General features: G+C 40.2%; 3 long non-coding RNA genes and 2 pseudogenes across 3 annotated transcripts; 1 reads left to right on the top strand and 4 right to left on the bottom strand.

Annotated features, from left to right (window-relative positions):
• Window positions 1-66,278: 66,278 nt before the first annotated feature.
• On the bottom strand, window positions 66,279-87,675 carry LOC134809411 (uncharacterized). Its single transcript, XR_010155018.1, has 3 exons — window positions 87,600-87,675; window positions 77,521-77,611; window positions 66,279-69,658 (listed from the first exon to the last, which is right to left on the bottom strand). It is a non-coding gene; the product is annotated as an uncharacterized LOC134809411 (long non-coding RNA).
• A 570-nt stretch (window positions 87,676-88,245) lies between these two features.
• On the top strand, window positions 88,246-91,581 carry LOC134809410 (uncharacterized). Its single transcript, XR_010155017.1, has 2 exons — window positions 88,246-89,226; window positions 90,826-91,581. It is a non-coding gene; the product is annotated as an uncharacterized LOC134809410 (long non-coding RNA).
• An 8,189-nt stretch (window positions 91,582-99,770) lies between these two features.
• LOC107972546 (C-terminal-binding protein 2-like) lies at window positions 99,771-101,214 on the bottom strand (annotated as a pseudogene).
• A 3,778-nt stretch (window positions 101,215-104,992) lies between these two features.
• LOC107971281 (keratin, type I cytoskeletal 18-like) lies at window positions 104,993-105,513 on the bottom strand (annotated as a pseudogene).
• A 24,413-nt stretch (window positions 105,514-129,926) lies between these two features.
• LOC134809389 (uncharacterized) lies at window positions 129,927-131,889 on the bottom strand. Its single transcript, XR_010154961.1, has 2 exons — window positions 131,468-131,889; window positions 129,927-130,937 (listed from the first exon to the last, which is right to left on the bottom strand). It is a non-coding gene; the product is annotated as an uncharacterized LOC134809389 (long non-coding RNA).
• Window positions 131,890-144,179: the final 12,290 nt, after the last annotated feature.

Raw genomic sequence — 144,179 nt, 5'->3', positions numbered from 1 at the left:
ACCTACTATTTACTGCCTACCTGGAGGCAAAAGCCTCATGTTTGTATTAGTTGTCCTTGTCCATATTACATTTTTTAGAGGGATTTCAAAAGGCTCAGATGGACATTGCACACAGGGAAGATTTGTGCCACAGCTGAGCAGACTCAAGACTAAGAAACCTCAATCTTTTTAAAGTAGGTTACATGCAAACCTGTCCAACCTTTGCCTCACAGAGAAAAATTGTCTTTATTATATTGATTGAGTAATTATCTGCCATTCACCTGAAGAGAAAAACTAGTACCCTTTTTCCAGGTTATTTGTGTACAAAAATCTTTCAAAAATAGCCTGGAACAGGACAGATATGTGATATAAGACACAACAAAACAACAAACTCTAAGAGAATCTTAGAGAACTACATCTCAGTAGCATGCATCTATTCCATTAAATGTTGCACTAAGCAATCCTGTGATAAAAAAAATCCATTGAAGACTTTTGACATGAAGACTAACTTTGGTTGTTTTTTGTTGTGGGATTGTTCAAGTGATTCTCCTGTGTCAGCCTCCAAAGTAGCTGGGAATACAGGCTCCCACGACCACACTCAGCTTATTTTTGTATTTTTAGTAGAGGTGGGGTTTTACCATGTTGACCAGGCTGGTCTCGAACTCCTGATCTCAGGTGGTCCACCTGCCTTAGCCTCACAAAGTGCTAGGAATGTAGGCATGAGCCACCATGCCCGGCCCCAGAAATGAAAGTTCTATGTGTGCAGCAATGTAATTCTGACTGATAAATGACAGGTGAGAGTCAGGGAAAATCTAACACAATTCAACATTTTTACACATTTAGACACATTGAAATTGGATAGCTTATTGGAAAAAGTTAAATGACTACCAATATATACAGCATATTTATTCTGAATGAATTGGTAATCTAGATTTGAGAGATAAAATAATTATTTTTACAAAACAGAAACAAAAACTGCATTTCCATATACCAACAATGAACAATTTGACAGTAAATTAAGAAAAAAAATTTTTGCAACAACATTAAAATAATATAATCCTTAGCAATAATTTTAACAAGGAGGTAAATATCTTGTACAATAAAAAATACAGGATTAGAATATTTATAAAAAAACTAAAAAGGACTTAAATAACTGGCAACAAATTCCATGTTCATGAATTGGAAGACTTAATGAAGTTAAGATGACAATACTACTACCAGAAGTAGTGTACAGATGTACTGTAGTCTCAATTTTTAATTTTTCCAACTTTTTTTCTGCAAAAACAAAATAGCTCATTTAAAACTTCATATGGAATTTGAAAATCCTCTTAATGTACAGAATAATCTTGAAAAGAAGAACAAAATTAGCTGGCTCACAATTTTAAATTTGAAAACATACAAAGCTACAATAATTATAACAGTTTGATAATGGCATAAGAACAATTGTAGAGATCAAATAAATAAAATAGATAATCCAACAAATCCTTGCATAAATTATTGATTGTCTTTTGACAAGGGTGCTTTAATCATTATGTAGAGAAAAGGACAATTTGTTCCACAAGAAATGATGGGAAAACAAGTCCACATTGAAACCAGTAAAGTTGAATCTTTATCACATTCCAAGTACAAAAATTAAATAAAAATAGATTAAAGATATAAAAATAAGTGTCAAACTTCAGTGGTTTCTAATGGTTGTTTTTATTTATGCGGGGTCAGTACTAACATGAACACCTTCATACACACAAACTAGAAAACTTTAAAGAAATAGATACATTCCTAGATATATACACTCTCCCAAGATTAAGCCAGGAAGACAATGATTTCCTGAATGGACCAATAAAAAGCTCTGATATTAAATAGGTAATAAGTAGCTTGCCAATCAAAAAAATAAAAGCCCTGGACTTTATGGATTTACAACCAAATTCTACCAATTGTACAAATAAGAGCTGGTACAATTCCTGCAGAAACTATCCCCCAAAATTGAGGAGGAGTGTATCCTCCCCAACTCATTCTATGAGGACAGCATGATCTTGACACCAAAACCTGGCAGAGACACAACAAAAACACAAAAAATTAGCCGGGATTGGTAGCAGACACTTGTAGTCCCAGCTACTTGGGAGGCTGAGGCAGGAGAATGGCGTGAACCCAGGAGGCGGAGCTTGCATTAAGCAGAGATTGCACCAGTGCACTCCAGCCTGGGCAACAGAGGGAGACTCCGTCAAAAAAAATAAAATAAATTAAAATAAAGAAAAGAAAACTTCAGGCCAATATTCTTGACAAACATCAATACAAAAGTTCTCAAAAAAATATTTGTAAACCAAATCCAGCTGCACATCAAACAGGTAATCCGTCATGATCAAGTAGGCTGCCCCCTTAGCATGCAAGTTTGGTTCAACATGTGAAAATCAATAAATGTAATACATCACATAAACAGAACCAAAAACAAAAAACAGACGATTATCTCAATAGATGCAGAAAATAGTAAAAGTCATCTATAACAAACCCACAGCCAACAATCTGTTGAGTCAGCAAAAGCTGGGAGCATTTTTTTGAAAACCAGTACAAGGCAAGAATGCCCTCTCTCACCATTTCTATTCAACATAGTATTGAAAGTCCTAACCAGAGCAATCAGACTAGAGATATAAATCCAAAGAACATCCAAATAGGAAGAGAGAAAGCCAAACAATTTCTGTTGGCAGATAACATAATTCTATATCTAGAAAACCCTGTAGTTTCAGCTACAAAGCTTCTTTAGTTAACAAACAACTTCAGCAAAGTTTCAAGATACTAAATCAATGTGCAAGGATCACTAACATTTCTCTACACCAATGATAGCCACACTGATAGCAAAGTCAGAAAGGCCATCCCATTCACAATTGCCACTAAAATAATAAAATATCTGGAAATGCAGCTCATCAGAGAGGTGAAAGAGCTCTACAATGAGAATTACAAAACACTGCTCAAAGAAATCAGAGAAGACACAAACAAATGGAAAACCATCCCATGCTCATGGATAGGAAGATCCAATATGAGTAAAATGGCTATATTTCACAAAGCAATTTACAGATTTAATGCCATTTCCATCAAACTGCCAATGAATTTTTTTACAGAGCTAGAAAAAAATATTTTAAAATTCCTATAGGCCGGGTGCAGTGGCTCACGCCTGTAATCCAGCACTCTGGGAGGCTGAGGGGTGCAGATCATGAGGTCAGGAGATCGAGACCATCCTGGCAAACATGATGAAACTCCTTCTCTACTAAAAATACAAAAAATAGCTGGGCGTAGTGGCAAGTGCTTGTAATCCCAGCTACTCGGGAGGCTGGGGCAGGAGAATCCATTGAACCAGGGAGTCAAAGGTTGCAGTGAGCTGAGATTGCACCACTGCACTCCAGCCTGATGACAGAGTGACATTCCCTCAAAAAAAAATTATATATATGAAACCAAAAAAGAGCACACATAGCCAAGGCAATCCTAAGCAAAAAAGAACAAAACTGCAGTCATCAGGTTGCCTGGCTTCAAACTACACTATGGGGCTATAGTAACAAAAACAGCATAATACTGATACAAAAACAGACACATAGAAAAATGGAGCAGAATAGAGAGCCCAGAAATAAAGCTGCATGTCTGTGCCCATGTGATAATTGACAAGGCTGACAAAAACAAGCAATGAGAAAAAGATTATTTATTCAATAAGTGGTGCTGGAATAATTGGCTAGCAATATGTGAAAGCTGGACCCCTTATTTACACCGTATACAAAAAAAAATAGACTCAAGATTGAATGAAGACTTAAATATAAGATCATTATGAATAAAAACCATGAAAGACAATCCAGGCAATACCTCCTAGACATAGGAATGGGCAAAGATTTCATGATAAAAACACCAAAAGCAATAGTAAGAAAAGCAAAAATTAACAAGTAGGATTTAATTAAACTAAAGAAATTTTGGATAGCAGAAAAGAAACTATTAACAGCATAAACAGAAAATCTAAGGAGTGGAAGAAAATATTTGTAAACTATCCATCCAACAAAGATCTAATATCTAGCATCTATAAGGAACTTAAATTTACATAAGACAAACAACCCCATTAAAAAGTGGGCAAAGACAAGAACAGACAATTTTCAAAAGAAGACATACATGTGGCCAACAAGTATATGAGATAAAGTGCAACATCAATGATCGTTAGAGAAATGAAAATTAAAACCACAATGAAATGCCATCTCACACTAATCAGAATGGCTATAGTCAAACAATACATGCTGGAGAGGTTGTAGAGAAAAGGGAACTTATGCACTATTGGTGGGAGTGTAAATTAGTTCAACCGCTGTGGAAAGCAGTTTGGCAATTCCTCAAAGAGCTAAAAGCAGAACTACCATCCAATAGTTCTGCTCACAATCCCATTACTGTGTATATTCCCAGAAAAATAGAAATTATTCTACCGTAAGACACATGCATGCAAATGTTCACTGCAGCCCTATTCACAACAGCAATGACATGGAATCAACATAAATACTATCAGTAACAGATTAGATAAACAAAATGTGCTATGTATGCATTATGGAATACTATGCACCCATAAAAAAGAATGAGATTATGTCTTTTATGGGAACATAGATGTAGCTGGAGACTATTGTCCTTAGCAAACTAACGCAGGAACAGAAAACCAAATACTGCATGTTCTCGCTTGTAAGTGGGAGCTAATTGATAAAAATGTATGAACACGAGGAGGAAAACAACAGACCCTGGGGGCTATTTGAAGAAAGAGGGTGGGAAGAGGGAAAGAAGCATAAAAGATAGCCATTGGGTACTGGGATTAATACCTGGGTGATGAAATCATCTATACAGCAAACTCCTGTGACATATGTTTACGTGTGTAACAAACATTCACATATATACCCAAACCTACTATAAAAGTTTTAAAAAGTAAAGCTTTAAAAACTCTTGGGAAAAAGCATAGGCAAAAATCTTATAACATTAAATTTCCTGATGGTTTCTTGTCTGTGACACCAAAAGCATATACCAGAAAATAAAAAACAGATAAATTGGACTTGATTTAAATGTGAAACTTTTCTGATTTTTTGATATGAAAAACACTCTGCTGTTTGTGTTTTCTGATACAAAAAAACCCCACCTCTACTAAAATTTGATACAAAAAGCATGAACAAGAGAGTGAAAAGACAACCAGCAAATGGGAGAAAAGATTTGCAAAGCATGTATCTGATTGAGTACATAAGGTAAAATATAGTAAGCAGGATATATAAAGAACTTCTAAAACTCAACAACAGAATGAAACAACAACAGCATTTATAAAAGAACAGAGGATTTGAATCTACATTGGGTCAATAAGTCTACAGAAAAATGCTCAGCACCACCAGTCATGAGGGACATGGATATCAAAACCACAACAAGATACCACTTTACATCTATTAGGGTGGCTATATAAAACCCAAAACAACAAAAAGAAAAAAGACCAACTATTGGCTAGAATGTGGGGGAACTGAAACCCTGGTGCATGGCTAGTGAGAATATAAAATGATTTATTCACTGTGACCAAAATTTGGCAGTTTATCAGAAATTTCTACATAGAATTGCCACATGTTTCAGCAACAGGTGGAACAGTTCCATATGTTCCAACTACAGTTGTATCCACAATAATTAAAAACAATGACATAAGCTGCAACCTCTGCCTCTGCAAATTAAGTGAACCTCGTGCCTTAGTCTCCCAAATAGCTGGGACTACAAGCATGCACCACCAGGCCCAGCTAATTTTTCAATTTTTAGTATAGATGTGGTTTTGCTATGTTTCCATGGCTGGTCTCGAACTCCTGAGCTTAAGTGATCTGCCTGCCTCAGCCTCCCAAAATTTTGGAATAACAGGTGTGAGCCACCATGTCTGGCCTCTGTTATTCAATCTAAGAACTGTATGCAGAGATGCGTTCAGGTTTTAAAATTTTATTCACTTATGCACTGATACTTTCACACCAAATTTTGTAGCAGCATCATTTACAGTAAAAAATGTAAAAACAAATCTAGATATCTTCTAAGAGACAAACAGACAAAGAAAATATGGTATATACACACAAAAGAATATTATTTAGCCTTAAAATGAATGCATTGCTGATGGGCCTGGTGGATTAGGCTTATAATCTCAGAACGTTGGGAGGTAAAGAGGAGAGGATCGTCTGAGCCTGGGAATTTGAGACTAGCCTGAGCAACATAGCAAAATTCCATCTCTACAAATAGTACAAAAATTTCCTGGGGTTGATGGTGTGTGTCTTTAGTCCCAGACACAAGAGAGGTCCATCTGAGTCAGAAGGATCGCTTGAGCCTAGGGAGGATGAGGCTGCAGTGAGTCATGATTGCATTGCTGTGCACTCCAGCCTGGGTGACAAAGAGAGACTCTATCTCAAAAAAAAAAAAAAATGCAATGATGATACATGCTACAACATGGATGAACCTTTAAGACATTATAGTATGTAAAATAATCCAGATACAAAAGGATAAATATTTAATGTCAAATTTTGTGTGTAGGGGAATGTCATGTGAGGCTGGCCCATTCTCAGCAGGAACAGATTGTTAGGAGGTTAGGTGGCTCATTATGTTTACACACCAGGTCATGGCTGACAAAGTAGGGAGGCAAGTGCTTCTGTGGTACTCATCTACCACAATTATTGTACTGAACCCTGGAGCTGTTGTCTAGTGCCTTCCAAGGCTGAAGGTCTCTGTAGACATAATTCTGTGCCTCATCTGGGGAGCAGAAAGTTGCTTGGAGTACAAGGAGTGGCAGTGATGGCCAGGAAAGCTCTGAGGCTTCCAAATCTGGCTGCCTGTTACTGTCTTTGCAGAACTCCACGCAGGAGATTGGTAAAAAGGTGTTAATGGGGTAATACTCTGTTTCCTCTGGTGAGGGGTAGAAGCTTGCTGATGCCAGCAAGGGCCAGCACTGAAATGAGGTGAGTGGAAGAACAAAGGTTCTCTAAAACATTCCAGAGATGGCTGAGAAAGGCCCCCTGTGCAGACACCGCCATGGCAACTCTAAAGGGCTATGTCCTATATATTAACATAAGCATATCTATGAATACACGCACAAACACAGCTATAGACGTAGATGTATATATTTATTCTATTGCTTCTATTTCTCTGAATAAGTGTAATACAACCTGTAACTAGTAAAAGACTGTGGAAGTTATCGAAAACATACTGAGAAGAGAAGTCCAGAACCAGATGGCTTCACTAATACATTGTTTTAAACGCTAAAAGTTGTAGCTCCAATTTTCTCACTCTAAAAATTGCAATTCAGTTACTGCAGTATACCAACTCAATAGAATGAGTTTTAGAAAACAAGATGATCATCTAAATTGATACAGGTAAAATTTGACATAATTCAAAACACTTATATGATAAGAGCACTTAATAAACTAGGTATAGACTAAAATTTCCTCAACATAATAAAAGTTACAAATAAAAAACTCAAAACTATCATTATATGCAATGGTGAAAGACTAAAAGCTTTCTCCCCAAGATCGAAAACAGACAAAGATAGTTGCGTTCATCACTTCTGATCAACATTGTAATAGAAATCAGGCCAGAATAATTGAGCAATACAAGAAAAGAAACACTCCAATTGGAAAAGAAATAAGCTTATTTCTCTATATAGATGTTATAATTTTACATATATAATTAAAATCATAAGTAATAATAATAAAACTGTTAACACTAATAATCAAATTTTACAAAGTTGTAGAATACAAGATCAATACATCCAAATAAATGGAATAGAATTAAGAATCAGGAAATAAATCCATACATGTAATTTTTTAACATGAGCTTGGCAAAGCCTCAGGAGCTGTTGGAAACAATTTAGTTCATGTATTTCAGCACAGTTTTTTGTTTTGTTTTGTTTTGTTTTTTTGAGACAGAGTTTTGCTCTTGTTGCACAGATTGGAGTGCAATGGCACGATCTCGGCTCACTGCAACCCCTGCCTGCTGGGTTCAACTCTTTCTCCTCCCTCAGCCTCCCGAGTAGCTGGGATTACAGGCATGCACCATCACGCCTGGCTAATTTTGTATTTTTAGTAGAGAGGGGCTTTCTCCATGTTGATCAGGCTGGTCTCGAACTCCCAACCTCAGGTGATCTGCCTGCCTCGGCCTCGCAAAGTGCTGGGATTATAGGCGTGAGCCACGCGCCCAGATATTTTAGCTCAATTTTAGAAGATCCTTCCTCATTGGGGAATAGTTAAAAGCTTTCCATTCATGGCCAGTGAGCTTATCACTAGAATATGTAGTTTTCAAATAAAGCTTCCATTTTAAGATATAATGAATTTAAAACAAAGTTTGAAATATATAAATAAACTTTTTTTACCATCTTAATGAAAAAACAGTGTTGTTTTATTTTGTTGAAATTTGAAATTAAATGATCATTTCAATTCTTTCAAAAGGCATTATAAATAAACAGGCTATTGAAAAAAAAAGTCTTAGATCATGTTCAAATTTTAATTTGGTCTTAAATAGGCTTACAAAATATGTCCTGGGTCCTGACATGTTTGCCTTTCTAGAAAGCCCATAAAGACAAAAATGAGCTGGAACATATTTATCTATCAGGAAAGTAACCTCAGCCAAGTTGCACCAAGACAAACAGCAATACTGACTACAGGTGTGCACCTTCCACAAGGTACAGGTTCAACTCTCAAGATTCCACACAATGGAGGTAAAATAATGTTACCCTTGGTGATGTTGATCAGCTCTTTCACCTGCAGGGTTACTGGAGCCAGCATTCTTATTTTTTTTTTTTTTCCACAAAGGTAATGTAGCTGTTCAGTTTGTCCTCAAACACATCCAGTTCATTCCTCACAGAAACAAATATAAAGACTTCCATGACAATGACCTGGGGACACAGAGTGAAGGTTTTACAGATACACCTGTGTCTACACAGATCTCTTTTTATTTCAGAGGCCAGTCTCTCTTAAGTCTCTGAAACTTCTCTGCTAATGACTCTTGGCACTGGCTATACAGAGACAAATGGCATATTAAATTCTGTAAAGGCAGGAGTCACTCACACTCTGTTCTTTACCCGACAGTGTACCATGCAGTCTCACAAGATCTTGTAGAACTATTCCAACGTGTTTGAAATCAGAATGAAAAGGTTCACTTTGAGTAAGGATTGACTTTGGGATAATTCCAATCCTAGCCCACCCCACTACCAAATTAAGAAAGATACAGCATTTTGTCCCATTTTATGGTGGCCACCCCTCTGTTCATCCTGTCACAATGCCATTGCTCAACATTTTCTCCTTTTATCCATCTCTGTCAACCAAATCTTACTTATCTCTGAGAGTGGATGTTACTTGCTATCATATTCAGGAAGTTCCCCAAGGTAGAATAATTAACTAAACTTCAGACCTTTTTCACATTATTTTTTTTCTTCTGACAGCAGGCACTTCATAGCATGTCTTTCCTTTATATATATATTATATATATATATATATATATATATATTTTATCATACTTTAAGTTCTAGGGTACATGTGCACAATGTGCAGGTTTGTTACATATGTATACATGTGCCATGTTGATGTGCTGCACCCATTAACTCATAATTTACATTAGGCATTTCTCCTAATTCTATCCCTCCTCCTCCCCCCACCCCACAACAGGCCCCAGAGTGTGATGTTCCCCTTCCTTTGTCCATGTGTTCTCATTGTTCAATTCCCACCTATGAGTGAGAACATGTGGTGTTTGGTTTTTTGTCCTTGAGATAGTTTGCTGGGAATGATGGTTTCCAGCTTCATCCATGTCCCTACAAAGGACATGAACTCATCATTTTTTATGGCTGCATAGTATTCCATGGTGTATACGTGCCACATTTTCTTAATCCAGTCTATCATTGTTGGACATTTGGGTTGGTTCCAAGTCTTTGCTATTGTGAATAGTGCCACAATAAACATATGTGTGCATGTGTGTTTATAGCAACACATAGCAGGTCTTTTCTTATTTTCTTAGATTGTGAGTTTCTTTCAGACTAGGACTCTGCTGAGTCAGCTCTCTGTCCTCCCTCTAGTCCTTATCACAGTGCTTGGCTATGATAGATGTTTAATAAATATTTGATAAACACAGTAAATCCATATGAGTGACACAATGTTACAGAAAACTCTGGTCGTTCAACAAATTCTATTCTCCCATTTATTAGGGACACAGCAGAATTACATTTCTTAGCCTCCTTTGCATTAGATGTGCAAATGTGACCAGTTATTGTTAATGGCTGTAGAGTGAGACGGATGTGAGTCACATTAAGATAAGTCCATCAAGTCTTCCCACATGCATTTCTTAAAGTACTTTAATTTCAGGGGACTGAACACAAACGGCAACCATGACTCATGGATGATGAAGACAAATAATGAAAGAACTTTGAGTTTCTGAATGACCACATGGAGAGGAGGTGCCTTTTCAATTTGGCCAACAGCACTGTTATGTGTGCTAAAAAGTGCTGTTAATCTAACGCAAATTAGGGATGTGGTGGTATTTGACACTTCAGCATAACCTAAAACATGCACCTAAAAACCTATTCACTGAATTAATTTAAAAGGCGTTCTTATAGTACACTTAAGATGACAAACATTAAGTTGGTCTTGCAATTTTTACCCTTCCATTTTGACCATACTACGTTATATTAGAGAACTTGGGCCACATAAATTATCAGTTTTTATTGCGTCTATTTGATTCGTCTCTCTTTTCTTCTTTATTAGTCTTGCTAGCGGTCTATCAATTTTGTTAATCTTTTCAAAAACCTGGATTCATTGATTTTTTGAAGGGTTTTTTGTGTCTCTATTTCCTTCAGTTCTGCTCTCATCTTAGTTATTTCTTGCCTTCTGCTAGCGTTTGAATGTGTTTGCTCTTGCTTCTCTTGTTCTTTTAATTGTGATGTGATGTTAGGGTGTCAATTTTCAATATTCCCTGCTTTCTCTTGTGGGCATTTAGTGCTATAAATTTCCCTCTACACACTGCTTTGAATGTGTCCCATAGATTCGTGTATGTTCTGTCTTTTTTCTTGTTGGTTTCACAGAACATCTTTATTTCTGCCTTCATTTCATTGTGTGCCCAGTAGTCATTCAGGAGCAGGATGTTCCGTTTCCATGTAGTTGAGCAGTTTTGAGTGAGTTTCTTAATCCTGAGTTCTAGTTTAATTGCACTGTGGTCTGAGAAACAGTTTGTTATAATTTCTGTTCTTTCACATTTGCTGAGGAGTGCTTTACTTCCAACTATGTGGTCAATTTTGGAATAAGCGCAGTGTGGTGCTGAGATGAATGTGTATTCTGTTGATTTGGGGTGGAGAGTTCTGTAGATGTCTATTAGGTCCACTTGGTGCAGAGCTGAGTTCAACTTCTGGATATCCTTGTTAACTTTCTGTCTCGTTGATCTGTCTAATGTTGACAATGGGGTGTTAAAATGTCCCATTATTATTGTGTGGGAGTCTAAGTCTTTTTGTAGGTCTGTAAGGACTTGCTTTATGAATCTGGGTGCTCCTGTATTGGGTGCATACATATTCAGGATAATTAGCTCTTCTTATTGCATTGATCCCTTTACCATTATGTAATGGCCTTCTTTGTCTCTTTTGATCTTTGTTGGTTTAAAGTCTCTTTTATCAGACACTAGGATTGCAACCCCTTCCTTTTTCTGTTTTCCATTTGCTTGGAAGATCTTCCTCCATCCCTTTATTTCGAATCTATGTGTGTCTCTGCACATGAGATGCTTTTCCTGAATACAGCACACTGATGGGTCTTGACTGTTTATCCAATTTGTCAGTCTGTGTCTTTTAATTGGAGCATTTAGCCCATTTACATTTAAGGTTAATATTGTTATGTGTGCATTTGATCCTGTCATTACAATGTTACCTGGTTATTTTTCTCACTAGTTGATGCAGTTTCTTCCTAGTCTTGATGGTCTTTACAATTTGGCATGTTTTTGCAGTGGCTGGTACTGGTTGTTCCTTTCCATGTTTAGTGCTTCCTTCAGGAGCTCTTTTAGGGCAGGCTTCATGGTGACAAAATCTCTCATCATTTGCTTGTCCGTAAAGTATTTTATTTCTACTTCACTTATGAAGCTTAGTTTGGCTGAATATGAAATTCTGGGTGGAAAATTCTTTTCTTTAAGAATGTTGAATATTGTCCCTCACTCTCTTCTGGCTTGTAGAGTTTCTGTCAAGAGATCAGCTGTTAGTCTGATGGGTTTCCCTTTGTCGGTAACCTGACTTTTCTCTCTGACTGCCCTTAACATTTTTTCCTTCATTTCAACTTTGGTGAATCTGACAATTATAGGTCTTGGAGTTGCTCTTCTCAAGGAGTGTCTTTGTGGTGTTCTCCGTATTTCCTGAATTTGAATGTTGCCCTGCCTTGCTAGATTGGGGAAGTTCTCCTGGCTATTATATAGCCTGCAGAGTGTTTTCCAACTTGGTTCCATTCTCCCCATCACTGTCAGCTACACCAATCAGATATAGATTTAGTCTTTTCACATAGTCCCATATTTCTTGGAGGCTTTGTTCATTTCTTTTCATTCTTTTTTTCTCTAAACTTCTCTTCTAACTTCATTTCATTCATTTGATCTTCCATCATTGATACCCTTTCTTCCAGTTGATCGAATTGGCTACTGAGGCTTGTGCAGTCATCATGTAGCTCTCGTGCCTTGGTTTTCAGCTCCATCAGGTCCTTTAAGAACTTCTCCACATTGGTTGTTCTAGTTAGCCATTCATGTACTTTTTTTTCAAGGTTTTTCCCTTCTTTTCCATGGGTTCGAACTTCCTCCTTTAGCTTGGAGTGATTTGATCGTCTGAAGCCTTCTTCTCTCAACTCGTCAAAGTCATTCTCTGTCCAGTTTTGTTCCATTGCTGGTGAGGAGCTGCAATTCTTTGGAGGAGGACAGATGCTCTGATTTTTAGAATTTTCAGTTTTTCTGCTCTGTGTTTTCCCCATTTTTGTGGTTTTCTCTACTTTTGTTCTTTGATGATGGTGATGTACAGACGGGGTTTTGTTGTGGATGTCCTTTCTCTTTGTTAGTTTTCCTTCTAACAGTCAGGACCCTCAGCTGCAGGTCTGTTGGATTTTGCTGGAGGTCCACTCCAGACGCTGTTTGCCTGGGTATCAGCAGTGGAGGCTGCAGAACAGTGGATATTGGTGAAAAGCAAATATTGCGGCCTGATTGTTCCTCTGGAAGTTTTGTCTCAGAGGAGTACCCGGCCGTGTGAGGTGTCAGTCTGCCCCTACTGGGGGGTGCCTCCCAGTTAGGCTACTCGTGGGTCAGGGACCCACTTGAGGAGGCAGTCTGTCCATTCTCAGATCTCCAGCTGCATGCTGGGATAACCATTACTCTCTTCAAAGCTGTCAGACAAGGCCATTTAGGTCTGCAGAGGATTCTGCTGCCTTTTGTTTGGCTATTCCCTGCCCCCAGAGGTGGAGTCTACAGAGGCAGGCAGGCCTCCTTGAGGTGCAGTTGGCTCCACCCAGTTAGAGCTTCCTGGCTGCTTTGTTTACCTACTCAAACTTCGGCAATGGTGGGCGCCCCTCCCCCAGCCTCGCTGCTGCCTTGTAGTTTGATCTCAGACTGCTGTGCTAGCTAAATCAGTGAGGGTCCATGGGCATAGGACCCTCCGAGCCATGTGCGGGATATAATCTCCTGGTGTGCCATTTGCTAAGACCTTTGGAAAAGTGCAGTGTTAGGGTGGGAGTGATCCAATTTTCCAGATGCCCTCTGTCACCCCTTTCTTTGACTAGGAAAGGGTATTCCCTGACCCCTTGCACTTCCTGGGTGAGGCAATGCCTCACCCTTCTTCAGCTTACACTGGGTGTGCTGCACCCTCTGTCCTGCACCCACTTTCTGACACTTCTCAGTGAGATGAGCCTGGTACCTTAGTTGGAAATGCAGAAATCACCTGTGTTCAGCATTGCTGATGCTGGGAGCTGTTGACTAAGGCTGTTCCTATGTGGCCATCATGGCTCTACCCCCTCTCTAATTAAATTTTAATGTGACTAGTCTGAAATTATTTTTTCTATATTCTTCAGGTTTTTCATAATTTTTCTCTAACTTTTAGGTTCTATGTTTATGCCCCTTATATTTTTAAGAAATATCTCTGAAGATTTTTGCCCATTTTAAAGTTAAACTACTTAATTAATTTTTTATTGAGTGTTTTGTTTCTTCTGTATTCTGCTTATCAATTTCTTGTCAGCTGTGTAGTTTGCACATATTTCCTCTCATTTTCTTTCTTTTTTTTGAGACAGTCTTGCTCTGTCACCCATGCTGGAGTGCAATGGCACGATCTCAGCTCACTGTAACCTCCACCTCCTGGGTTCAAGCGATTCTCTGGCCTCAGCTTCATGAGCAGTTGGGATTTCAGGAACCACGCCTGGCTGATTTTTGTATTTTTAGTACACACAGTGTTTCACCATGTCGGCCAGGCTGATCTAGAACTCCTGACCTCAGGTGATCCACCAGGCTCAGCCTGCCAAAATACTGAGATTATGGGTGTGAGCCATCGTGCCTGGTCAATAGAATATTATTTATACAATGGAATATTAGTCAGCTATAAAAATAAATACAGAACTGACATGTGCTATAACATGGATAAATAATGCAAACATGCTCAATGAGAAAAGCCAAAGAAAAAAGGTCACATATTATATTATTATATTTCTATAAAGTCACTAGACTAGAAAACTGGAAATAGAAGATGGGTGTCGTGGCTCATGCCTGTAATCACAGCACTTTGGGAGGATGTAGCAAGCAGATCACGAGGTCAGGAGATGCTGGCTAACATGGTGAAATCCCGTCTCTACTAAAAATACAAAAAAATTAGCTGGGCATGCTGATGGGCACCTGTAGTCCCAGCTACCCTGGAGACTGAGGCAGGAGAATGGCATGAACCTGAGAGGTGGAGCTTGCAGAGAGCCAAGATCATGCCTCTGCACTCCGGCATGGGTGACAGAGCAAAACTCCAAAAAAAAAAAAAAAAAAAAAAGAAAAGAAAAAGAAAGAAAGAAAGTGAGAAAGAGAGTACTAGAGCTAGAAAGTCAATTAGTGGTTACCAAGGAAATTCGGTGGATGAATGAGAAACTACTGCTTAATGGATATGGAGGGTTTTTTTGGTGAAATTGTGATAAAACTATTTTGGAATTTGATAGTGGTGACAGGTGTATAGCATTGTAAATAAACAGAAAAACACTGAATTTTACACTTTATATTAGTTAGTATATAGAACTCTATATTATGTAAATTTTAGCTGACTAAAACATTTTAACAAGTGAAGAAAAATAAACTGTACGCCTTGTGTTGTGGCTCAAACCTGTAATCTCAGTTTTTCAGAGGCTGATGCAGGCAGTTCATGAGGCCAAGAGATCGAGACCATCCTGGACAACATGGTGAAACCCCATCTCTACTAATAACACAAAAATTAGTCAGGCTTAGTGACACACCCTTATAGTCCCAGCTACTCGGGAGACTGAGGAAGGATAATCACTTAAATCCAGGAGGTGGAGGTTGCAGTGAGACAAGATTGTGCCACTCCACTCCAGTCTTGTGAAAGATTGAGAAGAGGGAGACTCTGATAGAAAGAAAGAAAGAAACAGAAAGAAAGAAGAAAAGAAGAAAAAAAGAAAAGAAAGGGAGGAAGGAAGGAGAAAGAAAGAAGAAAGAAAGAAAGAAAGAAAGAAAGAAAGAAAGAAAGAAAGAAAGAAAGAAAGAAAGAGAAAGAGAAAGAAAGAAGAGAAGGGAAGGGAAAGAAGAAGAAAGAAAGAGAAAGAAAGAAGAAAGGAAGAAAAAGAAAGGAAGGAAGGAAGGAAGGAAGGAGGGAAGGAAGGAAGGGAGGAAGAGAAAGAAAGAAAGAGAAAGAAAGACTATGAAACAAGAGGGCAAATAAGGGAGCCCTGGAAAATGATTCTGTTTCCACTTTCAAAAAAGAACCACCCCCCCCCCACCAAAAAAAAAAAAAAAAACAGATCTCCAAAGCTCTGACTGAGAAATTCTTCTCCTTGGATCCCAGAGCAGTGGTCTGAGGATCTGTCACATTCTACACCAGCCTGAGTGCTCAGTCCCGCAAACCCCTAGGCCACTTTCTGCTCTGAAAGACCTTCGGCAGATACAGAGCAATTTCCACAGGACTGAGAGTACAGTGGTAATTGATAGACAGCAAGGTCAACTCACTTCTTTAAGCCTTTGAATTTAGGGGTTACCCAGTTCAATTATGTCAGTTTTTACAGAAAAAAATTGAAGGTTTTCACTACTGTATTCCTCTCCATATTGGGTGTAGGGGGATTCCTTTCAATTTTAATTATGCAGATTAGTGAATGCAGAAAGTAAGTTTTTGTCCTTGGAAATCTTTCCTGGTTTTGACTGCAGCCAAGTCAGATCCATGGAAGCCTTGAGCCTCCCAAGCCATCAACCTATTGTTTTCACCTCCCCATGTTATGGGTCCTGGGCATGTTACCAGAAGAAGGGGTGCTTCTACCCCATGACAAAGCTGCCCCTATCATCTATCTTTCTTCTTCTCATCACTTCGTCAGCGTTAACTCCTCTTATGACCTTTAGCCTGAGAAATCTGTCTGTGTGTGCATGCATGTGTGTTTATGCACAAACCTGTGGAAATCTAATGGTACAGACATGAGTTTGCTTCATATGACGAGAAAATTGGCAAAAATCCCCAGGATCTCGGGGACTCATTCCCAGAGCAAACCCCATGAGAGGGTTGAGCCCTGGCATAGGAATTCAGAATGCTCTTTTATCCCTTGGACTCTGCCCACTTCATCATCTCTGGGCCAGTCTCTGCTTCTCTCCAGACCTCAGTTTTTCAGATATCCAGTGAGATGTGAGATTTCAAAGTGCTTTCGCCACAGCTCAGCATGCATATGGTCTAACCTCCCTACCAACTAGGATTGGTGTAGCAAGGCTGTGATCAGGATGTTCCCAGATCTTCCTCACTTGGGAAGAAATAGATGGGTTCTGCACTGGGCACATGGACCTTCTGTTCAAGAAGGGTCATGCACACTTGATCTTTCAAGGCCCACAGACGATGTGTGCAAGTGAGCCCCACCTCCATCCCCCAACAGCTTCCCATGGAGCATACCAATATGTCCCCTGTCCTCTGAGTCTGGAAAGTAGTGACATCTTCACTTAACACATGGATTGATGGATGCTTTGTATAATTAAATCTTCCCCACTACTGCCTCCACCACTACGCAGATAGAAAAATGTCTTAGGAAAGTGACATAACTTATCCAAAATTACACAGAGATTCCATGGCAAAGCTAGCACTTTAGTTAGCATTACATTTTCGTACATATAGAAGAAAACCCAGACAGGGTGTGGTAGCTCACGCCTGTAATCCCAACACATTGGGAGGTTGAGGCAGGTGGATCACCAGAGGTCTGGAATTTAAGACCAGCCTGACCAACATAGAGAAACCCCGTCTCTACTAAAAATACAAAATTATCCAGGTGTGGTGGTGCGTGCCTGTAATCCCTGCTTCTTGAGAGGCTGAGGCAGGAGAATCGCTTCAATCCAGGAGGCAGAGTTTGCAGTGAACCGAGATCGTGCCATTGCACTCCAGTGTGGCCAATAAGAGTGAAACTCCGTCTCAAAAAATGAAAAAAGAAAACCCAATATAATAGTGCAGAAAAGAGAGAGAATGCTTTCTTTCTCATAAATAAGGATCTTAGAGCTGGGAATTCTGACCCTGAACTGTGCACGAAGGGAGTCAAAAATAGTCTGTCATTTTGCTAAAATGTTTTTCTTTTTTGAACTTTTCTTTTAGGTTCAGGGGTACATGGGCAGGATGCGCAGGTTCGTTAAATATGTAAACATATGTCCTGAAGTTTGGTTGTGCAGATTGTTTTATCACCCAGGAATTAAGTCTACTATCCATTAGTTATTTTTTCTGATTCTCTCCCTCCTCCCACCCTTTACCTCCTGATAGGCCCCGGTGCATGTTGTTCCCCTCCATGTGTCTGTATGTTCTCATCATCTACCCTCCACTTATCAGTGAGAAAATGTGGTACGTGGTTTTCTGTTTCTGTGTTAGTTTTTTAAGGATAATGGACTCCAGCTCCATCCATGTCCCTACAAAGGACATAATCTTGTTCTTTTTTTATGGCTGCATAGTACTCCGTGTTGGATATGTACTACAATCTATTCATCCAGTCTATTATTGATGAACATGTAGGCTGATTTGATGTCTTTGTTATTTTGAATAGGGCTGTGATGAACTTGTGCATGCATGTGTCTTTATAATAGAGTGACTTATATTTCTTTGGGTATATACCCAGTAATGAGATTGCTAGGTCAAATGGTATTCTTTTCTTTAGGTCTTTGAGGAATCACCACACTGTCTTCCACAATGTTTGAACTCGACCAACAGAGTAAAAACGTTCCTTTTTCTCCACAACTTTGCCAGCATCTGTGATATTGTGACTTTTTAATAGTAACCATTTTAACTGGTATAAAATGATATCTCATTGTGGTTTGGATTTACATTTCTCTAATGGTCAGTGATGTTGAACTTTCATTTTGTACGCTTATTGGCTGTATGTATGTCTTCTTTCAAGACGTGTTTCTGCATATCCAGTGGCCAATTTTTAAAAAGGTTAGTTGTTTTTTTTCTTGTAAATTTATGTTTCTTGTAGATGCTAGCAATTAGATTATTGCCAGGTGCACAGTTTGCAAAAATTTTCTCCCATTCTGTACATTGTCTGTTTACTCTATTGATAGTTCCTTTTGCTGTGCGGAAGCTCTTTAGTTTAGTTAGATCCTATTTGTCAATGTTTTCTTTGTTTTAATTGCTTTTGGCGCCTTCATCATCAAATATTTGCCTACGCCTTTGTCCTGAATGGTATTGCCTAGGTTGTCTTCCAAAGTTTTTATAGTCTTGGGTTTTACATTTAAAATATCTTGAGTTTATTGTTGTATATGTTGTAAGGAATCTTTCTTTATTTTTTAAATTTAAATTAAGTTCTGAAGTACAAGTGCAGAACGTGTAAGTTTGTTACATAGGTATATTTGTGCCATGGTGGTTTGTTGCACCTATCAGCCCGCTATACAGGCTTCAAGTCCCACATGCATTAGCTAGTTATCCTAATGCTCTCCTTCCCTTCAGCTCCCATTCCCTGACTAGCCCCAGTGTGTGTTGTTTCCCTTCCAGTGTTCATGTGTTCTTATTGTTCATCTCCCACTTATGAGTGAGAATATGAGTTGGTTAGTTTTCTGTTCCTGTGTTAGTTTGCAGAGGATAATGGAGGAAGGGGTTCAGTTTCAATTTTCTGCACATGTCTAGGCAGCTATCCCAGCACCATTTATTGAGTACAGAGTCACTTTTTCATTGCTTGTTTTTGTCAGGTTTGTCGAAGTTCAGATAGTTGTAGGTGTGCAGTCTTATTTCTGGGTTCTCTATTCTGTTTCATTGGTCTATGTGTCTGTTCTTGTACCAGTACCATGCTGTTTTGGTTTCTGTTGTCCTGTAGCACAGTTTGAAGTTGGGTAGTGTGATGCCTCCAGCTTAGTCCTTTTTGCTTGGGGTTGTCTTGACTATTCAGGCCTTTATTGGTTCCATATAAATTTTAAAATAGCTTTTCTACTTTTGTGAAAAATGTCATTGGTAGTGTAATGGAAATAATATTAACTCTATAAATTTCTTTGGGGAGTGTGTCTACTTTAACAATATTAATTCTTTCTATCCATAAGCATGAAATGTTTTCCTATTTGTTTGTCATCTCTGATTTCTTTGAGAAGTGGTTTATAGTTCTCCTTGTACAGACCTTTAACTTCTCTTGTTAGATATATTCCTTGGTATTTTATTCTTTTTGTGGCAACTGTGAATGAGAGTTCATTCATGATATTGCTCTTGGCTTGAGTGTTGTTGGTATATAAGGATTTAGTGCTAGTGACTTTTGCCCATTTATTTTGTATCTTGAGACTTCGTTAAAGATGTTTATCAGCTTAAGAAGCTTCGGGGTTGAGACAATAGGGGTTTTCAAGATATAGGATCATGTCATCTGCCATCAGGTGTAGTTTAATTTCTTTTCTTTCAATTTGAGTGACTTTTTCTCTTACCTGATTGCTCTGGCCAGCACTTCCAATACTATCTGAAATAGGAGTCATGAGAGAGGGAATACCTGTCTTGTGCCCATTTTAAAAGGGAATGTTTTCAGCTTTTGCCCTTTCAGTATGATGTTGGCTGTGGGTTTGTCATATATGGTTCTTATTATTTTGAAGTATGTTTTTTTCAATACCTAGTTTATTGAGAGTTTTTACATGAATGGATGTTGAATTTTATGGATGGAAAGCTTTTTCTGCATCTATTCAGACAATCATGTGGCTTTTGTCTTTAGTTCTGTTTATGTGATAAATCACATATTCATTTGTGTATGTTGAATTAAAATTGCATCCCACGGATGAAGCCTACTTGATTGTGGTGGATAAGTTTTTGATGTGCTGCTGGATTTGGTTTGCCCCTATTTTGTTAAGAATATTTGCATCAATATTCATCAAGAATATTGGCATGAAGTTTTGTTTTCTTTTCTTTTTTTTATTTTATTATTATACTTTAAGTTTTAGGGTACATGTGCACAATGTGCAGGTTAGTTACATATGTATACATGTGACATGCTGGTGTGCTGCACCCAGTAACTCGTCATTTAGCATTAGGCATAGTCCCCAGAGTGTGATGTTCCCCTTCCTGTGTCCAAGCATTCTCATTGTTCAATTCTCACCTATGAGTGAGAATATGTGGTGTTTGGTTTTTTCTTCTTGCAATAGTTTACTGAGAATGATGATTTCCAATTTCATCCATGTCCCTACAAAGGACTTGAACTCATCATTTTTAATGGCTGCATAGTATTCCATGGTGTATATTTGCCACATTTTCTTAATCCAGTCTATCATTGTTGGACATTTGGGTTGGTTCCAAGTCTTTGCTATTGTAAATAGTGTTGCAATAAACATACATGTGCATGTGTCTCTATAGCAGCATGATTTATAGTCCTTTGGGTATATACCCAGTAATGGAATGGCTGGGTCAAATGGTATTTCTAGTTCTAGATCCCTGAGGAATCGCCACACTGACTTCCACAATGGTTGAACTAGTTTACAGTCCCACCAACAGTGTAAAAGTGTTCCTATTTCTCCACATCCCCTCCAGCACCTGTTGTTTCCTGACTTTTTAATGATTGCCATTCTAACTGGTGTGAGATGGTATCTCATTGTGGTTTTGATTTGCATTTCTCTCATGGCCAGTGATGGTGAACATTTTTTCATGTGTTTTTTGGCATAAATGTCTTCTTTTGAGAAGTGTCTGTTCATGTCCTTCACCCACTTTTTGATAGGATTGTTTGCTTTTGTCTTTTAAATTTGTTTGAAGTTTCGTTTTTTTTCTTGTGTGTCTGCCAGGTTTTGGTACCAGGATAATGTGGTCTCATAGAAAGAGTTGAAGGTCCTGTTTCAATATTTTGAAATAATTTTAGTGGGAATTGCACCAGTTCTTCTTCATAAACGTCATAACCTTCAGCTTTTAATCTTCATGTTTCTGGGCTTTTTGTGGTTGGTAGGCTATTTATTACTGCCTGAATTTCACAGCCTGTTGTTTGTCTTTTCAGGGATTCAATTTCTTCCTGGTTTATTCTTGAAGGTTGTATATGTCCAGAAATTTATCCATTTCTACTGGATTTTTTATCTTATAGGCATAGAGGTGTTTATGATATTTTCTGATGGTTATTTTTATTTCTGTGGAGTCAGTGGTAACCGTTATTATTTCTGATTGTGTTCATTTGAATTTTTGATTTTTTCTTCCTTATTAGTCTACTAGTGGTGTATTTATATTATTGGTTTTTTCAAAGAAAAAGAAACAGCTCCTGAATTTGTTGATCTGTTGAATGGTTTCTCTTGTCTCTATCTCCATTTGTTCAGGTCTGATTTTGGTTATTTCTTGTCTTCTGCTAGCTCTAGAACTTCTTTGCTCTTGTCTCTGTAGTTATTTTTGTTGTGATGTTAAGTTGTAACTTGAGACCTTTCTAGCTTTTTAATGTTGGCATTTAATGCCATAAATTTTCATCTTAATACTGCCTTAGCTGTGTCCCAGAGATTCTGGTATGTTTTGTCTTTGTTCTCATTGGTTTCAAAGAACTTCTTGATATCTGCCTTAATTTCATTATTTACCCCAAAGTTATTCAGGAGCAGGTGATTCAATTTCCATTTAATTTTATGGTTTTCAGTAAATTACTTCATCGTGAGTTTTAATTTGATTGTGCCACTGTTTATTATGATTTCTGAGCCACTGTTTATTACGCCACTGTTTATTATTATAATAATAATTATATTATTATTATAAACATTGTGCCACTGTTTATTATGATTTCTGAGCCACAATAAACATTGTGCCACTGTTTATTATGATTTCTGAGCCACTGTTTATTATGATTTCTGTTCTTTTGCATTTGCTGAAGAGTGTTTTACTTCCGGCTATGTGACCAATTTCAGAGAAAGTGCCATGTTGTGATGAGAAGAATGTATATTCTGCTGTTATCATGTGGAGAGTTCTGTAAATATACATCATATCCATTTGATCCAGAGTTAAGTTCAGATCCTGAATACCTTTGTTAATTTTCTGTCTCAATAATCTGTCTAATATTGTCAATGGGATGTTAAAGTTGGCCACTATTATTGTGTGGTGTTCTAAGTCTCTTTCAAGATATCTAGAAACTTGTTATATGAATCTGGGTACTCTTGTGTTGGGTGCATATATATTTAGAATAGTTAATTCTTCTTGAATTAAATCATTTGCCATTATGTAATGACCCTCTTTTTTTTTGTTTGTTTGTTTGTTTGTTTTAATCTGTGTTGGTTTAAAGTCTGTTTTGTTGGAAAGTAGGATTGCAACCCTTGCTTTTTTCAGTTTTTCATTTGCTTGGTGAAATTTCCTCCATCCCTTTATTTTTAGCCTATGTGTGTCCCTGCATGTGAGATGGGTGTCTTGAAGAGCATACCAATGGGTCTTGGTTTTTATCCAATTGCCACCCTGTGTGTTTCAATTGGGGCATTTAGCTCATTTACATTTAAGGTAAGTATTGTTATGTGTAGATTTTATCCTGTCATCTTGATGCTAGCTGATTATTTTTATTTTTCAGACTTGTTTATGTGGTTGATTTATAGTGTCAATGGTCTGTGTACTTGAGTGTGTTTTTCTGGTGACTGGTAATAATTTTCCCTTTCTAAATTAGTGCTTCCTTCAGGAGCTCTTGCAAAGCATGTCTGGTGTTCATGAATTAACTCGGCATTTGCTTGTGGGAAAGGGATATTATTTCTCCCTAGATTAAGCTTAGTTTGGCCAGATATAAAATTCTGGCTTAAAGTTTATTTTCTTTAAGAATGTTAAATATTGGCCCCCAGTCTCTTTTGGCTTGTAGGGTTTTCACTGAGAGTTCTGCTGTTAGTCTGATAAACAACTTTTTGTAGGTGACTTGGCTTTTCTCTGCAGCCGACCTTTTTTTTTCTTTTTTCTTTTTTTTTTTTCCATTTCAAGTTTGAGGAATCTCACGATTATATGTCTTGGTTATGATTTTTTCTTGGATTATCTTACTGAAGTTCTCTGCATTTTGTGAATTGTTGACCGGTATAGCAAGGTTGGGGAAGTTCTCATGGATGATATCCTGAAATATGTTTTCCTAATTCATTCCATTCTCCCCAGCTCTTTCAAGTACACCAATCAGTTATAGATTTGGTCTCTTTACATAATCCCATATTTCTCAGAGGTTTTGTTTATTCCTTTCATTCTTTTTTTCTATTCTTCTCAGCATGTCTTATTTCAGAAAGACAATCTTCAAGCTCTGAGTTTCTTTCCTCATTAATATTTGTGATTGCATTATGAAATTTTTGTATTGTGTTTTACAGCGCTATCAGGTTGGTTAGGCTCTTCTCTATCCTGGCTAATTTGTTTGTCAGCTCCTGCAATGTTATATTGTAATTTTTAGCTTTCTTGTATTCAGTTAGAGCATGCTCCTTTACATCAGTGAAGTTCATTTTTATCCACATTCTGGGGTCTACTTCTGTAATTTAAGTGATTTCAGTCTCAGCCTTATTCTGAACTCTTGCTGGAGAAGTAGTGTGGTCATTTGGGAGAGGGAGGGCACTCTGATTTTTGAGTTTTTAGTATTCTTGTGGTGATTCTCACCTTTGTGTACATATCTATCTTTAATCTTTGAGGTTGCTGGCCTTTGAATGAGGTTTTTGTTTGTTTCTCTTCCTTTTAACTGTTTGGTCATTTTGTGTGGGGCTGCTGTAGTTTGTTGGGCATCTGCTCCACTCTCTAGTCACCTCGGATTTTTCAGTATCTGGGGGTATCACCAGTGAAGGCTGTGAAACAAGAAAGATAGCAGCCCACTCCCTTCCCTGGGAGCTCCATCCCAGGGGAGGTGCAGACATGTTGCGGGCTCGAACACACCTGTAGGAGGTGACTGGAAACCCCAGTTGGTAGGTCTCACCTAGCCAGGAGGAACAGGACTGGGGACCCACTTAAAGAAGCCATCTAGCCCCACTTTCATAGATCAGCCATGCTGTGCTGGGTACCATTTCTGCCCCTCATCAGATTGGGCTCTCCAAAGCCTGGAGGCTGAAACAGCTAAGTTGCTGAAACAGCAAAGATGGTGGCCAACCCCTCTCTCTAGGAACTCTGTCCCAGGAAGTTTTGAAACCTCTGCCAGCCAGACAACATCAGTGGGAGTTGCTGGAGGTCCTGGTTGGGAATTTCCCCCCAGAGATGCAAGGCATATTAGGTCCCACTTAAAGAAGCAATCTGATCACATTATGGTAGATCCACTGTGCTATGCTGAGGTATTCCTTCTGCCCCAGGATGGTTTGGACTCTTCTAAGCCCACTGATTGTTATGGCTGTGTTGTCCAAACAGCAAATATGAAGACTCACTCCTCCCAATGTGAACTGCATCCAGGAATAAATCAAAACTCTGCCTGCCAGAGAATATGGAACGGGCTGTCTGGAGGATCTGGTAGGAGGCCCCGGTAGGAGGCCCCACTCTGAGATGAAAAAGGTATCTGGGTCCTACTTCAAGAAGTAGTCTGGCCAAACCTTGGTAGAGCCACTGTGCTGTGCTAAGGGATTTCTTCCATCCGCCATGATTTTTTTTTTTTTTTTTTTAACTCTCCTAAACCCCCAGGCTGGAATGGCTGAGTCATCCAAACAGCAAATATAGCAGCCAGCCCTTGCCTCCAGGAACTTTGTCCCATCCCAGGTAATTGCAATGTTGTTGCTGGGGGCTGGCTGGAATTCCTAGCCAGTGGGTCTTATCCTGCGAGGCGTCATGGAAGTGGGGCCCACTGATGCTGCTCAGGCCCATGGATTCAGCTTCTTTCTAGGGACATTTATGGAGATCCAACCTCCTACCTTGTCTGAGTTGCAGTCACCTTTGCCAGAGATCTCAGAGCCAAAGTATGTAAAGCTCCTGCGATTCTGTTTGTGTCTAAGCAGTTGTTCTGCCAGGAACATGCAGCTCTGTGTATCAGACCAAAGGCCCTGGTGGAACAAGTTTACGAGAAAATCTCCTGACCCAAGAGTTGCAAAGACTCATGGGAGAAGTGTGGTTTCTCAGGGTCACATATTTACTCACCACTTCCCTGGGTTGGGTAGGTTCCCTTGGGTCTGTGTTACTCCTGGGTACGCGGTTGCCATGCCCTTCTTTTTTGCATGGGTTGAGCTGTTTCGTTCATTAGTCCCAGTGCAAATATCTGGGTGTTTCAGCTGATGGTGCTGTATTTACTTTCCCCCTTTGTTTCTTTTCATGAAAGCCACACACCATAGCTACTTCTAGTCAGCACTCTTGGCACAATTTGCTACAATATTTCAGTAGATGGTTTTTATCCTGTAGGCTGTCTCATGGCCCCATATGGCTGGCTGTAGGAGCACAAGCCGGCACCAGCAACCATGTCCATTTCAAAGGCTAAGAAGTAGGAAAGATGCAAGGTCAAAGTGGCTTGCACAGCTGTGTCAGCTCCATCTGAGGAGTCTCCCTGAAGTCCCATCAATACTTACGGCTACAACCAATTGTCTTGAATAGGGGTCAGAAACTATAACCTTTGTGTTTCTAAGTTGTTGTTTGAATAAGACAAAATTTCTGATTTTGTGTTTTGTTTTGTTTTGTTTGAAAGAGTCACACTCTGTCACCCGGCTGGAGTGCAGTGGTGTGATTTTGGCTCACTGGAACCTCTGACTCCTGAGTTCAAGTGATTCTCCTGCCTCAGCCTTCCAAGTAGCTGGGATTACAGGTGTGCTTGCATCACTATGCCCAGCTAATTTTTGTATTTTTAGTAGAGACAGGGTTTTACCATGTTGTTCAGGATGGTCGCGATCTCTTGACCATGTGATCCACATGCCTTTGTCTCCCAAAGTGCTGGGATTACAGGCATGAGCCACCACACCCAGCCCTGCTTCTCTGTTTTTAAGAGTGAAAGCAAGATTAAAACTGTGCCAATGACCAGTGCTCCTTTTCTACACTAAATTCAAAGATAAACAGAAGATTGAGGTTTTCTCAGGTGAAGTGGGCACTCATTTTTCAAACAAAGCCTTTTTTGGCGATTATTTATTTTTGGATCAGGTGGGAAAAAATCTGGGTTCTTGTAAGCACTCCCTTTATGACCAAATGTTAATCAAGCTTAACTGAACCCTCTTTTTGACTAAGCCAACCTTGACTTCTTGCACTGCTCCTGGTTTGAGAGGCTGATTTTCATAAATCCTGCTAATACTGTTTAGTAAAAATCCACATATCTCTTACTTCTGCTAATATTGTGATTCCCCTTCTTTGATATTTAAGTCCTTAGCCAACTTGTAACCAGGTTTCTGCTATAAAAAATTCCTCTTCTTTTGGTATTTTATCAAATGTTTTTCAGTAATTTTTATCGACTGATTTATTCTGCTTATTGACTATAAATTCTTAGTTGTCTGTGTTCAGAGTTATGATCAATTTCTGAACTGAACCCTATTACAATGGCCATAAAATCTACTACAATAGTATTAATGTCTTTCTTCCCAATTTTTAAAAAACATCAGAAATTTTTATTTCACAGTTTCCCAACAGTATGTTTCAGTATAAAAACAGTTTTCAGTTTGCTCACAAAAATGATGTGATCCACTGTGTAGTTGTGTCTGCCTGATTCTTGTGTGTCCAAAAAAAGTATGCTTTTATTCAAATGGGGTGAGGGTGTCAGATTATAGAGCCAATGTTTTCCTAAAATGCTGAGTCATAATTGAAACCATACAAATCAGAAATATAGAATGCTTGGACTCTAACATTTTTAACCCTGAGAATATTTTGATGTCCATGATTTATATTACTGTGAAAATAATGCACAAGAAAGAAAACTGATAATGCTTAAAATTAAACATGGTACAATGTATCATTGACTAAAAACTGATATAAGAAAACATTATTCTAAAAAACATTTGGGTATCCACAACTTAACCCAGGAAAGTTGACTGTACAGAAATAATGGTCCCTACAGACAACTTGTAGAAGCAGAATCTGTAAATTATGATGTGAAAAATTCAGGTAATTTTCATTTAAATATGGTGATCCTGATAAAAATTCAATTGAATTAAAAATTAGAGCAGATTAACTTGAATTAGTTATGTTTTTATAAAATATAAATCATGAAGTTAAAATGTAATATTTAAGTTTGCTCTGGAAAACACATGCTCAAATGAATAAAATTTGTTTTTATTTGATTAGTTGATTGTTTGATTTTATCTTATTGGTTTATTAAACCCAAGGGGATATCACCACCGATCCCACAGAAATACAAACTACCATCAGAGCATACTATAAACACCTCTACGCAAATAAGCTAGAAAATCTAGAAGAAATGGATAAATTCCCCGACACATACACCCTCCGAATACTAAACCAGGAAGAAGTTGAATCTCTGAATAGACCAATGACAGGCTCTGAAATTGAGGCAATAATTAATAGCTTTCCAACCAGAAAAAGTCTAGGACCAGACGGATTCACAGCCAAAATCTACCAGAAGTACAAGGAGGAGCTGGTACTATTCTTTCTGAAAATATTCCAATCAATAGAAAAAGAGGGAATCCTCCCTAACTCATTTTATGAGGCCAGCATCATCCTGATACCAATGCCTGGCAGAGACACAACAAAAAAATAGAATTGTAAACCAATATCTCCAATGAAGATTGATGCAAAAATCTTCAATAAAATACTGGCAAACCAAATCCAGCAGCACATCAAAAAGCTTATTCAACACGATCAAGTGGGCTTCATCCCTGGGATGCAAGGCTGGTTCAACATACACAAATCAATAGACGTAACCCACCTTATAAACAGAACCAATGACAAAAAACCATGTGATTATCTCAATAGATGCAGAAAAGGCCCTTGACAACATTCAACAACGCTTCATGCGAAAAACTCTCAATAAATTAGGAATTGATGAGACTTATCTCAAAATAATAGGAGGCATCTCTGACAAACCCACAGCCAATATCATACTGAATGAGCAAAAGCTGGAAGCATTCCCTTTGAAAACAGGCACAAGACAGGGATGCCGTCTCTCACGACTCCTATTCAACATAGTTTTGGAAGTTCTGGCCAGGGCAATCAGGAAGGAGAAGGAAATAAATGGTATTCATTTAGGAAAAGAGGAAGTCAAATTGTCCCTGTTTGCAGATGACATGATTGTATATCTAGAAAACCCCATCATCTCAGCCCAAAATCTCCTAAAGCTGATAGGCAACTTCAGCAAAGTCTCAGGAGACAAAATCAATGTACAAAAATCACAAGCATTCTTATACACCAATAACAGACAAACAGAGAGCCAAATCATGAGTGAACTCCCATTCACAATTGCTTCAAAGAGAATAAAGTACCTAGGAATCCAACTTACAAGGGATGTGAAGGACCTCTTCAAGGAGAACTACAAAACACTGCTCAAGGAAATAAAAGAGGATACAAACAAATGGAAGAACATTCCATGCTCATAGGTAGGAAGAATCAATATCGCGAAAATGGCCATACTGCCCAAGGTAATTTATAGATTCAGTGCCATCCCCATCAAGCTACCAATGACTTTCTTCACAGAATTGGAAAAAAACTACTTTAAAGTTCATATGGAACCAAAAAAGAGCCCTCATCACCAAGTCAATCCTAAGCCAAAAGTACAAAGCTGGGGGCATCACGCTACCTGACATCAAACTATTCTACAAGGCTACAGTAACCAAAACAGCATGGTACTGGTACCAAAACAGAGATATAGACCAATGGAACAGAACAGAGCCCTCAGAAATAATGCCACATATCTATAACCATCTGATTTTTGACAAAGCTGACAAACACAAGAAATGGGGAAACAATTCCCTATTTAATAAATGGTGCTGGGAAAACTGGCTAGCCATATGTAGAAAGCTGAAACTGGATCCCTTCCTTACACCTTAAGCAAAAATAAATTCAGGATGGGTTCAAGACTTAAATGTTAGACCTAAAACCATAAAAACCTTAGAAGAAAACCTAGGCAATACCATTCAGGACATAGGCATGGGCAAGGACTTCATGTCTAAAACACCAAAAGCAATGGCAACAAAAGCCAAAATTGACAAATGGGATCTAATTAAGCTAAAGAGCACAGGAAAAGAAACTACCATCAGAGTGATCAGGCAACCTACAGAATGGGAGAAAATTTTTGCCATCTGCTCATCTGACGAAGGGCTAATATCCAGAATCTACAAAGAACTCAAACAAATTTACAAGAAAAAGCAAACAACCCCATCAAAAAGTGAGTGAAGGATATGAAGACAGTTCTCAAAAGAAGACATTTATGCAGCAAAAAGACACATGAAAAAATGCTCGTCATCACTGGCCATCAGAGAAATGCAAATCAAAACCACAATGAGATACCATCTCACACCAGTTAGAATGGTGATCATTAAAAAATCAGGAAACAACAGGCACTGGAGAGGATGTGGGGAAATAGGAACACTTTTACACAGTTGGTGGGACTATAAACTAGTTCAACCATTGTGGAAGTCAGTGTGGCGATTCCTCAGGGCTCTAGAACTAGATATACCATTTGACCCAGCAATCCCATTACTGGGTATACACCCTAGGGAGTATAAATCATGCTGCTATAAAGACACAAGCACACGTATGTTTATTGCGGCACTGTTCACAATAGCAAAGACTTGGAACCAACCCAAATGTCCAACAATGATAGACTGGATTAAGAAAATGTGGCACATATACGCCATGGAATACTATGCAGCCATAAAAATTGATGAGTTCATGTCCTTTATAGGGACATGGATGAAGCTGGAAACCATGATTCTCAGCAAACTATCACAAGCCCAAAAAACCAAACACTGCATGTTGTCACTCATCGGTGAGAATTGAACAATGAAAACACATGGACACAGGAAGGGGAACATCACACATGGGGGCCTGTTGTGGGGTGGGGTGAGGGGGGACAGACAGAATTTGGAGATATACCTAATGTTAAATGGCGAGTTACTGGGTGCAGCACACCAACATGGCACATGTATACATGTGTAACAAACCTGCACGTTGTGTGCATGTACCGTAAAAGTTAAAGTATAATAAAAAAAATAAAATAAAATAAAATTTAATTAGAAATGAAAAAAAGAAAATTCTACAACTGGAAACTAGATAAAAGATAGATTAGAAACAAAAATGGAAGTAAAGTGTGACTTTCTTCTCACTTTTTGATTATTATATAGGCATTTTTATTTCATTAAAATCTTATATTTCTGGGCCTAGTTAATGTTATGATATTTTATTTTTAAATAGTTTTATTTTATTTACTTTATTTAATTTGTAATTTTTGAAGGTACATAGTAGGTGTGTATACTTATGGGGTTCATGAGATGTTTTGATGCGGTCTTGCAATGCATAATAATCACATCATAGAGAATGGGATACCCACCCACTCAAGCATTTATTCTTTGGGTTAAAATCTGATTATTCTTTCTTAGCTAGTTTAAAATGTACAATTATATTATTATTGACCAGAGTCATCTCGTTGTGCTATCAAATAATAGGTCTTATTTATTCTATTTTTTTCTTGTAACCATTAACAGTCCCCACCTTTCCCCCAGCCTCCACTGTCTTTCTTAGCTTCTGAAAACCATCCTTCTGCTCTCTAGGTCCGTGAATTCAGTTGTTTTAATTCTTCCATCCCACGAATAAGTGAGAACACACAGTGTTTATCTTTCTGTGCCTGGTTTATTTCATTCAACATACCCTTTTCTTTTATCCACGTTTTTGTAAAAGACAAAATCTCATTTTTATGGCTGAATACTACTCCATCGTATATATGTACTACTTTTTTTTATACATTCATTCAGTTGTAGACAGTTTGCTTTTAAATCTTAGCTATTGTAAACAGTGCAGCAACAAGGTGATTTTCTTTCTGTTAAGTCAAGGCCCAGCACTGGGATCGTTGGGTTACATTGTAGCTGTGGTGGCTCAATTGTTAGTTTTTTGAGGAACCTTCACACTTTTTTATAGTGGTTATACTAATTTACATTCCCACCAAGAGTGCACTAAAATTTTCTCCACATCCTCATCAGCACTTGTTATTATCTGTCTTTTGGATATAAGACATTTTAACTGGGTTGAGATAATATCTTATTGTAGTTCTGATTTGCATTTCTCTGAGGTTTAATGATGTTTAGCAACGTTTATATGCCTGTTTGCCATTTGTATGTTTTCTTTATAGAAAAGCCTCCTCCTGGCTGGCTGTTTCATGCCTGTAATCTCAGCACTTTGGGATGCCGAGAAGGACGGATCACCTGAGGTCAGGAGTTTGCGATCAGCCTGGCCAACATGGCTAAACCCTATCTCCACTAAAAATACAAACATTTGTCAGGCCTGTGTTCTGCATGAGAGATGCATGAGGAAGAAGAAAAGGCACACACAATACTTTTAAGGGTAAACAGGATTTGTCCCAATTATATGGCAATATAGATATAATAAGTAAATGATATGATAAGCAAATTGATATGAGAAGGGGAGAAGGGAAAAGATACATAGCTATTGTATCTTTTATATTATATATTATATATAAAATTATATATGTATTTATTTACATAAATAATTATATACATAATTATATAATCATTTTTATTTATAGTTATATGTATAAATAAATATATATATATATATACACACACACACACAGCAGACTACAGAGTATGGATGAAGCATCACCAGACAGAGAAGCAACAGCCTGGGCTCCAGAGTCAGACACTACACTCATCAGATTATGGAGGATTCTTCAACAGACCGGGAAGCAACAGCCTGGGCTACAGAGTTGGCCCCTCATCCCTGCACAGGTGGGGAGAGGTCTCAGGAAGCTCTAGTGCCATCTGGGACCCTAGCTCTTTTTGTAATGAGTTTTTTGGCATAAGTTCGAGTAACGAGGACTCTTCACTACTGGGCTCAAAAACCACAAAAAATGTCAACTTGTTTTGGCGATTGTCTGTTGTTTTTCAATAACTGACATACAGGAACATATTAAAATAGAGATTTCTCTGAAACACTGCTGAATGAACGCCTGAAGAAGCTCACAGAACTTGTTCCAGGACTTGGTGACCATTGTTTGTGTCCATGTTCAATTGAGATAAAATTTAATATTTAACTTTTCTTCCAAATTTAGCCTCAATTTGACACTCAATTGTAGGAAAATGCCCTTACAGATACTTGGGGAAAGTATAGTTGATACAGATTACAGATTCAGGGTAAGCACAGGAGAATTAAAAGCACAGTTAATAAAAACCACACCCACCATGGCTGTGCAAGGAGAGTCATAGTGTGAGAATTGCCAGGAATATGCACACAACATTCAGTATGCAGTAAGGTACAGGGATGATTCTCCAAGGTAGACCATTCTTGGTGGCCTCTGGCAATTCCACGCATAGCCAACATTGACTGCAGTTGGCTTCTGTTGCAGTGGTGGCTACGCAGATGATGAATTTATTCTTGGCCTCAGACACAGAGACACATGTGCTGACCATTAGTAAACAGGTTATTCTCTGTAATAACCAAAACAGACAGGAACATAATATTGTTTTTCATCTTTAGGAAACTGTACTATGCCTTCAGTTTCTGCTCCCATAGCTACAAGTTCACCAGCCATAGGGGTAGGATGTGATGGACGGTGTACTCATATTTTGGCTCCCCGATTTAAGCTACCTGTACCAGTGCGTCTGAATCCCCCAGTTCTGTATGTAGCCTCTGTTAGGGCAGAGACTTCCTCAGGGGTTAATTGTTGACAAAGTACCACTAAAAATTGAGCAACACACATCTGCGGTTTTATAGCAAAAGAATCTTGAGTGATATTGTATAAAATGACCTTTAACTCTCCCCAGTAACCACTCTCAATTATACCACCATACATTATGCCTTTCATTGCAAGACTTGAATGTGTTTTAATCCGTTCATCCGCCTTCAAGTTTGCAACTATGGTGGAAATTTTGGCCTGTTGATCTCTCCACTGATTAAATAGCCTGTCAAGAAAGCAGAGACACATGAGCATCAACATGGAAAACAGTGATAATGATAGTGTGCGCCAGGATTCAGGTATCTTCCCAGTAGTGTTTTCCCTCTTTATTCTCAATTCACCATTTGTAAAGATAAAATAGAGAATGAAGGTGGTGTGGGTGAGATTGGACATCAAAAGACACAAAAGGAATGTGAGATGGTGAACTGAGAAAGGAGTAGAGAGAGAAATTAAAATAGACAAAAAGGGGAATCATCAAGGAGATGGAAGAGGCAGAATAGAGGAGGAGACTCATCAAACAGGAGCAGTTGGCACAACAGAGGGTGCATCGCATACTTGTACGATGCTTCTTTCATTGTCTAGTTACTTTTTCTTTTAAATCTGTGTCAGATTTAGTTAAGGTGTCAATGTTTTTAAAAATCTTTTTATATACTGAAAATATTCTTTGGTGTTTAGTAAATAACTTTCAGTATTTCAATTTGCCCTTGATAAGAGTATTGATTTTTAAATCAACAGACAACATTCAGTAAAACTAGTTAGTCTAATAGGCAACAACTTCTTCTCTTCCACATGTGATATGGGAAATTAATGCACTGTGAGACGAAATTCCTAAGTCTATGATGTCTTTAAGTTCCCTTTGCTCTTTTTTTTTAGCAGATATTGGAGACTGGGCTGGCTGGGCATGAAACTTTCTTCCACCAAGACCATCCGTTCATGATAACTACATTGTCCTGAGTTATTTTTATAGCTAATCCTCTTTCATGTTTCGAATTGTCAATTATTACATATTTTCAACTTTATAATTTTGGAATTTTGATGTGATTTCTCAAAAAAAAAGAAAGAAAGAAAAAGCTTGAGTTTAGTGTGATTAGAATAACAAAGAAGTCTCTCTGGGTCAAGAGTATAAAATATGGTCTGAGACCTTTAGCCGGTGCTGGTGACTCTCTACTGGCCTGTCCTTATCCTATCCCTCCCTTCCCAAACATACACTTACACAGTCACAAGGCAGCTGAGGAGAGGAGAGCACAGACTTTAAACTGTGTATATGTATATATTTTAAGATAGAATCTTGCTTTGTTGCCCAGGATGGAGGGTAGTGGCACTATCTCGGCTCACTGTAACCTCCATCTCTGAGTTCAAGCGATTCTCGTGCCTCAGCCTCCCAAGTAGCTGGGATTACAGTTGCCTACCACTATGCCCAGCAAATTTGTGTGTTTTTAGTAGAGTCAGGGTTTTGCCATGTTCCCCAGGCTGGTCTCAAACTCTTGGGCTCAAGCGAGCCACTGGCCTTGGCCTCCCAAAGTGCTCGGATTACAGGCATGAGCCACAATACCCGGCCTGTCTTTTTATGATTTCTTTGGCTGTAAAGAGTACCAGTGGCATCTGTATCTTTCTCAGTGGCTTAGGTTATCGTTTTTAGCAGAGGCTGTGGTAAAGTTTTGCTGGGTATAGGGGCACCAGAGGTTTAGTCATTGTATCCCAGTGGTGGCAGTGGTGAGCTTAGCATGCCTGCTTTGGGGCCTTAAGGCAGTCATGCTGGCAGCAGTGTTAGCATATCCAGGAAGACTAATTATTTGGCCTTCATGTGACTTTCTCAGGTGCCAGCAGTAAGCAAGGTGGGTGGGCAGCTTCTTGAGACCCTGGACAGTGGTTATGGCATGGATGATGGCAGTAGCAATGACAAGAAAAACCTTTGACTCCCAAGCATTCCATGCTGGTGTTGCTGTTGGCTGTGATGGGCTGGGAAGGCCAGTTTCTAGGAACACAGGTGGTGCATATGTGCGGGTATCAGCTGTGGTAGTAGCTCCAGGTTCAGTGAGTCCATCCTCAGGTCTCAAAGAAGAGTGCTCAGGTGCCAATCTCGTTAGACTTCACTGGACAAAAGTCCATATTTTAAGCACTATCTGGCTCCACACACTCATTGGCTGTTCTTATCATCACTCTGAGCCCATCAACCCCCAGCAGAAAAACATCAGGAAAGTTTTTAATATTTCTTCTTTGGGGCGCAGTATGCAAGGAAAGGAAGCGTATTAAGAGATGAAGTAAGTACTCTTATTAGAAAAAGGAACACTCTGGGGCCAGAAACGGACCAGTGCCCAAGGCATGCAGAAGGGAGGAAATAATCATTGTGTCATGGGATCGAACTGTGGAGAGGGACTAAAGTTCAAGATCATAAACCAGTCTTTATCTGCTCCTAATTTAATTTAATGCAATCCTCACTATTAGTCATCATTTGTTTTTAATGTATAAAGCCATGGGATCTGTTTATTTTATGTTTTGTGGTATAATTTGGAAATTAATCTACCAGCTCTTTTTTCTCAGCCCAGTTGGTGGCTTGTCAACTCCTGTGCACTAATTGCTTCTTGTTTTCTTACAGTCCAGCCCTATGTTCTCATGAGCTGTGACCCAGGGATATCCCGGCTCTGGTTTGCCTGCTGTGGAAAGAGTGCAGCTTTCTAAGCTGGTCACATATCTCTACATTAAATGTACATTGTCTTTTTAAAGCAATGTTCAGACATTTATATATTCCTTCTTGCTGAGGTTTAAGCACCACAAGCTGCAGTCATATAATGGAGCGATTCTCAACAACAGAGTGAGTCTGTGCCATAATTGGATTTATTATATGTTAGAAACAGCAGTTACAAACTAAATGTTTTACAAAGTGTTTTTATAATTTTTATTTCCTTAAATATTGCAATTCAGAAAATTTAGAGGTCCAACATTTATTTAAAATTTGGCTCTTGTAATTTGCATTGGAAAGCTTATATGAGTATCTACCTCTAAACCAATTAATTAAAAATGCTCTGGGGTTAACTGGGCACCAAAGTATAAAAAAATTTTTGTTAAGTGAAAAAGCCTAAGTAATGACGAATTAAGAAAATAAAAAGAAAATTATGCTTTCAACCCACTTTCCCCCAATTGCTCTATGCGCTATTTTTTCTATTGCCAAGTTATACAATTTTATTTTTGTCCTTGATAATTGTACTTTATTTTAATGTGAGTAGATTTTATTTTATTTTATTTTATTACTTTATTTTATTTTAATGTGACTAGATTTTGCCCCACTCCAGGCTGGAGTACAGTGGCATGATTATAGCTCACTGTAACTTCAAGTTCCTGAGCTCAAGTGATCCTCCTGCCTCAGCCTTCTAAGCAGTTCAGACCACAGTTACATGCCATAATGTCAAAATAATTTTTGAAACATTTTTAGTGACGGGGTCTTGCTTAGGCTTGTCTCAAACTTCTGGCCTTAATTGATCCTCTGGCCTCAGCATCCCAAGTAGATGAAATTTCAAGTGTGAGTCACTGAGCCCCGCTCTTTATTTTTATAAATATTTATCTCTTTCATTTTTTCTGAAGCATTTTCAACACCACCACCTGAACTTTCAGGCTTTCAATTCACAGTTGATTTTATCCATTTTGCTATTCATCTTATTTATTCTATTGCTTATATACTTTTGTAACATATTTAATATTTTGAGTTTTAAATTCTTGCTACTTATATGTATGTAAGTATTTTTAGTTGTCTCTTTTGCAAGGCTGCGATTCTCTCCAGAGAAGAGAATGGGCTCTATGCTTTCTTGAGAAAAGCATTTTTATAACATGGGACTAAAACAAACCCTGTGGAAAATAAACAAAATAAAAGACATGTTAATCATGATTTTTTATAAATTGCTATATAGGAGACACAAATTTAGCAAGAAGCTATATCATGTTCCATTCAGATGAGGTTAGGGAGGGACTTACAAAGTTTTACTGAAAGTTTGCACATGTGAAAGATTTTAGCACAGTCTATGATGGACAATGTTTGGTTGCCAGCTTAGACTGTATCTAGGCAATCATCAGCTTAATTCAGCACAGTTTTCTCTTCAGGAGGTTTGTGATCAGGCTCAGTATAAACAATTCAAGTCAAATGCCGTTGCCTTTTTAGGACATCTGTAATTTTCCCAGTTCAAACAGGTAAAATTCCACCTGGGTGTGTATGAGTATTAATTCAACTTCTCATGTCCTCCTAGTTTGTCTTTAGAGACCTCTCAAATAACTATCTCCATTTTGGATTTCTTTTAATCAGAAATAAAGAGTGCAAGGATTATCACTGGTGAGGAATATAGAAAAATAGTGCTCACCTGTGATTCATCGGACCCCAGCCAGAGAGAAAAGGCCAGGAAACGCCTCACAAAAAGGCTTGAGGACTTTCAGGTAATTTATTCTTCAGGAAGAATTGGTTCACAACTGTAATTCCAGCACTTTGGAAGGCCAAGACAGGCAGATTATTGGAGGTCAGGAGTTCAAGACCAGCCTAACCAACATAGTGAAACTAAAAATAAAAAAATTACTAAACATACTAAAAATGCAAAAATTAGCTGGGCATGAGGGTGGGTGCCTGTAATCTCAGCTACTCAGAAGCCCGAGGCAGGAGAATCTCTTGAACCCAGGAGCTGGAGATCGCAGTGAGCCAAGATTGTACCAATGCACTCCAGCCTAGGTGTCACAGCAAGACTCTGTCTCAAAAAAAAAAAAAAAAAAAAAAAAAAAAAAAAAAAAAAAAAAAAAAAAAAAAATTGGATAAAGAATTGCTCTAATGCTGAGAATTTTACCTCATAGATAGTGAAAATATTTACGGAATAAGGCCCAGGTGTAGCCATAAAGTGGCATTACAATTCTTTCATTCTAGATAAAAAACCAACTTAAAAAAACAATAGAAATTCTAAGGTAAGAGACAAAACTCTGGGAGGATTTACATCTAAGGTAGAGGCTCAAACACAGGACACCAGAAGAAGATTGAGAATGCAGCTTCCTTTCTGCCCTGCATCCATTGTCAATAGACTTTCCCTGGCCTTCTCCTTTTCACATTGGTCATTTTGATTATTTTATAATGTTTTTTTTCCTCATACACTTGATATAACTCCAGAGTTGGAAGAAAAAACGACAATGTCCTAATAGTTGCTTAAGGGAAACCTCAGCAAGTGAAGCAGAAGTTGATTTTTTTTTTTTGTAAAATCATAAAAAGTTACCCATCCTCCTGATCTCTGCAACTGCTTTTTAAAGAAATCTATATTTCCAAGACTGTAGCTATGCTTTGTGAAAATACCTTCAAATTATTAACTCTGGAAGTTCGAATGGTCTATCTTCACTCTTTCCTTGGGTTAATACTAAAATGAACATACGCTCTGAGAAAGATAGACTTGAGTGTCTTATCCAGCAGCCAGAAAGTATGGCTGCTTTTCTCTTCTTCCTCATACATTATGCTGCGGACTCTTTAGGATTTCATAATTCAAGGAGAAATGTTAGAGTCTGTATCTCATTTAAGCTTACACAAGTGAAATAAAAAGAACCACAACCACAACTCTGAGTTTGTAGTAGAATGAGATTTTAATATAATATTCAACTCTAGCATTTACTATTTACAAAAAATAAATATTTCCCCTCCTCTGTGGATAAACAAGTTCTGGGGAAGAGCTCTCAGGGAGATGGAGAAGAGCTGTCTCTTCTTCTTCTGATTTTCAGTGGTCCCAGTAAATGTCTCACAATATTCTTTACATTGAAGCTGCAGGAAATGAACCAAAACCCCAAGTGCCTTAGTTGGGCCCTGCTGCTGAGGAAGAGGCTGTGTTTGAGCTGATCTCAGTTGGCCCCGTCACCGACATAGGAATCTATACTGGGGCCCGGCTACTAGATGGAAGGGCTAAATTATGTTGGGACTTCCCTCAGAATTATGGCTCACCCTCCTCCCTCATCTGCATTCTGGGCTCCAGGCACTGTGTCTCTACACTCCGTTCATTGACAGTTCCCATGTATCCCTGATATGTGAGTCATCAGCATCGCTGCACTTCACAGAGGACAAAATCAAATCGAGAGGAGGAGAGGCAACCCTCAACACTTGCAGGACTGGTTAGTGGTGGAGCTGGGATCCCAGAGTCAGCTTTTAGGATCACTTCACTCACATTAAGCCCAAAGCTTCACTGAGCCTTATAAAATAAAGGGATACTGATTGTCCCACCTCAGAGCCCTTGGGTAAAACTAGATCAGGCTCAATGTGGAGGGCACTGAGCACAGCACAAGTTGCATGTGAGTGGGGACTGTCATTGTTTCCTGGGTCCCTTAGGTTTGGAGGTTTCCTGCCATGTAGTGACAGCTGGCTCAGGAGACATTAGGGGAGGGGCTTCCCCACTGTTTGTTGCAACAGCCACCTGGCTCAGCCAGGACTGTTCCAAAGTCATCCAGATAATTTCCCAGATGACCACTCAGTCAAGTGGTGTCCTACTACCCATGGGATAAAGCCTAAACTTTTTATCATAGAAGGAATAATTTCTAGTGTCTGACAGCACAGTAGGATAACTATAGTTAGCACTAATTTTTAACATATTTTAAATAGCTAGAAGAGATGGCTTTCAATTCTTCCAACACAAAGGAAATTTTTCAAAAACAAGGAAAATAATATCCATGTTTGAGGTGATGGATATTCTAATTACTCTGATTTGATCACTGTACATTACATGCATGTACCAAAATATCACTTAGGCACCACAAATATATACTATTATCATGTATCAACAAAGGGAAAAATGCTAAAAGTGGCTCCCAACTAAAAAAAAAAAAATGTCAGTTTCTAAATCACAGAAAAAGATCCTCACTTTAAATTATAACTTACGTGACAGAATGTAAAGGGTTGTATAGTCACTTTTACAGTCCCAGACTATCATGCATAGAACTGCCTGGCCCCGTGTGTATGTACACACATAGATACAGCCGTGCTTCTCTAGTGGGGTATTTTTTTTCTCCCTGAAACATTTGCCAATGTTTGGAAACCTGTCTGGCTGTCTGGTTATTTTAGTAAATTAAATGTGACTGTAATTTGGCCCAATTTAGTGACTGTAATTAGGCCCAATTGCTGCCTGCACATAGATGATCAGGGGCAAGTAGTCGAAGATACAGTTAAAGGCATGATGAAACTGGCACTTGTGCCTGTACAAGTGTGGCACCAATTTGACCCTGAGGTCATGTTTGAAAATGGTTCCCAGCACTAGAAAGATTTAAAACTCTTATAATGGAAATTATAGTAGTAATAGGAACCTGCTTACTGATCTCTTGCTTACTACCTGTACTCATTCAAGTGGTAAAAGGTTTCATCGCAACTCTCATTCACCAGAATGCTTCAGCAAAATTGTACTACATGAATCACTATCAATCTGTCATAGAGGAAGACATAGATAGTGAGGAAGAAGGTGAGAACTCCCACTAATAAAATGAGTGAGAGTCTCAAAGAGGGGAAATAAGGGAGGAGACCAACCCTCATATTGTCTTATGCCCAATTTCTGCCTTCAAAGAAAGAAGAAGTAAAAAACTAGAAGGCAGAAACGACATCCACAAGCAGACAGCCCAGCGCCACACCCTGGGCCTGGTAGTTAGAGCTCAACCCCTGACCTAATCGGTTATTTGCATAAAAAGTGCACTGTGAAGATCCCTGTCCTGTTCAGTTCCTTTCTAATTACCAGTGTATGCAGCCCCCAGTCACATAAACACTGCTTGCTCAATGGATCATTATCCTCTCATGTGGACCCCCTTAGAGTTGTGAGCCCTTAAAAGGGACAGGAATTGCTCACTTGGAGAGTTCAGCTCTTGGGAAAGAAGTCTTGCTGAAGGTCCCAGCTGAATAAACCCCTTTCTTCTTTAACTCAGTGTCCAAGGGGTTTTGTCTGAGGCTCTTTCTGCTACATTGGGAGAGGCCAATGCAGGGAGTGACATGGGGAGGCACAGATCCTTTAGTTCTGGCTGTGTGCTCTGAGGCGAATGTGGGGGAAATCAGACCTAGGGTGCTTCATATGGCTGATAGTACCAGATTTACAGCTGCAGCAGTCTGTGACAGGGGAAGGCATGTTCCTGGCTAAGCAGCATCTGAAACTACCATAATAGGACCAGGTCTGGCAGACCCAAGAGTGAAAGGGAACTACAACGGAGGAAATGGGAGGGAAAGCATCAAAAGTGACTCCTTTGAAAAGCATAATAAAGAATTTTAAAAAAAGATTTAGAGGTGATTATAGGATGAAACTGAATATTCAAAAGTTAAGGACATACTGTGAATTAGAATAGCCCTCTTTTAGTTTTGGACGGCTTGCCAAAGGCACTATAGAAAAATTGGCTGTGTGTTTTAAGGTGGTGACTAGGGTCAGAGAACAGCGAGGACATTCAGACCTAGTCTTTATATTGACTCGTGGCTAAATGAATGCAGCCCTTCCTAGGAGTTTACTGTAGAGTGCTCGCAGCTCACAGCAAGAGAAATCAGCTGCTCTGGCAGCTACAGAGTTGAAAGGAGACACAGAGGCTTGTAGCACATCCCAGCCAAAAGTGAAAGTAAAATCAGCTGCCCCAGCAGCTGAAGACAAATTAAAAAATCTCAGAAAAGGCAGAAAAACCGGTTTCTTAAGAACCACAGAAAAGAATACAGACCTCTCCTCCTTACATTCCAATCTACCCCCTTTACCAAGGTAACTGTCCCTAAGGAGTTAAGTTCCAATGGATACATGCTGCCAGTCTCACCCAAGAAGGTGAAATGAGAGCAAAAATCAGGCACGCCATCTCAGGTCTGGTTGTGCATAAGATATGCTCATGCCTCTTAAGAGGACAGGAGGACCCCCACTAGGACCCAGATGATGTAGTCCAGATTCAGCACCTACAAAGGTGCCGAGAAGCCCTTCTGCAAAAGCTAAAGTATGGTAAAAGAAAAATGCAATCAATATTTAAAAAAATCTCAGTGGTGCTTCAGGGTGCAGATAAAAGCACAGCAAGTTTTATGAAAGACTTTGTGAGACACTTTTATTGTACACTCCATTTAACCCTGAGGCTACTCAAAAATCAGTGAAGGGTGAAAACAGCATTTGTAAGGCAGACCCAAGGAGATATCAGGCATAAATTGCAGAAGTTAGAAGCTCCGTAGGCGTGAATGCTACTCAGCTTATTAAAGTGACAACAAAGGTGTACATTAACCGAGATCAGGAGGCAAAGGGAAAGGCTGATCACAGGCTTAAGAAAGGCTAATTTACTAGCAGCAGCCCTTACGGGAAGAGAAGCTGGCTTTACAAGGAGGCATGGACACGGGTGTGAACGTAGTCATGAAAAAGGCTAGTCTGGACAGGAGTTTGAAAGCCAGCTGAGGCTAGAGAGAGATTAATGTGCATGGTGCAAAAGGAAAGGACACTGGAAGGATAAATGTAAAAAAAAAATAAGGAAAATGATCAGGGCAATGGTAAAAAACAAACAAACAAACAAAAAACAAAACCAAAAAAAACCACACACACACACACACACACACACACACACGCCAAGGGCTACTACACCGAGAAGAAACCCAAGAACCACTGCACCTGCTGTAGAAGGCAGAATAAAAAGTGTCAGAAAAAGCTCAAATCTCCTCTAAAAGTGTCGAATATTTAACCTTTTATATAAGCCAAGAGGAAACATGGCTTAGTCCTGAACAAAAGCAGGCTGTGTGTGCACTTTCTACTCCAACCACCCGGTGTCAAGTAAGAGATTTCCTAAGAGCAGCAAGGTTCTGCCCTGTTTACATCCCAAATTTCTTGCTCATGGTTAAGCCATTATACCAAGCCACTAAGAGGAGGAAAAAAGGAGCCCTTCCTCTAGGAGGCCAAAGAGGGGAAGGATTTTAAAGAAATCAAAGAAGCCTTGACTCAGGCCCCAGCTTTAAGACTGCCAGATCTAACTAACCAACTTTTCTTCTTGTATGTCCACAAGTGAAAGGGAGGCCACAGGGGTTCTGACTCAAGCCATAGGGTCATGGCATCGCCTGGTGGCATACTTATCCAGGCAATTAGATTCTGTTGCACTTGGATGACCTCCTTGTTTTAAAGCACTAGCTGCCACTGCCCTACTGGTGCAGGAAGCTGGTAAACTAACTTTAGAGACTGTGAATACCCTAAACCCAGCTACCTTACTCCATCGAGTCAGTGCCAGGAGGCCCCTTTCATTGTTGTGTGGATGTGGTAGATAAAGTGTTCTCAAGCCAGAGAGATTTGACAGATCAGTCCCTCGGGGACCCGAACATTGAATATTCTACTGATGGACGCAGTTTCCTAATAAAAGGAGCCCGCCAAGCTGTATATGCAGTGGTGACTTTAGACTCAATAGTAGAGGTGCAGTCTTCATCTACAGAAACTTCTGATTAGAAAGCAGAATTAATAGCTCTGACAAGAGCTCTCTGGCTAGCAAAAGACCAAAAGACAAATATTTACACAGATTCCAAATATGCTTCTGCCACTTTGCATGTTCATAAGGTTATTTACAAAGAAAAAAAGAAGACTTTTAACTGCTGGAAACAAAGAAATAAAGTACAAGGAAGAAATTCTACAGTTCTTAAACGATGTATGGGCCCCAAAAGTGATGGTAGTGACGTCCTGCAAGAGGCAGCAAAAAGCAAGAACACTAAGGGCTAAAAATATAGGAAGGCAAAGAGCCAAAGCAGGCTGCAATGACAACTCCAGCCTTAGCTATGCCTCTCCTCCCGGAGATTCCCCTCCTGGAGATCCCAATCTACACTCCAAATAGAAGATCTTGGCTTCCCCAGGAAAATAAGAACTACATTGAAAGGGGATAGTACAAATTCTTCATTGGGAGGCTAGCCATACCTGAAATGGTGGCCCCCAGATTTGTAAAATAGTTCCACCACAGAACTCAGATTAAAAAAAAATAAAGACATTATTAAGGCATCATTTTTTTTCTGCCATGGCTCATTGCTATTACTCGAGCCATTTGTAAACTGTGTTTAACTTGCACTCAGAACAATCCATGACAAGGTCCTACTCGGTCCATGGGAGTTCAGGAAAAAGGAGCCATGCCCTGTGAAAAACTGCTTATGGACTTCACTGAATCACCCTGAGACGGGGGCTATCAGTACATGTTGGTGTTCATTTGCACCTTTTCAGGATAGCTCAAGGCCTTTCCCACCAGGACAGAGAGGGCACTAGAGGTGACCAAGACGTTAAGAGACATTGTTCCCAGATTTGGACTGCCTCTAACTCTAAGATCAGAGAATGGACCAACATTTGTGGCTAAAATAGTTCAGGACTTAACTCAACTATTAAAAATAAAGTGGAAATAACATACAGCCTACAGGTAGCAGATCTCAGGTAAAGTGGAGAGCATAAACTGGACACTCAAGCAGCTGTTGAAGAAACTTTGTCAAAAAACTCATCTGAAGTAATATCAGGTCTTGCCCATGGTCCTCTTCCGAGTCAGGTGCACCCCCACCAAAAAAAACTGAGTATTCGCCCTCTGAGATTTTGTTCAGCTGCCCACCTCCCATAAAAATCAGATTAAGGATAATCTCTGTAAACTGGGAAAACTAACTTTAAGAAGGCAAATGCAGGCTTTAAGTATGGCTATGCAAAAGATGCATGGTTAAGTATATAAAAAAATGCCTATAAGTCTAACAGACCCAGTACACCCTTTCAAACCTGGGGACTTTGTTTAGGTAAAAAAATGGAATTCAACCACTCTAGGACCCATATAGGATAGGCTGTGTATTGTAATCATGTCTACTCCCACTGCTGTTAAAGTTGCAGGTGTCACACCTTGGATTCACCATAGCTGGCTAAAACCAGTGGCAGTAGCGAGTCCTGATGACAACCTGTGGATTAGCCAACAAGACCCAGATTGCCCCACTTGAATAGCCCTATGGCAAGTCTCAACCACAGGTAAAAAGGATAACTGCCTTGCTCTGACCACACTGGAGGCTGGTCAGTCTACACATGGCTGAAGCTTGAGGATCCTTCAAACTCTGCTCTAGTCACATCCCGGAAGCTGACTAGTGTACACACAGCCAAAGCTAAGAGGACCATCTCTGGATAAGTAAATGTAAATACAATTTATAACCCTAGTTATAATTCTGTCACTAATGATTGTTCTGTTGTTACATTATTACTGCAAAAACTGCAAATGTCTATGCCCAGAGGAAGGTTTGTGTGCCCAAGTGTAGTGTAAGCATGTTTCTATTATATACAATAATGTTGTTACCATTTCTGCCTATACTAAAAGGGGATAAATCTCCTGAAGGATGTCCACACTGTGCACACACTACCTCCGTAAAAAATACCATAGTTAAAACTCTACTGTACCATACCTACTATGAATGTACAGAAACCAAGTTAGGAACATGCACATACAACCAGACCACCTATTCAGTCTGTGACTGAGGAAATAATCAGTTATGTATGTTATGACCTTGGGCTCTTAACCTATGAATTCTGGTTTGAGGTACATATTAAATTAGAGGGAGAAAAAGAAGAAAAGCTTATATCTCAAACCAAAGAAGCCCCTCCCTTCTAAAAAGGGCCTATTTCCTCTTTGATGACTGCCATGCCACATATGTTCATAATCCTAAAAACCAGATTGTAAGACAAGGACATGCGATCCTTTAAATTTTACTGTCTTAAAGCCAGAGCTACCTTTTTGGTCTACAGGACAGAGAGCACTATTATGAGCTGATAGGCAAGGAGCAGGTCTTGGAGTTCCACTACTAATTGTCAAAAATACTATAAGGACTCAAATGCATCCAACCCCTCAATACCAAGTCATTCTGTAAGCATTTTGATCAGCCAGTGCCCGAGCTTCCTCCATCAACCAAAAACTTATTTGCTCAACTAGCTGAAAACAGAGATGGCAGCTTAAAAATTTCTTCATGCTATGTATGTAGAGAAACTAATATGGAGAATGAGTGGCAATGGGAGGCAAAGGAATTAATGCCACAAGATAACTTCAGTTTACTTAACCCTGCCAGTGAACCAACAGCCTCAGCCAGTGTTTGATTGTTAAAAATCTCCATAATTGGAAAGTACCGTATCACCCAATGGGGAAAGGCTTTCACAGAGGCAGTAGGAAAAACAACCTGCCTAGGGCAACAGTATTATCATGAGACTAAAAACAAAACTCTATGGAGAAACACCCAGAATGACTCTTACTTACCAGGTCCAAACACTTTCTCTCAATTCTCTACTCTAAGCTGCACTTGGCATCAGCTAGAGGCTTCAAATGCTTGAAAGCCACCCTCTGGCCTATATTGGATATGTGGAGCATGGGCATATTGGCAACTGCCAGCAAAATGGGCAGGGGCATGTCTGTTAAAAGCAATCAAGCCATCCTTCTTTCTAATTCCTCTAAAGCAAGGGAAATTTTTAGAATATCCAGTTTATAATAAAAATAAAAGAAGAACTAGAAAAAGCATAATCACAAAAGTAACAAAAATTTCAAAAAAGATGTGGACACAGGAGACCAAAAAGATAATAAATGGCCTCCTGAAAGAATCATGACATACTATGGGCCAGCTACCTGGGTGCAAGACAGGTCATGAGGGTACTGCACCATAATCTATATCCTCAGCCGCATCATGAAGTTGCAGGCAGTCCTTGAAATCATAATCAATGAAACATCGGGGGCACTGGATTTATTGGCAATACAAGCAACACAAATAGGAAATGCTATGTATCAAAATAGGCTGGCTTTAAATTACCTCTTATCCCAGGAGGGGGAATATGTAGAAAATTTAATTTAACAAACTGTTGCCTAGAAATCAATAACAATAGCCAAGAAATCAATATTAATGGTCATAAAAATTACAGCTAGAATGCACAAGTTGGCCCAGGTTCCACTTCAGACTTGATCCAGGTAGTCCCCGGATTCCTTGTTTGGAGGATGGTTCTCAGCATTTGAAAAATTTTAAACCCTCATTAGTAGGTTCTTGCTTATTCTTTGCATCTGCCTCATCCTCCCTTGCCTTTTGTCTCTGTTTATTAGGAGCATTCAGTCAACTATGGAGGCAATAGTAGCCCAAAACACTACTGCACAGTTGATGCATTAACCAGACATCAGCCACTGCCAGAAGAAGAAAAAGCTCAGCTCCAAGAAGATGTGGCAAATAATGGTGCTTTCTATTAACACCTCTGTTATAAAAAGCACCAATGGGGAGAATGGAACAGGACTTATAAGAGAATAAAGAGTGTGTAAGCAGAAACTCACTTGTGTGTAAGAAAACCCAACTCCTGTTGAGAAAGAGTAACAGCTGGAGTTCTTTACAAACTAACTGTCTGTTTTTCTGTGGCTAGGGATCCTTATCTCTCTTCCCGTCCCAGGAATTGTGAAGACCCTGTTTCCCTAGCTGTGAAGCTGCAAGGTCACTAGACAGATAAATTCAAGTCACAAAACAGGTTTTTCCTTGAAAAGTAAGAAATAATGTAATGCATGTCTCAATTGAATAACTGTCTTTGTTTCTTGCTTCTGTAGTATGATTCTCCCTGCACAAATCTCCCCTCACCCATGAAATGCTTAAAAGATAGCTTAAGTCTTTGTTCAGGACTCATTCCTTTGGATGTTAATCCGACTGGACCAGTGCACCTAAATAATTAATAAATACCCTCCTGAACCCCATCGGCCTCTCTGATTTCTTAAAATTCCGCTATATACAGAATTCTCTACTATTGACCCCCACATTCTTTGCTTTCACACAGGAAGTCCACATATAAAATCATGTGTGAAACTATTCTATTTGAGGTGTATTTCTGTGCCCTAGGATACAGATAATCCCTTACCTTTTAAATTCTTGCTTTTTTGTGGCTCACAGTATAATGTTATCAAAAATTAGGCAAATATTCTGATACTTTCTTAATTTTACAAGGGGAGAATTGTCCTTAGATAATTACATTCTGGAAAGACCATAATGAGCAACTCTGGACCTGATTGATTGTCATTTTTGGGTCCACTGCAGGGCTGCATACTAAGGGACAGTGGCCATTCTGAGTTCACAGAAAAAACCTGACATGAGAGGGGACATTTTGCTAGACATGCCACCTGGTGCACAGAGCTGAAAAATGAGACCTGCTGGTGACTTGCTTATCAAGCTTAGGGTCTTGAGGGCTTTTGAAAATCAAGGCTTTAAAAGCTGGCCTCACACCCTGAGTTCAGAAAAAAACAGATTTTTTTGTTTTCTATAGACTTTTTGGTTGAAAATCTCTTTTCCATGGACTTTTAAACTAATTATTTACAACACAAGCCCCATGTCTAGTAATAAAGGTGTCAGCCATGTTCAAAATGTGTTTTTACTAATACTTTATTTTTAAGCAAATACTTTATTATTAACCAAAGATATATTTATTTATAGTCGCTTTGAGTCTCCAGGATAAATATTAGTCTTAAACTGTTATTTCTCATAAAATCTTGGTGGTTGCTAAGTTCTACTGTTTTGCAAGTAAAAAATCAAGAAACTGTTTAGTACAATATTAGAGAATACTTGTATTTACTTATATTTTATGGTACTATTTTTATTTTTCTCTTTATTTCTTAGATATAGGTACTCAAATTTCTACAAACTGACAACATAATATACTTACTTTAAAATATTACCAGAATAATTGAAGTTCATAATGAAAAATGAAAGAGAAAAATATGAGAATTGCTGAAGCCTTGTGATGGGTATGTATGATAAATGTTAGTTTATAATTCTCCCTATGTTTGCTAAGATTTTTTATTTTCATAATATCTTTTAAATATATAATTTAAGAAATTTATGGAAACTTTCACATACTGTATATTAGCCATGTTTTACAATAAAACAAGTCAAACATCTTCTCACATGTTTTATCAATAAATTTAGGAGTTCAACATTGAATTTGAGTGTTGAAATTGGTTAAAAATGAGGGACAAAAGAGCAGCTTTCTAATTGGCCATACACTAAAAGTACCAGCAACTGTGGACAGGGGTGCCACTAACACACTTTATTGAACATTTTTGCTCTGAGTCATTTTTGATAAGGGATATTTTAACCCTATGATGACATCATTACAAGTTTCTAATAATCAGTGACTCAGAGTGGTCTTCAATAATGTACTATTATTTAATTTACATTTCTGGTCTGGTAAATCTAACCAGGTAATTTATGTCTATTAATACATTTTACAAATGTAATTTTTTTCTTATAACTATTTGCCATGAACATTTTAATGTTATAACTATATCTTTGTCTTTTCCTCTTTATTTAACATGCATTGAGATGAACAATAAATGGGTTTGGTTTTACAGTCTGTGACTTAGTTCTCCAAAAGTCAACAGCTTCATTTGGAAACATTTTAGAGGGATATAATTTTATAACAAAACCATCACATGTTTTAAGTGTACAATTCCAGGTTTTTAAAGTATACTTACACACAACCATAACCACAATCTAATTTTGAAATAATCTTATCACCATGGAAAAAGAAATTAATCTCTTTTGTACTTACTGATTTCATTACCCTGGTCATAGGCAATCATTAGCCTTTTTATATATATAAGCCTTTGATTAGAAGTTATTTTAAGTGAAATCGTAAATTATCTGCCCTTTTGGGTTTGGTTTATTTTACTTACTTTAGTGATTTTAAGGTTTTTTCCTGACATAGCAGGTATTATTACTTCATTTTCTTTGTTTGTCAAATAGTATTTTATTGTATGGACACACCACACATTATTTTTTCTGTTATTATTTGATGAATATTTTGGTTTTATCCCCTTTGCGCTATTATAAATACTGCTGCTTTGATCATTGACATCTCATTCTTTGTATAGTCATAGGTTTTCATTTCTTTTGAGTACACAACAGAGAGTAAAATGTCTCAGTCATATGGTGATACTATTTATAACATTTTGAATAATTGCCAAATTGTTCTTTAAATCAGCTGTTTTTTACACTCCCACATACAATGTGTGAGGTTTTCATATTTTTGATATCTTTGGCAACCTTTTTTATTGCCTTTTACAGCTCTTCTAGTAAGTATCTCATTGAGCTTTTGATTTGCATTTCTCTAAACTAGTAATGTCATATATTTTAAATTTAATGACAAATTCTGCTTTTTATCTGTAGAAATTTTTAATTCAAATTATTTGCACATTTTTCCAGTAGTCAGTTGTCTATTTATTATTGATTTATAAGACTTTGTGGATTTGAGCAAGATGGCTGAATAGACAAACCAAGGGGGAACATCTGACACCAAGGGACCAGGATGACTGGCACACTCTTAACAGAGGGCAGGTACTGATAGTGGATGGAGGAAAGACACAACAGCTGAACTTAAGATTCGGAAGCTGGGAATCCTGTACAGGGCTAAATCACAGTGGAACTAATTTCTGGCCCCCTGTGACTCTGAGAAAAACAGGTGAGTTTAACTGGCAAGGAGCTACCTGCTTTCCTGACTGGCCTCTGGGAATCCCAGTGGCAGAGACCCTCTGACCACCATGGAAAATGAGTTGAAAGGAAGAGCTGCTTAGAGAAGGGATAGAGGCAGCACACCAGCCAGTGCACAGCCAAGAGGGTTTATTGTGGGAACATCTGTAGTGAAGTATGTCCAGGGATGCCCATACCCATAAACAACTTGCTCCCATAAGAGACGTTAGCCCTAGGGGAAATTTTGGACAAAAAGTCTGCAGGGTGGTGGCCCATCAGATGGGGATGTTTTGACCTGAGCATGCGTTCGTGTGCTGGCCTCTCCTGTGGCCCCAATTTGGCCATGCATGCTTGCAGTGCCGCCTTGAGTGCCCTGGGGTCCTGCATCATAGATCCTGAACTGGCAGATCATGTCTGACCAGTAGACAGCTCAAGTGGAGTGACCACATCCAGGCATCAGCCTGCCTGCTGCCTCTCCTCACTGCAGCTTCCCCCCAAGGCCCATTGCCACACCACGCATCATTATGCTGGTGTGTATGTGTGTGTGTGTGTGTGTGTGTGTGTGTGTGCATGCATGGAAGGATGTTGCTTTCCCTGCCCTGTCAGTGCACATGTGCATATGCATTCTGCCCTGGCACTGTTGTTGATAGGAGTGTACTCCAGGCCCCCACCCATTCTATACCACCATTGCATACAGAGTCTTGGGGGAAACAGAGCCCACTAGCCCCACCACACCAGCACCCTGCCCCTTTGCCAACACTGCCATTTGAGTACAACTAAGCACAAAAAACAGCATACTCTCCTCAGCCCTGAGCAGCCACCTTCACCTGCATTAATACACACAAAACCACTTGACTGAGCCAACCTTATAACACAATTAAACCCTTAGGGTCATCAAGCAGAATAAAAGGAAAAATCCAAAAGTTCACAACTTCAAAGATTAAAGAAATATCACCCCAGAAAGATAAGAAAGAATAACCACAAAAACTCTGACAACTCAAAAAGCCAGAGTTCCTCTTTTCCTCCAAATGGCCACACTACCTCTCCAGTAAGGTTATAAACCAGTCCAAGATGGCTAAAATTACAGAAATTGAATTCAGAATATGAATAGAAATAAAGATCATTATAATGCAGAACTACCTTGAAACTCAATTCAAAAACGTTAAGAGTCATAATAAAATGATACACGAGCTGACAGACAAAAGAGCCAGTATTAAGAGCATAACTAACCTGAGAGAGCTAAAAAATCACACTAAATTTTTTATAAGAAATTCACAACTGTTAATAGTAGAATAGACAAAGCTAAGAAAGAATCTGAGTTTGAAGACTGTTTATGTGAAGTAAGACATTCAGACAGAAATAAAAAAGAATAATAAAAACCCCTAAGCCTCTGAAAAATATACGATTATGTAAAGAGACCAAATGTATGACCCACTGATGTTCATGAAACAGGTGGGGAGAATGGAAGCCATTTGAAAAACATATTTCAGGATATCATTCGTAAGAATTTCCCCAACCTGGGGAATGCTGGCTAGAGAGGCCATCATTCAAATTTAGGAAATGCAGAGAATCTAGTAAGATACTTCACAATATAATAATCACCAAAACACATAGTTATCAGATTCTTCAGCACGAAATAAAAGAAAAAAAAATGTCAAAGGCAGCTAGAGAGGAAAGGGATGTCAACCACAAAGGAAAGATCATCAGTGTAAAAGTATGCCTCTTAGCAGAAATCCTACAAGCCAGAAGAGCCCAATACCAATATTTAACATCCTTGAAGAAAATAAATTCCAATCAAGAATCTCATATTTGGCCAAACTAAGCTTCATAAGTAAAGGGGAAATAAAGTTCTTTTTAAACAGGCAAATGCTGAGGAAATTCATTACAAGACATGCCTTACAAGAGCTCCTGAAAGAACGAAATATAGATGAAAAAAGCCATTATTACCCACTTAAAAAAAACACTGAGGTATACAGACCTGTGACACACAAACAAGTCTGCATAATAAGCAGCTACCATTATAATGGCAGCATCAAATGCACACATATCAATACTGACTATGAATGTAAATGGGCCGAATGTTCTAATTAAAAGGCATAGAGTGGGAAACTGGATAAAGAACAAAGAACCAATGACATGCTGTCATCAAGACTCATTTCACATGAAATCACTTTTATAGGCACAAAATGAAGGGATAAAAAATCTACCATGGAAATGCAAAACAGAAGAAAGAATGGGTTGCAACCCTAATTTTAGACAAAACAGACTTTAAAACAACAAAGATTTAAAAAGGCAAAAAAAGGCATTACAAAATGCTAAAGGGTTAAATTCAACAAGAATATATGTATTCTTATTTAAATACATACATTTTAAATATACACACACCCAACACAGGATCATCCAAATTCATAAAGCAAGTTCTTAGAGGTCTTCAAAAAGACTTAGATTCCTACACAATTATAGTGAGAGACTTCAACAACCCATTTACAATATTAGATTATTAAGGCAGAAAATTAACTAGATATTCAAGATCTGAATGCAGCACTGGATCAAATGGATGTAATAGACACCTTCAGAACTCTCCACCAAAAACAACAACATATACATTCTCCTTGCCACATGGCACATACTCTAAAATCAACCACATAATCAGACATAAAACAGTCCTCAGCAATTATAAAGGAAATCAAATTATGACAACCACTCTTCCAGACCAGAGTACAATAAAATTGGAGGTAAAAGGTGAGAAAACCAAGACTCAATACCATATGATTACATAAAAATTAAATAACTTGCTCCTGAACCACTTTTGTGTGAATAATGAAATTAAGCCATCAATCAAAAAGTTATTTGAAACTAATGAAAACAAAGACACAACCTACCAGAATCCCTGAGTCACAACTAAATCAATGTTGAGAAAAAAACTGACGGTGCTAAACACTCACCACAAAACGTAATAAAGATCTCAATTTAACCACTCAATATCACAACTAAAAGATCTAGAAAATGAAGAACTATCCAACTCCAAAGCTAGAAGAAGACAGAAATAACCAAAATCAGAGATAAACTGAGATTGGGACACACACACAAAAAAACTAAAAGATTAATGAATCCAGGAGTAGGTTTTGTTTTAAAAGTGGAGTACTAGCTAGACTAATATAGAGGAAAAGAGAGAAGATCCAAATAAAGACAATCAGAAACAACAAAGGGGATATTACCACTGGCTCCTCAGAAATGCAAATAAACATCAGAGAATATTATGAACACCTTTATGCAAAAAAACTAGAACACCTAGAACAAATAGATAAATTCCTGGACATGTACACCTTTCCAAGACTGAACCAGGAAGAAATTGAATCCTTGAACAGACCAATAACATGCTCCGAAATTTAATCAGTAGTAAATAGACTATCAACTTTAAAAAGCCCAGGAAAAGACAAATTCCCAGCCAAATTCTACTGGATATGCAAAGAAGAATTTGGTACCATTCCTAATGAAACTCCTAAAAATTTGAGGAGGAGCATCTTCCTTACTCATCCTATGAGGCCAGCACTCTTCTGATATCAAAACCTGGAAGAAAAGCAAAAGAATGAAAAATTTCATATCTTTGATGAATACTGATGCAAAATTTCTCCATAAAATACTGCCAAACCAAATCCAGCAGCACAGGAAAAAGCCTATCCACAACAATCAAGTAGGCTTTTTCCCTGGGATGCAAGTTTGGTTCAACATATGCAAATCAATAAATGTGATTCATAATACAAACAGAACTAAAGACAAAAACCTCATGATTATCATAATAGATGCAGAAAGAGCTTTTATTAAAATTCAAAACCCCTTTATGTTAAAACTCTCCATATACAAGGTATTCAGGAAACACGCTTTGAAATAATAAAAGCCATCTATGACAACCCCACAGCCAACATTTTACTGAATGGGTGAAAGTGGAAGCATTTTTCTTGGAAACTGGCACAGACAAAGATGCCCTCTCTTACCAGCCCTGTTCAACGTAGTATTGAAAGTCCCGGCCAGAGCAATCAGACAAGAGAAAAAAATAAAGGGCATTCAAATAAGAAGAGAGGAAGTCAAACCGCCCACTTGCAGATTGTATTAGTCAGTGTTCCGTGTTTATGGATTGGAAGAATCAATATTAAAATATCCATGCTACACAAAGCAAGCTACAGATTCAATGAAATTTCTGTAAAAATACCATTGACATTCCTCACACAAATAGATAGAACAGCTCTAAAAAATCTTAAATTTATATAAAATCACAAAAGACCTAGACTAGCCAAAGCTATCCTGAGCAAAAAGAATAAAACTGGAGGAATCCCATTACATAACATACATTATTACATTACATAAAATTATACTACCGATCTGTAGTAACCAAAACAGCATAGTACTGGCATAAAAACAGACACACAGAAAAATGGAGCAGAATAGAGAACCCAGAACCAAAACCGTCTATCTACAGTGAACTCATTTTTTACATAGATACCAAGAAAATACATTAAGAATAAAAAATCAGTCTCTTCAATAAACAGTGATGGTAAATCTGGATATCCATATGCAGAAAAATAAAACTAGACCTCTACCTTTTGCCACATGCAAAAATTAAATCAAAATGGATTAAATATTTAAATGGAAAACCGCAAACTATAAAACTTTTGAAAGAAAACATTGGGGAAACTCTAAAAAACCTTAGATTAAGAAAAGATTTCTTGAGTAACACCTCACAAGCACAGGTAACCAAAGCAAAATGGAAAATTTGTATCACACCAAATTATAAAATTTTGCACAGCACAGAAAAGAATCAACAAAGTGAAAAAAACAACCCACAGAATGAAAGAAAATATTTTCAAACTACCTATCTGAAAATGCATTTGTAACCAAAACATAGAAGGAGCTCAAATAACTCTATAGAAAATAAAATCTAATAGTCCTATTTTTAAAAATAGGCAAAATATGTAAGCAGACATTACTCTCATAAAGACATGCAAATGGCAAATAGGTATATGAAAAGATGATTAACATCATGAATCATCAGAGAAATGCAAATCAAAATTACAATGAGCTATTACCTCACCCCAGTTAAAGTGGGTTTTATCTAAAAGGCAATAACAAATGCTGACAAGCATGTGGAGAAAAGGGAACCCTCGTATGCTGTTGGTGGGAATGTAAGTTGGTGGAACCGCTATGGAAAGCAGCTTGAAGGTTCCTCAGAAAACTAAAAATAGAGCTTCTATACAATCCAGCAATTTCACTGTTAGGTATATACCCAAAAGAGAGAAAAATCTGTGTATCAAAGTGATAGCTGTACTCCTGTGTTTTTTGCAACATTATTCGCAATAGCCAAGATTTGGAAGTAACATAGGTGTTTATCGACAGAAGAATAAACAAAAAAGTGGTACATATACACAATGTGGTGCTATTCAGCCACAAAAATGAATGAGATTCTGTCATTTATAACAACGTGGGTTAAACTGAAGGTCATTATATTAAGTGAAATAAGCCAGGTATAGAAAGACAAACTTCGCACGTTCTCACTTATTTGTTAAAGTTAAAAATTAAAACAATAGAATTAATGGAGATAAAGAGTAGAATGATGGTCACCAGAGGCTGAGAGAAGTAGTAGAAGGTTGGGAGTGGGGAGGTGGGGAGGTGGGTATGGTTAATGGGTATAAAAATATAGTTAGAAAGAATGAATCAGTTCTAGCATTTGACAGCACAAGGTGACTCTAGTTAATAGTAATTTAAGTGTACATTTTAAAATAACAGAAATTGTATAATTTGGTTATTTGAAATCCAAAAGTAAATACCTCAGGTGACGAATACCCCATTAACTCTCATGTAATTATTACACATTGTATGCCTGTATCAAAATATTCTATATACTACATAAAGGTATACACCTACTATGCACCCAGAAAAACCAAAAATTAAAAAATTAGGATATACTTTAAGACAACAAATACTATTACTAGAGATGAAGATAAATTATAATTAGAAGGATAAATTAATGAGGAAAATAAATTAACATATATGAATGTAACAAAAGTTCACAGAAATACATGAAGCAAAACTGACAGAAATAAAGGCAGAAATGGTTGCAACAATAGTTGCAACAATAATAATTGCAAGCTTCACTTCCCCACTTACACTATTGGGTAGAAGAACTGGACATAAGAGAAACAAGGAAATAGAAGACATGAATAACATAAACCAAATAAAACTAGAGATATGTACAGAATTCTTCAGCCCAAATCAGAATATATGTTCTTCCCAAATGCCACAGAACATTCTCTAGAATGGAGAATATGCTGCATCATAAAACAAACATCAATAAAGTTGAAAGATTGAAATAATAAAATGAATATTTTCTAATCACAAAAGAGAAAATTAGAGACCAAAAAAGCAAGAAATCTGGGAAATGCAAACAAGTGTACATTAAATGACACACTCCTAAATAATTAATGAATAAAAAAATTTACAAATAGTGTCAGAAAATATTTTAAGATAAATAGAAATTTAGACAAAACATAACACAATTCATGAGACTTAGTGAAAGTTGAGCTCTGAGGGAAACAGCAGAATTACTTTATAAAAAACAAAGAAACCTTAAATTAATAGTTTAATGCTTATTGAAGCATTTAAATGAAAATGAACTACCTAGTTCACCTGGAGCAAATACTATCAGTGGGGTCAAAAGATAGTCATGCTGACAATCGTAGGAGGAAATACTTGGAAACAAGACACTGAGAATTAGCATTGTGATAGTACTCCTTGGAATCTAGAAAAAAAATGGGGATGCTATAGGCTAGACAGATGCTCAGGAAAAATGCTAAAACCCTAAGCTCCCACCTGTTTGTCTTTTAATCTCTGCATGAGCAGAAAGTATAGGCACAAGCAGAGTTAGGACTTTATGGCACACATACAGATTCTAGATGAAAGGATCAGAAGATTCATATTTTGAGAGGGCTACAATATCTGGAGTCTTGCTGTCCTATTAAAGTTTAGTGAAACTGTGTTGCAGATTCACATCGCTCACTTCTTCCAGCAATCCAGTAATCTAGTAAAGCTTGATTTTGCCATTTGAATCCTCTGATAAATGAAGTCAGCCTCTACCTTGAGGGACTTTTTGGGATGTTGGAGTTATGGCCACCATGACATGACTATTGGTTACAGTAATTTGTAAGTCAACAATGAGCTTGCTACAGAGCTGTGAAACTGAATTCTGACCCCTGTGGGAGGTCGTTAGCTTGATCTTTCTGTTTTGAGATGGGTCAATTTGAACTCTATGAAAGACGTCAGGAGGCCACTTGGTAAACAGAAATAACATATTCTAGAAGGAAATTAGACTAAAATAGAAACAACACTAATGTAAAAATTAAAATTCATATTTGGTAGAAATTTTATGCCACCTTCCACTATCTCAAGCAAACTTTCTGACTGTGGGACTCCCCAATTTACTGAATATTTTCTAAATGTCTGTTCCTGGTTCACTAATGGGCCACGGAAGATGACACCTCATGGTGTTCACTGGGGTGGTGTGGGTGTTTTGATCTCATTGTCAGCCAGTGAAGAACCTGAATCAGGGGTGATTACTTCACTCAATTGTCAGAACTGAGAGTTCTGGGTTATTGCCACATTCTACGTGTTTAGGCTTCCACATTGAAAATGATTAACTGTCTAATTAAGAACATCTTCTTTGGGGCTGCAAACTGAAATTTATCTTAGCTGCTGATCTAATTGTCAGACCATTAATTTAGAAGTTCACAATTAGCGTTATGTCTCCAAAGAGATGAACAACAATCAAGCCTAAATCAATGTCCACTGCAGAGCTCATCACTGCATGCCAGGTTGGTGGTTCTTGGTGAAAGATGATCTATGTGTCCCATGGTTGGGGAAGTCCCAGACCATTTCCAGCAGAATGACTGCCTTAGACTTTTGACCCGTTATCTGAAGTATTGGTCACTACTGTTGACACCTTTAGCATAAAGATCAGCTGACTCCAGCCACATTTTGTGTTACTTGAAGCTAATCCATGTCATCTTTTAGGTATTTAAGACCACTTAAATTATCTCTCTCTTTTTTTTTCTTTCATCACCAAATCTATTAAAATGAGCCAATAGTCTCATTTTAACTTATTTTTCTCATCTGTGTCCACCGCTGTTGGTTAGGTAATGTGTTGATTAAATGGTTTATTAGTCACCTTCTTTGGTCCCAGAAGAGATTATCTCCTGCTGACTGCGTCTACGATATAGATAACATTGTTATTGAGTAAAAGGAGCTCACTTCTTGAAGTGCTAGAAGCCAATACTATGACACCAGGTTTTTAAGAGAAAGCAATTTTATAATGAAACGTGACTCTCAAGCTCAAATCTGTCTCTCTGTGTTGGCTTTATGGTAATAATATTATTAAAAAGACTTATGGGGTGAATTCTGAGATTAGTCGGTGATTAGTGGAAGGAAAGGAACAGTGGAAAGTTCTCAGGCGAGGACTGATCTCTTGTTGCCTCCTCGTGGATCTCATGTGCAAACTGAAGGGGAGTTGTGATGAAACACGTAGTGAAAATTCAGACTGTGACCTCAGCAAGGTGATTCTGCTGAAACACCATTTGGCCATATTGATTCCACCAATTTAAGCCAGTTTGTTTATTTCATAAGTAGAGAGAGTTTCAGTGTTTTGGCAAGTTCAGTTTTTCTTTTTTTTCTTGTCTGTTATTCTGCAAGCTCAAGATTTTCTGTTAGATACTGGCTTTCTTTTAACTCTGCAGAAGAGTTGCAAAATGATTGGGGCTATAGGAATCTATTTTCCAAATTTGAGGTTCCACACTGACATTCCTGGGCAAGATGTGTTTTCTCCTAACTGCAACCTCCAGGCAGCCTGGTTTGTATGACATCTGATTAGCAGCGCAGTCAAAAAGGGGGTTATGGAACTCTAATTTAGTTCTGATTATGTTGTATATAAACATTCTTGTCTCCATTACAACTGACTCTACTACATAAAATGTCTACAACAAAATAGAAGGGGATCAGATAAAGGTACAATTATAATTATTGGAATGGATCACATTAATTCTGAGGATATAGAAGGGGAACAACAACCTGAAACCAGGGGAGTGAACGACTTAGACCTCAGGAGCTATGGGAAATGGATAGGCATGAATAACCTCTTTTCTTTCTGAATTACCCCTGGCACACTCCAGAAAAGAGTCTAGCAATAATTTTGGGATATGATGAGAGTAGGGTTAGTTAGACCAGATGGAAATGCAAAGACTAGGTTTATTTTTTCCATTCCGTCCCCCATATCACCCTTAAGAATCCTTTGGGCTGGGCATGCAGCTAACACCTCTAAGCCTAGCACTTTAGGTGACCAAGGCAGGTGGATAATGAGGTCAGGAAATCGAGACCATCTGGCCAACATGGTGGAACCCAGCCTGTACTAAAAAATACAAAAATTAGCCAGGCATGGTAGCACATGCCTGTAGTCCCAGCTATTTGGGAGGCTGAGGCAGGAGAATTGCTTCAACCTGAGAGGCAAGGTTGCTGTGAGCTGAGATCATGTCACTGCACTCCATCTTGGATGACAGAGGAAGACTCCATCTCAAAAAAAAAAAAAAAAAAAAAATCCTTTGGAATTATTCCATTTCTCTGCAATGTAGTAATGAAATTCTAGTGAGAAGCATGCGTTCTCAGTGCCCAGTTGTCTGAGGCCACAGTTGAGTTGCTTCAGGGAAAAAAAAAAAAAACACACACACACAAAAGCAAAAGCAAAAACAAAAACAACAAACCCTATTGCTTTTGATTTTTTCTAAAAAGATTAAATGCCCCATGGTTTAGATTAAGCTGGATCTACAAAAAATTGAATTCATCTTTTATTTTCTCTGTGAACAGAGGCTCCTCCTTCTGTTTTTCTACCATCTAGGGGTGAATCTATATTTGTCAATATTGACATAAATCGGAGACATAAATCATGTAAAAACCCTAAACAAGCCTTCAAGATAATCTGAGTCTTTCTCATTTCTCTTCTCAATTGTGTCATCAGAGAGAACTACCTGAGATGAAGTCTCTCAGGAATAGTTAGAACATTGCACTTCTAGAGAAGACGGTGAGACAGGGCAAGACTAACAGTGAGAATCAAAGCTTCTTCTCAATCTTTCAGTGTATCTGTTTCTGGTAGATGAATCCAGAAAAGATTCCAGAGCCAGGGAAGAGCTATTTGAGAGGGTAGAATCACTGTAGATCAGAGCACTAGGTCATATGTTTATTAGTCACCTTCTTTGGTCATATTCTCAGTGCTAAGCCTCTGATAGGGTTTCAGAGTAATGTATGCCTGTGAAAACCTCTAATTCCATTTGAAAGATGAAGCTCTGGCTCTAGGAGAAGTCTCCTATCTGATAGAACATCATGCTTCTGTGGGCATGAGATTCTGTGCCCTTCCTCAGCAGACACCACTGACTCAATAATTGTTTAAGAATCATGCATAAGGCCGGGCGCGGTGGCTCACGCCTGTAATCCCAGCACTTTGGGATGCCGAGGCGGGCGGATCACGAGGTCAGGAGATCGAGACCATCCTGGCTAGCACGGTGAAACCCCGTCTCTACTAAAAATACAAAAAATTAGCCGGGCGTGATGGCGGGCGCCTGTAGTCCCAGCTATTCGGGAGGCTGAGGCAGGAGAATGGCGTGAACCCGGGAGGCGGAGCTTGCAGTGAGCCGAGATCGCGCCACTGCACTCCAGCCTGGGCGACAGAGCGAGACTCCGTCTCAAAAAAAAAAAAAAAAAAAAAAAAAAAAAAGAATCATGCATAAATTGGCCTTCTTTATCATGAATGTCTTAAATAATAAAACAGAGAAAACCTATTTATCCATGTTCAAATTGAGTAAGAGTGTAAGAAACTTCACAGAAATTGTTATAGAAGGAAACTCTTGGGCTCTGTCCATCCCCAGAAATCTCAAAATTCTGGCAAAATCTATTATAATTAACCTTATCAGAGCTTGATTTTTTTTTTTTTTTGCTCTATATATTTACCTTTAATTGGACTTTAATTTTGTTATGTGTTTTAATTATTATTTTTTTTTTTTGATGGAGTCTTGCTTTGTCGCTCAGGCTGGAGTGCAGTGGTGTGATCTCAGCTCACTGCAACCTCCATCTCCTGGGTTCACACCTTTTTCCTGCCTCAGCTTCCCGAGTAGCTGGGACTACAGGCGCCTGCCACCACACCCAGCAAATTTTTTGTATTTTTAGTAGAGACTGGGTTTCACCGTATTAACCAGGATAGTCTTCATCTCCTGACCTTGTGATCCACCCGCCTTGACATCCCAAAGTGCTTGGATTACAGGCTTGAGCCATCATGCCTGGCCAAGATAAACCATTTTTTAACCTTTGTGATAGAAACATCAAATTCCCATACCCCAAGTATTAATAATACTGTCCACTGCAATTGTTATTGCTTAGTAAGTTTTTGCTATGGTCTGGATATTTGTGTTCCTCACTCTCCACATTCATATTTAAAAACTTAATCCACATGTGGATTCAGTGTGATACTATTAGTTATTGGAACTTTGAGAAAGTTATTAAGTCAGGAGGGCTGCATGCTAATGAAAAAATAATAGTGCCCATGTGAAAGAGGTTGAAAGGAATATTCATGCCCCTTCTGCTGTGTGAAGACATAGCTAGAAGGTACTACTTGTGATGAACAGAACTTCACAAGCAAGAGCCTCAGAAAGTTGTTATACAGCAGAACATCTTTCTCTCTTGAGAGATTCTGGCCAACAGTGCTGTATAGTGGACTGTTTTTAGAATGTGAGTGTTTGGTTACCAGAGTTCTTAGTACTGTTAGGGCCTTTCACCAAAGAAATGAGGTCACTTCTTGAAGGTATTATTCTTCTTTCAATAACACCTACCTTCCTTCGATAAGACCTACTCAAAGGCTTTTCTGCACTGATGACTGCTCACCAATCTCTCCCAAGTCATCTGATTACTTGTGCACAATTATGCAAATAAAGCACCTCCTGCACCAGTCCCTGAGGAAATGGAATGCGGCCAGAGCCACAGGCTTGAGGATACAAGCTGAGTTAAAGTCTTTATGTTTAATGTATTAATTCTGTGATCCCAAGTATGTCATTGTGCCTCTCAGGGGCTCCATAGTCTCACATCCTGCACAGTGGGGATTATGGTGGCATCCAGCTGCAAGGGATCTCATGAGATATGTATAAAATGATATGCATGACTCTTGGGGGTTGATATTAAACACAGCTACTGCATAAACTTAGAGAAAGAAACCACAAGGGATGGGACGTTGCGTGAATACCTCTCAAACACGCCTGGGTTTCATAACTTGAATCTTGAGAAAGTCATGTCTCCTCTTGAATTTATTTTTCAAACTCCACCATGAAAACATCGAAATTGAATACAATTTAGATGTTGTTATTCTTTGGCCAGAACAACAACAATAACAACAACACACATTGTAATACCTTCTCGTTATATTTAGAATCATGCCCATTTGTCTCACCTTAGCATACGTCGTGAACAGCCTTCATGACGGCTCATAACAATTTTTATTTCCAACTATACATACACATGTGTAAACAGTAAGTTGTTACTGACTCACCTCATGTCAGTAGAATACATTTGAAAATAGGGAATGTCACTTCCAATATTTAATTATGAAAAGACTGTCACTTGCCTCTTACTTTCTCTCTCTTGTGTTTTTGTTTCCTTCCTTTTTTCCTGTCTTTCTCTCTGTCTGTCGCATACTTTGCTCTGGAGAAGCGAGCTTCAATGTTTTGAGCTTTCATTTTTACAGGCTTGTGTGACAGAGAATGGAGAGAGTGCCCTGAGCAAAGACAGAAAGAAACTAAGACCTCAGTCAAAACAATAATGCCACAACTAACCAGATTGAGCTCAGAAGTGCATCCTTCCCAGTCCAGCTTTAGTTGACACACAGCTTCAGTCTCATGAGTGAGAGGTGACAGCATGCTGGCAGCCCTCACAGCCCTCGCTCACTCTTGGAGCCTCCTCGGCCTTGGCGCCCACTCTGGACGCGTTTGAGGAGCCCTTCAGCCCACCGCGGCACTGTGGGAGCCCCTTTCTCAGCAGGCCAAGGCCGGAGCCGGCTCCCTTAGCTTGCGGGGAGGTGTGGAGGGAGACGCGCGGGCGGGAACCGAGGCTGAGCGCGGTGCTTGCCAGCCAGCGCGAGTTCCAGGTGGGCGTGGCCTCGGCGGGCCCCGCACTTGGAGCGGCCAGCTCCAGGCAGTGAGGGGCTTAGCACCTGGCCCCGCCAGCCCCAGGCAGTGAGGGGCTTAGCACCTGGGCCAGCAGCTGCTGTGCTCGACTTCTCGCCAGGCCTTAGCTGCCTCCCCGCGGGGCAGGGCTCGGGACCTGCAGCCCGCCTTGCTTGAGCCTCCCCTCTGCCAAGGGCTCCTGTGCGGCCCAAGCTTCCCCGACGAGCTCCACCCCCCTGCTCCATGGCGCTCAGTCCCATCGACAACCCAAGGGTTGAGGAGAGCCGGCGCACAGCGTGCGACTGGCAGGCAGCTCCACCTGCGGCCCTGGTGCGGGATCCACTGGGTGAAGGCAGCTGCGCTCCTGAGTCTGGTGGGGACTTGGAGAACCTTTATGTCTAGCTAAGGGATTGTAAATACACCAATGGACACTTCGTATCCAGCTCAAGGTTTGCAAACACACCAGTCAGCACCCTGTGTCTAGCTCAGGGTTTGTAAATACACCAATGGACACTCTGTATCTAACTAATCTAGTGGGGACGTGGTGAACTTTTGTGTCTAGCTCAGGAATTGTAAATGCATCAATCAGCACCCTGTCAAAACGGACCAATCAGCTCTCTGTAAAACAGACCAATCGGCTCTCTGTAAAATGGACCAATCAGCAGGATGTGGGTGGGGTCAGATAAGAGAATAAAAGCAGGATACCCGAGCCAGCGGTGGCAACCGTCTTGGGTCCCCTTCCACACTGTGGAAGCTTTGTTCTTTTGCTCTTTGCAATAAATCCTGCTACTGCTCACTCTTTGTGTCCACACTGCTTTTATGAGCTGTATCACTCACCATGAAGGTCTGCAGCTTCACTTCTGAGCCAGCAAGACCACGAACCCACCAGAAGGAAGAAACTCCAAACACATACGGACATCAGAAGGAACAAACTCCAGGCACGACGCCTTTAAGAACTGTAACACTCACCGTGAGGGTCCGCGGCTTCATTCTTGAAGTCAGTGAGACCAAGAACCCACCAATTCCGGACACATGAGGACATTGTGGTAGACCCATTCAACTAAGCTGTGTCAGTATTTGTGGCCAACAGAAAATATGACATAATGCATATTTGGAATTTTAAGCCACTACACATTGAGCTAATGAGTAGAATTATTTTTTCTAATTTTATTGACAGATTGCTCCTAGTTAGTGTATAAAAGTGCAATTTAATACTGTGCATTTATCTTGTATCTTGTGACTTACTGAACTCATTTATTAGTTCCAGTTGATTTTTGTAAACTCTTTAAAAATCGTTGCATATAAGTTGATGCCATTTACAATAAAAGTTTATTTTATAAATTTAGAATTGTTTTATTTGTTTTTATTATATAATTTCTCTGCCTAACACCTTTAGTTCAATTTAGTAGAGTAGCAAAAGTAGCCATGCTTATCTGTTTCCCAGACTGTGAGGCAAAGCTCCTAGTCTTTCATCAGCAACTTTAATATTAGTGGGAAACTTTTATGAATCCTTTTTAGTAGTTCTAGTGAGTTTTTTCTTCCTAGCATGTTAAGGATTTTATAATGAATCAGTGTTATTTGTATCACAAGCTTTCCTGTTTTTATTAAAAGGATCATTTTATGTTCTTCAGTTTATCAATGTTGTGTATTAAATTTTTGGTTTTTAGATATTAAGCCATTTCATTTGTAAAAAGATTGTACTTGGCCACGGTGTATACTTACTTTTATGTGTTTCTGTATTTAATTTACTAGTACTTTTTTAGAATTATGTGTCTTTATTCATCAGCCGTATGTACCCATATTATTCCTAACACATGTTGGGTTTGTCTGTCTTTGGTATAGTAATATTGGCCTCATAAAGTAATTAAGGGTTGTTTATCTCCTATCTATGTATGGTGTGTATTTGTAAAGGATTGGTATTTTGTTAAATATTTTGTATAATTTAATAGTTAAAATATTTGACTCTGATTTTTCTTTGTGGTAAGATTTTTACAATAATTTAATCTTTTATTATAGGTCTTATATCTTCCACTTCTTGAGCTTCATTTGTTAAATTGGGCCTATCAAGTTATTTACTTCTAATTTGTAACAATCCATGTTTCCAGATCTAGGCAGCTGGCATGCCTGTTATGTGGGATAATGTAGATTTGTGAAAGTTTTATGTATTATGTGGGATAATGTAGCTTTGTTACAATCAATAAATAGCCACGTTTTTCCTCTGCTTAAGGATTGAGACTATAATTTTTATACTTCATACTTGCATGCATTGCCTGAGTCAAAAAAGCTATTACATCTAAAAGAAAACAGTGAAGCATATCATTTGACATGAAGTTTTATCAAAATGACACATTAGCCTACCCCCTTTTTCACAAATATTTAGAAAAGAATAAATTTAAATAAGATTACAAAATAATTTAGTAAATAAAGAATAGTATAACGAATAAAATTTTAATGAATCAGGGTTATTAGTACTTAGTAGCCCCTACAATGTTTTAGAAACTATTCACAGTCATTTACACACATATAATTAATAGCTGAGTCTAAAATATATAATACAGAAATTTGTTAATAATGACAAATTGAAATATTTACAATTATATTAAATGACATTAAGACCATCAGAAATCAAATGTTTAACATACAGTAACTAAATAAAGACAAGTAATGATAACTTTATTCAAAAGTTTGATTACTAGCAAGAGAGAAAAATTAATAAAATTTTTCAGCAGTGAACCAAAGATACACACTGTATGACAGAGGGCGAAAATAAATGGCAAGGGTTTAGGCCTAACGATATCATTCATTTTATGACAGCAGAAATTCAACAGGTCATATCTTTTAGGACACTAAAATGACAGTAGAAATTCTAAATTGTACTCAACAAGTAATATTTAGCCATGCACAAATTTTGTTTCTTTAAATTAATTTATAAAATAAATAGAAGATTCCACGAATTATTTTTGTGAGGTCAAGGACATACTAAAAGGAAGCACAGTGACTAGAGTCAAAAGACTTGAAATAAGATAAGTCATTCTATCAACTTAATGTTTTACAAAAACAGTAGTTCTTTTTGTATCTAGGTCAGTTCGGTTCACTGCAGTTAAGTATATATTTTCAAAAAGGCACATGAAACAAAATTTTAAGTATCAAAAGAACTACCCTTTACAAGTGACTATTACTACATATTTGAGAGAGATGTTTTGAATGAAGAAACGGAATATCTCATAAGATGTGGTTGTATGCTGCCCAATGCCTATGAAATACTCTACTCATGTGTGCACTGAATATTTGTGCTTTAAAAAGAAAAGGCTACATATTTTTTAAATATTTTAGTGTAGACAAGTAAAAGTTCTCAAGAAGTTACAAGAACCATGAAAATAATGAATACAGTTTAAAAATATATAAGCACTTGATGAAAGCTAAAGTAAATCAAGAGAATAAGCCAGAGAAGTAATCAAACTGAAAAAAAGTGGTCCCTTCAGATACTGATAGATTACAAGGATGTCAAGTCTGTGTGCTGTCCACCTTCCTCCAAGGGAAAATGGAATAAGCACAGAAATAACATGACTACAGACATCTCAAATGTGATATTTCCCAAATATTGGAACCAAGTTAAAAACAGAAGAACACAAGTAAATAAAAAGAAATTTCTGAAGAAAAACTAGGCCACCATTTTCCATATTAAAATAGCATATTTGAATCACAGCTCGGTAGAATGTAAAGAATAAAAAAATTAAGAAAATGTATAGGTGAAACACTAAACAGAGATAAAAAGATTAGTAAAGCTGAATAATGAATAGAATGAATATAACCAAATATAGTAAAGAGAGATGACATATTATAAGATATAGTTTTAACAAGATAAAAGCTGGGATGAGACGCTAAACATGTTAATTATTTCATTAGAACAAAAAGTATGAATGAGGCAGAGTAAATAAGCCCAGCCAGATCCAAGATTTGGGAAAAGAAAATCTTTCCCTCTATGGAAGCAGCCACAAGTATACATTGCAGAGGGCCCAGATCAGAGAGGAATGAGAAGTGGTTGCCATTCTTGCAATCAGTGTTATGTGTTTTCTTGCAGCTGAGGTTTATATAACTGTTCTAAGTCCAGTAAATTGTCTATAGTTGCACAGCTATTAAGAGGCTGAGACGGCAGTCAGGACCAACTCTGCTAAATGTTCATAAACTACTCTATCTCGTGGAACTTCTCTGGATCTTGGAGACTCTGGAGAGTGACACTTCTGCAAACAGAGGCATAATTTATTTGATATTTTTATCCATCTGTTATTATCCTTTACCATTAGGAACAATCTCCTCTGAAAAATGCTTCTGAACCACCTTAGAAGGTCTTTTAATAGTTTGGGAAAGTGGGGCAGGGCAAGGTGGCTCACGCCTGTAATCCCAGCACTTTGGGAGGCTGAGATGGGTGAATCATGAAGTCAGGAGATCAAGACCATCCTGGATAATACAGTGAAACCTCGTCTCTACTAAAAATACAAAACAGTAGTCGGGCGTGGTGGCAGGTGCCTGTAGTCCCAGCTACTTGGGAGCCTGAGGCAGGAGAATGGCATGAACATGGGAGGTGGAGCTTGCAGTGAGCCGAGATAGCACCACTGCACTCCAGCTGGGAGACAGAGCAAGACTCCATCTCAAAAAAAAAAAAAAAGTTTGGGAAAATGGCTGAGGGTTGAGGTTAGAAATCCAAGGTAAAACATTATGTTATTTATTTTACATCATAGAAGAAATCTGAAAACACATAGAATGCACTCCACTATTCATAATTTTTTTGAGTAATTTCAGGCTATGTTTTTGACATAGACTAAGTTAAATTACTGTGCCAGAGACAATTTCGTCTCTAAAAGAAAGTGACATAAAATAGATCTGCAAAGATACATTTTCTCCTGCTGCAATTTAACTAAACAGCTGAGTGCATCTTCAAGTTGTACTTTGAGTTCAGTAAGATAAATCTGTTTTTTAAGACTCCAAATCTAGCACTAACAATGGGTCAAATCCCTGCAACAGACATGAAAATCACAAAGAGCTAATGCGTTCCTCATCCTGAAATTCTCGCTGCCAGCACAGCAGTCTGAAGTTGACCTGGGTCAATTGAGCTCGGTTGCGGGGAGTGGAGTCCACCATTACTGAGGCTTTAGTAGACAGTTTTCCCCTGACAATGCCAAGGAGGCTGGGAGGTCTGGGTCAGGTGCAGCAAAGTGGCTGTGGCAGACTGCTTCTTTAGATTCCTCCTCACTGGGCAGGGCATATTTGAAGGAAAGGTAACAGCCCTAGTTAGAGGCTTACACAGAAAACCTCCATCTCCCTGGGACACAGCACATGGGGGAAGGGGCGGCTGTGGGTGCAGCTTCAGTGGATTTCATCATTCCTGCCTCCCAGCTCTGAAGAGAGCAGCTGATCTTGACTAGAGGGATTCTGCCAGCACAGTGCACCAGCTCTGCTAAGAGGCAGACTGTCTTCTCAAGTGGGTTCCCCATGACTCCTGACTGGGAGAAACCTCCTAACAGGGGTGGACAGACACCTCATACAAAAGTGCTCCAGCTGGCATTGGGCGGGTATCCTCTTGGGATGAAGTTTCCACAGGAAGGAGAAGGCAGCAAATCTTTGCTGTTCTGCAGCCTTTACTGGTGATACCCAGGTGAACAGGGTCTGGATTGGACCTCCAGCAAACTGCATTGGACCTGCAGAAGAACGTTGCTGTTAGAAGAAAAACTGACAAATAGAAAGCAACAACAGCAACATCAACAGGAAGGACCCACCGCCAAAAAAAACCCCATCCAAAGGTCATCAGCCCCAAAGTAGATAAATCCATGAAGATGAGGAAAAATCAGCACAAAAATGCTAAAATTTCCAGAAACCAGAATGCCTTTTCTCCTCCAAATGATCGCAACCCCTCTCCAGCAGTGGCACAAAACTGGATGGAGAATGAGATTGAAGAATTGACAGAAGTAGGCTTCAGAAGGTGGGTAATAATAAACTACTCTGAGCTAAAGAAGCATGTTCTAACCCAATGCAAAGAAGCTAAGTATCTTGATAAAAGGTTATAGGAACTGCTAATTAGAATAACCAGCTTAGAGATAAACATAAATGGCCTGATGGAGCTAAACAAAGGCTTTAAGATATATGGGACTATATGAAAAGACCAAACCCACGATTGGTTGGTATACCTCAAAGTGACGGGAAGAATGGATTCAAGCTAGAAAACAAACTTCTGGATATTATCCAAGAGAACTTCCTCAACCTAGCAAGACAAACCAACATTCAAATTCAGGAAATACAGAGAACATCACTAAGATACTCCTTGAGAAGAGCAACTCCAAGACACATAATCCCCAGACTCTCCAAGGTTGAAATGGAGGAAATAATGTTAAGGGCAGACAGAGAGAGAGGTCAGGTTACCTACAAATGGAGGCCCATGAGACTAACAGCAGATCTCTCTGCAGAAACCCTACAAGCCAGAAGAGAGTGGGGGCCAATATTCAACATTCTTAAATAAAAGAATTTTCAACTCAGAATTTCATGTCCAGCCAAACTAATCTTCAAAAGCAAAGGGGAAATAAAATCCTTCACAGACAAGCAAATGCTGAGGGATTATGTCACCACCAGGCATGCCTTACAGAAGCTCCTGAAGGAAGCACTAAATATGGAAAGGAAAATATGGTACACCACTGCAAAAATGCACCAAAATATAAAGACCAATCGATACTATGAAAAAACTGCATCAACGAATGTGCAAAATAACCAGCTAGCATCATGATAACAGGATCAAATTCACACATAACAGTATTAACCATAAATGTAAATGGGCTAAATGCCTCAATTAAGAGACACAGACTGGCAAACTGGTTAAACAGTCAAGACCCTTTGTTGTGCTGTATTCAGGAGTCACATCTCACATGCAAAGATACACATAGGCTCAAAATAAAGGGAAGCAGAAATGGCATATGAAAAGCAAAAAAAAAGCAAAAAAAAAAAAAAAAAAGCAAAAATACAAGACAAGGTTTCAATCCTAGTTTCTTATAAAACAGACTTTAAACCAAGATGAAAAAAGACAAAGAAGGGCACTGCATAAAGGTAAAGGGATCGATGCAACAAGAAGAGCTAACTATCCTAAATATATACCTACCCAACAGAGGAGCACTGAGATTCATAAAACAAGTTCTTAGAGACCTATAAAGAGACTTCGACTCCCACACAATAATACTGGGAAGTTTTAACACCCCACTCCCAATATTAGACAGATCAATGAGACAGAAAATTAACAAGGATATTCAGGATTTGAAATCAGCTCTGGACTAAGTGGACCTAATAGACAACTACAGAACTCTCCATGCCAGACAAACAGAATATACATTCTTCTCCAGGCCACATAGCACATATTCTAAAATTGACCACATAATTGGAAGCAAAACACTCCTCAACAAATGCAAAATGATGGAAATCATAACAAACTGTCTCTCAGACCACAGTGCAATCAAATCAGAACTCAGGATTAAGAAACTTACTCAAAACCGCATAAATACATGGAAATTGAACAACCTGCTCCTGAATGACTACTGAGTAAATAACAAAATTAAGGGAGAAATTAAGTTTTTTTTGAAACAAATGAGAACAAAGAGACAATGTACAAGAATCTCTGGGACACAGATAAAGCAGTTTTAAGGGGGGATATGCTGGCACTAAATGCCCACAACAGAAAGCTGGAATGATCTAAAATCGACACCCTAACATCACAATTAAAATAACTAGAGAATCAAGAGGAAACAAATTCAAAAACTAGCCGAAGAAAAGAAACGACTAAGATCGGAGCAGAACTGAAGGAGATAGAGACAAGAAAAACTGTTCAAAATCAATGATTCCACTAGCTGGTTTTTTGAAAAGATTAACAAAATACATGGACCACTAGCTAGACTAATAAAAAAGAAAAGAGAGAAGAATCAAATAGACACATTAAAAAATGATAAATGGGATATCACCACTGATTCCACAGAAATAAAAACTACCATGAGAGAATACTATAAACATCTCTACACAAATAAACTAGAAAATATCGAAGAAATGGATAAATTTCTGGACATGTACACTTTCCCAACACTAAACCAGGAAGAAGTTGAATCCCTGAATAGACCAATAACAAGTTCTGAAATTGAGGAAGTAATTAATAGCCTACCAATAAAAAAACACTGAGAACCAGATGGATTCACAGCCGAATTTTACCAGAAGTGTAAAGAGAAGCTGGTAACATTCCTTCTTAAACTATTCCAAACAATTGAAAAGGAGGGACTCCTCCTTAATTCATTTTATGAGGTCAGCATCATTCTGATACCAAAACCTGGCAAAGACACAACCGCAACAAAAATTTCAGGCCAATATCCCTGAAGAACATCGATGCAAAAATCCTCAATAAAATGCTGGCAAACCAAATCCAGCAGCACATCGAAAATGCTGTCCACCATGATCATGTCAGCTTCATCCCTGGGATTCAAGGCTGGTTCCACATATGCAAATCAATAAATGTAATCCATCACATAAACAGAACCAGTGACAGAAACCACAGGATTTTCTCAATAGATGCAGAAAAGGCCTTTGATAAAACTTAATATCCCTTCATGTTAAAACCTCTAAATAAACTATGTGTTGACGGAAAAAATCCCAAAATAATCAGAGCTGTTTATAACAAACCCCTAGCCAATATCATACTTAATAGGCAAGTGCCAGAAGAATTCCTTTTGAAAACCAGCACAAGACAAGGATGTCCTCTCTCAGCACTCCTATTCAAGATAGTACTGGAAGTTCTGGCCAGGGTAATCAGGCAAGAGAAAGAAATAAAGGGTATGCAAATAGGAAGAGAGGAAGTCGTACTGGTACCAAAACAGATATATAGACCGAAGGAACAGAACAGAGACCTTAGATTGCAGGGATATGGAGGAAGCTGGAAGCCATCATTCTCAGCAAAATAACAGGAACAGAAAACCAAACACCACATGTTCTCACTCATAAGTGAAAGTTGAACAATGAAAACACATGGACACACGGAGGGGAACATCACACATCGGGGCTTGTCAGGGGGCATAGTGAAGGAGAGCATTAGGACAAATACCTAATATATGTGGGGCTTAAAACCTAGCTGACAGTTTGATAGGCGCAGCAAGCCACCATGGCAAATGTAAACCTATGTAACAAACCTGCACATTCTGTGCATGTATCCCAGAACTTAAATTATAAATAAATAAATAAATCTCCAGCAAGGAAGGAAACCAGAGAACAGGTTAGAGTCCTGCTATTCACATCTGAGTACACAGACTCAGTCCCCAACTCTCTTATTTTTATTCTGCCAGCTATGACCTGAATATGAACATAACAGACACACAAGAGTTCCAACACCTGACAATCTGCTTCTGCCCAAGAAGAGTGCCCTCCCTTTTGTCCATACGGCAACTCATGGTACTGAGAAGTGGCATGGGGCTGCCCAGATGAGATGATGAGAGAGGCCTGCCCTGGATGGACCTGTCCTGGGCTGCTCTGTGTTATCTGTAGGTGCACCTGGCCAATGGCCAGGGGTATCAGGAATGAGGGCTGAGTTGATATCTGTGTTATCAGACAAGGTTTTTACATTGAGCCTTTGTAAGGCTAGAACTCAGAATTATCAGGGCACAATGAAAGGACATCTCACTCTCTTGAGCATCTCTCACCAACAGAGGTGAATACAGAGCTGTCTCAAGAATGTGGGTTCCTGGTTTCTTAACTGCTGTGGGGTTCTGTCACCAGGAAAGTGTGTCAAACTCTTCAAGGTTCCATCCACTGGGCCCCTTCTTTCTGTAAGACCTACCTAAAGGCCCTACTATGCTACTGATTGCTCAGTCTCCTCTTCCATGTGAACTCTTTATTTGTACACAGTTATGCAAACACAACTTCCCCTTAATTCCCTGGAAAGGCCTACATGCAGCCTGGGTTCCAGGATATGAGACAGCTGGAACGTAACCTTGTTTTTCTTATCATCTCTAGGACCTAATAAAAGTCACTGTGTATTTGAGGCTTCCCCAGCCTCCTAGCGTGCACAGTGGGGATAATGTTATCTACTTCCTAGGGAATGTATCAGAGGTATATAAGATAAAACATAAAAATCGTTGTGTGGTTTCACCTGTAAATAATGCACACACTTAGAGGTGGAAGCATTAGGAGAATAGGTGTGAGGTAGCATGGGCCACAACTCAAGTAGGCCTGGGGTCTAGCAGTGTAATCTTGGGAAAGTCACTTCCCCACTGGGCTTCAGTTTCATTCTGAAACTGAAGTATGAGGTTGAAATTAAATGTAGATATCATCCTCTGGCATTGATATTGTTTAGCTGTCTGCCCCCACACAAACCTTATTTTGTATTATAACCTCCAGGTGTTAAGGGAGAGAACTGAGGGGAGTTGATTGGATTATGGGGACGGGTTTTACTCATGCTGCTCTTGTGATAGTGAGTTCTCACGAGATCTGATGGTTTCATAAGTATCTGGTATATCCCCTGCTCTCACTCACTTCATCTGTTGGCCACCATAATTGGAAGTTTTCTGAGCCTCTCCCACCCAATCTTGAGGAACTGTGAGTCAATTATCCTCTTTTCTTTATAAATTACCCAGTCTCAGGTATTCCATCATTGCGGTATAAGAATGGACTAATACAAGCATTAAACTTTCTAGTGCCTTCTTATTATATATAGAATTATATCCATGTGCCTTATCTCACCTATGTCAGGGAAAGCCTTCACAAAGTCTCCCAGCACTAGGTGGTTAGTGACTCAGTTTGTAATTAAACAAAATGGCCTACTGCTTGATGTCAGTAGTATGGCACTTGGGTTTTGAGAAAAATGGCATCTTGTTGTAGGTTGGCCAACAGGAGATAGAAGTCCAGCTCAAATCGGTTTTCTTATATAGGCTTTAAGGTGTTGATTAAAAAAAGCTTAAGAAGTGGGCTCTGGATTAGGAGGGGATTGCTGGAAGAAAAGTAGTAATATGGAAAGTCATGAGACATGCACAGTCATCTCCTCTTGCTTCCTCACAGGTCACATGAATATTCAGGGAGAGTTAGTATGAAACATGCAGTGGAAATTTGGGCTCTAACATCAGCAAACTCATTCTCCATGGACTTCAGTTGACCATATTGGTTCCAACAAATTCCAGCCAACTTTTTAAAATCTTATAAGCAGAGGAAACTTAAGTGTTTCAACAAGCTGTTTCTTATCTTTCATTCTAAATATCCAATTTTTAAAGTCTTTTTTTTTTTTTTTTGATAGTTTGGAGGCACAAATTCAGCTTTTGTCGAATGGAATACACAATAGTGTATGACTTTTGTATTAGTTCAGGCTGCTATACCAAAGAACCATGAACTAGACAGCTTATAGACAACAGGATTTAATTTCTCACACTCCTAGAGGTTAGAAACTTGAGATCAGGGTATTAGCATGGTTGAGCTCTGGTGATGACTCTTCTGAATTTCAGACTGCACACATCAAGTTTTATTCTCATTTGGTAGGAGACAGACATCCCCCTGGGGTTTCTTGTATAAAGCCAATAATCTCAATCATCATGGCCTCAACCTCAGGAGTTAATTACAACCTATCTCCTTATAGCATTACACGGGGGGTTACAATTTTAATACAAATTATTGTAACTCTCAAGATTTTTTTTAAAGCTGTCATTATTCCTCCTACTGGGTTTTTCCTATTTGCTTCCTCAGTCTTTCCCTTTCTTTCTGTCTCTTTTTGTGTGAACCTGTTTGCCTAATTCTGTCTCTCAATTGTATTCCTCGAACAGAGGAAGCAAGCTCCAATGCTATGAGATGCTCTATGTACAGACGCACATAACAAAGAACGGAGAGAGTGCTCAGGCCAGTAGACAGAAGTAAGGTCATGCTCTCAGTCTACACTTAACCCTGCCAATTTTCACAAGCATGAGCTTAAAGTCTGATGCTTTCCTGGTCCACCTTCAGTTGAGATCACTTCCCCAATCTCATAAGGGACGTGAAGGCAGAGGCAGCTAACTAAACTGTGTCCAGATTCTGGTCCACACAAATTGTGAGATAGTATATACTATTGAAAGGTGCTAAGTTTTAGGGCCATGTTGTCAGAAGGAGCAGATATCTAGCCTCATCTCCCGAGCCCCAGGATTCTCCATGCCTCTGCTTATCTCTTCCTCAGGCTGTCTGTACCATATTGGTCCCTTTCTAATCTCTGCCAAACTCACACCTGTAAGACTCTTCACCAAGGGTGGCTTCTCGCTGACACATTCTTGTGCAGAGATGCCTCCCTGTTGTCATTCTCATCATGGATTAAAGATCACCTCAGTGAGGCCTTTGGGTACCCACATGCAATGACTTTGCAGCTCTTCTCAACATTCTACTTTATATGATAGTCCTTGCTCTTTTCTTTTATATATACTTGCTTTAGTGCTTTTGTCGAGCTGTCTTCGGACTGTTCTGTCCTCAGAGGGGCATGCAGCCATGATGTAATCATTTTCTGTGCTACATGTTGGGCCCACCAGGGTAGCTGGCAAAGGGTGAGTGCAAGGTAAAAGAGATTGGCTAAGTGGGCAATGTGGAAACTGTTGATAATAACATGAGGTGTGTGACTCTTACTTGCTCCAGCTGCTCCAGCAAATCTCAATAGGCACCAGAAACACAGCAGGCTGTAACCACCTCAAGGCCATCACTAACACTGCAGCCCCATGCAGGAACATTATGGAAAAAAATCAGGTACTATTTTTTTGCGTCCTCAAGACACTGACTCTTTAGAGTTCCAGGGGACAAAGGAGCAGGATCAGAAGGCTCCAAGTACAATGAGTGACCTTGGAATCCTCCATTGCCCTCTCTTTGCCTCCACCATTTGGGGTGTGCTATTTACTCATGAGGCACCCTCCCCTTATCCAGGGAAATTATTTAAAACGACTTTCAAATGAGGAGCTCAAAAACCCAACAGGAACTGGCATTTTCCCGTGACTTCAGAGTCAGGGTCCAGTGCTGTGGCACGTTTAGCTCTATCCCATCTTTATCTACCCAAATTCCCTCTGGAGTGGCCATGCCTCTGCCTGATTTGAAGGGCCTCAGGGAGTAGAAGCATTTTTGCAGAGTCTCAGAGCAAAGAGTCCTAGTTCACCAATGAAGAACCAAGGCTGGCAGACACTTATGAGTATGTGAAACAATCGAGGTTACCCACTTCGAGCACCCCTATTTATGAGGAAGAAAACAGTCTTTTCTGTAGCCATTGTCTACATTAGGCTGAGGTGGAGCATAGCTCGTTTTACTTCCAGCTCTCCACAGAGGTGGATGCAGAACCGCAGTCCTGTCCTCTTGAAACCGACCTGGAGAGGACCTCAGGTGAAGCACAACCCTGGAACTGCTCATTCTCTGTGCCCCTGGATATGTATCTAGGGAAGCGGATGCCCTTGCCTTATGGCACATCTGTCCACCCAGCTATTCATTTGTAATACATGGCCTTTAATACTTTGAAGTGAATTTATTTTCACCTAATTTGTTGAGAATTTTTATCATAAAGCGATGTTACCTTTTGGAAAAAAGTTTTCTTCATCTATTTAAATGTTATGCTTGATCCTGGGTCTGTCATTCTGATCAGAAGCTGACAGGTGCATCCATTCCTAGAGAAGAGCATGAGAACGTCAGATCTCACGTTCCGTGAACATGACCTGCTTATGATGTCCACTCTCAGTGTCTGACTCCCTGAAGTAAATTGTGGCCCACGAACTGTCATCTGCTGTCTTCACTGAATTATGCCAAATGTCTGAAAACTGCATTATATATACGTGATGAATAAATAAGCCCTAACTACAACCTCTTTAGCTATGTCTGAGTGTGCCTGGGGCACACTCAGAGAGATAACAGGATCTCTCTGTTTCAAGGACAAAGTTCAGCTAACAGGAAGCTCAAACGCCCTTTACAAATGTAAGAACATGTTTGTTTTCTATATAATTGTCCAATTATAGAGGGACATGAGTCATTGTGACATGAAAGACCTTCTGGGGTGAAAGAAGAGAAAAAAATAATAAATACGAACAATCAGAGCATGCCCCAGCAGCCTTTCCACAAAGCCAAGCATTAGGGATCCACTTTTCATGTTTTATGCCATTCATTTCTAACAAAAACCATATAAGGTTGTGGGGGAAAGTTAAATATTCAATTTGAATTCAATTGAACATGGACAAAAGCAATGGTCACTAAGTCCCAGAACAGGTTGCATGAGCCGCTTGAAGCATTCGTCCAGCACTGTTTTGGAGAAGTATCTGTTTCAATCTATTCCTATATGTTATTGAAAAACAACAGACAATTGCAAAAACAAGTTAACCTTTTCATGTTCCTTGAGCCCAGTTGTGAAGAGCCCTCGTGACTGGGCCTCATGCCAAACAACTCATTCCAAAAAGAGCTAGGGCCCTAGGCCACGCCGAAAGTTCATAAGACCTCTTCTTGTCTGTGCACGGACGGGTGACCTACTCTGGAGTCGAGGCTATTGCTTCCCCGTCTGGTAATGAATCCTCCGCAGTCTGGTAAATGTAAATATGTATATATGTTTCCCTTCTCCCCTTCCCATTGCAATTTGCTTATTATAGCTGCACTGCCATTTACATGAGATAAGGCTTGTTTACCCTTAAAGGTTTTTTTGTGTGTGTGTTTTCTTCTCCCCTTGCACGTCTCTCGTACAGAACAGAGGCTCATTTTACAATTCTCTATAGAGAATTGCAGCTGCAAATTGAGGCTGATAAGGATGCACTGGTATCCTAAGACACAGTTAGTAGCTGGCAGAGTCACCACTGTGCCTTGGAGAAGACATATGCTCAACTACTACACAGCTGGTCCAGAAACTATAGAGTGGTGGGGAAGTCCTGGTAAAAGTTGAGAAAAATGTTAAAGAAGAAGAGAGTTTGACCCTGGAAGGTGCTGTCAGGGACTTTGTCAGCTTCTCCGTTGTGCCTGGTTTGGCGCATTGGCATCATTCACACCTCTAGGTTCAGAATAGACTCATTTCCTCTTGGGGAGGGGACAAGACCTTTCATGGCAAGACCATGAAACACCAGAGGCCTGGAATGTGGAGCTCAGATCAGGAAATCCCCATCCTTCAGAGATTTGGGCATGTGGAGGACATGGGTGTTTATGGTGAAAAAGATTTTAGGCCTCTGATATCAAACTTAATGTGCAGGTAGAGAATAATTAAACCATGAATACATTCAAGGCCTTCACGATATCATATCAGCTGTAAGACAACAGCACCCACTTGTATTAATAATCTTTATGAAGAACATTATCCCAGAGAATTCTCAAAAAAACATTCTCAGTCTACAAATGAGAAAACAAGGCTCTGTGATATCAAATGGCTGCTCAGAAAAACACAGGTAAGAATGAGAATCTTCCACGGTGAGGGTTGCATGAAATTCCCTTTAAGCTACCTGAGGCTCTATGTCTGTCCCTGACATAGAGGAAAGGGCATGGGGAAGCCTCACTTTCTTTCTATTTTAGAGACAGGGCACAGGACAAGATACCCTAAGACAACCCTTTTGACTTAAAGCAACTTAACTGGGTCTTTTAAAACCTTAAAAGGAGTCTTGAGAAACAACTACAGCAACCCCACACCTGACAAAGGTGTCAGTGCTCGGGGACTCCAAGGTGAGAGAAACCCCTCAGAGGGCCAAGGAATTGAGCAGGTTAACTGAGGGAACAGAAAACCCAAATAGGTATAAATCAACTGAAAGGTAACTCAAATATATCAGTTGAAAAATTGAGATAGAAACATAATTTTGCCACATAGATAGCAGATTGACAAAAAAAATTAAAAGAATGTTAACATCCAAGGGGGTCTGGATACACAAAAGTAGATAAATTCAGAAACTACTATTTACAGTATACCTTTCACAACCCTTTTGGAACATATTCCGGCTTTACCTATTAAAACTTTACACTTTCCTACTCTTTCACTGAGTAATCATTTTCCTGGGAGACTATAATCTACAAGGGATTAGTAAATGTTGTGAGCTAGATTGCATTCCCTTCCTAAAAATTATATGTTCATGTCCTAACACCTAGTGCCTCAGAACGTGACTATATTTGAACATATAGCCTCTGCAAATGTAGTTAAGTGAATTAATTGGGGTGCATCCTAATTCCAGAGCCCTTATTAGAAGAGGCAGGAAGGACAGAAAAGCACAAGAGAAGATCTTGTGAACACAGAGATAGAAGATGATCATCTACAAGCCAAGGATGGAGACCTCAGAGAAACCACACAGCCAGTAGCTTGAGGTTGGATTTCTAACTTCCAGAATTGTGAGACATTCCATTTTTGTCGTTAAAGAACTTCAGCCTGTGGTACTGTATTATGGAAGTCATAGCAAACTGTTACAGCCTATTAGGACACAGATAAGATATTCCCTGTAGCGGCCAGGCATGGTGGCTTACACCTGTAATCCCAGCACTTTGGGAGGCCAAGGCGAGTGGATCATGAGGTCAGGAGATGGAGACCATTCTAGCTAACATGGTGAAACTCTGTCTCTACCAAAAAAAAAAAAAAAAAAAAAAAAAAAACACACACACACACACAGAAAAAAAATTATCTGGGCATGGTGACAGGCGCCTGTAGTCCCAGCTACTCAGGAGGCTGAAGCAGGAGAACGGTGTGAACCCAGGAGGCGGAGTGCAGTGAGCAGAGGCTGTGCCACTGCACTCCAACCTGGGCAACAGAGCAAGACTCCGTATCAAAAAAAAAAAAAAAAAAAAAAAGTATATTCCCTGTAACATGGCTAAAGTGGAAATAGAATTTACTATGTCAGGCTCAACCAGTATTAAAAGGCTAAATTACTTAGGGAAAGGCTCCACTTATGGAATCTTATGAAGACATACGAGGGCAAATCTCCTGTCCTGATGCGGCTATAGAGGTGGGCTCTGGGAGACACATGTATAGAGTCTCATAAGACCCTTTTGCATAACTCCCACTTTTTGGGTAAAACCTCTCTCTGGTAACAGTGTGAACTTCTAAGACTTAGAGAAGGTCTGGCAAGGCAATGAAGCTGCCTGCTACAGGAAGTATCTGGGGTGGGTAGATATAACAATAAAAATAATAGCAACATGCAAAGATACTCACAACCTAATGTAAAGTAAAAACAACACAGAAGTGTTTCTTTTGACATTCCTGCAAGTATATGACTGCTTACTGTGCACCTAAGTTGCCATTATGGACTAATGGAGGCCAGATTCCTCTGGGAAGGAACTGTGGGTCCTTAATGGAGAAAGCCCTAAACGGTTTCTGGGGAATCCTCACATTTGGGTCATGGTCCTGGGCTTCCCTGGTCTTTTCCATTTGGAGACCTCTCTGTGCCCACCTTGACTCCAGACTAGCACGGGCCATGGTTGTTGGCATGGTGCACCTGCCTTTTGTTCAATGAGATAGAGTAGTTGGACTCATCAAACAGCTCCTCAGGGATCTCCTGAATAGAGTTCTGCAAAGAGAGTGCCTGGAAGCCTGGCCAAGAGGCATCAATGGCATCCTGGCTTTCCCCGCAGAGGAAATTCCAGTTAGAAAGTCTACTCCCCGTATCAGGCACATAGGAGCATTTGCATAGACCTCCAGCCAGGGAGAAAACAAGATGACAGCTTGAAGCCTTAGAATAAACATCTGAACAGACAAAGGTGATCCCCAGCACTCACCTTCCCCTCCTGCCAGCTGTAACCTGTGGTGTAAATTTGACAGGATTTTAGCCTCCCAATATCTGGAAACCTGCTCCTGTCAAGAAAGGACCCATTATCTCTTTCTTTCCCACAAGACGTGGAGATGAGGAGGGGTGTGTGGCTACCGAGATGATATCAAAGGTGAGGCCTGGCCTGGATAGGCCTGCCATGGATGGCCTTGTGTTATCCATGGGTAACCCCTTCCAAATGGCCAGAAGAGCCAGTGGTGCAGAATGAGCACTGTCTCCATCATAAAAAAAAGTTTCTCAGTTCAAGCCTTCCTGAGATGAGAGCCTCAGAAATTCAAGACATAGTAGGAGAACATCTTGCTGTCTTCACACTCTCCTTAGTAAATACAAGGCTGTCTCTAGAATGAGGGCTCCAGGTTACCAGAGTTCTCAACTTCCTTTGAGTTTGTAACTAAGGAAGTGAGGTCACTTCGAGATTCCATCACCTGCGCTCCTGTGTGGGAAAGGCACGAGGGGAAAAGAAAAGGCACCCACAATAGTTTTAAGGATAAACAGCCTTTATCCCAAGTGTATGGCAATGCAGACACGATAAGCAAATAATATAATAAGCAAATTGCAATGGGAAAGAGAGAAAGAAAATATATATATGCATATTTATATGTATATTTTATATATATACACATATATATGCATCTATATATGTATATATACACATTTATATACATATATATATGTATATTTACACTCACCAGACTATGGAGGATTCATTACCAGATTGGGAAGCAAAAGCCTGGGCTCCAGAGTCGGCCACCTGTCCATGTACAGAAAAGGAGAGGTCTCATGAAACCTCGGCACAGTCTGGAACCCTAGCTCTTTTCGTAATGAGTTGTTTGGCATGAGGCGCAGTCACAGGTGCCCTTCACAACTGGGCTCAAGGAACACAAAAGATCGACTTGTTTTTGCAATTATCTGTTGTTTTTTCAATCACTAACGTATAGGAATGGATTGAAAGATTTCTCTGAAACAGCGCTGGATGAATACCTCAAGGGGCTCATACAACCTGTTCCAGGACTTGGTGACCATTGTTTGTGCCCATGTTCAATTGAGTTCATATTAAATATTTAACTTTTCCTCCACATTAGATTCCCAATTCTCAGAACCATGTCCACCACCACAGGGCCTGGCTGGGAATATTGTCACTCATAGAGTTTAGAAGATGCAATGCTGGTCAGTGGTGATGCTAGGGTGTTGGATGAGGACAGCTGGGACAGTCCCTCCAGGTTGAGGGAGGAGTTGGCCTCTCTTGCGGGGTCCTTGGCATGTCATTGCCCCTTTGGGCCTCTGTTTTCTTATGTGGAAAATGTAGGAATGATGAGCCTGTTGGGCAGGCCTCACAAGGCGATCATGGGGCTCAGGGAGAAAGAGAATCTGAGGGTGCTTGTGTCTGGCTCATCCTGAGAGGGATGATGGTGACAGCAATCATGACAGCCACATGAAACCGAGGTGTTAAGAGGCCTTGTGAGGTAGTTGGTTCCCACCACACTTTCCAGTTGAGGAAAGAGCTCAGGGAAACCCGACTGCATGCCCAAAATGACACATCCAGGGAGTGTTGGACCTGGGAGGGAGTCTAGAGTCAGAGCTCACTGGAGGTGGTCAGAGCACTAGACAAGCTGACTCAGGCCACTTATCCATGTCCAAGGTTAGTGTGGCTGAGGCACAACTGAAAGAAGCATATTTTCACTGACCTTGTCCCTCATCCTAGCAGATGGAGACCTATAAGTTGTCTACCCTGTAGCGGAGCCCCAGAGAGCCCAGATGAAGCTGTGATAGCAGAAGGTGAATGTACCTGTAGTGGGGAAGGGCTCCAGGGTTTCAGAGAACAGAGCTTATTTCTCCCAGCTGGAGACCTCCAAATCAAAAAAGCAGAGGGGCTTTCTACTCCAGCCCTTTTCTCCTGGGGCTGCAGTGCCTAAAACACCTTCATTAGACAGACCAGAGGAAGGCCGGGGAGAGCTGGGCTCCCTGTGGCTTTTAAAACAGGTGGAGCCAGGGACCACATGACCTTGTGGCTTATTAAAATCCCACCAAGGAGGTAATTATGGTGAGGTTAATGGCCATAGAGGACAGCTAATGGAAAGACATAGAGAATTGGGAAAAGAGAGCTGAGGGTTTTCAGCTACTCCAAGTGGGTAACCTAGGTAGAGGGCGCCAGGAGGCAGGGGTTTATAAGATTTCAGGGGATAGGACTTGGGTGGGCACCTGAGAGCAGGTGCTCCTCACCACTACCACTCTGATGGTGCAGGTGTCATGCCCTCTCTGGAGACATTCCTCACTGACCTGGTGATGCTGGACATTGCCATGAAGGAGTGTGTGGATGTGAGTGAGCCTGGAGCAGACGGGTCAGGGACCAGGATCCTGAGGTCTGGGAGAAGAGAGTCTTGAACTGAGTTCCTAGATCTCAGTCCTTGCCAAAATTTCTTGCAAGGGCCTCACAGCCCTCCCCACCCCGTAAACAGGGTATTTGACTCATGAGTGATGGAGGCTGCACAGCAGTCATCAGTCCCACTCCCTGAGTAGTGAAGCTGCAGAGCTGCAAGGCCTCTTTTGTGCACATTCTCTGACCCTGGTGGCTCTGGTGGTGGTGAAGCTTGGAAATCCCAGGAAATGGAGGCTACTCGTGGACCAGCGGACCTTTCTGATGGTCTTTGGCTTTCTGTCTTCCAGAGAAATATGATCAAAACCCAGAAAAACACAAAGGTGAGCAGTAGCTGAAGTCCTCACTTTGCGGGAGGGTGGAGGTGGAAATCAGAAATCACCCTGGGCAGGACATTCCCTGGTCCCGTCTTCCACATCTAAGATTTATTGAAAGGGAGTAATACACAGAGAAGGAGGAGACCTATCCTAATGCAGGGTGCAGTCAGGGGAGTGAAGTTGATGACAAGTTCCTAGAGGAAGGGCTGTTTACATTCAACTCTGAGAACAAGTTAGGGCTGCATGATATTGGAGGAGAGGTGACAGCCTCTTAAAAGAAACACCCCATAGACCAGCCCTGCTCCCTTCTTCTTTTATAAGGCCCCTACAGAGTCTCTCACCCAGGCCCTGTCAGCATCCTGTCTTTCCCTCTGTCTCCAGAAGATTAAAGTCCTCCAGGAGATGCAGCAGTTCCAGATAGCTGGAAACAATCATCATCTTCAGACTCAAGAGGAATTTCTGGCTTGGTTCCAAGCCTGGGGCAGCACAATCAGAATAAAAGGCAAAGACCTAGCAGATGAGCAGAGGGTAGGAGGGGAGCCTGTCTTGCCGCCAGCCTCACACAGCCTGTGGCCATGGTTCCCTGGCCGGCATCAGGCCCTGTTGCAGCTGGACTCCAGCTGCTGGGGAGGAACTGGGGGACCTGAGGTGTGGCTTCTGGAACCTCACAGCTGTCACTCTTCTCTGAAGTTGCTATCCATGAAGAACAGGCTGTGATAAAATCTCAGAGCCCTTAAGTGCCTGTTGTTGGAATTGCTTTCATGGTTCACTGAAGTTTGTACTAAGCATGGGCTCTGGAAGTCAGGCTGCTCGAATAGGGTCCCAGCCGCACCACTGACCAGCCCTGCGAGTGGGGCAGAAAGCTCACTGCTCTGGCACTTGAGGCATCACGTTGTAAATTTAATGCACCCAATCCCCTTTTCACTGTTACCTACCTTTCTCTATAATCACCATGACCTGATCTCTGCTAGCATTTTTCTTAAAATGGATAAACATATGTTATATAGTATACATTATTCTTCCTCATGATTTTTTTGCTATATTGTATGTTTCCACTCATAAGAGATATTTAGAGCAGTTAAGTTCATAGAAACACAAAGTAGAAGAGTAGTTCCCAGGGACTACACAAAGGGCAATGGGAAGGGAGTGCTGTTTACTGGGTACAGATCTTCAGTTTTAAAAGATTGAAAAAAAGTTCCTTATGAACGTGGACAATCGTTGCAAAACAATGTGAATGTATTTAATTTCTTTAAACTGCACACACACAAAACAATACTAAAATGGTTAATTTTATGTATTTTCATATTTTACTAAAATGTAAAAACTACTTTCTAAAATGAACAGACTATAGCTGCTTGCAAATGGTGGGTGAATATCACAAATGTAATGTTGCATAAAAGACAGTAGACATGCCAGCTTGGGCAACATGGTGAAACCCTGTCTCTACCAAAAACACAAAACAATTAGCCGGGCATGGTGGTGCAAGGCTGCAGTCCCAGTGACTCAAAAGGCTGAAGTGGAAGGATATCTTAAGCCTGGTAGGCAGAGGTTGCAGTCAGATCATGCCACTGCACACCAACCTGCAGAAAAGAAAGAAAGAAAAAAGAAGAGAGAAAGAAAGAAGGAAGGAAAAAGAAAGAAAGAAAGAAGAAAGAAAGAGAAAAAGAAAGAAAGAGAAAGAAAAGAGATAAAGAAAGACAGAAAGAAGAAAAGGAAAGAAAGAAGACAGAAAAGGAAAGAAAGAAAATAGATGTACAAGTATACATACTATATAATTTCATTTATATAAAATACTACAATCAAATAAAACTGAGGTTCTGACTTCCACTAACTGTGGAGTAGCTTGTTCAACTCTCACAAATAACGATGATGAAACTTGAATAAAATATATTATTTTAGAAAAACGCCTATGCATAATACATATATGACATATGTGTTTAACAACTGAATGAAGATTTCAGCTATGCCCACTGTAGCGGAGATAAGCATTGGTTTGACACTAGCCCAATGAACCCTGTTTATAAAACAAAAGTCTTCAAGGTAAAACAACAAAATCCAGAGTTTCTATCTATAATTGTCATTTATAGTTTCTAGTACACAATTTTAAAATTCATAAGACTTGTAAAGAAACGTGAAAATGTAATCCATACACAATATCCAAAGCAGGCAGTAGAAGCTATCCTAGGATGTTGCAATCAGCAGACAAGAATTTGAAGGCAGTTTTTATGAATATGTTCATGGGGAAAAAAGAAAATATTCTGTTCATAAACAGATGTGGAACTTCAGCAAAGAAATGAACTTATATATAACAAAAAATAGATAAGGAAATGAAAAAAAATTTTGAGTTTGTCCACAGATTTAAAACAGAAGACACAGCAATAGAAATTATCAGTCTGGGAAAAAAAAGTACAAAAAGTTTAAAGGAAATGAACAGAGTTCTCGAGACCTGTGGAATGATTGAGTCTAAGGAGAAGGGAGAGACAAAAAAAAAAAAAATTAAATAGGGAACAAAAGCAAATCAAAAACTAATAGCGGAATACTTCCAAAAACTATCCAAATACCTAAATATTTATATCCAAAAGGTCAATAAATACAAAACAAAATACAAATAAAACCACAGCAAGGCCATATCGTGGTTTATGAAACAGTCAAGGCAGGAATTTTGCTTGACTTGCTATGATTTCTAATTGCTACTATTTATGGATACTATGGAAATAAATAGTAAGTAGAATGGAAGATAGGTTATTCTCAGAGTTTTTTTTTCTTTTTTTGCAAAGATGACTGTTATTAAAGGTAGATGACTTTCCAGCATGTCGAAAGAGGCGTGGCAGGGGAGGGGCGAGGAGAAGGGTCGGGGCTGAGGGAGGGGCCCTGCAAAGGTCTGGGCGCGCCCAGCTCTCCGCGAGCAAGCGTTATGGCAATGCTGGGCAGGCTGTCGGAAGCTCCCGGGCTCTATCTTGTCAGAGAAAAATCAAACTTCAGGCACACAGTCGTGCAACTGGCACGTGGGGAGACTGTGTCACAATTACAAGTGAGACCACCTGCCCTGGCCATGCTGTCTCCTCGCACGCAGAAGTTTGGGAACAGATAGGCTCCCCACAGCAGGGAGCAATTGCACTGGAAACATGGAGGGGCGGAGGAGAAGATGAAATTTTCCCCGTAGTGTTGGAACTGTAGTCTCAGAGAAGATGAAACTTACCCCGTAGTGTTGGCACTGTAGTCTCAGATCCACTCCCAGCCTTTTTGTCGCGACAGTCGGACTATAATCCCAGCATGCGCTGGGCTTAGGGGCGGTGCCCAGCCCTGGAGGAAAGGTCAACAGGGTGGGTTCCCTGGCATGGCATCCTGGGAGTCATAGTCCTTAAACGGTTTCCAGCACGTCGATCGCAAGGCTACCGAACTACAATCCCGGGATGCACCGGGATTGGGGCGGTGTTTAACGCGCCGGGTGGGGGGGGTGGGGGGAAGGATAGAGAGGCGCGTCCCTGGCCAGGCATGCTGGGAGTTATGGTCTCTTAACGGTTTCCAGCGATTGGGCCCCGGCCTGCACACTACAATCCCAGCAGCCACCGGGCTTCGAGGCGGTGTGTAGCACTGGAGGGAAGGATAGGGAGGTGCGTCCTTAGCCAGGCGTGCTGGGAGTTATGGTCTCTTAACAGTTTACAGTCCGTTGGTCTCAGGCCTACCTGACTACAATCCCAGCATGCGTTGGGCTTGGGGGCGGTGCGCAGCCCTAGAGGAAGGATCGGGACGACAGGTACCTCGCAAGGCATCCTGGGAGTCATAGTACTTTAAGTATTTCCGGCCCATTGGTTGCGAGGCCAACGGACTACAATCCCAGCATGCGCTGGGTTTGGGGGTGGTGTGTAGTATGGCAGCGAAGGATAGGGAGGCGCGTCCCTAGCTAGGAGTGCTGGGAGTTATGGTGTCTTAACGGTTTGCAGCCCATTGGTCGCCGACCTGAGAACTACAATCCCAGCATGCGCTGTCTGTCCTCCCCCGTGGTGCGCAGCCCTGGAGGAAGGGACAGGGCGGTGTGGGCCTCCGCCTTTCCTAAGCGGTGCCACCCCCTCGCCAAGGGAGTCCGGAGAAGGACTTGAGGGGCAGGTCTGGCTGGGCGATGAGGACGGTGTGACGCTGCGAAGTGCACCTCCCTTGCTCAAATCGGAGGGGTCTGGTCCTCACTGAACAGCCCGCTGAACATCTCGGTGTCCTCTCACATACACACCCGCGGGGGGTTTCCAGAGCATCGCACCTCTTCCAGCCCAGGGAGCCGCCTGCTGTGCTAAACTCTATGGGAACTGAGACATCCATCTGCTGCGTGGCCCACCCGTGCGCAACTTCAGAGCTTTCAAGGGGTGATGCAGGCTGTGGCTCCTTCGCGAAAATGTCACCCTCTACAGCCCCTTTCCTGTGATATAGAAGTTGACGCGTGAGAGAGAGTATTTATTGGGTTACCCAGGATCTGCTAACAGCAGAGGAGAAAACCACAATTTCCAGGCATAATAATCTACCTAAAGATGATGGTTTAGATGTTTTACAGTTGAAATCACCAGCCTCACCTCAACTGAGTCCTGACTGACGAGTGTCTCAAAAACACAGTTGGTGACCTGATCCCTCAGGAACAGGTGGTGCTGCAGCTTTGAGGGGATGCCTTTCAAGGTGCAGAGCACTTGGGCAGCATTGGAAGTCGTTCATGTTTTACATCTCTGCTTTGGATGGAAAGTTGATCACCCACAGCCGTTGGGGATGTACCTTAATATGCTGGGGCTTATCCGTTAAATTTTTCTGTCTAGACAATGAAAACCCAGAAGTTCCACTTGCAGGTAACCTCTTCATAATTGACGTCCCTAAGTTCCTTATGTCCTCAGGATGGTTCCTTTTGTTCCCAGATGTTACCAACTTTCATGATGCATCTAATCTGTACAAACCTGTGTATTACCCTATGTGAAAAGATACTTTGTTCAAATTACATGTTCTTATAATTTTCACTTGTGATTAGTGAGTATGGGACACTATTTAAAAAACCTGAAAAACCTCATCATAGCAATTGAATCATGTTACTGTACTTTATGAGGAATTAACCGCTTTAGGATTAATTACACATGGGTTCATCAGCACATTTGTAAAGAAAGGAAGAAAAACTGTATGGCCTTTATGAAATTGGAAAAATAAAGAACTATATATAGGGAGACCACAGCACAATACTAGGGCCCTTCTCTTATTTAAAATAGACTCTATGGGGTCGAATGCCTGCATTCCTAACCTGTCCTGCAGTATTGTCATTCTACTCTTCACTGTGTATTTATGTGGGGGTTTCTGAATTCACTGGTCCACAGCGTGGGGATGTTGTAACATGAGCGTATCCGTCATCTGTCACCTTAATAATTAATGAAGAGAAGAGCCTTGAGATCTGTGTTCAGATGCACTGCTGCTGAGTATGTGCCTGCAAAGACACTGCCCACAGCGGTGGTCTCAGAAAGTTGAACCTGATGCCACCACAAGCTGCTGTTCACAGATCTCGGTCCTCCTTGTGATTTGAGTCTCCTGCTTAGATCTATGGTTGTGAACCTGCTATGCTCACCCCCTTTATGGTAGTATCTTTTGTGTTGCCTTTTCCATTCCATTTGTTTCCTGGGAACTCACTGTGTAGCTGCAATTCGGAGAATATGTCGGATTCCACCCCCCACTACCTAAGTCACTGTACACTGGTCACATTTGTGTCATGTTGTCAGACTCCACGCTCTTCCTCTCTAATGGAATTTGTTGAAGAAGTATAGTTACCTGTAGATCTCCTCAGTGTAATGTGGCTGGGATTCATTATGAAGCTGGGCATGTTGTCCTTGGCCTCGTTGACATTATTCAAAATACCTTTCCCATATTTTGAAGTTTGATACTACTTTGTTAATGTGAACACTTGCCATAGCAGGCTTTATTAAATATCTTTGTGAATTTAACTGTCAAAACAACTTATGAAGTAGGCACATGATCCCCATTTTACAGGTGAGGAAACTAATGTTCCAAGATTTTGTGTAATTTAATTAACTTTACACAACTTTCTGGTGCATTTTGAATCTTAAGTTGGATCTCTGCCTCCACAGTGTGTGGGCTTACCTCCTTTTCTATTTTGTGCCTCTCTGCTAGCATCTGCAAGGGTACATGTTTTATTTTTAGTACATCTTTTACTTGATGGTAGGAAACTTGACAAACAGGTCCTCAGTGGGAGAGAAAACTCACTGGAATTTGTCCTTCTCTCTGCTTCTTCTTACCCTGGCAGGTGTGAGAGTTATCAAGTGAGATGGAGCAGTGGTAGATCCTGAACAGTCCTCACCTGGAATATTGGTTATTATAAAAAAAATAGTCCTCTCACTTTTTACAAGTGTAATTTCTTTGCCTTAAAGTTTTGTCTGGGCTTTCTCTTACAGGTTCCTGTGAATGAAGTTGCAAATATTGATGAAGATAATACTACTGCCTTGCTGTCAAACACTAACAGTCGCCTTTTTTTGTATCTCCAATTATAAATGCAATACATACTGTAAAAAGAAAAGAACACATCATAAATATCTTTATAAAGCAAAAGTCTTGGCTGGTGGCCAGGAGCAGTGACTCATGCCTATAATCTCAGCACTTTGTGAGGCCGAGGTGGGTGGATCATGAGGTCAGGAATTTGAGACCAGCCTAGCTGACATGGTGGAACCCCGTCTCTACTAAAAAATACAAAAATTAGCTGGTCTCGGTGGCGGGTGCCTGTAATCCCAACTACCCACGAGGCTGAGGCAGGAGAATCACTTGAACCCAGGAGGCGAATGGTGCAGTGAGCCAGGATCATGCCACTGCACTCTAGCCTGGGCAACAGAGTAAGACTCCATCTCAAAAACAAAACAAAACAAAAAACTTGGTTGGCATAGTGGCTCAATCCCAGCACTTTGGGAGCCCAAGGCAGGTGAAATGTTTGAACCCAGAAGCTCAACTCTAGTGTGGGCGACATGGTAAAACCCTCTCTCTACAAAAATACAAAAAGTAACCAGTTGTGGTGATGTACACCTGTATTCCCAGCTACTAGGGAGGCTGAGGTGGGAGGATTGTTTGAGCCTGGGAGGCCAAGTTTGCAGTGAGCTGTAATCACACCACTGTGCTTCCATGTGGGCAACAAAGTGAGACCCTGACCCAAAAAATAAAAACATAATAAACTGAAAGTCCCCTTTATTCCCTTCTCTTCAAACTCATTTTTTTTTTAATTTGAAAAAACTGTTAAGAGGTTGTTTTTTATTCTTCTGACTAAGTTGTATAAATTTCTTTTTTTTTTTTTTTTTGAGACAGAGTCTCACTCTGTCACCCAGGCTGGAGTGGTGTGGCACGATCTCAGCTCACTGCAAGCTCTGCCTCCCGGTTTCATGTCATTCTCCTGCCTCAGCCTCCCGAGTAGCTGAGACTAGAGGTGCCCGCCACCACACCCGGCTTATTTTTTGTATTTTTAGTAGAGACAGGGTTCCACCGTGTTAGCCAGGATGGTCTTGGTCTCGATATCTGGCCCATTGATCTGCCCGCTTCGTCTTCCCAGAGTGCTGGGATTACAGGCATGAGCCACCACGCCTGGCCTGTTATATAAATTTCTAAGTGATACACATAAAGTTTATTTTAAAAATTACACTATATTTTTTAAAATTTACTCTTTCTCCAGGTGTATTCTATCTATCTATCTATCTATCTATCTATCTATCTATCTATCTATCTATGAAAAGGCCTTGTTCTGTCACCCAGACTGGAGTTCAGTAGCTCAATTATGGCTCACTGCAGACTCAAACTCTCAGGCTCAAATGATTTTCTAACTTCAGCTTCTGAAGTAGCTGGGAGTACAGGTGCATGCCACTACTCCTGGTTAATTTGTAGTTGTTTTTTTTGTTTGTTTTTTTTTTTTTTCTTTAAGCAGGGTCTCACTGTGTCACCTGGGCTGGAATGCAATGCACAATCACAGCTCACTCTAGCCTTGACCACTCAGGCTCAGGCAATTCTCCTGCCTCAGCCTCCTGAGCAGCTGGGACCACAAATGTGTATTAGCACACTTGGCTGTTTATTATTATTTGTAGAGACAGGGTCTCCCTATGCTGCCCAGGCATGTTGTGAACTCTTGTGCTTAAGCAGTCTGCTACCTCGGCCTCCCAAAGTGCTGGAATTACAGGTGTGAGCCACCACAACTTACCCAGCCTTTTTACTTTATGTAAGAATAGCATCAGTGTATTAAAAACATAATGGAAATTATTTATGGTGTCTTTTCAATTCTTATGCATTAAAGTTCTCTTATTAGAGCCTTTTATTAACGGTTATAGTGTATTTTCTGTAAAATTTTACTGTCATACACTACATGCCAATGATTCAAGATACCGGAACTTCATGAATGCACAGTCACAGTAGAATATTTTAGTTATCTAAGAAATATTTTTATAAATGATATATCAAGTTTATATGCAAGATAGCTGGGTCTAGTAGCAGGTGCTTGCAATCTCAGTGAAGGCTGAGGCAGGAGAATGGTTTGAACTCAGGAGGCGGAGGTTGAAATGAGCTGACATCTCGCCACTGCACTTCAGCCTGGGTGACAGAGCGAGACTCTGTCTCAAAAAAAGAAAAAAAACTGCCTGCAAGATTTTATGAGTAAGTATGTTTCTTACTTTTCTTTACAATTCCATATTACTGTCTCAATTATTTAGAATAGGTTCCAGGGAAGCAGTTGATTTCATTTTGCGTTTTACGTATGTATTATAATTTTGGATGCTATAATTTCCAACTCTGCCTGTACACTTCAAGTCAATGTGGATTTTTTTTTTAATAGTACAAACTGTTCATAGATTCACCTTCATAATGTTAAAAGCAGTGGCAGCTCCTGGTTTAAAAAGGGAACAGTGGAAGCAGCAGGCCATTTTATTTAAAATTGCGTTAGATTTTTCAGATGGATGATAGTTAAGATCATTAAATCCCATTACTGCTTCTAAGATTTCCACAAAATAACACATTAAATCCTCAGTCCTAGGCAATCACGACAGAGATTCAAAATTGCCTCTTAATGTCAAGGTAAACAGCGCAGTTTCTTCTCTTGCAATAAAGGTACATCATTTGATATACAAGGGAGCATCGCAGTCAGACACTTACAAGATCGTGCTGTAGAAATAACTTCCATGTTTTCATCCGCCATGGGTATCCTCACCTCTGTCTCCCATGCACTAACACTATCAGTTTCCTCATGTGTCCTTTCTACTTTCTTTGAAAGAGGATGCTGATTGCAGACAATACATGACAGAGGCATTTCAAATCAGAAAGGAGTTTCTTGAGATATACATGATTTTAGTTTTAAGTAGAATTTCCTGAAAGGTTTTAGTTACAATACCACGTTCAAGAGGATGGTGGTGAAACTCATAGTAAACATTTGGCAAAACATAGATTATGGGGTAGCCATCTCCTAGAAACACTTCATTGGGGTTTATATATGAAATGTGAAATATCGTAGGTTTAATCCTGGCACAGAACCAAAACTGAGTGCATTTCACTTGAACAGCTGACCAATCCCCAGCACAGGTCCATATCAAGAAACGGAGAAGAAATAATCCATTTAACCCCAGAAACGTTTTCATTTGCCCAAATTGAAAACCAAATTTCACTCAGGCAACTAATGTTGGGTTTAATTAAAATATAAATCGGTCATACGTTTTCAAAATTAAATTATATATGTGTGTGCTTGTCTCTATAAATATGTCCCTAACTTTGCTCATGGCTTATCTTCCATATTTTTCGGCTGATTTTCAGTGGTTGTTTTATCTTGTGTGGATGAATAGTCATTGAAATAGTCTTAATTTCACAAGGTGTTTAATTATAAATCTATACTTCCTTTGTGTGGAGAAAATCTTTTGTGAACAAAATTTAATTTTTGGAAAGCTTTATAAGTCCATATTTTTTCTTTTAAAAATCGTGATTGTGGTAAAAACACATAATGTAAAATTTACCATCTTAATTCTTTTTAAGTGTGTATTTCGTTAGTGTTAAGTACATTCACATAGTTATGCAAAAGATCTGTAGAATTTCTATGTCTTGCGAAACTAAAATTAAATTCCTTTTAAGACAACTGCCCATTTTACCATCTCTTCAGCCCTTAAGAAACACCATTCTAACTTTTTTTCCTATGAGTTTGTCTACTTAAGATACCTGATTATTAATGGAATCATAGACTGTCACTTTGTTCCTGGCTTATTTCAGTTAACATGATGTTCTCAATAATTATCATATAATGTGACTTTTTAAAGACTGAATAATATTCTACTTTATGTATGTGTCACTTGTTATTAATCTGTTCATTGGTCAAGGGACATCTGGGTTATTCTGCCTTTTGGCTTGTGTTAGTAATGCTGCAATAAATTTGGGTGTGCAAATATCTCTTCTGGATCATGTGTTGTATATTTTAAATACATAGCCAGAATGGGGTTTGCTGGATTGTATAATGATCTTATTTTAAATTTTTTGAAGAGCTTTCATACTATTTTAAAAATAGGTTTGAGGTGGTAGATTATTGTGACTCTGCTTTGCATTTTTCTAGAAGAGAGATGTCGAGTATCCTTTTAAATGCCTAGTCATTTCTATATCTTCTTTGGAGAAAGTCATTTCAAACATTTGCCATTCTAAATCAAGTTACTAACTTTTTTTGTTGTTGAGTTTTAGGAATTTATATATTTTGAAAATTAACACCTACCAAATATGTGATTAGAAAATATTTTTACTTTTTTTTTGTTACATGTATGTGTGTATGTATGTATGCACTTATATAACCCTATACAAGGCAGGGTTTTCCTATGTTTTCATGGCTAGTCTCAAACTTTGGCCTCAAGTGATTGTTCTACCTTGGCCTCCTAAAGTTCTAGAATTATAGGCATGAGCCACCATGCCTAGCTTTCACCCACTTATTAGGTGACATTTGTATGCCGCTAAATGTTTTATTTGATGTGTAGAATAGTTGAAGCTTAATGTAGTCCCTTTTTTTGTCGTTGTTCTTTTCCTTGTTGCATATGAATTTGATGTCAAACTTAAGGGAAGAGTTTTAAGACTTATGTCATAAACTTTTCCCCTATGTTTACTCCTAAGAATTTTATTAGTGTTTATGTTTAAGTATTGAATCCATTAAAAAAAAACTTTTCTTTTTTTATGTGATACAAAGGAAGCATCCAACTTTATTTTTTTCTCTGTAAATATTCAATTTGGAAAATTCTTTGTTAAAGAGATTCTTGTTTTTCTATTGTGTGATCATGGAAAGCTTATGGAAGAGTATTTTATCACATATGCAAGGGTTTATTTCTGGGATCTCTATTCTGTTTCATCATCTATGTATCTGTTTTTGTGGCAATACTATATTGTTTTTATTTTCGTAGCTTTGTATTATGATTTTAAATCAGAAAATTTAATAACTCTTTGTTCTTTTTAAAGGGTGTTTGGCTAGTCACATTTCCTAAGCAACCTTTATAATTATACACAAAAATTCTGCAAAAAAAATACCATTGGGATTTTGACAAAAATTACATTACATTTTTATATCATCATGAGTAGTACTGACAACAATTTTTTTTTTTTTTTTTTTTTTTTGGAGATGGTGTTTTAGTGAGTCACTCAGGCTGAAGGGCAGGGGTGTGAGATGCGCTCACTGCAGGCTCTGCTTCCCAGGTTCAAGCAATTCTCCAGTCTCAGCCACCAGAGTAGCTGGGATTACAGTCATGCACCATCACATCTCGCTAACTTTTGTATTTTTAGTAGAGATAGGGTTTTGCCATATTCACCAGGCTAGTCTCAAACTTCTGCTCTCAAGTGATCCACCCACTTTGGCCTCCCAAAGTCCTGAGATTACAGGCATGAGCCACGTGCCGGCCCTGACATCTGAACAATATTAAATCACCTGACACTTCAGCAAGACTATAGAAAGGTTTTGCTTAATTTCCTCTTATTTACGTATTTGCCACATTTTCTTGCTTTTGAATTCTAGTTTCATTTACTTTGTATGACTTCAGTTTTCTTAAATTTAATAAGACATGTATCCTAACAGAATGTACCCTGTGTGACTTAGAATATCGCAGATTTTGCTCCTTTCAATTGGAGAGTTCTGTAAATGCTGGTTGGGTCTATAGTGTTCAGGTTTGGCTTTCTTACTGATATTATATCTGACTATTCTAGTCGTTATTGAAAGTGTAGTCTTGAAGTCCACCATTGTTGTGTTGCTATGTATTTCTTGCTTGACTTCTGTCAATATTTCTTTTACATATTTGAAAGACAAGAATCAATTGAACCTGGGAGGAGGAGGTTGAACTGAGCCTATCGCGAGATCGTGCCACTGCCCTCCAGCCTGGGAGAAAGAAACTCTGTCTCTAAAAAAAAAAAAAAAAAAACAGAAAGATGTCAATGCTATTTATAGTAATATAAAAATTTAATGTAATTTTTGTCAAAATCTCATTGGTATATTTTTGCAGATTTTTCAAATTATATACATATATGATTTATAAATTATTGTTATAGATTCCTTGAAAGTTAATCCATCTCACCACTACATAATACCAATCTGTCTTGGCCGGGCGGGTGCAATGGCTCACGCCTGCAGTCCCAGCACTTTGGGAAGCCAAGGCGGGTGAATCATGAGGTCCAGAGATCGAGACCATCCTGGCCAACAAGGTGAAACCCCATCTCTACTAAGAAGTACAAAAATTAGCTGAGTGTGGTGGCGCATGCCTGTAGTCCCAGCTACTCAGGAAGCTGAGGCAGGAGAATCGATTGAACCGGGGAGGCGGAGGTTGCAGTGAGCCGAGATAGTGCCACTGCACTCATGCCTGGTGACAGAATGAGACTCTGTCTCCAAAAACAAAAACAAAAACATAACACCAATCTGTCTCTTGTTCACATTTTTGATTTAAAATATATTTTGTTTAATATAATTATGACCATGGCCCTCCAATTGTAGCTACTCATTGCATAAAGTACATTTTCTTTATACTGTTACTTTCAACTTATTTGAGTTCTTAGAGCTGAAGTGACTCTTGTAGAGAGCACATTGCTGGATCTTCTTTGTTCTTAATACATTAAATTATTTATTAACTTTCTTTAAGGTATTTAGCTTTTTATATTTGAAGTAATTACTGCAGTTAATGAAGTTACTTTATTATTTGTAATTGTCTTCTGTGTTTCTTGTAGATGTGTTATTTATCATTTTTTCTCTTACTTCTTTATTTTTGTTTGTTGATTTTGTAGCGACATGATTGAATTTCTTTCTCATTTGCCTTTGCGTACATTCTACAGGTTTTTTTGGTAATCATCTTGAGAAATAAAGACTTCATAAATCATCTTAAAGTTATGACAGTATATAACAACTATATTTCAACTGAATGCAAAGTTGTACCTCTTCACATCCCCACTGTTTTATTAATATCACATATTATCTTTTCTTATTCTCTATGAACACACATTTATGCAGATTTTTGCTGCATTTTTTAAAGTCCATGGCAATATTTTGAAAATTTTGTGCACCATCATTATGACAGTAGAGATTTCTTTACCTGTTTATATATTTACCTTTAATATAGCACTTTCTATTTTCATGTGCTTTTATGATGCTGTGCAGCATCATTTCATTTTTTGACGTGATAGAGTTTCTTTAACGTTTCCTTTAGGACTGTTCCAGTGGTTAGTAACAGACTCAACTTTTATTTATTTTGGAAAGGTTTAGTTTTTTTATTTCTGAAGTGATATTATTCCAGTTGAAGGTTTTTGTTTGGAAGTATTTCTTCTTGTTTAATTACCTTGTCATCTGGGGATTTCTCAGCTACTTTTTAAAAATAACCGCTTTATTACTTTTCTCCTGTATTGTTTTTGTAAGATAACAAAAAAATGTAAATATTTATATTTATAAATATAATAGTCCACTTGATGGTGTGCAGTACGTCCTATACTTTTTTCTCCATTCTGTTTAAAAAATTTGTTTTTATCGCTCAATATTTATAACTACAATGTCATTAATTGTGTAATTTTTTCTCCTTTATTAGTCTGCTTTTGTGAGTGTTGATTAAATTTTTAATATAGTTATTATGTTCTTCAGATTCACAATTGTTGTAGGTTTTTAAAAATCTTTTTATTGTTATCTCATTTTCTTTATGTATCACTTCTTCTAATATTCTTTTGTTATCTGTGTTCTGTTTTTGTTCATTAAACAGTTTTTTTCTAATTACATTTTATTGAAAACTGCACTGAATGCTAAATGTCCATCTTTACAATAAACAACTACAGTAATGGTAACTCGTACTACACTACAACAAAACGTACTTCTGATAGCCATTATTTTTCTGTTTGGGACAATTTAAAAAAATTTTCTTTTCTTACAAAAACGTAAATGTACCTAATCAAAGCATCAAAATAGGCCATCTTTTTAAACAAAAAGACAATGATTCACAAAAGACTATGAACAGAACATGTAACTAATTGAGGCAAATCTAATAGAATTTGTTAAAATCAGTCACATCCAATACATCTGAAGTGTTCTTGTATAAAACACAACGTGAAGAAAAGAAGACTTTATCAATGTCTTAAAAAGTGGGTTTGTTCATAGAGCATCTGACAAGTTACCATTAAAAGTGTTTCCTGTGACATAAGAAAATGCAATATTATTTTTCTTGAACCCTTTTAGTGCAAGGGTTCAAGAAACCTTGAACCCTTTCCACTCAATAAAATAGCAGAGGATCTGAAACTGAGAAAATATACTTCATTACAAACAGCTTGTGAAACTTAATACTTTTTTTTTTTTTTTTTTTTTTTTTTTTTTTTTTTTTTTTTGCATTATCGGAGGCTTTTACTGAACTTGCAACCGACTTGCCCGCTCAGTATGCAGTTCAGATATGAGAGATGCTTCTCTGTACAGGGGCCGGTACTGTCTTCAATCCTATGGGTGCGGATGACTAACACAGGCACATAGTTTACTCCACATTTTCTAGTAATGTGATCTTCCTATTAGCAAAAAGCGGTAAACAGTCCCTGTAGACTGAAGGGACTCAAGTCACAAGATGGGGATTTCCTCCTCATGGTTTTTATTTTGATGTTTGAAGTCTTGATGCAACATTCTGAGCAGGGTGTTCCGGACCTGCTGTGCCCAAGGGACTGATAAAGGAAAAAGTTCTATTTATTCTTTGTGATTTGACGCACAGATGAAAAACAACACACAATAACGGAAGTTGGTCGTTAATAAATCACACTCTAGTCTTTCAGAGCTTCCGTAAGCAGACGACATCTTCAGTTTTCTAGCTCTTGTAGTTTTAGCACTGCAATACCAATGAGCCTATGTCCAGAATCAGCTAAAAAGAGCGTCAGATTCTTTTTCTCTTAGTTTATCTATTTTTCACTGTCTCTTGTTCCCAAGTGTATCTGAATGATTACCTTCCGGCATTGTCTGTTATTTCTCCTTGGCGTACTCTCGATTGTCCCCGTGTTTGACGGCTGGTTGGGAGAGGGCGCTTGGGAAGGATGTGCCACTGTGGGGAGTTTGTGAGTCACCGGGATGCCTCCAGAGAAGATCCCTTCCATGGATGCGGGAAGTCCTCCTGGAGCCAACCCCACGATGCGTGGATGAATTGCTTGCTGGTCTATTTCCCACCAAAGCACAGATATGACAAAAAATTCCTTGTTCACACAGTTTCTTAAGCTTCCTGGGATGCGGCCTGTGATGGCTCCGCAGATCTCCGTGGCAGCTGTCTCCCTCATCTCCAGTGACACCTGCTGGCTGTAGCAGGCAGTGTGAGGAGTGCAGATGAGATTGGGGCCATCTTTCAACGGACCCTGAGCAAAGCTAAAGGGCTGCGACTCATTCACGTCGAGGATTGCCCCTCGTATCCTGCCCTCCTTGAGGGCCTGTGCTAAGGCTTTCTCGTCCACCAGGCCACTACGGGCTGCATTCACAAGGAATGCTCCCTGCCTCATCTGCTTTATGGTAAGTCATGGATAAGGTGGTGCTTAAGTTCGTGGAGACTGCAGTGCAAGGAGATGCAGTCGCCCTGCTACAGCAAATCCTGCAGGGTGTAGACCCTCTGCATGCCCAGGGACTGCTCGATCCCATCCTGCAAGTAGGGGTAATAAAATATGACGCTGAATCCAAAGGCTGTGGCTGGAACTGCGAAAGCCTGCTGCGTGCGACCCTAGCCGATGAGGCCCAGCGTCTTCCCACGAATGGGGGTCACTCCCGAGGCCACCTCGCAGATCTGCTCCGTTCTCTGAACCCGCTTGCCTTCCCACAGTGCCTGGTACAGCCATGTGTTCCTCCGGTACATGTTGAGGATGTGGCAGTTGGTGGAATTTGCTGTCTCTTCCACGGCTGCGGACGGGATGTTTCACACAACAATTCCAAGCTCGCTGGCAGCCTTGATGTCCACGTTGTCATAGCCACTGCCCACCCCCACGATCACTCTCAAGGCCTTGAAATTTGCCAGATCCTCCCTGGTGAGGTGATGGCGTGGTACATCATGGAGCCCACGGCTCCGTTTAGAACCTTCTCGTGGATCTCCTGCGTGGACTGCATCACAGAAGGCCACGGTGGCCAGGTCCTTCAGGATGGGCATGTACACAGTGCAGTCACGGCCGACCAGGAACGCGGCCAGTGAGCGGGGGCTCAGGGGGTCTTTCATGATCTGGCGGCGAATTCCTTCACAAATTCTGTCCAATCGCTGTCTCTTGACTTAGCGCTTATCCACAAGGGCCATTCTTTACGGAACTTTGCAACTCTCAGCTGAAAAGGCAAAGCAGTCCTCTAAGAACTTAGGGGAACTCGCAGGAGTCTGTATGCATGATGCCACTATGAACCCAATATAAATTTGTTCACAAACTCTATAGTTCACACGATGGGCTGTCCGTCTTTTTAAGGGAATATAGCTTCATTGGTTCAAAACCATTTAAGGTGATGAAACCCATTTGCTTGCAACTCAGCCACCATCGCGCAGTCAATCAAAAAATCTCACCACGACCCTAGGTCTGGAGCTCCTGGAGTCCGCGACCGCTGGGGGTGGAGGCGGCTTCGTCCTGGTGCAGCCAGGTGCCTGCTCCTGCTCTGAGACTTGGGCGTGGGTTGGGGGTCCACCCGGGTGTCCTGCATGGTGTCGAGTCTCCTCCCTTGCGGGGGCCCTGTGGACCGGAGGAGTGTCCATGTCATTAAGGAGCTTTGATAATTATTTTGATTTTTGAAATTATATAATGCGAATACAACAAAAACAACAAAGAATAAACCTACAAATTTTGACCTTTAAAAGTCAACAAAGATTTTTAAAGGTCAATATTTGTAGGTTTATTTTATTTCTTCATTTGGGACATGTTTTCGTCCTTTTCTGTAATCCTGCAATCTTTTGATGAGATTCAGAAATTTATAAAACAACTGTGTAATGTAGTATGTACAAACTTTCTTACTACAAGATAATACAACAATCAGCGAGGCTGTACATCCTGGTGCTTCATTAACAGGGTCCTCAATGTGTCTCCTGTGGGCTTGTGTGTGTATTTTTAAGGTAAAGATATTTTTTCCCATTGTTTTCCAGACACGGTAGTCCTTTGCTTCCGCAGTTGATTGCAGTGTTTGTTTCTCTGAGGCTGTGATAAGCATGGAACTTCTCTTCTCAGCAGTCATAAGTTGTCATTCTCATAACTCTGCCATTTCCTTTAGCATTCCCTGTTGGGGGAGACAGAATCTAGTCATGGGGGTAGCCCAAAAAGCCAAACCTTTGAATATATGTTCCACTGTTCTCATTCTATACTGAGGGAGATACTGAAAGTTGGATGTTTTCTCTTGAGCCCAATTGCTGTTCTGGGAAAGAAGAAGGGATGTGGTGAATATAAGCCAGACCTGGTTGCCTTGTACAGCAAGCTTTTCCAACCCGCCTTGTTTTGTTTTTGTTATGGCTCTGTTTTGTGTTAGGTTTTTAGCAGCCTGCAGCAATGGTTTTCAGGTTCTGTCTCTAGTGATAAGCAGCAAAGGGGGATGAGGAAAGGACCTTACTGGCTCAACCAGAAACAGAAGCTAAGAACTCATGGCTGTAGTCTCCCTTGGATGCCCCATTCTACAGTAAAGGAAATATCTTTGGAATGTAAAAAGAGAGAATAATAGGCATCACCCCAATAGGAAAGAATGAACAAATAACAAAGATGAGAGGTGCAAAGGCCAAGGAGAAAACCTTAAAAATGTGGTGTTGGAAGTTCTGCTTCAAAGAAATTGGTTCTGGAAAATTCTAGATTTACTTCTTTTGCCTCCACAGATGGGAATTTCCTACCCTTGCTTATTATGCTCTTCAGTCTTCTAAGGCTTCTCCTGTTCATCCTCTAGCATTCCAGGGCATTCACAGTGACAGCCAAAGTTCTCCTCTTCTTTCTGTTATTCCTGTGAAGGCCTTGTGGTCTGAGTACTTTTCCATTGTTTTTGGGATCTGAGGAAATCTGCACATTTTGTGAGACTTCCATGTTAAGCTGTTTTGTAAAAATCTGTGCCTCATGTCAGAAGTCTGTGAGAGTAAAAGTGCAGGCATTGGGGTTTGGTTCACATATTTCAGAAAGTCCAAGGACAAAGGTTTCTTCTTCATAATTTTCAGTCCTATGATTTCAAATGTGATCCTGCAAAAAAATTGGAAAAAAAATTATCAGAGCCCAAAGCACCTTAGCACATATGATAAAGTTGAATCTTCTATTTCACTTTATTCTTTTTTTCATCTCTGGTAATGTAGGTCAAAATGTTTTCTTTCCCTTAGTAGAAACTAACTTAGAAATGTGAACTCTCTATGCCAAACGTCTCACCTGTGGAATAGTTTATTGTATCTACTCACCTCAAAGAAATTTTAAAGAACTTGATGCCATAGAAAAACTTGGAAACTTGCGAGGAATAGAACAAATTCTTAATTGTCACATGATTTCTTAATGAGTTATTTTATTAATTAATCTTATATGAAGCTTAGTGGGACTGTGATCTGTACGTTTTCCCTGTCCTGTTTTTGTGTATGTCAAATTAGCCTGTAATTTTAGCTTCGGGGGTTTCAGAATAGCATACTTGAATTTATGTGTTATACAGAAAGTGAAGTAGATAGTATGCACATCACATTAAGAAAAGTTTTAGTTTGTGTCTAAGTTCACTGCATAGAAAAACTTATCATTAGTGTTTCCATTTACTTTCCTCAACATCTATCTGAATGATAGTATAATTTATTTCTAATTGCTTATTATATTGTAGTGTTCCACAGCATATTTTACAATATTCATGTTTTTCCCATATGTAAAAATGTAAGGCTTTTCTTTGCTTTTATAAAAATAAATTATTGGCCAGTGCTGTGTCTCATGCTTGTAATCCCAGCACTTTAAGAGGCCGAGATGGGTGGATCACAAGATCAGGAGTTCAACACCAGCCTGGCCAACATGGTGAAATCCCGTTTCTACTAAAACTACAAAAAATATAGCCGGCCAGGTGCGGTGGCTCAAGCCTGTAATCCCAGCACTTTGGGAGGCCGAGACAGGTGGATCACAAGGTCAGAAGATCAAGACCTTCCTGGCTAACATGATGAAACCCCATCTTTACTAAAAATACACAAAAACTTGCCAGGCGTGGTGGTGGGCACCTGTAGTCCCAGCTACTCAGGAGGCTGAGGCAGGAGAATGGCGTGAACCCAGGAGGCGGAGGTTGCAGTGAGCCGAGGTCTCGCCACTACACTCCAGCCTGGGTGACAGAGCGAGACTCCGTCTCAAAAAATTAAATAAATAAATAAATAAATAAATAAATAAATTATAGCCTTTGCATTTGTATAAAAAGAGGAGTAATAAATATATTAAGAATATAATAAAAAGTGTCTCTAATATCATTGAAATCTCTATTAAAATTTTCTTCTAAATGCTCTTTATGGGAGATTATAATGTATTTGTTGTGCAATTTTGTTACTCTAACCATATGCTAATAATTCAAAATCTGATCTTTCTGGGTGCCCAGTTATGGTTGAACATGCTAGTTACCTAGAAAGAGTCTTCTTCCGTTGTATGCTTTGTTTATTCAGTATTTCACAGGTTAATGTTTATTTAATTTTATTTTCTAATATTATATATTCTTGTATTTCCTTGTTAGGATAGGCTGCCTTACATCATTTGTGTTTTTAGATTCTGCCTATATATTATAATTTTGCACGACTATATTCAACTGTGTACAGTTTCAAAGAGTGTAGAAAATAAGTCAAATGTGAATCAACCATATGTCTATTGCCAACATAATTCTCTGTTCATTTGCCTGTATAAACTTTACTCATACTTTATTTATGACTTGTGTATTTGTTTTATTAGTTGGTGGTCAATTACTTTTTTAATCCTCTCTGGGTGCGTAGTTGTGGAAATTGTCTTAATTTCCACTTCTATGTATTAATGATTCTATATTACTTTTGTGTGAAGGAAACACTTCTGTGATTTGAAGGTAATTTTTTTTGACCTCTGAACTTTTTACTGGCCTCCTGCTCCCCAAAGGGACCTTGCTTCTGCTGGCTCAGCACCTCAAAACGTCGGTGTTACTGGTCTCAGACACCACTTTGCCGTCCATTATCCTGCAGGGGTGTTCTTTTGGATGTTTTTCAGGTATTTGTTGCTGTCCAGAGCATCGCCAAGATTGAAGTTCTCCCCGTCTTCTAGCAGGCGGCAGTAGGTGGCAATCTCAGCCTCCAGCTCGACCTTGATGTTCCACAGGTCCTCGTGCTCTTGGGCCTGGTGCCTCTCTTCCCGGGTTTGGGTCAGCTCTGACTCCAGGTGCAGCAGGATCCTGTTGAGCTCCTCCATCTGCATCTACCTCCCTCAGGCTGTTCTCCAAGGTGGCCTTCAGATATCTCATTGAGTCCAGGTCTATATCCAAGGACTGGACTGTACATCTCAGCTCCCTGAGCATCCTCTCGGCAGCTCCGATCTCAGTGGACAGCACGGTGAATACTGTGGTGCTCTCCTCAGTCTGCCGGCACCAGTACTTGTCCAGCTCCTCTCGGTTGTTCTCAGCCATCTCGTCATATTGGGCCTGGATGCCTGCCATGATCTTGCCAAGGTCCTGAGACTTGGGGACATCTACCTCCATGGTCAACCAAGAGCTGGAAATCAGGTATTATAAACCTTTAACTTCCTCCTCATGATTCTTCATGAGGAGCAGCTCTTCCTTGAGGGCCTCCATCTCTGTCTCCAGCAGAGGCTGAGTGATACTGGTGTTATCAGTAATGTCGCTCTCCACAAACTGGCATATGGCCAGCTCTGTCTCACACTTTAAAGTCATCAGCAGCAAAATGATCATTTTCAGTCTGCAGGATGATGCAGGCACTGTCTGCAGAATTGGCAAAGATTTTTTTATTAGTCTAGTTTTCTGTCTTTATGCCAGTAACAAACGATTTTGATTACTGTAGATTTCTAACATGTCTTGAAATCAGGAATTGTAATGCTTCCAACTTTTTTATGTGGTCCCCTGAAATTCCGTATACTTTGGGGAGTCACATTCTCTGTTTCTGTCAAAAATAATCTTAAGAATTTCATAGGGATTGTATTAAATCTGTAGCTCACCTTGGGTGTTATAGACACGTTCAAAATACTAAATTTTCTAACTCTTGAACAAAAACATGTTGAAGAGTAAATTGTTTAATTTTCATGTATTTGTGAATTTTATGAATTTTCTTCTGTTATTGATTTCTAGTTTTAATCCATTTTGGTCAGAAATTATAGTCTGTAACCTTCAGTTTTTATTATACTTTAAGTTCTAGGGTACATGTGCGGAACATACAGGTTTGTTACATAGGTATACATGTGCCATGTTGGTTTGCTGCACCCATCAACTCATCATTTACATTAAGTGTTTCTCCTAATGCTATCCCTTTCCTAGCCCCCCACCTCCAAACAGGCACTAGCATTTGATGTTCCCTGCCCTGTGTTCATGTGTTCTCATTGTTCAACTCCTACCTATGAGTGAAAACATACAGTGTTTGTTTTTCTGTCCTTGTGATAGTTTGCTGAGAAGGATGGTTTCCAGCTTCATCCATGTCCCTGCAAATGACATGAATTCATCCTTTTTTAAGGCTGCGTAGTATTCCATGGTGTATATGTGCCACAGTTTCTTAATCCAGTCTATCATTGATGTACATTTGGGTTGGTTCCAAGACTTTGCTCTTGTGAACAGTGCCACAATAAACATACGTGTGCAAGTGTCTTTATAGTAGCATGATTTATAAACCTTTGGATATATACCCAGTAATGGGATTGCTGGGTCAAATGGTATTTCTGGTTGTAGATACTTGAGGAATTGCCACACTGTCTTCCACAGTGGTTGAACTAATTTACACGCCCACCCACAGTGTAAAAGCATTTTATTTCTCCACATCCTCTCCAGCATCTGTTGTTTTCTGACATTTTAGTGATCCCCATTCTAACTGGTGTAAGATGGTATCTCATTGTGGTTTTCATTTGCATTTCTCTGATGACAGTGACGATGCACAATTTTTCATGTCTGTTGGTTACATAAATGTCTTCTTTTGAGAAGTGTCTGTTCATATTCTTTGCCCACCTTTTAATGGGATTGCTCATTTTTTCTTGTAAATTTGTTTAAGTTCTTTGTAAATTCTGGATGTGAGTCCTTTGTCAGATAGGTAGATTGCAAAAATTTTCTTCTATTCTGTAGGTTGCCTGTTCGCTCTGATGATAGTTTCGTTTGCTGTGTAGAAGCTTTTAAGTTTAATTAGATTTCATTTGTCTATTTTGGCTTTTGTTGCCATTGTTTTTGGTGTTTTAGTCATGAAGTCTTTGCCCATGCCTATGTCCTGAATGGTATTTCCTAGGTTTTCTTTTAGGTTTTTATGGTTTTAGGTCTTTATGGTTTTAGGTCTTACATTTAAGTCTTTAACCCTTCTTGAGTCAATTTTTGTATAGGGTGTAAGGAAGAAATCCAATTTCAGTTTTCTGCATATGGCTCGCCAATTTGTCCAGCAACATTTATTAAATAAGGAATGCTTCCCTCACTGCTCGTTTTTGTCACATTTGTCAAATATCCAAAGGTTGTAGATGTGTGGTGGTATTTCTGAGGCCTCTGTTTTTTTCCATTGGTCTATATATCTGTTTTGGTACCAGTACCATGCTGTTTTGATTACTGTAGACCTGTAGTATAGATTGAAGTCAGGTAGCATGATACCTCCAGATTTTCTCTTTTGGCTTAGGATTTTCTTGCCTATGCAGGCTGTCTTGTGGTTCCATATGAACTTCAAAGTAGTTTTTTCCAATTCTGTGAAGAAAGTCAGTGGTAGCTTGATGGGGATAGCATTGAATCTATAAGTTATCTTGGGCAGCATGGCCATTTTCATGACATTGATTCTTCCTTTCCAGGAGCATGGAATGTTCTTCCATTTGTTTGTGTCCACTTTTATTTCATCAAGCAGTGGTTTGTAGTTCTCCTTGAAGAGGTCCTTCACATCCCTTGTAAGTTGGATTCCTAGGTATTTTATTCTGTTTGTAGCAATTGTTGAGTGGGAGTTCATTCATGATTTGGCTCTCTGTTTGTCTGTTGTTGGTGTATAGAAATACTTGTGATTTTTGCACATTATTTTGTATCCTGAGACTTTGCTGAAGTTGCTTATCAGCTTAAGGAGATTTTGGGCTGAGACGATGGGGTTTTCTAAATATACAATCATGTCATCTGCAAACAGAGACAATTTGGCTTTCTCCTTTTTCTAATTGAATGTCCTTTATTTCTTTCTCTTTGCTGATGGCCCTGGCCAGAACTTCCAATACTATGTTGAGTGGGAGTGGAGAGAGAGGGCATCGTTTTCTTGTGCTGGTTTTCAAAGGGAATGCTTCCAGTTTTTGCCCATTCTGCATGACATTGGCTGTGGGTTTGTCATAAATAGCTCTTATTATTTTCAGATATGTTCCATCAACACCTAGTTTATTTAGAGTTTTTATCATGAAAGGCTGTTGAGTTTTGTTGAAGGCCTTTTCTGCATCTATTGAGATAGTCATGAGATTTTTGTCTTTGGTTCTGTTTATGTGATGAATTATGTTTATTGATTTGCATATGCTGAACCAGCCTTGCATCCCAGGGATGAAGCTGACTTGATTGTGGTGGACAAGCTTTTTGATGTGCTGCTGGATTTGGTTTGCCAGCATTTTATTGAGGATGTTCGCATCGATGTTCATCAGGGATATTGTTTTTTTGTTGTGCCTCTGCCAGGCTTTTGTATCAGGATGATGCTGGCCTCATAAAATGAGTTAGGGAAGATTCCCTCTTTTTCTATTGATTCAAATAGTTTCAGAAGGGATGGTACCAGCTCCTCTTTGCATCTCTGGTAGAAATCTGTTGGGAATTCGTCTGGTCCTGGACTTTTTTTAGTTGGTAAGCTATTAATTATTGCCTCAATTTCAGAACCTGCTATTGGTCTATTCATAGATTCAACTTCTTCCTTATTTAGTCTTGGGGTGGGGGTGTATGTTTCCAGGAATTTATCAATTTCTTCTAGGTTTTCCAGTTTATTTCCGTAGAGGTGTGTATACTATTCTCTGATGGTAGTTTGTATTTCTGCGGGTTTGGTGGTGATATCCCTTTGTCGTTTATTACTGCGTCTATTTGATTCTTCTCTCTTTTCTTCTTTATTAGTCTTACTAGCGGTCTGTCTATTTTGTTAATCTTTCAAAAAACCAGCTCCTGGGTTGATTGATTTTTTGAAGGGTTTTCTGTAACATGCAATTTTTTTTTAATTCTGTTAAAAATTTTTTTTGCCTAATATTTATTTTTAGGACAATGTTTTATGAGCTTTTGACAAGACTGTGAGTTTTGTTGTTGTGTAGAGGGGTCTCTATGCATCTGTTAAATCTAACTGCTTTATAGTATTTTCATGTCCTCTGTTTTCTTTTTAATATTCTATCTGGCTTTATTATTAATTACAGAACTGGTGTATTAAAATATTGTTCTCAGTATATTGCAGTTTTTTTGTTTATGTTCTGACAAAATGTTGTTGATTTATTTTAAAATCCTCATGTGAGGTGCATATATATGTGTGTGTGTATACATAATTAGATAAATACAATTATATAAATGTATATAATTGTCCTAGGTTTCCAGTGAATAAACTCTTTTATTAGTTTGTCCTTTGTTTTCTTTGACAGTTTTAACTTACAGTATATTTTATAAACTAAGACAGTCATTTAAAAAGTATTTTGCATAATGTAATTGTGACATTGTCTTCATTTGTTTACGATTTGCATAAAATTGTTTTGATGCATCTTGCCACTTTTAGTCTGTTTTTGTTACTATATAGTATGATGGCTCATATCTGTCATCCAAGCATTTTAGGGGATTGAGGTAGGAGGTTCACTTGAGGCCAGAAGTTTGAGACCAACCTGGGAAACACAGCAATGCCATGTCTCTAAAATAAATAAATCAATAAATAAATTGAGCACCCTGTAGACAAATGTAGTTAGATTTTATTTTATTTTTTATCTCTGTACTCAATTTATGACTTTTGGTTGAGAATTTTAGTTTGTGAGTAGCTACATAATTTCCTGCATTTGAAGGAATTACTTTTGACACTTTGTGGAGTAAAAGTTAAATATTAAATTTGAACTCAATTGAACATGGACTCAAACAATGTTCACCAAGTCCCAGAACAGGTTGTGTGAGCCCCTTGAAGGCTTCATCCGGCTCTGTTTCAGATAAATTTCTATTTCAATTTATTCCTATATGTTAGTTATTGAAAAACAATAGATAATCAAAAAAACAAGTTGACCTTTTTGTGTTCCTTGAGCCCAGTCGTGAAGGGCCCTCCTGACTGGACTTCATGCCAAATAACTCATTACAAAAAGAGCTAGGGTTCCAGACTGCGCCAAAGCTTCATGAGATCTCTCCTCGTCTGTGCACGGATGAGTGGCCAATCTGGAGCCCAGGCTGTTGCTTCACAGTCTGGTGGTGAATCCTCCATAGTTTGGTGAGTGTAAATATATATATTTTATATATATATATACACACACTATATATATATAATATATATACACTATATATAATATATATACACTATATATATTATATATACACTATATATATAATATATATACACTATAAATAATATATATACAGTATATATAATATATATACACTATAGCTATAATATATATACACTATAGCTATTATATATACACTATATAATATATATACACTATATATTATATATACACTATATATAATATATATACACTATATTTAAAATATATATACACTATATATAATGTATACATACACTATATATATATAATATATATACTTTCCCTTCTCCCCTTCCCATTGCAACTTGCTTATATATTTGCTTATTATATCTGCATTGCCTTTTAAGTGGGATAAAGTTTGTTTACCCTTAAAGCTATTGTGTGTGTGTGTTTTTTTTCTTCTCCCTTTGGGTGTTTCCCGCACAGTACATTTTTGGCGTCATGAACAGGATTCAAAAGCAAAAGCGTGCCATTTTTTTGGCAGCAGAAACCAGACAGGGAGCTCAGGAACTTCCCATGTATTCAGATGGAAACTCCTCCAGTTCTTCCCCTTGGCCTTTGACTGGTCCAAGGGAACTGGCCTTTGTGAAAATTGGGAATCTATATTAGTGCATTTTGAATCATTGGCTGTGCGTGAGGTGCTGCAGGGAATCCCAGTTGGTAATTGGAATGCTGAGGGAATTTCCCAGCATTGATGATGCTTGCTTACGGCTTATGAGTTAAAGTGTCAATATAGGGACTGGTTGCTACAAGAGAAATGTAAGCTGGAAAAGGAAAATTTTAATCTGACTTCCAGACTGGCCCTGGCCCCATGCCAGGCCTATGTCTTGACTGATCAGGCTCAAAGCTACCAGCCTATTGCAGAAAAAGCAGCTGTCCCAGTGGCCCGGTCAGGGTAAAACTGAAGAACTAGTCAGTTTTCAGGGCTTGGAGAGGGTAAAAACCCAAATCCTGTCTCAAGGATGGGAAGTTAACTCTAGTAAAATTCAATGGCCTGCACAAACTGTAAAGTTCTTGGCATCCTATGGAATGCAGGGAAACGGTCCATTTTACCAAAGGCTAAGGCTAAAATACTAGAATTTGCAGCCCTACCACTGAAAAGGAGGTCCAAAATTGTAGTGGCTTGCTTGGATTCTGGAGACATCATATTCCCCACTTGGGTAACATTTTACAACCTCTGCAGGCAGTCACTTGAAAACGCTATGAATTTCACTGGAGACAGAAAGACAGCCTGGCTTTTCAGTAAGCCAGACAAGCGGAGCAACTGGCCCTGGATCTATGGCCCTTATAGGATGGGTCAACAGAACTGCAAGTAACTGTCCTAGATCAACATGCTTATTGGAGCCTTAGGTAGAAACAAGATGGGAAGAAGATACCTTTGGGGTTTTAGACCCAGAAGCTGCCAGAGGCTGGCAAAGCTTATATTCTCTTTGAGAAGCTGTTGTTGGCCTGCTACTGGGCTTCACAGGAAGCAGAACACCTTTGTTTCAATCATGATGTTCTTATGAGGCCCCAAATTCCTATTATGACTTGGGTCAGGAGCTCCCTCAAAACTCACTGGATAGGGTACACTCAAGAAAGTAAATGGAAATGGTACATAAAAGACCAGGCTAAGCTGGAACCAAAACATGTATCATTTTTACATGAGGATGTGCAAAACTTGCCAGCTCAGCAAACAACTGAGCAAGTCCTGCAGATAGGGAAGGAAACCTTCCTTGCCCAATGGGGCAAATCCTTTAAAGTACTAAGCCCAGAGGATCAGAAACACGCTTGGTTACTGATGGTCCCACCAAATACATTGATGGTACTCGATGCTGGGAGGCTGTGGTTTATAATCCTGTTAAAAACATAAACATTTCTGATGAAGGGAGGGGTGTGAGCAGCCAGCTGGCTGAACTAGAAGCCATCCCCTGAGCTATTTAAGAGGAGGCCAGAGCGATTTGTTGCTTGTATACCGACTGTTAGTCAGCAGAAAATTGTCTTACTACCTAGTTGCCCAAATGACCATGAAATAAATGGTGAATTACAAATAAAGAAGTTTGGAGAAAACAATATTGGAAGATACCTGAATCCTGACGCACACTACCATTATTGCTGTTTTCCATATTGATGCTCATGCATCTCTGCTTTCTCTTGACAGACTAAACAGCAGGCAGATCGACAGGCGAAAATTTCCAGCATAAATGCAAACTTGAATGTGGGTGAATGTATTACAACACGTTCAAGCCTGGCAATGAGACACATTATAATGTATGGTGGTATAACTGATAATGATTACCGGGAAGAGTTATAGTTCACTTTACACAATACCACTCCACATTCTTTTGTTACAAGACCGCAGATGCAGGTTGCTCAATTGTCATTGGTACCTGGTACCTTGTTAACAATTAACCCCTGAGGAAATCTCTGCCTCAACAGAGGCTACGTACAGAACTGGGAAATTCAGATCCACTGGTATAGGTAGCTTAAATCCTGGAGCCAAAATATGGATACAGCCTCCATCAGAACCCGCCCCTAAGGCTGGTGACCTTGTAGCTATGGGAGCAGAAAATAAAGAGGTAGTACAATTTCCTAAAAATGAAAAACAATATCATGTTCCCCTTCATTTTTGTTGTTACAGAGAATAACCTGTCTGCTAGTATTCAGCACCTGGGTCATCTTGTCTGAGGCTGAGAATGAGTTCATCAACTGGGCAGCAACCACTGCAACAGAAGCCAACTGCAGTCAATGCTGGCTATGCATCAAATTGACAGAGGCCACAGGAAATGGACTACCTTGGAGAGTTGTCCTTGCCAATATTTCTGAATGGCTCTGTCACTACCAATGGGGCCAAAACAACAACACTTGCAATCCAACCTGGACTTCTTTGCTACTTTAATAACATCTTAATGCACTATAATTATAGTATAACCATTACTGTCCCCTGGGGGGCCCTCTGGGTATGCAGACACTATGGGTGGCTGTACCTGCCCCCATGTTGGATGGGGAGATTCACTTGGGGGTGCCATTAATTCCGTTCAGCATCTGGGATAATATTCCCCTCCCCAGTAATTTAGATGCTTACGAAGAGAGCTGGTTATGAACGTGCCAGACTCCCTGGTGGTGGAAACTTATCACAATATTCTCCCTTGCCCCTGGTACAATCCTGCTTCAGCAACAAATTAAAATATTAAGTCTACATGTAGAAAAAGCGCCTAAGATAGTAGCACTAGACTTCTGTTGTTATCAGAAGAATTTGCTCAGCTGTGTACTGTTGTGTTGCAAAATCGAATGGCATTAGGTATGCTTACAGCAGCCTAAGGAGGGCTTTGAACCTTGCTGCATACTGAATGTTGTGTGTATATCCCTGACAAGTCTCACAATATTACTCTCCTTGACCAAGACATGCAAGGACAAGTAAAACAGTGAGAATCTAACCGTCAGGACCCCATCATGGACTGGCTGTCAAACCGGCATTGGCGTTGGCCGTGGTGGGTGTGGTTTCTATTAATTGTGCTTTTAATTCTCCTCTGCTTTATCTGTAATCTATACCAGTTGTGCCTTCCCCGTATATCGGTAAAAATATTTTCCTGTGATTCAGTGTCAAATTGAGGCTGAATGAGGAGGAAAAGTTAAATATTAAATTTGAACTCAATGAACACGGACAGACACAATGGTCACTAAGTCCTGGAACAGGTTGTGTGAACCCCTAGTGGAATTCATCCAGCACTGTTACTGAGAAATAGTTATTGAGAAACAACAGACAATCGCAAAGACAAGTTGGCCTTTTCGTTTTCCTTGAGTCCAGTCACGAAGGGCCCTTGTGAGTGGGCCTCATGTCGAACAAATCGTTACAAAAAAAGCCAAGGTCCCAGACTGTGCTGAAGCTTAATGAGACCTCTTCTTGTCTGTGCAGGGGTGGGTGGCTGGCTCTGGAGCCCAGGCTGATGCTTTCCTATAGGCAAAGCCCAGGGAAGTGAGGAGAGTGACATCAAATAGTTGATGAGTCAAGAGATATGTCACAGACACTCCTGTATGCAGGGTCCAGACAGGAAACTTACATCGTTTTGGTGCTGAGCCCAGCAATATGTTACAATGTCTTCTGAGGGAAGAACCAAGGCAAAAAACTAATGTCACTTTGGTGTTAAGCCCAGTGATATGTCACAATTTCCACTGCAGGAAGAACCTAGGCAGGAGAGAATAGTTACATCAGCTAGATGGGGCCCCCATTGATATGTCACAATCCCCACTTGAGCAGGAATCAGTCAGCAGAAGAAAGTCACATCACCTGAGTGATGGGTGCAGAGATAAGTCACAGTGTCCCCTGTAGGCAGAGCCCAGGCAGGAGAGCTGCATAACCTGGGTGTTGGACCAGGCAATGTGGCTTATTTGGTAGGGCCCTGGCAGAAAAATTACAAAACATGGGTGCAGCACCAAGTATATGTTATAATGTCCCCTGCGAGCAGCACCAAGGCAGGAGAGGAGACTCGCATCACTTGGTTGCTAGGACAAGTAATCTGTTACAATCTTGTTAGTAGGCAGGGTGCACGCACTTTTTCTAGGTGGTGAATGCAGAGAGATGTCACAAGGTCCCCTGTGAACAGGGCTCAGGCAGTAGCCATCAATTCCCTAGGTATTATGCCCAGCAGTATGTCACAATATCTAAAATATGCAGCGCCCAGGCAAAAGAGGAGAGTCACATCATGTGGGTGCTTGTGTCCCATTGGTTTGTCACAATCTCTCTTTTTGACGGGACCCAGGCAGAAGAGGAGGGTCATAGGTGCTGGGTTCAATAATGTCACAATTTTATATATGGGCTGGGCTAGGCAGAAGAGTCAAGTCCCTCAGGAGCTGGGCCGAGATATATTTCACAGTTACACCTCCAGGAAAGTCCAGGGTTGAGACTGACAACCCTTCACATGTCCCATATCTAGGTGTGAGAGCAAACACATTCTGTATGTTGGGTCTAAATATACAAGTCACAGTCTCAATGGTGCGCTGGATCTGTGCATGGCAGCTTCAGTCTTTCCTAAGGACTGTGGCCCCTTAATGGAGTCACAGCCTCACGTGTTTACTGAATGTTAGTTTTAGAGTCGCTAACTCAAACCTGGATCGCATCCACTTATGAGAGTCAATTTTTCATCTTTCAACTGCCTCTCGGTGTGAGATTCGGAACCTCAACAGTGGGCTGTGTTCATGTGAAAAGATGACAGTTTTTACTCTCGGCTCAGAGTAGATATGAGTGTCACAATCTACCTTTGTTCTGGGCCCTGTCAGGACACTCTCTTCACCACATGAAGTCTTTATAGAGTCTGCATGAATATAACAATCCTCTCTGAAACCTTAAGCAGGCACGGACCCCTCCTTGTACCTTTAGCTTTAAGCCCTGGCATGACAGTCAACATCTTTCTAATTGGCAAGTTCCAAGTAAGAGTTCTTAACTGCCTATGAGCTGTGTTTAAAAATAAGTCACCATCCCACCTGTGGCTGGGTGTTCACATATGAAAGTCAGAATCCCCATTGTGGACTGTGTCTGCATGTGTAATTCAGGACCTCAAGAGTGGACTCTCTCCACGTGTGATAGAGACCATCCTGAATATTGGTGGGGTGTGCATCTGAGAAGCATAATCTCACCAGTGTGCTGAGCCCTGTGGTGACAATTTCTCTACCATAGTTTACACAATATGCATGACAGTGGTACTCCTCCATGTGACCTATCACTGGGTCTTGCACACAGGTGATGTGAGTCTCCTCTCCTGCCTTGGAATGCTCACAGGAGGCATTGGGACATACCACTTAACCCTATATTCAGGTTATGTGACTGTCTTTTCTGTGCTCTGTCCATGAGCTCTTGTGACATATTTCTGGGTCCAAAACACAGGTGACATAGCTCTCCTGTCTGAACTCTGCCTACAGAGGGCATGGTGGCATATCTCTGCACCAGTCACTAGATGATGTGACTCTATCTTCTGTCTAGTCTCTGCCTACAGGGTGAATTGTGACTTATCACCAGGCGCAGCATTTAGCTAATGTGACTCTTTGCTTTTTTTCAGGTTCTGCCCAAGGGGGAGATTGTGACATATCGATAGGTAAAACTCCAAAATGATTTTACTCTTTTATCTTGGCTCTGCCCTCAGAAGGCATTGGGATATATTGCTGAACAAGCACCAATGTAATGTGATTGTCCTACCTGAACCGTGCCCACAGAGAGCATAGTGACATATCTCTGAGCCCATGAACTATTTGATATGGCTCTATTCCCTTACCTGGGTTTTGCCCATAGAAAGATTGTGATGTATTTTTTGGTCCGGTGCTTAAATGATGTGATTCTCCTCTCCAGCCTGACACATGCCCACGGAAATAAGAGTGACATCTCTGGGCCTAGCCCACAGGTGATGTGACTCTTATCCCTTGTTTCTTGTTTCTTGTTTCTGCCCAGGGGAGTCATTGTGATGTATCTCTGAGACTATTATTAGAATGATGTGACTCTCCTGTTTTTACTGAGACCTGTCCACAGTGAGGACGATGACATATCACTTAGGCCAGCACATATGTGATGTGACTCTCTTCTCATGCATATGCCCTGCCTCCTGGGGTAATTGTGACATATAACTGGGCCCCTTCCCTAGGTTGTGCAACATATCCCTGTGATAATACTCTTTGTACCATTTAAGGGCTTTATATAATATAAGAGAGAGTGGTATTCCCCTCAGACCTTCATACAAAAGGAAAACTTAGGACCTACCTGTTTTCCAAAGCCTCACTATGAAAAACAATGTTTCTCTTAGTGGCAGGTTTGAGGTATGAGAGTCATTACACCTGTGAGCTGGCCAAGATATATTTTTCAATCTCTCCTCTGGGTAGGGAGGTAGCAGGAGAGTCACATCACCTGGATGCTTGGCCAGAGATTTGTCAATATCTTCCCTGATGGCAGGGACCATGTAGGAGAGTCACATACCTAAGGCTGGGCCAGGGATATGTAACAGTGTTTTCTGAGGTCAGAGGTTAGGAAGGGAGTCCCATCACTTGTGTGCTCACCAGGGATATGTTACAATCCCCTCCTGAAATCAGAGTATATGCAGCAGAGACAAATCACCTGAATATTGAGCTCAGTGATATGTCACTACACTCCCTGTGGGCAAGGCCATAGCAGGAGAGACACATCACGTGATTACCGATTACTGGGCCCAGTGATATGTCAGAATCTTTCCTGTGGGCAAGGTGCAGGCAGAAAGGAGAGTCACATCATCTGGCGTTGGAAGCAGAAATAGGCTACAAGGCTCACTGTGGACAGAGTTTGGGCAGGAGCCTCTAATCTCCTAGGTGTTAAGTTCAGTGATACGTTACAATGCTCCCTGTGGGCAGCATGAAGGCAAGAGAATAGAGCCACATCACCTACGTTCTAGGTCCAATGATATGTCCCAATTTTATTTGTGATCTGGGCTTAAACAGAAGAGTCTAATCACTCAGGTGCTGGACAAAAGTGTATATTTGTCACAATGCCACCTGGAGGAAGGTCCAGATATGGGATTAATCCTGCACATATTCTGGTTTTAGGCACGAGAGTGAACACCTTTTGTATGTTTGATCTAAGTACACAAGTCACTATCTCAATAGTGGACTAAACTTGTGTGTGGCAACCCTATTTTCTCTTGCAGACTTTGTCCCCTAATTGAAATCACAGCTTCCCAAGGTGTGCTGACTCATGATCTCAGAGTCATCAACACATCTGTGACTCTCACATATGAGAGTCAATTTTTCAACTTTTGAAACTGCCTTCGGGTGTGGGATTCAGAGCCTCAAAAGCGAACTATGATCATGTGAAAGAACGACAATTTTTAATGTTGGCTGGGTGTGCATCCCAATGTCATTATATTACTGTGTGCTGAGCCCTATTAGGACTATCTGTGTTGCACCTGAGGGCTTTATATGTTATGCATGACAGTCTCAATTCTTTCAGAGATTTTCATGCTGACATGGACCCATGATCATACCTATGGCCCTAAGCCAATATATGAGTCAACACCTTTACAATTGGCGGGGTCCAGATAAGACAATCATCAACTTTCTATGCGCTGGGTTTTTAACGAAGTTCCCATTCCAACTCTGGACAGATGATTACATATGAGAGTCACAGTTCCAACTATAAACTGATTCATGTGTGCAATTCAGGACCTCACCAGTGGGTTCTGTTTATATGTGAGGGTGAAAATCATAATGGTCAGGAGGGTGCAGGGTGTGCATACGAGAAACAAATTTCACCTGTGTGCTGGGCCCTGTGATAAGAATCTCTACCACCTGAGAGCTTTCTGTAATATGTGAGAGAGTGGATGATCCTAGCGTGGAGACCCATGTTTTTTTTTTCATTTCCCTAAGTGTAGCTAGGAGAAGCAGTATCTCTCCTATTGGCTAGTTTGACATATGAAAGTCATCATTGCACCTGTGTGTTGTGTTCCAAGATATATGTCATAATTACACCTGCGTATAGGAAGAGAGCAGGAGGGTAAAATCTGTTGGACGCTGGGCCAGTGATATGTCACTTCCCTGAGAGCAGAGACCAGGCAACAGTCACATTATCTGAATGCTCAGGCATCAGTATGTTGCAATCCACTTCTCAAATTAGGACCCAGGCAGCAGAGACACATCACCTGCATGCTGGATCTAGCAATATGTCACCATCCTCTCTGTGGTCAGGATGCAGGCAGAAGAGTCACATCTTCTTGGTGATGAATGCAGAAATATGTTACAAGTTTCACTGTGCATAAGATAGAGGAATAAACCTTTTATTCCCTAAGTTTTGGGCCCAGGGATATGTCACAATACCCAAAATATGCAAACCCAGGAAAAAGAGAACAATCACATCACCTTGGTGGTAGGGTCAGTGATATATCACAATCCCCTCTTTTGGAAGGGCCCAGATAAGAGTGGAGAGTCACATCGCCCAGGCAATGAATATAAAGGTATGTCATAATACCCCTGTTGGCAAGACTTATGCAGAAGAGTCACATCACCTATTTGTTCAACCCAGACATATGTTACCATATACCATGTATGCAGGGCCCGGGCAAGACAAAAGGATACATCACCTCAGTTTTGGCCCAGCAATATATCACAATACCCCCTAAGAGGAGGTAACAGACAGAAGAGTCACATCACCTAGGTCAGAGGAGCAGAGCTATATGGTAATGCCCTGTGTGTGTGGGCCCAAAAACAGAGGAGAGTTACATCACCTGAAGACTGTACCCAGCTATAAGTCACAATGATGCCTGTGGGCAGCGCCCAAGCATGAGAAGAGAGTACCATCATGTAGGTGCTGTGCCAGGCTGTATTTCAAAATCTCCATATTTCACAATATGGATAGGTTTCAGGGAGAAGAGGAGCATCACATTATCTAGTTGATGAGTCTAGAGATACGTCAAAATGACCCCTCTAGAGAGACCAGGATGCAGAATCATATGATCTGTGTGCTGGGTCTAGGAATAACCCACTCTCCCTTCTGTAAACATGGCCAAGGCAGAAGATGAGGGTCAAATCTGTTAGGTGATGGTGTGGAAAGATTTTACAAGGCTCCCTGTATGCAAGACCCACGCAGGAGATTCCCTTCCCTCAGTTGCTGAGAACAGGAATATATCACAATGTGGGGCTCAAGCAGAAAACAAAAGAAACATCACCTATTTTCTGGGCTCAGAATTATGTCACAATCTCTCCTATGGGCAAAGCCTTTGTTAAAAAAGAAGAGTCTTGTCAAATAGTTGATGGGCCCAGAGATATGTCCCAATGCCTTATGTCACAAATTGCTGTAGGCAGGGTTCAGGCAGGAGACTCACTTGGGTGTTGGCCCCAATAATGTGTCACAGTGTTTTCTGCTTGTAGGGCAAAGTCAACAGAGTAATGTCACCGAGAAGGTGGACCCACCAATGTATTACAATCTCTTTCCAAACAATTCCTAAAAAACAAAAGAAGAGTAACATGAGCTAGGTGCTGGGCAAAGTGATATGTCACAATACTTTCTTTAAGCAGGGACTAGGCAGGAGAAGAAAATCACACCACACGGGTGATGGGCACAAAGATATTTCACAACATCCTCTTGGGCAAAACTCAGGAAGGAGAGGTAGATCATCTAGCTTTTGGATGCAGCAATATGTCAAAATGGCCATTGTGGACAGGGCACTGGCAGAAGAGTCACATAACCTGGATGTGGGTCCCAGCAATACATCACAACGCACCTGTGAGTAGCACTAATGCAAGACAGAAAACATACATTACTTAGGTGTAAGGCCAAGTGATATGTCCCAATGTCCCCTGTGGGCAGCACCAAGGCAGGAGATAAGAGTCACATCACCTAAGTGCTGGCTTCAGTGATATATCAGAATCCCATCTGTGAGCTGGACACAGGAAACATCTAAAACACTCTGGAGCTGGGCAGAGATGTATGTCACAATCCCACCTGCAGAAAGCGACAGGGATGACATGAACAACTTCACACATGTCCAGATTCCAAGTATGAGAATTTGTATGTGGGGCCTAAGTACGCCAGTCCCAATCTTAACAGTGAACTGGATTCATAAATAAGTCTTCTCTGGCTGAGAAGAATTTCTCCCCTTAGGAGAGTTACAGTCTCACAGATGTAATGAATTTTGGTTTGAGAGTCACCCACCTACCTGTGGACAAGATCCATATATGAGAGTCAATTTATTTTCTTTCTTTCTTTCTTTCTTTCTTTCTTTCTTTCTTTCTTTCTTTCTTTCTTTCTTTCTTTCTCTTTCTTTCTTCCTTCCTTTCTTTCTCTTTCTTTCTTCTTTCATTCTTTCTTTTCATTCATTCCTTTCTTTCTCTTTCTTCTTTCATTCTTTCTTTTCCTTTCTTTCTTTATCTTTCTTCTTTCATTCTCTTTCTTTTCATTCATTCATTTCTTTCTTTCTTTCTCTTTCTTTCTTCTTTCATTCTTCTTTTCCTTTCTTCTTTCTTTCTTTCTTTCTTTCTTTCTTTCTTCCTTTCTTTTTCTTTCTTTCTTATTTCTTTTAGTCCCTTGAGATGCAGTCTCACTCTATCTCCAGGCCAGAGTGCAGTGGGGCGATCTCGGTTCTCTGCAACCTCTGCCTCCTGGGTTCAAGCAACTCTCCTGCCTCAGCTTCCCAAGTAGCTGGGATTACAGGTACATGCCACCACGCTCAGCTAATTTTTGTATTTTTAGTAGAGATGGGGTGGCCAGGCGCAGTGTCCCATGCCTGTAATCCCAGCACTTTGGGAGGTCAAGGTGGGTGGATCACCTGAGGTCAGGAGTTTGAGATCAGCCTAACCAATATGGTGAAACCCCGTCTCCACTAAAAATACAAAAATTAGCTGGGCATGGTGGCATAAGCCTGTAGTCCGTGCTACTCAGGAAGCTGAGAAAAGAGAATTGTTTGAGCCCGGGAGGCGGATGTTGCAGTAAGCCTAGGTGGTGCCACTGCACTCCAGTCTGGGTGACAGAGCAAGACTCTGTCTCAAAATAATCATAATCATAATCATAATCATAAATAGTAGAGAGACGGGGTGTCACCATGTTGGCCAGGATGGTCTTGACCTCCTGACCTCATGATCCACCCACCTTGGCCTCCCAAAGTGCTGTGATTACAGGCGTGAGCCACTGCGCCCAGCCAGTTGTGCCCATTTTTGAGGATGGTAACTTTTATTGTCACCAGAGTGTGCATGAGTGTTACAATTTCACCTGTTTGCTGGGCCCTGTTAGGACACTATGTACCTCCTGTGGGCCTTGTACAGTATGCATTAAACATAATCCACTCTGAGGTCTTCGTGCTGATATGAACTTATGATTGTACCTGTGGCCATAAGCCCAGGTATGAGAGTCAACATCTCTCCAGCTGGATGGATCCAGATAAGAGGATCTTTACTTGGCCATAAACTGGGTTCAGAAATAAGTCACTATCCCAACTGTGATCGGATGTTCACATATGATAGTTACAGTTCCAACTGTGGACTGATTCAGGTATGAGATTTAGGACCTCCACAATCACCTCTGTTCCTGTGTAAGAATGACAATTCAGATGATTGGTGGGTGTGCACACAGAGAACACAATCTCACCTGTGTTCCGGACCCTGTGATGACACTGTACCATCTGAGTGCTTTATATGATATGCAAGAGTGTTTATTTTCTCTGACCTTCACAGTAAGAGAAGACCCATAATTTTGCAAGTTTTGTTAAGCCTGGCTATGAGAGAAAGTTTCTCTCCTATTGGTTGGTTTAAGGTATGAATGTCATCATCACATCTACGTGCCAAGCCAAAATATATGTCACAACTTCACATTTGGGTAGTCACGAAGCAGGAGAGTCTCATCACCTGGGTCTGTGTCAGGGATATGTCACAGTCTCCCCTGAGGACAGGGACAAGGCAAGAGAGTCACATCCCTAGGTGTTCTGCCAGGGATATGTTCTTGCTCCCTCCTGAAAGCACGACACATGCAGCAGAGTCACCTCACCTGGGTTCTGGGCCCAGCGATATGTCACAATTTTCCCTGTGAACAAGGCACAGGCAGGAGAAACACATCACCTGTTTGCTGGGCCCAGAAGTATGCTACAATTTTTCTTGTGATTAGGGCTCAGGCAGAAATGAGAGGGATCACATTTTCTAGGTGATAAATGCAGAGCAATGTCACAAGGCCCCCAGTAGTCAGGGCCTTGGCAGAAGCTTCCTATTGTCTAGGCTATTGGCCCAGTGATACATCACAATAGCTAAATTATGCGGGGCCGAAGGCAAAGAGGAGGGTTGCATCGTCTAAGTGATGAACAAAAAGATATGTCATCATACCCAGGTGGAAATGGCCCATGCACGTGAGTCACATTACCTAGGTGACGGACCCAGTGATATGTCACAATACACAATATATGCAGGACGCAGCCAAGAGGGGAGAGTCCAATCACTCAGGTACTGGGCCTGGTGATACATTGTAATCTCTCTTTGGTCAGAGCACTAGCCATAGAAGAAACTCACATCACCTCGATGCTGAGGTCAGCCATATGTCACAATGCCCCTGAGAAATGGGCCCAGGCAAAGAGTCACCTCATTTAGGTGAGAGGCTCATAGATATTTTGCAATGCCTCCTGTGGGTGGCGCTCAGTAAAAAGACAGTCACATTACCTACAGTCTGCCCTCAACGATTTGTAACAATTCCTGCTATGAACAGGCAGCAGTCAGGAGAAGGGAGTCCCATCACCTGGGTGATCAGTGCAGAGATATATCACAATGCCCCCTGTAGGCAAAGCCTAGACAAGAGTTACATCACCTGGGTGCTGGACCCAGCAATATGTCACAATGGCTCATATGGGCAAAGCACAGGACAGAGTCACATAACAAAGTGCCAGGACCAGTGAAAGATCAGGATACCCATTATGGGCAGTGCCAAGACAGGAGAACAGAAGCATATTACTTAGATGCTGGATTCAGGGATATATCCCAATCTCATTTGTGGGCTACACCCAGGCAAAAATAGCAAAACATTCAGGTGCTGGCTAGAGGTGTACATCAGAATCACACCTGCAAGAAGGTCCGTGGATGAGATTAACAATCCCACATAAGTGTCAGTTCTGGGTATGAGAGTGAACGCCTCCTGTATGTTGCATCTATATGCATAAGTCACAATCTCAATGGAGGAATGGATTTTTTCCATGAGAGCCTTAATCCCTTTTGAAAACTGACTTATCTTAGTGCAGTCACAGCCTCACAAGTGTTTTGGATCTTGGTCAGGGTGTAACAAACCCACTGGCAGACCATATCCACTTATAAGAGCCAACTTTCCAACTTTTGACTGCCTCTGGGTGTGAGTTTCAGAACCTCAATTATGGTCCATGTTCGTGTGGGAGAATGACAATTTTGACTGATGGCTGGGCTCAAGCAGGAGCCTTTCATCCTGCAGGTGTTGAGACAAAGGATATGACACAACACCTAAAATATGCTGGGTGCAGGCAAAAGAGGAGAGCCATATTAGCTGGTTGCTAGGTCCAGATATATGTCACCACCTCCCTTTTTGGCAGGGCTAAGGAAAAAGAGGAGAGTCAGAGCTAAAGAAATGTCATAAGGTCCCTGTGCGTAGGTGCTATGCATAAGAGTTGCATCACCTAGTCATTGAACCCAGCCATATATTATAATACACAATGTATACAAGGCCCAGGCAAGAAAGGAGAGTAATATCATGAAGGTACTGGGTCCAGCAATATGACACAATACCCCCTGAGGGGAGGCTCCAGGCAACAATGTAACATTACCTAAGTGAAGTGCCCAGAGAGATGTTTCAATGCCCCTGGTGGGTAGGATTTTGAAAAACGAGAAGTTATAGAACCTAGGGGCTAGTCCGAGCTATATGTCACATTCATCTCCAAGAAGGAGCCCAGACATGAGAGAAATGTCACATGATGTAGGTACTGGGCAAAGTAATATGTCACAATCCTTACTGTGAGCAGGCCCTAGAAGTAGAGAGTCACATAGTCTAGATCATGGGCCCAGAGGTATTTGACAATGACTCCTGTATGTAGGGACGAGGCAGAAGAATCACGTCACCCGTGTGCTGTGCCCAGTTATAAGTCACACTTCCTTCTGTGGGCATGACCCAGGCAGGGAGAAGTCACATCATCCCACTGCTAGACCCCGAGATATGTCACAATCTCTCTTATGGGCAACGCTCAGGTAAGAGAGGAGAGTCATATCAAATAGGTGATGGACCCAGAGGTATTTTACAATGCCTTCTGTGAACTCGATCCAGGCAGAAGATTCACATCAATATCATCTTGGTGCTAAGCCCAGCAACATGTCACAATCCCTTCTGTGTAAAGGGACCAGGCAGGAGAAGAGAATCACATTACCTGGCTGATGAGCACAGAAATATATCACAATGCCCCTGTAAGGCAGGGCCCAGACAGGGGAGTTACATCGCCTGAGTAGTGGACCCAGCAATATAACACAGTGTCCCATATGGGCAGTGCGCAAGCCGGAGAGTCACATAACCTGGGTGCGAGGCCAAGCTATATATAACAACGCTTCCTGTGGGCAGCACCAAGGCAGAAGAGGAGACGCACATCACCTGGGTGCAAGGTCTAGCGATATATCAAAATGCTCACTGTGGGCAGTGCCAAGGAAGGAGAACAGAGTTACATCCTCAATATGCTGGATCCAGCAATATGTGAATATCGCATCTGTGGGCTGGGTCCATGCAAGACCGTCAAGGCACTCAGGTGCTAGGCACTGGCAAATTTCACACTGAAAGCTGCAGAATGGTCCAGGAATTAGATTAACAATCCCACAACTGTCTCAGTTGTAGGCATGACATTCAACATCTCCTGTATGTTGGGTCTAAGCCCACGAATAACCGTCTCAACACCAGACTGGATTTGTGTATGAGAACCTCAATTCCTCCGCAGACTGACCTGTGTTCCCGTGAGAGGTTGACAATAGTTACTGTTGGCTGGGTGTGCATATGAGTGTCACAATCTCACCTATGTGCTCGGCCCAGTTAGCACGCTCTATGTACTACTCAATGGCCCTATACAGTATGAATGAGAGTTGTAATCAACTTTGAGACCTTCCTAATGGTAGGGACCCAAGATCATACTTGTAGCATTAAGCCCAGGTATGAGAGTCAACATCATTACAATTAACTAGGTCAGGATAAGAGAGTCCTCCCTTGCCTATAAGCTGGGTTTAGAAATGAGCCACCATTTCAACTCTGGTTGAATGTTTATATATGAACACGGGCCTAGCACCAATGTGATGTGAGTCTTTGGCCTAGACACTTCAAGCAGGAGGCAATGTGACATATCTCTGGGCCTATCAACTATTTGATGGGACCTTCCTTTTTCACCTGAGATTTCCCCACAAAAGAGATGTGACATAAGTCTAGACCCAGCACCTGGGTGATGTGACTCTCCTTTATTGACTGAGCCCTGTGCATTTTGGGCATTCTGACGTATCCCTGGACCTAACTTCTGGAAGATAAGAAGATCCAGCATGGGCCCTGCCTAAAAAGTCTCTTGTGACAAATTTCTACATGAATCATCTTGGAGATTTGACTCTTCTCTCTTACCTGAGCTTTGCCCATAAGAGAGATTGTTAAGTACCTCTGCAGCAAGCACCTAAATGCTGTGGCTCTTCTTTCTTGCCTGGGTCATGCTCACAGATGAAAGGGTGGCTTATCGCTGTGTCCAGCACACCAGTTATGTGATTATGCTGCTGGATCTCTGCTCACAGGAGCCATTGTGACATATCCCTGAGCCCAGAAACTATTTAATATGACTCTCCTCAGTGACCTTAACTTTGTGCATGGGATAAATTGTGACATGTCTCTGGATCCAGCACCTAGGTGATGTGACTCTCCTTTTCTACATGGGCTATGCTTACAAGAAGGAGGCTGACTTATTGCTGTGTTGCCAACTGATGTGATACCTCTGTTCTTGTCTTCGTAGTTTTTAAGAATTTAAAAAAGAGACACAAAGAAAAAAAGTACAGCATAATTTATTGGAAAAGAAAATATTTGAAAGTTAAGTGCAGAATACAGTACACCCTGAGAGAGATATTCCAGGGTGGGTTGCTCATAAGAGTGAGACAGCGTGGATTGTCGCTGGAGAAACCCCTTTATGGCAGTTTTACATTATTGTTAATAAGGAGGAGGGAAGAGGAGTTGCTAGGAAGCATGTTCTGAGTGGTATTCTGGGTGCACATGCTCAGTAGCTGTACATGCTTGTTCATATGTTGCATGTCTCGTTAGCATCTTAGATTTCCACCCAAGAGTGTATTTCTGTTTGTTTGTTTGTTTGTTTGAGACAGAGTCTCACCGTGTTTTCCAAGCTGAGGTGCAGCGGTGTGATCTCTGCTCACTGCAACCTCTGCCTCCTGAGTTCAAGCCATGCTCGTGCCTCGGCCTCCTGAGTATCTGGGATTACAGGCATGCACCACCATACCCTGCTAATTTTTGTATTTTTAATTGAGACGGGGTTTCACTATGTTGGCCAGTCTAATCTCGAGCTTCTGGTTTGAAGTGATCCATCTTCCTCAGCCTCCCAAAGTGCTGAGAGTAGAGGTATAAGCCACCGTGCCTGGCTAGGCGGTGTATTTTTTTGCTATTAAAATAAGCAAAATTTAAGTTTGAGGACAGGTAAAATCAAAATGCACATGCTCTCTAGAACAGAAAGTCCTTAATGAGGATAGCTTTGCTTGAATAAGCCCAATTACAATGCGAATGCTAAGGCTTATTGTGTTGGCTGTACAGTCACCATGGTTTCTGTATCCCGAGATCGTGGTCATTTTCTGGACTATCTATTCTGCCTCAATTTCCCCCTAAGAGATTTTAGGGCAATCATCTTATTGGAGGTTGAGGGGTTAAGCCACTTTTTCTGGAGCTGTTTCCTGCTGAGACGGGTGTTACTTCTGCCTAGCCTGGGCCTTAAAGTTTCTTCCTGTGTGATCTAACTGGGTGTAAACAACATCATTCACGGAGCCAGTGGGCAAGATGCTGGCAGCCAAAGGTTGAAAGCCTTGCCAACCATCATGCAAACATGGAGCTGCTGCAAGCAAGAGAGCAAGAAATCAGTTAACATTTTAAACAAAATTGGAATAAAAGTAAAAGCTGAAAGTATAATAATGTCTGGTACTATTAAAGAGAGCAAGGCAGGCAATGGACATTGCTTGCATGTTCCCATGGAAGTTCCTAGAGATTCAATTTTGTCTGCCTGGGTGATGATATTATTAATATTGTCTTGGACTAAACCAGACTGATTGATCTCAAAAAACAGCATTCTTCTTTTAGATATAAACATGTTCCTCTTTGCCTGGCTAGGAGAAGATCCCAGGCTCTTTGGTTTTGTTGGACTACAGTGGCCATAGAGTTCAGATGTTGTTGAAGTCTATTGAGGCCCTCTGCTGCTCGTTGGGGATACATTGAGATTTTCTGAGATAGTTTGTACTGGATTCCCAAGGATCCACCTTATGGTGACATTTGTGCTGCAAAAGTATTCTGCATTAAAATGGTGAAAGCAGCAAAAGTTTTAAGTCTTTACTATTTTTTTGCCAATAAGAAAAAGTTTTGTGCAGCTATGTGGTCAGCAGTCATTGGGTCCATTTATGGATGGTGAAGTTGAATTGTGGTCAAAGTTAGAGCCTAGAAGCCTTCAGTAAATGCGCTGAAGTTCTCTGAGAGCCATCAGAGCTGTTGCTTACATTGGATTAGATCATTTATTGAGAAGAGAACAAACACTCTGATGGTCCTCTCTCCATTTGGTACTTTCTGTAAGGGAATCAAATTATCTGGTCCTGCATGGTGTGAAGCTCCACTGTGAGTAACTACAGATGGGCTGGTCTATATTTACCTGGCAAAGGCCGAAAGAGGAGCATAAGGAGGAGATGAAACAAGCTTAGATTCTACAGAAGACTGATAGTGTGGGGACGCTGGGGATTCTAAAGGAGGTGTAGGCCTCTGAGGGCCCCTAACTGGAGCTGGTATTGGGCTGTGGTGTCTGGGGTCCCTTCCCCTTAAAACAGATGATCTTCTAATGGTTCTGAGGGGCTTTGTGGCTTACTAGGCTTTAGCCCACAGGTGCTGCGTAGAGCTGGGTTTTGTTGTCAGCCCAGAAAGGCTTGCACATGGGATACTTCAGACCATTTTCCCTGATTTCTACAGAAAAGATCTAGCTGTAGAATGGTGTTAACGTTCACAGTCTCATTCTCCAGCCATGTTTCGTGAACTAATCTCTATGCAGGCTAAATAGTGTTACAAAAGAAGATAATTTTTTTTATTCATCTAGCCAAAAGCTGTTTCAATTTTTAAATATACATCCCAGGTGTGTTTCAGTGTCAATAGAGGAAGTGACTCCCATGGTGCTGAGAGAATCCTGCAACGAGAGAACATGTACTAAAGTCCAGGAGACTATGGGCATCCCCATGGGCCAAGTGGAACCACCAAGGTGTCCAGTGCATCCCCTCGAAACCCCATTAACTGAAGCTCTAGGAGGTCATAGGCATTTGCCATACACCGTCCTATCTCACCAGCGGTGGACATCTCCAGCCCTGCCGAGATGACCCCCACTGCTCGCTGGGGAGCAGATGTCTGGCTGACAAGCCTTTCCCTAATTCACTGGCTTGCCATTTATGATGCCCAATTATAACACTTGCAATGCTCAGATTTAAACCCTACGACTGGGCATCTACATGACTGTGCATCTTTTGTTCAGCAAAGAAAGACTGTTGAAGAACAATTTCAAGGAGCTGGGAAATCCATAAAGCCTGAAGGGACAGGGTTTCCCCAGAACGTTAGTGAAACAGCGCTGGAACAACCAGCGATAGTTACCCAGGTAGTCTGGAAGTGCCATAGTATTCACTGCAAGTAAAATGAAAGTGAAATTAATGAAGCGGACAGACATCTCTCCGGGCCATGGCACAAGAAATGTTGATGGCTGAGGTAATACCTTGGTTCTTATTTTCTTAGTTTAAAAGAATTTAAACAAGAAACACGCAGCAAAAGAAGTACCGCATAGAGTAATTTATTGCACACACACACACAAAAGAATACTTTGAAAATTAAGTGCAGAATAGACGGTACATTCTGAGAAAGAGATTCCAGGGCAGCCTGCTCATAAGAGTGAGACAGCATTAATTGTTACTGAAGAAACCCTCCTTCTGGGACTTTTACGTGATTATTCATAAGAAGGTGGAAAGAAGTGTTATAGGAAGCAGGTTTTGAGTCGTTTTCTGGGTGCACATGTGCAGTAGCTGTACATATTTGTGCATACATTGCATGTCTCATTAGCATATTAAGTCTCCACCCAGGAATGTGTTTTTACTATTAAAATGAGCAAAAGTTCAGTTTGAGGATAGATAAAATCAAAATGCACATGCTGTCTAGAAGTAAAAGTCCCTAATGAAGATAGCGGGTTTCAAAGGACCCCAAGTGCTCCACATCTTAAATGTCGCTCCAACAAACCTGGAACACTATCTGTTCCTGAGAGATCAGGTCCCATCTGTGTTTCTGAGACACTGGCAAGTCAGGCGTGACTTGAGATGAGACTGATGAGTTCAAGCGTAAAATGCCTAAATAATCAGCAGCTTCAGCTTGCATTTTGGAGCTTGTCCGCTTAAATGGGTGGATGAAAATGGCTCACAAGTCTCACTCCTCGGAAATGGGGTCTTCTCCTTTGCTCTTAGCAGATTTTGTGCCACCCAATAATTAACCTTCCTGATGCCTTGACTTTCACATTCGTGAAAAAGGCGCCATTGAGAGTGACATTTCCAGGGAGGCACAGACGTTGTCACCCCCTGCAGAGTTCTGAAGCTGTTCATAAGCAGGCCACGTGGAAGATTTCTCTCAAAAGCTGTTGAGCATGAGCTCTGGCTAGAGTAAAAAGAGGGCTGCGGCACAATGGACAGTGTCTCAGACATCAGGACAGTTTCCACAGAAGTTTAGGAAAGAAGGCAGCGCCCTGGGCTGCAGAAGGCGCAATGCTCTGGAAAGAACCCTGGGTACAGCTGAAAGAAGAACCTGAGAAGGATAGGGCCAATCGGTTGAGGACAACCCGCCTGATTTGGGCAAAGGTAAGGTGTCTACGTAGGGTAATACCCTTCTCAATGCTCAGCGCAGACCTGTCCTCCAGGTCCACCTCTGTACTCATTCTCCTTGGCAAAGAGTCGGCATAGCATAAGAACTCAGCAGTGCTTTGCACACCGGGAAGTCCACACCCACACCGCTCTCTCCCTCCCTCCAGGGCTATGCACCCCGGTTCTTGGTACATGCTGGGATTATATTTCTGAAGCCTACCGACAAACAGGCTGAGAGCAGTTAACAGACTACAGCTCCCAGCATATTAGGTGGGGCGTGTAGCACTCTGCCCCTTCTTCCAGAACTGTGCCTCGCCCCGGAGACTGGCGCATGCTGGGATTCTAGTCCTGTAGCCCTTTGACCAAAGGGTTGGGAGTGTTTATGAAAATACATCTCCCAGCAAGCCTAAGGACACGCATACCGCCCCGCCTCTTTCTCCACTGACGGGCCGTGTCCCTGACCCCAGTGCATACCTGGTATGGTAGTCCTGCAGCCCTGTGATGAAAGTTCTGGAAGTCTTTATGAAACTACATCTCCTAGCAAGCAGAAGGAGGTGTCCACAGCCTAGCCTTTTCCTCCAGTAATGCGCACTGTCCCTGAGCCGGGCGCATGCTGGGATTGTAGTCCTGCAGGCCAGTGATGAAAGTTCTGGGAGTGTTTATGAGACGGCATCTTCCACCAAGCCTAGAGAGGCGCGCACAACCCTGCCTCTTCCTCCAGTGACGCACACTTTCCCTGAGCCCGGTCCATGCTAGGATTGTAGCGCTGCAGTCCTGTGACCAAAGGGCTGGGAGTGTTTATGAGACTGCATCTCCCAGCAAGACCAGCCAGGCGTGCAGAGCCTAGCCCCTTCCTCCACTGATTAGCGCACTCTCCCTGAGCCCGTTGCATGCTGGGATTGTAGTGCTGCAGCCCAGTGACAAAAGGGCTGGGAGTGTTTATGAGAATACATCTCCCAAAAAGCATAGCGAGAACAGCACAGGTCCACCTGTTCTTACAGTGACGCGCGCTGTCCCTGAGCAGGGTGCATGCTGGGATTGTAGTCCTGAAGCCCTGTGACCAAAGGGCTGGGAGAAATAATGAGACAACATCTCCCAGAAAGCCCAGCAAGGCGCTCACACGCCTTTCTCTTCCTCTAGTGACGCGGACTTCCCCGGCGCCCCGTGCATACTGGAATTGTACCCCTACAGAGATGTGATGAAAGGGCTGGGAGTGTTTATGAGACTACCTCTCCCAGCAAGCCCAGCGAGGCGCACACAGACCTGCCTCTTCCTCCAGTGACTAGTGCACTCTCCTTGAGCCAGAGGTATGCTGAAATTGTAGTGCTGCAGCCCTGTGACTAAAGGACTGGGGTAGTTATGAGACTGCATCTCCCAGCAAGCCCAGCGAGGCACGCACAGCTCCAAGTCTTCCTCCAGTGACACACACTGTCCCTGAACCCGCTGCATGCTGGGATTGTAGTCCTGCAGCCCTGTGACGAAAGGGCCAAGAGTGTTTTTGAGACTACATTTCCCAGAAGACCTAGGGAGAGGCACAAAGCCCCGCATCTTTTCCCCGTGACGCATACAGTTTTTGATCCCGATGCATCCTGGGATTGTAGTCCTGCAGCCCTGTGACAAAAGGTCTGAGAGTCTTTATGAAACAACATCTCCCAGCAAACGCAGCGAGGTGTGCACAACCTTCCCCTTGTTTTCCAGTGACGCGAGCTGTCCGTGAGCCCCATGCATGCTGGGATTGTAGTCTTATAGCACTGTGACCAAAGGGCAGGGAGAGGCCATGAGACTACATCTCCCAGGAAGCCCAGCAAGGCGCACACTGCCCTGCCTCTTTCTCCTTAGACTAGCGCGCCGTCACTGAGCTGGGTGCATGCTAGGATTGTAGTCCTGCAGCCCTATGACCAAAGGGATGGGAGTGTTTATGAGAATACATCTCCCAGTACGCCCAGGAGGTGCACACAGATCTGCCGCTTCCTGCAGTGACTAGCGCACTGTCCCTGAGCTGGGTGCATGTTGGGATTGCAGTCCTGGATCTCTGTGACCAAAGGGCTGGGAGGGTTAATGAGACTACATCTCCCAAAAAAGCACAGAGAGAAGCGCAAAGCCCTCCCTCTTCCTCCAGTGACACGCGCTGTCCCCGAGCCCAGTGCATGCTGGGGCTGGAAGTGTAGTCCTTCAGCCCTGTGATGCAAGCGCTGGAAGGGCTTATGAGAATACAACTCCCAGCAAGCCCGGCGAGTAGCACACAACGCCGCTTCTTCCTTCAGTGACGCACAATTTCCGTGAGCCCGGTGCTGGCTGGGATTGTAGTCTTCCGCCTCTTCCTCCAGTGACAGGCACTGTCTCTTAGCCAGGTGCATGCTGGGATTGTAGTCCTGCAGCCCTGTGACCAAAGGGTTGGGCATGCTTATGAGAATACATATCCCACCAAGCCCAGCGAGGCGTGCACAGTCCCGCCTCATCCTCCAGTTATGCACACTATCCTTGATCTTGGTGCATACTGGGATTGTAGTCCTGCTGCCCTGTAATGAAAAGTCTCGGTGTCTTTATGAAACTACATCTCCCAGGAAGCCAAAGGAGGCGCACAAAGCTTTGTGTCTTCGCCCAGGCACATGCGCTATCCCTGATCCCGGTGCATGATGGGAATGTAGTCCTGCAGCCCTGTGACCAAAGGGTAGGGAGTTTTTATGAGACTGCATCTCTCAGCAAGAAGAGCAAGGCCTGCACAGCCCCGCCTTTTCCTCCAGTGAGGCGCACTGTTCATTAAGGAGTGTTCATGAGATTACATTTTCCATCAAGCCCAGCGAGTCACGCACAGCTCTACCTCTTCCTCTGCTGGCGCGCACTGCCCCTGATTCCGGTGTATGCTGGAATTGTGGTGCTGCAGCCCTGTGACCAAAGGGCTGGGAGTCTTTGTAAGACTACATCTCCCAGCAAGCGCAAGAGGTGCCCACAGCCGCGCACCACCCTCCCCGCCCCACTCTTCTTTCAGTGACCGCGCACTGTCCTGTGAACCTGGTGCATGCTGGAATTCTCATGTTGCGGAATTCAGGAGGATGAGAGAGACCTCGGGTTGAAACAGGAGAATTTTTATTGAGTGCACTCAGTGTCAGGCCTCTCAGCCTAAGCTAAGCCATCGTATCTTCTGTGACCTGCATGTACACATCCAGATGGCCGGTTCTTGCTTTAACTGATGACATTCCACCACAAAAGAAGTGGAAATGGCCTGTTCCTGACTTAATTGATGACACTGTCTTGTGAAATTCCTTCTCCTGGCTCATCCTGGCTCAAAAGCTCCCCCGCTGAGTACCTTGTGAGCCCCACTCCTGCCCGCCAGAGAACAACCCCCCTTTTTCCTTTACTTACCCAAATCCTATAAAACGGCCCCATCCCTATCTACCTTTGCTGACTCTCTTTTCAGACTCAGCCCGCCTGCACCCAGGTGATTAAATAAGCTTTTATTGTTCACACAAAGCTTGTTTGGTGGTCTCTTCATACGGATGCGCGTGAAACTCTGGACCAGCTAACTCACGTCAAAAAGACTGGGCCCGGAAAAAAGACAGAACCTGACTTTTAGACACACTTCACAAAAGGGGGTGGGCCAGCTTGAAGCAAGCTTACAGTGGCGTGAAGGCAGGAATACAGAGGCAGGACAAAGACAAGATTGCACAAGACCATTGCCAAGCAACCCACATGTCCATTTTCTAGGTTTCCCTCGGCAGGGGCTTATGCTATAACCCTCACTATGGTGCCTAAGCAGCTATAGTTCAGCCTACTCAGGCTTCTCATGACTTTCATTGTACTTCTTCGATAAAACAGAATGCTTGAAGTCACTAGTTACAGAGAACAAGAATCTATAAACTCATTTCGTAAAACAAAGGAAATTTGTTTTTCTTTTCCCTATGTTGGGGGAGTGTTGGGAGAGCCTCCAGAGCACATAAGATAATATTATCAAGACTTTTCCTGGGTCTGGGCTGTGCCTGTTGATGCCTCTGGGACAAGTCAGCCTAATACAAGAAAATGTATTCCTCTTGCTTTTTAATTTTATTTTTCTTTAATTTCCCTCCTCAGTCCCACAGCCCTGTCACCAAAAGACTGGGAGTGTACAGTTACACATCTTGTCACTTGTCATGAGACTGTTTTCCTTTACCCCCATGAACGTACTTACAATAGCTTCTTTCAAATCTTATCTACTGATTGCAGCATGCTGCACATCTTGGGAATAGGTTCTATTGTCTGCTTTTTATCTTGTGAATAGATTACATTTTCATGCTTCTTCACGCATCTCATGAATTTTTAAATTGTGTAAATAGGAACTACAGGGACTCTGGATTCTGTTGTATTTCTTTGAAAATTATTATTTTAAGAGGGAGTTAATTTGAATAGATTCAAACCCCAATCCTTATCTCTTCTACAGTGACATAGATAAAATCTTCATTCAGTCTTTAAACAGTGCGCGTTTCTATATGGCAAAATGTAGTATTTTATTAAGCTTTATTATAGTTATCTGTGAAACAGTTATTCAACGAACTAGTCTGCTTCATTATTACTGGAAGCCAGAACCTCAGTTGTGTTCACTTTCTGGATTTTATATAAGTGAAATTATATAATATGTACACTTTTACATCTACTTTCCTTATTGCAACTTTATATTTATGATATTAATTCATGTTATTTCAGATAGCTATAGTTTATTTAAATTTTTTTTAATATATTTTGGCAAAGTATACATAAAATTAACCATTTTAGCTATTTTAAGTGTGCAGCTCAGAAAAATTAACTACATTCACGTTGTTTTCCAACTATTATTCCCATTCATAGGGACCTTCTTTCAACTTCCAAAACCAAAATTCAATACACATTAAATAAAAGCTCCCTGTTACTCCCCCTCCAGCTCCTAGGAACCACTCTTCCACGTGGGTTTCCAGAATTTAACTACTCTCAGTATCTCATAAGTGGAATGATACAGTATTTGTCCTTTTATGACTGGCTCATGTCACTTTGCACAATGTCCTTAAGGTTCATGTGTGACGTACCACGTGTCAGAATTTCCTTATTTTACATAACTGAATAATATCCCACTGTATGTATGAATCACATTTTATCTATTTATTCATTGATCATAATTCAAACGACACGGGTAATTCAAAAACCTTTTGGGTGATGTGAGTAATGCTGCTATGAGCCTAGGTGTATGTGTACTATTTTGTGTCTTTGCTTTCACATATTTTGCTACATACCCAGATGTGAAATTGCGGAATCGTATGGTGATTTTGTGTGTAAATTATTTGGTTACTATGCTGTTGTTTTATAGCAGCTGCAGCATTTTACATTTCCACCAACAGCGTACAAGTGTTCTAATTGCTCCACTTCCCCACCAACACTTGTGATTTTCTGTTTTGTTTTTTTCTTTTGGTAGTAGTTATGCTGATGCGTATTAAGTGATATGTCATTTGGGGTTAGCTTTTCATTTTACTAATGATTAGTTTTGTTGAGTACATTTTCATGGACTTATTAGCCACTTCACATAATTTTTAGAGAAATGTCTGTTTAAGTAAGTATTTTGCCCATATTTTAAACAAGTAGTTTGTTTTATTATTGCTGAATTGTTCTTTGTATATTCTGGATACAGTCCTATTTATCTATTTTTCTTTTGTTTCTTGAGTTTTTGGTGTCCTGTTAAAAAAAATCACTGCCAAATCCAGTGTTATGACATGTTTTACCTACATTTTATACTAAGAATTTTGTAGTTTTAGCTCTTACATTTAGGTCTTTGATCCAGTTGGTTAATTTTTTTTTATAGTAGAAGTTAAGGGCCCAGCTTCACTCTTTTACATGTGGGCTCTCAATTTCCCCAGCACTAATTTTTGAAAGGCAGTTCATTTCCCATAAAAATCATTTGACCATATATATGAGGGTTTATTTATATTGGCTTTCTGTATTACTCCATTAGTCTCTTTGTAGCATGCTATTTGGGAATTTTGTAGTAAGTTTTGAAATCATTAAGTGTGACTTCCCTAACTGTGGTATTTTTCAAAATTATTTTTGCAATTTAAGGATCTTTGAGATTCCCCATAAACTTAAAAATTGATTTTTTTTATATCTACACAAAAGTAATTGGCATTTTACTTCTTGGTTACTTCCTAAGTACTTTCTTCTTTTGATGCTATTGTAAATTGAATTGTTTTCAGAGTTTTCTTCTCAGATTATTCATATTACTACAAAAATACAGTTTGTTTTTCTATGTTGATTTTGTATGCTACTACTCAGCTGAATTTATTAGTTGTAATATTTTTTTTCTGTGGAACCTTAAAGATTTTCTACATATAAGAATATATTTTCTGTACCAACTTTGATGCAGTTTATTTCACTGTCTTTTTTAATTTCTCTGAATGAAACTTCTAATATAGTGTTGAATAAAAGTGGCTGGCAAGAGCAGACATTCAGTCTGTCTTCTGAGCTTAGAGGAAAGAATTGTGATCTTTTTCTCTAGAATATGTTGTTTGCTATGGGTTTTTATATGTGAATTTTACAATGATGGTTTCCTTTTATCCCTAATTTATTGTTTTTATTATAAAATATTTTGAATTTTGTAAAATACATTATCTGTATTAATGAGAGAATATTTTTAAAAATGTTGTTAATGTGGCATATGCATTGATTAATTTTCATATGCTTAAACATTTGTTAAGAAAGGCTAGCTAAGTGAACCAGTGAGAGTGGAAAAAGAATAAAGAAATCTATACTGGTTGTGATCAATTATTTGTAAACACCACTGCACTGAAACCAGCCATATGCTAAAACTTCCTTACATTCCAATAATAAATTCCCCTTGGTCGTGGGTTGTAATCTTGCTAGTATGCTGCTGAATGTAGTTAGCTAGGATGTTGCTGAGTAGTTTTGCATCTGTGTTCATAAGGGATATTTGTCAATGGGTTTTTGTAGTCTCTTTGTCAAGCTTTGGTGTGAGCTAATGCTGGCATCATGGAATAAGTTTGGAACTGCTCTCTTCGGGCTTTTGGTAGACTTTGGAAAGGATTTTTGTTCTATAAATGCTTGATCTAAATCACTAGTGAAGCCAGAAAAACAAGGGCTTTTCTTCGAGAAGAGATTTTTAATTACTGATTCCATTTCCTTAGTAGTTTTGTATCTATTCAGATTTTGTATTTATTTGTAATCAAGTCATGTATACGTAGGAATCTGCCCACTTTATCTAGGTTTTCCAATTTATCATCCTATCGTAGTTCGCAGTACATTTTTAAAAACATTTTATTTCTTTGAATTGGTAGTAATGTCCCACTTTCATTTCTCATTTTAGTATGTGAATATGCTGTTAATTATTTTTGTGTGTAGCTGAAAGTTTGCCAATTGTTAATTTTTTCAAGAACTGAGAATGAACTTCTGTTTTTTTTGGAATGCTGTTGTTCATATAACCTGTATTGCATTTGTCCCTGCTAAAATCTTTAATATTTTCTTCCTTCTCTTTGCTTTGCATCTAATTTGGTCTTATTTTTCTAATTTGCTAGGTGATAAAGTTATTATTTATTTAAAATCTTTGTTCTTTTAAAATTTATTTTAGCTGCAAACTTTTCATCTTCGCACTGTTTTTGCTGTTTCCCATAACTTTTGATCTGTTTTGTTTTCATTTTTCTTCCTCTGTAAGTATGTTTCTACTTCCTCTGTGATTTCTTCCTTTCCTTATTGGTTGTTTAAGGGTATGTTGTTTAATTTATACAATTTTGTAAACTTTCTAGCGTTTCTTCTGTTACTGATTTAATTTGAGATCTACTATACAGCCCATCCTGGAGAATTCCCCATGTGCATTTGAGAAGAGTGTGTAGTCTCTTTTGTTGGATGGAGTATATTGTATCTGTCTGTTAGATCAATTTGGTTCATTGAGTTAGTCAAGTCCTCTATTTCCTAATTTATCATCTATCTCATTTTTCTATTCATTACTCAGAGTGGAATATTAACATCTTCAACTATTATTTTAGAACTGTCTATTTGTCCCTGTAATTCTGTCAACTTATGCTTTTCATATCTAAATGTTTAATTATTATATATGGGTTTAAACTATTTCTATCTTCCCTCCAAATGGATATTCTATGACTATATGATGTCTTATTGTCTCTTGAAAGTTTTTAAGTCTATTCTGGCTGCTATTAATATAGTCATCTGCAGTCTCTTTTTCATACTATTGGTATAAAATAATTATTTTCCTCCTTTTTTTAAACCCTCAAGTCCTGTGGAAAGCTAACAGCAGCATTACTTAATTTAAAAAGCAGATAAATCTTAAATCAATAGCTTAATGTTTGTAAAAGCATTTAAATGGAAATGAACTACACAGTCCACCAGGAACAAAGGATATCAGTTGGGTCTAAGAATAATCATGCCAAAAAGCTCTAGGAGGAAAAGCTGCTGGGAATTGGGACTGTGGTAATGGTCTTCGGGGTCAAGAAGGAAATGGGGAAATGGCGATGCTCAGGGTCAGGCACATGCTTAGCAAAAGACCCAGAAAACCCTAAGCTCTCACCTCTGTATTTTAAACTCTGCACAAGTAGAAAGTAGAAGCTAAAGGAGAGTTGTAACTTTATGCTGATTGGTAAAGGCATGCTCCAACACACATACATAGATCCCAGGTGAAAAAATCAGATATTTATTTTTAGTGAGGATTAAAAAATCTGGAGTCTTACTATCCAATCAAGGTTGAGTAAAAATATTTGGGGAGATTTGCATTGATCAATTCATCCTGAGGTCAAGAAAATCTTGATTTTGACATTTGGAGCCTCCAGTAAAGGACTAGACTCCACCTAGAAGTGTTCTTTGGCCTTTTGGACTCAGTGACACACTACTGGTTACACTGATTTGAAAGTCAGCTAAGAGCTTGCTGCAGAACTCCTGCCAAACTCAGTTTCACCCATAGAGGGCTAGAGCATCCCTAGCTGGTAGAAATTTTGTGCCTCCTTCTATCCTCTGAAGCAAAGCTGCTGTCTCTGTGGGGCCCCCAATTTACTGAGCATTTCCTATATGACTGGTCCTGGTTCATAGATGAGTCAGGGAAGGTGAAACCTCATGATGTCCACTGGGCCACTGTGGCTGTTTAATCTGTGCCAGCCATACAGAACCTGACATGAGTGGTTGCTCCTCTCAAAGGTCAGAACTCAGGGTTTGGGGTAATTGCACATATTCTATCTGTTTGGTTGTCTACAATGGAAACTGTAGACTGGCTGAATGTCTTTTGGGCTGCAAACCAGAAACAATCTCAGATGCTGATCTAACTGGATCACTCATCTAGAAATCCATGGTAAGGGTTTGTTTTCTAGAGAGTGACCACAATCAAGCTGCAGATTGAGCCTAAATCCGTGTCTAATGCAGAGTCTAATACTGCAAGCCAGACTTGGGGTTGCTGGTGAAAGCTGACCTGTTTGTCTCATGGTTTAAGAATTCCTACACCATACCTAGCAGAATAACCAGAAGTGGACTTTTGGCCCACTTCTTGAGATATCAGTCACCACTCGCGACATCTTCAGCATAACAGTAAGCCGACTCCAGCCACACCATGTGTCCCTTGAAGCTAATCTGTGCCATCTTTTAGGCTTTTGAGACCAATTGAGCGCTGACTTTGTGGCGTTTTTCACCACATGTACTAAAATGAGCCAACTCTATGATGTTCTCTTCTTTTCCACACATGTTGGTTAGATAATTTGTTGATTAGATATGGTTTATTATCTCTTCCTGATTGCCTCCAAGATGAGGATGAAATGGTTGGGGGATCTAGGAATCTATTTCACAAAGTTGGAATTTCATGCTAATAATTCCTGGGTGAAATGTGACTTTCTTTCCGATAACTGCAATTCTAGGCAAGCCTGGCTTTTGTATCCTCTTAGTTGCATCCCAGCCTAGTAGCAGTTATGGGACTCCAACTTAGTTCTAGTTAAGTTTTATGTAAATATTCTTGTCTCTATTTTACCTGGCTCTACTAGATAAAATGTCTAGAAAAAAGTAGAGGGTGACTAGAATAAAAGTGAGATTATAGGTACCGGAATGAGATACACTGATTCTGTGGAAGTAGTGGGAGAACAACAACCTGTAACCTGGGGAATGAACAACACAGACCTCGGAAGCTACGGGAAATGGTGGGACATTAACAACTTTTTTCCTTTCTGAATAACCCCTGGTGCAGCCCACAAAAAGGTCTGGAAGTACTATTCGTTAGATCAGACGGTAAGGCAGAGGCTGCGGATTCATCTCCTTTTGGTCTCCACATTACCCTTAAGAATCCTTTGAGACTATTCTATCTCTCTGCGATGTAGGCTTGGAACTCTAGCGGGCAGTGTGCACTCTCAGTGCCCCTGGTTCAGGGCCACAGTTTTTCAGATGATGGACAACCATTGCTTTTTCCTGAAGAGACTTAGCACCCTGTGGCTGAGCTTAAGTGGGACTCTAGACAGCATTGATTGCATTTTCTTCTTCCTCTATGAACTGGGATTTCTCCTTCTGTTTTTCTACCACGTAGAGATGAATCTGTATTTGTCAATATTTAAGTAAGTCAGAGACATAAATCAGGTAAGGAACCCTAGACACTGCTTCTAGCCTAGCTGGACTCTTGCCTATTTCCCTTCTCACTTTATGAGATCAATTATATTGGCACAGGGAGATACCCTTAGATAGTGTGTCTCAGGAGCAATTAGAGAAGCATACTTCTAGAGAACCTGGTAGGACAGGTCAGGAGGGCCAATGAGGATCAAAGTTTCTGTTCAAATTTTGAGCCTAGCTGTGTGTGGCCGACGAATCCAGGAAAGATCCCAGATCCCTGGAAGGGATTGTTAAGAGAGGATCCATTACATTAGAACCCTAGGGTGGGTGTTCATCCGTCACCTTCTGAGTCGGATTATCAGGGTTAAGACTGTGGTAGGGCTGCAGAGAAATTCTATCCTGAGAAAGCCTCTGATCGAGTGCAACATAGGTGGCTCCAGCACAGGGAGATGTCTTCTATTTGAGGAACATTATACTTGTGTGGATGTGTCTGTGCCCTTCCTCAGCAGAGCCCCACTGACTGGATGATTGTTTGAGAATTACGTGTAAAGAGCCCTATATTATTTTGAATTTAGTAAATATCGGAACAGAAAAAAACAATATTATCTACTTTCAAATTGAATAACAGCATGAGCAACTTTCAGGAAAATGTCACAGGATGAAACTCCGGGGCCTTGCTCATCCCCTGAAACCTTGAACATCGTGATGCAAACTGTAGGGTTAACCTTATCAACACTTAATTTTTTGCCATATAGATTTATCTTTATAAACAATATTTTCATTGGACCTTTATTTTGAAATATGCCATGAAGAATAAATCATTTATTTCCTTTGTGAAAAGAACGTCACATTTTTACACCTCATGTATAAATGATGCCATCCCCCATGTAGTTTTTATTGCTATAGCCTGAATGTTTATGTCCTCTTTCAAATTCATATGTGTATAATTTTAGGTGTGAGGCCTTTGGGAAAGTGTTGAAGCCAAGAGTTCTTCATCTTCATGAATGGAATCAGTGCTCTTTCAAAGGAAGTTGAAGGGAATGCCCTTATCCAGTCTGCAAGATGGTACCATCTATGGGGAACAGGGCTCTCACCATATACTAAATTTGCTGCTGCCTTGATCTTCCACTTTCCAGCCTCCATAACTGTGAAAAATACATTTCTGTTATTTATCCTTTACCCAGTCCAAGGTATTTTGTTATAGCAGCCAGGATGCACTATGACACTTTCTTAGGCACTTTGGTTTATTTCTGAATTTTTAGTTTCAGTGATCTATGAGATTTTTAATCAATCAAGATTTTTCACAGGGCTTGCCAGTGTTTTTTTTTTTTTTTTTAAGAATTTTCTTGTCTATTCTTATTTGTGTTTTCATCTATCTAATATTTTATAGTAACGTCTACTTGCAATATTAAATGGTATCAGTATAGGAACAAAATTGAATTTATAAATAACTTTAAGGACAATTGATAATATTGAGTTTTTCTGCCTAAGAATATGATACAAATTGTCTATTTGCTTATGTGTACATTCATATATTTCATAAACTTTCCATGTTTTTTCCATATTATGTACATATTTTTCTAATATTTATTCCTAGTTTATTTTATTCTGCTAAAAAGTAATTTGAGACACAATGAATTTGCAAAGTGTTTATTTGAGTAAGAGCAATTGATAAATTATAAAATATCAGACAGAAAGATATTGAGTGCTTATTGACAGTGTAAGAAGCAAGTATTTATTTGAAAAATGTAGAAACAAAGAAAACATTTGATTGGTGGTAGCACAAATTTTTTTTTTTTATTGTTTTTTGTTTGTCTGTTTACCTTGTTGGACACTTTCTATTTATATAAGGTTGTTGGCTACTCCTGATTGGTTGAGCTTCATTTCTCTTTTTTAAATAGGCAGCTACAAGAAATAATTTAAGTTTTGCTTGTATTTGCAAATCAAGCAAGGTTGAAATGACTTATGAGACCTAACTAATTTTGTCTGCTCAGAGATTATTGAGATGTGATCTCCATTTTAATTTACTTCAACAAATTTTCAGTACTTTTACTTTCCATCCAAACTGTAACTTATAAATTATTATTGTTGTACATATGTAGACCCATGTTGTGTATGCTTTGAAGACCTGTCTTGCATTCAAATTCATTTGTATTATGTTATTATTGAATTTGCCCCATTTATTGGAATTATAAACTTCAATCCCCCAACTGCAAGAGGTATGAGTTCTGAGGAGATAAGAGTAAAGATGAATCAGAAGTGAAAACAGTTCTCCAACCCGCACATGCAGTAAAAACAAATTTCACATGAATACAATGAGTAATTATCTAAAATTTAAAATACCCTGAAAACATTAATGTTTATTTCATTACTATGTAATATGGAAATTACAAGACAAAAAAACCCAAAGACTTACTGTTTAAATATAAATGAAGCTTTTTATATGATGAAGTGCTCCATAATTTAAATGTAAAATGCCAATAGGAAATACATGAAATAAAATAAAATTATATGTAAAAGTGACAATGCCTGTATTAGATTTAATAATATCTTACAATAAAATAAGTTGAAACCTACAAAATGGAAGAAAGTTTAAAATTAGGCAGATATTATCAGCCAGGTGAAGAATAAATACATATGTCAATAAGCATTT

The sequence above is a fragment of the Pan troglodytes genome, chromosome Y, assembly GCF_028858775.2.
Source record: "Pan troglodytes isolate AG18354 chromosome Y, NHGRI_mPanTro3-v2.0_pri, whole genome shotgun sequence".
Lineage (NCBI taxonomy): Eukaryota > Metazoa > Chordata > Mammalia > Primates > Hominidae > Pan > Pan troglodytes.
Note: the sequence above shows the minus strand (reverse complement) of the source record. Positions and strands in the feature narration are given on the sequence as shown.